The 137,890-nt window shown below is 40.4% G+C and overlaps 3 protein-coding genes across 3 annotated transcripts; all 3 read right to left on the bottom strand.

Annotated features, from left to right (window-relative positions):
• Window positions 1-27,173: 27,173 nt before the first annotated feature.
• EGF (epidermal growth factor) lies at window positions 27,174-87,032 on the bottom strand (the record flags this gene model as incomplete). The annotated part of the gene is made up of 25 exons (XM_084263790.1): window positions 27,174-29,881; window positions 31,400-31,502; window positions 34,836-34,938; window positions 38,636-38,800; window positions 41,442-41,592; window positions 43,581-43,700; window positions 44,817-44,942; window positions 45,954-46,070; window positions 46,710-46,859; window positions 47,300-47,449; window positions 48,204-48,371; window positions 51,759-51,982; window positions 53,646-53,750; window positions 55,265-55,413; window positions 57,383-57,519; window positions 58,487-58,612; window positions 59,813-59,935; window positions 62,316-62,438; window positions 63,403-63,528; window positions 68,069-68,271; window positions 69,845-70,075; window positions 72,474-72,655; window positions 73,651-73,850; window positions 76,969-77,100; window positions 86,906-87,032. 25 exons carry the CDS (start codon window positions 87,030-87,032, stop codon window positions 29,667-29,669), a joined length of 3,756 nt encoding a protein of 1,251 aa, XP_084119916.1. The 3' UTR covers window positions 27,174-29,666.
• A 21,490-nt stretch (window positions 87,033-108,522) lies between these two features.
• On the bottom strand, window positions 108,523-119,722 carry LRIT3 (leucine rich repeat, Ig-like and transmembrane domains 3; the record flags this gene model as incomplete). The annotated part of the gene is made up of 4 exons (XM_084263664.1): window positions 108,523-109,625; window positions 110,689-110,994; window positions 117,924-118,402; window positions 119,607-119,722. The coding sequence occupies 4 exons, from the start codon at window positions 119,720-119,722 to the stop codon at window positions 108,523-108,525; spliced, it is 2,004 nt and encodes a 667-aa protein (XP_084119790.1).
• A 1,451-nt stretch (window positions 119,723-121,173) lies between these two features.
• Window positions 121,174-133,880, bottom strand: RRH (retinal pigment epithelium-derived rhodopsin homolog; the record flags this gene model as incomplete). The annotated part of the gene is made up of 7 exons (XM_084263758.1): window positions 133,722-133,880; window positions 128,055-128,245; window positions 126,333-126,432; window positions 125,599-125,752; window positions 125,059-125,227; window positions 122,310-122,488; window positions 121,174-121,279 (listed from the first exon to the last, which is right to left on the bottom strand). Exons 1-7 carry the CDS (start codon window positions 133,825-133,827, stop codon window positions 121,174-121,176), a joined length of 1,005 nt encoding a protein of 334 aa, XP_084119884.1. The 5' UTR covers window positions 133,828-133,880.
• Window positions 133,881-137,890: the final 4,010 nt, after the last annotated feature.

Below are 137,890 nucleotides of genomic sequence, written 5' to 3'. Positions count from 1 at the left end.
AACGTAAAATGTGGCAAAGGAGGACAAGAATTAATATATGATTGTGATTAATGATAAAGGAAGAAGGAAGGCAGGGAGGAAGGAAGGGAGGAAGGGACACATTGTGATACTGGCAGAGGCAAGCAATATATACAATATATATACAAATTATACAATGATGCAAGGAATTTTAGCAAGATTAAGTAATCTTTTTCTAAATCAAGGGTGTAATCTTTGATGCTTCTCTCCCCAGAGAAGACCAGTACACATATGATAAAGTGTCTGCAGAATAGCATGAATGGTGTGTGTTGCTGTTAGCCAATACGTCAGCCACGAGACCAACCCCCTAAGAAATTAAACGCTTGGTTTCTGCAGGTCTGCACTTTGCCACTGGGAGAACTGTCATAATCAAATTTCTTTGCTTCAGCTCACAGTGCCAAGAGACCTCCCAGCATCTTCTTTCCTGCTCATTTTCCTTTCTCTCCTTTCTGAGGAGTCTTTGTATCTAGCTTGCATAGTTGCTAAGGCCAGAACAAAGTAGAGCAAATAAATCATTTCTCCATCATTAATGAAGTGATCATAGGAAGAATGAGTATACACACTCAAAGTGAAGTGGATGCACAGAGGTTTCAACAAAACAGGCTCATCTTTGGAAATAGAAACCACTATTTTTCTTCCTTATGAAGCAGTTATTTATTTTCCAGGAACCTGACATAAAGTATACCAAAGAAATACATCTTTCTAACAGCTTGATGACCACACAGAATTTCAGCAGTTGTATTTAAAAAACCCCAACAAAACCAAACAGCTATATTATTATTGATCCAAAAATAGCTTAAAATGACAATGCTGAAAAATTATGAAAGAATACTTATTCTAAGACATCAGTCAATTACTGTTAAGACTGTATGGCACAATATCAAAGACCATCTCTAGAATTAAATTCATAGTATTAACTATGACATCTAGGTGTAAATGCAGTTTGCCCCAAAACCCTTCTTGAGGAATAAACCACCATTGCTTATCCTTCTATTTCTAATCCAGAGAAAATGAGTGAGGAAGAGGAGGAGATGTGACACCCAGGCCTATCTAACTAACTTGCTAGTATCCCCACCATACTGGTGTAGGAGTTTAGTTGGTAATCTAGGGTGCTTGTAACATGGGCTTCTCCTTGGTTTTATTCCAGCCAGTACAACCACAGTCATGTTACACAGCAAGACTGCATCGGCTCAGCCAGGCTCTGAGCAAGTTTTTGGCAGTTGAATCACAGAATGTTAGGAGTTGGAAAGGACCTCAAAGGATCATCTAGTCCAACCCCCCTGCCAGAGCAGGCACCTAGACTAAATCACATAGGAACATGTCCAGGTAGGCTTTGAATGTCTCCAAAGGAGGACACTCCACAACCTCTCTGGGCAGGCTGTCCCAGTGCTCTGCCACCCCCACAGTGAAAAGGTTTCTCCTTATATTCACATGGAACTTCCTATAGACAAGCTTGCACCCACTGTGCCTTGAAGTTCTTCTTCCTTGAGTTTCTTTGCTCTCAGTACCAGGCTGGTGGAGCTGTAGTCAGTAGGGTATGTTCTGCCCAGAAAACCCTGAGGTGGTGAAGATGCTTCTTGCATGCCTGCTAGTAAACTCTGTATCAAATTAGCATTTGCAAGCCTCGCCTAAGCTGGAGGGCCAGCTGGGCTTTGCTGGAGACAGTCAGGTCTTTAGTTGCCTGCTGCCCAAAGTAAGCTATCTGGTTTTATGACAACTTTTGATGGTAGTCATACAGCGTGTATGCTGTGAACATATTTTCCCCCCTTATCAGTGTACCAAGCCACAGTGCAGGCTGAGCTCCTCTGTTAACTCACCGCGGTGTCATTTTTCCCTTACAGTATCAAACCACAAAAACAGCTTAGAGGAAATCTTGGCAAAGTTACTTCCATTTATCCAAACACAGAAACTATTCAGTGTGATGAAGAACAAACAAGGATCAGTGGTTTGGTGCTATTCCTAAGTTACAGATAGCAACTCAATCATTACCTATTTACATGTCAACTGAGATAAGAATTTATTTTTTTCCTAGTGATCTCCTTCCTTTACTTTCTTTATAAGAACACCCTGGGGACAGATGGAAATTTTGCAGAAACAATGGTAGCTTTTAATATATTACAGTGGCTTTTGGTTGAAATGGTTGAACATGGTGGGACACCTTGTTCTGTGCTGTTTAGTCATTTCAAAACTTTGTGAAATGTCACTTGTGGAGCTTTTCTGAATCATGCAAAACAGAGAGCATCTCCTTCTCTGGAGATGACTAGGAAACTAATCCTGTTTTCAAACGTACACATACGCATGTATGCGAGTTCCTGGGATGTACAAAGGCTTTTCTTTTGGTGATGTTTCTCACTAATTGCAGTCACACTGTCACTTGTTAAAAAGAAAACATATTTCTTGATCTTAGTCCTGTTTGTCTATAAAAGAGAAAGCCCTGGCAATTTCAGTGACACTGGTTTTGAGAAACTGCCATTTTGAGGAAGGTCATTTAAAAAGTTTTGTTCCAAAACAGGTGGTTTGACCTTTTCAGTCTCTTTCAAAGCATTCCCACAATGAGTGAAGGATTTCTAGCACACAGTATTTCAAGGGTAGGCATAGGGCCGTGCTAAGAGAAGTACTGCAGTGTATTGCAACGCAAGGCTGTGGTGTTTCCATCACTGGAAGTATCAAAGAATGTATTAGGAAGATATAATATGATAAGAGAGTACAATATTATTCCAAACGTAATTGGCCTTATCCTGGAGCAGAAAGAGCCAGGCAAGCTATTGGATTGCCTTTCAGCCCAGCACTGCTTCTATGATTTTTTTATTGCAACACTCAATGGGTTTCCTGGCATTTTTTTGCAAGCTAGAGCTATAGAAAGCATTTGCTAAGAAACATAAAACTCAAGATTACCAAGATGTATGCTTGGTAATAAAAGCTGCAAAAGTTCACTTTATAAAAATGAACAGATGGGTTTTATTCTAGAGGATCAGATATGACCAAGAAAACTTGAAGAAAATGGCCTAAAGAAACCCTCAAGCAGCTACTAGACAAAATGGTATTAAGAGCATAATCAATCTATATGTCATACATGAAATCAATAGCAAGTTATAGTACAAAACCAGTAATTCTCTAAAAAGCAACTGGTGTTTCTCCAAGAGCCACCCTGGGTGAGTGGTGGTGGCAGGGTTTATAGGGATTTCAATAGCAAGTGTTAAAAGTATTCTGTGCTGGGTATAACATTAGGTGTCTTTTTTATGCCTCATTATTTATGCATAATGAGGCACCTTGTGTCTTCCTGTGGATGTTCAACAAGGAGACAAGTGATTAAATCACTACCACAACTTAGCACAAGACTACACCTGAAGAACAGGCTCCAATATGAAATTACAGAGCATGGTCTTTGTATACTAAACCAACAAGTTTAATAAGTAAAGCTCATTTACTTACTTGTATAGGAATTCTCGGAGTTTTACTACTTGCTGTTGGACATGCCTGAGTAGGAAGAACAAATCTGAGTTAAAAAAAAGAGGCTGAGACAAACACTGTCAGATTTGGATTACTTGAACAAACCGTGCTGTGCTAACTTGTTATTCTTTGTGGCTGTGCCATAATTCATGCAAATACAGATTCTACTCTGTCACAGGGAGTTAAACACTTAAAAGAGAAAAAGGGGTGCCAAAAAATTCAAATTGCTCAAGCATTTTTCCCAAGCAATCACATTCCATCTTGGTTTGGACAGTGCATCCTTTCGCCACTGAGGAAGCAGCTCACAAACTTAAACCTGTTTCACCTGCATTCCCGGATATAAATCTTTGCCTTGCAGAATCCTGGGATTTTTCCATCAGTATATGGACTTCTCAGGTTTTTTTTGCTGCAATGATAATAAATGCATCAAGCAGAAGCGTTCAGGGAACAGCGATCACACTGAAGGTGAGTTGAAATGAGAGGTACCCCTGAAGTGAAGATTTCACCCTCCAATCCACTCTTCCGTTGCAGCAGCCACGACCTTCCCACAACACTCTCAGAAAGGCTTTAAGGAGGTCCCTCACCTTCCTCCTACTCTTCCCCCCGTTTTGTTGCTGAAATACGTTTTACTTTGCACTTGTCTGTTTCCTTGCTTCTTATTGAATGTTATTTTATGATACCCTATTTGAGGAGGAAATGCCAAGAAATGCGCAGGTTGCAACCCAGCTCAGATGACAGAGCTGCACATGCAGCAAGAAAAACAAACCAACCAACCAACCAAACAACCAGCAAGTACAAAAAGAACACCATTAAGATACCAAGATGTCTGCCCAGAATGCTTACCACTGTATATGTAGCAGTGTTCAGAAATCTTTGAGGACGAACGACTTGCAAGCAGCAACAGATTAAAATACACATCGCAGAGGGATGTACAAAACCAGTGGGAGTCATGTCTGGATTTCAATAGACAGGGTTGCTCCATGGTGGAAGCCACCTTAGCTGAACTGTCATTTCTCACTCTGCATCTGAAATGATCCATCCCAAACCTTAAATTGCACTGGGAATGTATATCTCTATAATATATTATAATAATAATTATACATATTTTCAAATATTAAATATAAATATATTTTACTATTAAATATATATATATATATATATTCTAGTCATAACACAGATCTGCCTCTGCCTTAAATGAAATAGCCAACTTTGGGGTTTTCAGTTATCAATGGGTGAATTTCTAAAGGCCAGTCGTGCCCAAGGAAGAGTTGGCCCATGGCTCTGCACTGACAAGACAAGGAGCCAGGAGCTGCTATGAAGCACCTGTGTGCAGGTCTAGCACATGATTTGGGTGTGTATACATGAATTCTGAAGAAGGCAACACACCCACAGTGGGGCCGGCTGCATGGAGCTGAGTCATGAAAAGGGTCGTCAACTCCTCTTATCCATCAGGGATCTGCTTGCACAAATGGACTAATTTTTCTTTTATGCAGTTCTAATTTTCTGTGTTGTTGCAGTTTTGTGAGGCTGTGCTGCTGAGACGGTTTCTTTAAGCAGCAGTTGGAGTTTTCTGCCAGCCTAAACTATAAACAACGAGCAATTCAAGGCCAAATTTGCAGCCCAAGAGATAGTCGAGCGCCTCTGAGAATCACATATAGGAGAAAACAACCCGGAAGCAGCTGCATTTTGCCACCGGAGAAGGGAGTGAGAAGATGTAACGAGCTGTGCAGACACCAAGGCCGGGGAAGGGCGGGGGCGGAGGCGGCCCAGGTGCCGGAGAGAAAGATGCCCCTGCAGCCCGTGGAGAAACCCATGGAAAAGGCCGAGACCCCACCTGCAGCCCGTGGAGGGGCTCCACGCTGGATGGTGCAGGTGGAGACATAGAGAAGACACTGTGACCCTACGTTGGAACAAGCCCCTGCCAGCACTTGCAGCCATGAGGAGAATCAGAGACACAGAGATGAGAGAGAATTATTTGCGTCGGAACAGGTTTTCTGGGGGGAAGGATGGAACCCCGTGGAGGACTGGGACTGACAGACACTGTGATAAAGAGATAAAGCCCTATGGGAAAGGATTCACGTTGGAGAAGTTCATGGAGGACTATGTCCTGTGGGTGAGACCCCACGGTGCAGCAGGGGGAGGGTGTGGAATGAATGCCTCCCCCCTGCCCCAGAAGGAAACCAACTTGCAAGGGCCTGAGTGAAGCCCCCATCTCCCAGTCCCTGCCCCCCTGTGCTGCAACGGGGGGAAGAAGGGAGTGAAATCATGACTAGAGTGAAGTCTGCTAAGAAGGGAGGGGGGCGGGGGGGGGGGGAAGGTTAGAGATGTTTTAAGATCTGGAAAAGGAAAACAGCTCATGAAGAAGTAACCGAGAACCCCATTTTTTCCCAGTCCCTGCCCCCCTGTACTGGGAGCAGGGGGAAGAAAGGAGCAAGATCATGGCTAAAGGGAAGTCTGCTTAGAATGGAGGGCTGGGGGGAAGGTGCTACCGAGAACCCCATTTTCCCCACTCCCTGCCCCCTCCTGTACTGTGAGCAGGGGGGAAGAAGGGAGCAAAATCCTGACTAAAGTCTCCTAAGAAGGGAGTGGTGGGGGAAAGTGTTTTAAGATCTGGTTGCGTTTGTTTTAAGATCTGGTCATGCTCCCAACTCCGTTTTTTCACTGTGCTTTGTAGTGTAGTGCAATAAATTAGGTAGTTTCTCTTTTTCTTCACTTTGTGTTGAGTCTGTTTTGCCCATGTCATTGCTGACAGAATGATCTTTCCCCCATCCTTATTTTGTCTCCTGAGCCTCTTAATATATATTTTCTCCCCTGTCCAACTAAGAAGGGGAGTAATAGACTGACTTTGGTGGGTGTCTGGCCTCCAGCCAGGACTAAACCACCACGTGTGTAGGCAGCTAACTTAAAATGCATTAGCCCTAGGCATTCTGAGAGCTGTGATTCAAGGTCAGCCTACTGTCAATATCACAGAATCACAGATTCACAGAATTGTAGGGGTTGGATGGGACTTCCAGAAATCATCAAGTCCAACCCCCCCCCGCCAAAGCAGGTTCCCTAGAAAGCTTATTCTGTGTTATAGAGGGAAAGTTCTAGCTGCATAAATTTAATTCTATAACCTTTTGGGGTGTTAGATCGTTACTTGCTCCAACATCACTGCTGCCACGTTTCAGCATGAGCATATTTTATAGCAGTTATTATAGCACCCTGTGACTGGGGAGGTAGAGTGACAGACAACAGGGGAACATGTTGTTATCACACACAACAATCTTAAGATGACTGGTCCAGGCACAAATAAGAAATGCCAAATGTCTCCTACGTCACAGATCTAACCTAATAAACCCATTGCTGTGTTTACGTACTAAGCGCCGTAAGCAAATTCTGATCAGACTGCTGATCCTGCACTTGCACCTACGCACACACACACAACTGTCTCTCCTCTATGTAAAGTCCTTCTCTGTGGGACCAGCCTGGCACGTAAGTAATACATAAAGCTACAGGGTCATTGCCCATCTTCCCAAAAAATGGAGACGCTGGTCTGCCCCCTCTGTAGGGAGGCCTTTTCCTGACCGATGCTATACAAGTCACAGAAGCGGATGGGTTTTCTAAAACACAGCATGCTTTGATGAGCACACACCTTACCTATCCCACACATGATTTTTATCTCCACAAATTTTGTGGGGTTCACAAGTTTTAGGCTGTTTTCAGATGTCCTGCTGCATGCGAAGGACATTCTGATCTAGCCAAGGGAGGTACCATCCCCAAGAGACATCTTGTATTACCAGTCTTTGTGGAGATGGTCTTCCAAATACCAAGGAACATCTAAACTGGATGAGATGTTAGGAAGCTGGAGAGTAGTCCTGTGTGATTTAGTTTAGGTGATCCTGTTCCGTCAGGGGGATTGGACTAGATGATCTTTTGAGGTGCCTTCCAACTCCTAACATTCTATGATTCTGTGAATAAAACTAGTGTTTCCTAGTGAACTGAACATGCTGCTTTGGCACCTTGAAAAAACTCAGCATCATTGAAGACCTAGAGTAAAAGTGAAGATGATTACTTTCCCAAACATGAGGTTAAAGAATCATTTATTCTGTTCAGAGAGAGATACATCAATAGCACTACAACCTTCTTGCATTGGTTTAGCTCAGTGCTGTGTGTATCCCTTCACCCAAGACCCTCTGAAGCCAAAATACCTCCCCAGTTACATTTGATAGGTCCCCTTGGCTATCTAATTCTTTAGATAAGCTCCAAGATTACAGGTTGCCTTCTGTCAGCTGGGGCTTGACTCCAAGGAAACTTCCCGATTGCCCCTTCTCCTTTCTGGGGCCCTCACACAATATCCAAGCTGCACTCAGAGACAGCTCCTGACCGGATGCTCAGTAACACATTATAAGGCATCAGTTTGCATCTCTCAGAATCATTAAGACCTCCAAGATCATCTACTCCAACCATCCCCCTACCACCTATATTACTAAACCATTTCCCTAAATACCTCATCCAACCTTTCCTTGAACACCCTGAGGGACAGTAACTCCACCGCCTCCCTGGGCAACCCATTCCAATGCCTAACCACTCTGAGAAGAAATTTCTCCCAATTTCTAACCTGGACCTCCCCCAGTGCAACTTTCAGCAATTCCCTCTTGTCCTATCGCTACTTATCAGCAAGAAGCAGCTGACTCCCAGCTCACCACAACCTCCTTCCAGGCAGTTGTAGAGAGCAATAAAGGCTCCCCTGGGCCTCCTCTTCTTCAGGCTAAACAGTCTCAGTTCTCTCAGCTTGTTTTTCCAGACCCTTCACCAGCTTTGTTGCTGTTCTCTGGACATGCTCCAGGGCCTCGATCTCCTTCTTGTAGTGAGGGACCCAAAACTGAACACAGTATTGAAGTTGTGGCCTCACCAGAGCTGGGTACAGGGTGGGCTGATCACCTCCCTGGTCCTCCTGAGTATGCTATTCCTGATGCAGGCTAGGATGCCACTGGCCTTCTTGGCCAACTGGGCACTCTGCTGGCTCATGTTCAGGCAAGTATCAATCAACACGCTCAGATCCTTTTCCTCTATACAGCTTCCCAGCCACCCTGCCCCAAGCCTGTAGTGTTGCCTGGGGTTGTTACGACCAAAGTGCAGGACCCACTTTTTAGCCCAGTGAGGAGTCTACCTGTCTAAGCCATGGCCTGCCAGCTTCTCCAGAGTACTGTGGGAGACTATGTCAAAGGCTTTGCTGAAGTCAGGGTAGACTACATCAACAGCCTTCCCTTCATCCACCAGGATGGTCACCTGGTCATAGAAGGAGATGAGGTGGGTCAGACAGGACTTGCCCTTCAAGAACCCATACTGTTAATGCAGCTCTTTTCAGTGAGCTGCTGTCTAGAGCAGGGGTAGCTTTTAACATACAAGAAGTGGAAGACCTGTGGGTGCTTTCTGGACAGCACTGGATGCCTGACTTCGTAGTAACCAAGTTATGCTATGCTGGTAGAGTGAATTTGTGCCTGTCAGGTTCTTCTGCTTAAGCAGTTAATGATCATACAAATCTATGAGTTCAGCATCTAGCCTAGCCATAACAAAGTAATTTATACAACCTAAGTGAGGATCTTCCTGATGGCTGGTGAGAGGAGTTTCATGTTTCACAACTAACAAAATGGATTATCTTCACCATGCAATGTTTTATAACACATGCTGAAAATGACATTTAGCACAACCCTGTAAGTGAGAGTCAGTGATGCAGCCGCTCATTCTGACTTGATAGAGACTAAACACGACAGCAACTCACATAAACACAGTGAGTATCATGAGTTTGCAGTAAATCTCTCATATGTGTGGCTTGCTGGTGTTATGTGACAACAGAGGAAGCATAGCCAGTGAGCAAAGGGAAGAATTGGAGAGGAAAGGTCCACAAAGCATTGAAAGGTGAGAGCAAAAAGGAGCTGGAGCATAGGACTGAGGAGAAAGGAGTCCCATAATTTTGTGATGACTTAAGTGAAAACAATGTGAGACAATGTACTTGAGGAGAGGCTTACAACTATTGTTTTGCATGTGGAGTCATTAGTGAAGGAAAAATTTAAACCAACATTTTCAGCATAGGTCAAAACATCTGAGGGGCAGCAAGATGTGTGAGGAGAGACTGACCAGTGTAGAAGAGGTGGCTCAGTTTCATGGAAAAGCATCATTGGGTTGGAGGAGGAGCGGTCCACACAGTTGTCCAAACTGTTTGCTGTGAACCATCACACCTGGAAAGCAATGAAAATAAGTAATGTCACTTTCCCTTGGCAAGACATTGTTAATCAGTATGTTAATCTGAGCCCTCAAAAGACTTCTTTTTTCTGGGACATGTCTTTCACATGGGCAAACTCAACGTGAATCAACTTTCCACCTCAAATAGGCCTCTGTCACAGTGGGAAAAAAAATACTCTTTCTGACTCCACTACCTGTAAAATGAGTATAATAGTACTATCCTGCTTTATCAGACCTTCACAAGGATAAATACAGTGGTATCCTGAAAGAGCTATTTACCAAGTAGCTACTTACCACTCTTACCAAGCCTTCTGCTCCAAAAATGAACATCCAACCCCTCAGAGACAAAAGAAGATGCACTGTTTTCCACCTTGTTGTAGACATTCACTCTCCTTGCCAGACGAACTCAGAACCCAGGTAGAAATGAAACAGATCGGTAAAACCCTCACAAGTCCTGGTCAGCAGTGTTACCTAATATGACATTTCCCAAGTTCCTTCTTAAATTCCTTGAAATGGGAGACAAAATAAAAAATCAGACAGAAGAGGGTACAACTGAAGCCTTCACCACTCAACTCCTTGACCTCCAAAGCTTTCACTGAAGTCTGAAAAAGTGCAGCTAACTTTACCCTTCTGTCTTCTTCTCCCTATGCACTCTACAAATCTGGATCCTTCATTCCCCCTGAGCAATTTCATGCTCAGACCAAGGCTCTATCAAAGAGATCTCAGCCCACGTCGTTATCTCAATTCCGCCATGTAAAAATAGCTCTTTCTCACTTCTGAGCTTTCACCTACTTGAATTTTAAACCTCTGTGTAATTTTTGATCAATTTAAATTCTGCCTTTCATCCACAACTGGAGCTGAAACAAGTCGTTCTCAACAAATAATGCATTCCATGATGTGAGTCTCTTTCCGTCTGCAGAATAGTTGAGACCAACTGTAATTTCCTCAAATGTATTTCTTGATCTACCACTGCCAAAAGAATTATTTTGTTCTGTGAAGTTTTAGTTGTAAACACCATCCTGCAAACGTCTATGCAACTGTTTAATTTACCAATTATTTCAATAAGTACATGTATAATTATATACCAAGTTAGCTTGTAAACAAATACTTAATGTTCCAGACTGAGACTTGCTCAGCTATTATTGGTCATGCTTGGGACTGGTTCCAGCCCTTGGCTGAGAGAGAAAAACTAATTGTATAGCTTGTATACATTTCTGTTTCACTGAAATGCTTCTGCATTACAGTTTGAATTTAACTTTTCTCAGATATTTATATTTCTGATAAAGTTTTTTACCAGAGAACAGACAAAACCAGACGTAAAACTGGCTGCCAAAATCCACTCAAATGTTAATTCATAGCAAACATATTTTTGCAATACCCACTTTCAAGCATACGGCTGTACAGCCTCAGCTACCAACAAGGCCTCTCATTGAGAGCGCTTAGGTCAAAATCTTTATGATTAAATTACAGTGTTTATACCAGCCTCCTTCAGAGAGAATAGGAAAGCTTGTTTGCCAGTTCATAAATCCAGGTGAAAAGTTTAACCCAGTCATGCAGGTATATATGTCTTACTGAATAGATATGTTTTCAGAACACGGTAAATAACCAGGACTGTGTTTAATGCTATGTGCTAAATCCAGATTGGAGTCACTGTTGCCCTACATATTTGGGGATATATATCAGATTCCAAGTATCAGCATTATACATCAATATAGTTTTTATTCTACTGTGTCAGGTTAAACAGCTCCTGGATTTCTGATTGTCTCAAGTAAAAGCTAGTTAGTTAGCAAAACTAACACATGAAGAAACCAGCTCTCCACATTAGCAAGCTACAGAACTCGCCTTCACACTTATTTGAAGTGACAGCCCCTCTGGGTGTATGCTCCTTGCTCTCCTGTATTTAAATGCTACAGCTTCTCCTTTTTAAATGTACTTACTTTTGAATGTAAGACTAAACAACGGCTGTTAGATCCTAATTTAATCTGTGTAACACCTCACATCCAAAGGTTTTAGTCAATAAAATGAAAGGAGATGTTAGCACTGAGTACAAACGCTCTAAACCAAACCCCAGCACACCATTGTCTTACAAGTAAAAGGTACACAATGACATGCCTCCAACCGAGTTCAGAGCCACATTTCCTGGCCTCTCTGCACCACACACTGAAATCTTGAGAGACACCTCGGCAAACTAAACAGCTACTTTTGCCAGTTATGGTTAACTCCTGGTTGTCCATGGACAGAATATCCAGGTGGCAGCTCAGTGGAGTCCTGCTTTCCCCAAAAAAGCCTTTCGGCATCACTCAGAGCTCAGCATTTGCATCAGCTGCTATAGTGCCCCTTGCAGTTTATAGAAGCTCTTGACATCTACTAAAATCTCTTCACAAGCTGTATAAAGGTGAGTGTATGTAACTTGCAGCTGGCCCAATTTTACATGGTATGTATTGTCTGTTTCCACTTTGCCCAATTTATTTCCTATTAGCCCATAGGATTAAGGCCTGGCTGTGGCCAAACTCTTTTTGAATGTTTTGAATGTGAATCTTCAGATTTTCCTGTAGGAAAAAACCCCACTTTTTTAAGACAAGCCTCCCAAATCCTTTTTTTTTCTTCTCATTACACATTTCCATATACGAATTACATCAGTTCTTTATCTCTTCAACTTCATACCCAGAACATTTAAAAAAAAAAATCTAGTTTCTATTCCTCTTGTGCACATTCCATCAAATTTATTCCCAATTGATAGTTTGGGTAGAATACAATGAAAAAAAATTTGCTGTAAAACACCTCCTTTCCCAAAAAGAAGAAGAAAAAAAAAGAAATCAGTATTAATTTCCAAACATATTCAGGCTGTTGCTATGCATTTTCTCAAATATATGTCAAATTGTCAAATTCTCCCAGCACATCCCCAAAAGGTTTGATGTGAGGTTTGGGAGAAACACTGCATAGATTTTCAAGTTACATGAATTAGTTCCCATCTCTTTGTTTAATGGTGCTGTCTGGCAGCAGCACAAGCTGGGCTGTTAATAATACCTTATTTTACAGCTTTAAACAAAAAGTAAGTTCCCTGGTTTTGCAACCTAAATTTGTGCATTTTGACATCCTAGTTGCCAATAGTGGGAATACTTACTGCTTGGGAAAAAAATTATAGCAAAACCAAGGGAGGAGACAGTGGGTAGTGTAAAGCCACCAGGAAACTCACCTGAGATGCTGCTACCTTTATAACAATCCATCTGGCTGCTGCCTCAGAGCAATGTTTCTCATGTTCAAGCTCTGTTCCAGATGCAAAAATTAGAGCAGTAACCACAGGCAGGATCTAGAAAACATATAGACACTTTCTTGACAACAGTGTTTTTTCAAATCTTTTCTCTTTTGGTTGACCAAGCTCTTGAAAAACCGCCTGCTGGAAAAGAGCCTGCATCTTTCTCTGGCTGAATGGTCACCCATAGGCTCTGATCCTGCCACACCTCTCTATCAGCTCCCTCAAGTTTCCTCAGGTGTACTTTAGGGAGATTAAAAATAGTCAGAGGCCCGGAGGACCACACTCGGATTCAGCAAGTTGCTGCTGAACAACTCTCTGACTAAACTCTGGCATGGAGTCACTGGCATGGCCTAGGGTCATATTCCCCTGATGCAGCATCTAGTGGAGGCAGCTGCAACTCTCTTCTCTCCTGTGCACACACAGGTTTCCATCACTTGGAAACAAGGGTGCCAGCAGTACGGATGCGTGCAGGTCTCACTGAGCGATGGTGACAGGTTTGGCCAGGGCAAGCAGGAGACCGAGTTGCTGGGAAGCGATCCTGGTTTAGATACAAATTCTGGTATCATGAGTGACTGTTTTTTTTCTATTATGTCTATTTGTGGAAGCTCCAGCTTAACCAGAAACCACTGAAAACAATGAAAATACGTGATGAAATCTACAGAAGCAGCAAGATCTTTAAAAGTGTTTGGCATTCTTACTTTAGGTGTGAGCACTAAGGACAAGGAGAGAAGGACAGAGGGAGGTTAATGCAATATGAGCCATGAGGGTGCTGTTGAGCCACAGGCACCTTTTAGAGCTACCCAGCTTTAGTCAATGCAGCCATAAAGGAAAGCATGTTGCGTGGGTGGATGTTAGTGCCTTTCTGCACTCATGAAATAACTCACTCTCTGCATGCCTCAGGTGCCCTGTTCATAAATCCAAATAATGTTTCTCTCCAGCCAGGATTCATTAACACAGGTAAAGCACTTAAGAGTTTGGATGAAATGTTTCCTCCATAAATAATAATATTGCACACTGAACTACCCTTCCTTCAAGAAATGTAACTGAAATACATGTAGTGAAGAGAAAGATTTCTGGGGGTTCTGTATGCTTCCAGAAATGTCAGAGGCGGTCAGAGAGCAAAGGCTATGAGCTGGCTCTGCTCCATTAATGTAAGCTCCATTAATTTTGGTTTCACTTTAATTGGGCAAGTTATCAGATATAATTTTTCCAAGACAGCACTGGACATGTAACTTAAAATTTTATTTTCTGAACGTTCATAATAACAGTCCCTTTTACCAGAAGCCCTTTACAAAGGCATGCTAAAGAAAACAGCACCAGTAAATTAAAAAGGGATGCTAGACACCTCATAATATTAATTAGCATTTTATATATCTTGTATGTTCAAAGCAATGTGCACAAATTACCCAATTAATCACAGCTGCTCAGGATTCTCCTGCTCCATTGCCCTGGCTACCATGGCCCAGGACCCCAGGCCAGGAGGAAGATGGATGGTACCACTTTGCATATGCTGGCCAGCTGCTCTGAGCCCACCCAGACACCGTGGTGTTTCATCAAGCCAAAGACCCCCTTTTCTAGCAAGCTTTTCCATGCACAGCCACTCACCAGAAGCTGGCCTTCCTTGGGCTGCAAAGCAGCACTGTGGCCCTTCATGCTGGGCAAAGCTAGATAGTGTTTTGCAGGACCTTTACCTTCTGGAGCAGGGAGGAGGCCACAGCACTGCATTGCGAGCACATGAGACTCTGGCCTCAGAGAAAGGACAAACCCTAGCCCAAGCCTCAGTGTCAGCAAGTAGGGCAAGTTGGGGTATTCTACCCCCCTGCCTTTGTACCCTATCCCCAGTTTACAGGTGAAAATGTCCCTGGGTGCCAAAACCGCACTCATGTGCTCGAGGAGGTGGAGCAGCCCCAGGCTCACTCCAAGTTGCCCAGGCGTTGCTGTGGGATGGGAGACTCCCAACTCTGCAGCAAAGCACAAGTCAAAATTCAGACCCTTCGAGGCCACACACAGTCTCCCCAGAGCTCTGCCACTCTTACCTACCACTAGACACAGAGTTTCTTTTCCTAATGCAGAATACAGTTATAAACAGGCTAAGCCAAACAAAGTTCGAGTGTCCCCTCCTCTCCTCTGGGGAGAGGGTAAGAGTGAGGGTTTCTCCCATCTCTTGACAAACAGATGCCTTTGGACAGCTAAATGGGTTAATGCACATGGCTCAACCACAGGGACTGTCCACATGGGAAAAGCGAAGCAAAAGCTTTTAGCCTAAACCTCAGCAAAGGAGATTTCTCCTGTCAGTGACAACTTTGACAAATGTATCCTACTGTCTCCACTTCCAACTGGGCCTCATTTTGAATCATTACATAAAATACTGATACAAGTTACTGATCTCTGGCCAGGGCTCTGCACTGAATCATAGAATCATAGAATCATAGAATGGCATGTGTTGGAAGGGACCCCAAGGATCATAGAGCTCCACCCCCCCTGCCACAGGCAGGGCCACCAACCTCAGGCCTGGATCTATACAAGGTTGCCCAGGGCCCCATCCAGCCTGGCCTTGAATACATCCATAGAGTTACAGATAATTCTTTTTTTAAAAAATGGAAATATTTAAATGACTGAAATGATAGCCCATCGAGATCAAGGAGCTTTGGTTTTGTCAGATCAGGCCTTCACTACATCATATGTATTAATCCATGATAAATGCATGTGTTTTAATGATGGAGATTAGCTGAAGTAGGAACAGCTTATCTCAGATCTCTAAAGATTGCTTAAATATGGGTCTCCAGATCCCTAATTTGTGGGTTCTCACATTAGAGTACTGGAATATTTCACTTACCTCTGCTTTAATCACTGCGGGGTCTTGAGGTGGAGGGTTGTCAGTGTTTGGTTTTTTTAAAGTGAATCTAAATGAACTTTAACTGTAGTGCAATCTAGAAATGTCTTGCAAAGGCATTTAAACACCCTCATGCATAAACAACTCAGGCTGCACCAAATTCAGATCTTCCAATTAAGCTCCGAAAGACTCCAAGGGCAGTTTCAGGTATGACACTAGTTTCACAACCCCGGCTGCAGAGCAGATTCCAGACTCTAAGATACATTTCTGCATACCAGCATATACCACTAGCTAACAGGTCCTCAGATGCCCATATCCACATGCAACTTTGGTGGATGATGTGACACCCCAGTAACAGAAGGATCAAATTGTGTCCCTTGGTCCACGTCCAGAAGTAATCACATTAGATGAGTTGCACAAACCCCTTTTGAATGGGGAGACCGAAGAAGATAAATGTGCACACAATTGAAGTATTTTAGCTGTTTTTTACACTTTTACTGATTAAAAAAATATTAAAATTTGTGCTTATGGAAGCAGTTTGACATCCCCTACTGTCATCTTTTTTCCCAAAACAGCAGGGTAGAATTTTATATAAAATTCAAGAAAAAAAAGTCTCATTTTGTCTCACTTATGGCAGAGCTACACCATTTCTCTACTTCCAATTCACGTTTTGTATTTTCTTTTCCTGACAGCAACTTTTTCTGAATGTACAAATGTGTAGGCTGGCTGTTTAGAAAAACAAAGCAAAATACTCAATTTCTGGTTTTCTCTCTCTTTTCCCATTCTGTCTTATCAACCAACCAACCAAAGCTCCTCAGTCTCAAGGCTCTTGTTCTGCCTACAGCATCACCCAAGAAACTGATGGCACTGCACAGAGTTCAAGACCAACATAAACCTCTCCCAGGCTGAGACTGAGCTCTCTCCAGCTCCTGGTCTTCTACAGTTCTACGTGGTATTGACGGTGGGAGACAGTGCAAGTGAGGAATAGAGGCTGACAAGAGCTCTGCTTGGTGACTCGACTGGGAGGGGAGCTCTGTTTTCAGCAAGGTGCTCAGCCACTGCTCTGAGGAGGGCCCTAGGAGAGCTGCTTCTGCTGGTGAGGAGTCTCCTTGCTGAGCCACGCTCCATGCTTTATGGGGCCTCACATGTAATACTAGAAAGTGCTTGCCAGCCCTCACCTTGCTCAAAGCGTTTCATTCCTCACGCTTTCCTTCAGGATGTTTCCTACTTCCCGTGGCTGCCAGGAGGTGCAACCCCATCACTGCAAGAGGCTGCTTACCAGACACCATGGGCAGTCTAGAGGAAAGTAATGAAAAATGCATTTCTGTAGCTCAAAAGCCAGTCTGTCCAACTTAAGCCTGACAGTAGAATTTCCTACTAGAGAGTACAAGAGCTCTTAGTTGCTAATGTGTATGTAATGTGACACTGTGCTCACCTGTGGTTTTCCTCCAATACACTCTTTTATGTTGCTACAGATCTTCAGAAAGGAGAAAGGAGGCAGGGATCAGACCTGCAGGTACCATCCTGGTGTAACGGGTCCAAATCTGGTCAACAGGGCTTATCCGTTTACAGCAGGTCTAAACCAACACAAGGGAACTCAGCCCACCTCTGGCTCCAGTTCGTATGATCTATAGATACACGTTATATGTGGTTAATCATGCTTACAAAGAGCTTCATCTTTATTGTTCAGTGAAATACAAAATATTTTGTTATCTATTAAATCTTCGCTATCTGCAATTATTCCCCAGGGCACAACAGATAGTGAGTCAGCAGGCACAGATCTAATTATCAGTTTTTACTGTAAGATGATGATGTTTATTGATATCACTATCAGGCAGACACTGAAATGAAGCAGATGTTAATCTGAGGTTAAGCTCCAGGAGGCGCCTAGCAGTCTGACCAAAGGGACTGATGTTCATCAGATAATAAAAGAGACCTCCCTCCCTTTCTCTCCCTCCAGAGGCCTGCACAGTGCTCACAGAAGTATCCCCTGGCTTCGTAAATTCCTCCTCACAGCATTTCCAACACGTCCAATAAGCAGCTCGCCACTTAATGCAGAGCTCTCAGGCAGTTCTAGCAGACTGTTTAACCTAACATCCTGTTTTGCTTACATAGGAACTTTATGGTTGGGTTCAGGTTTTCTTTTCCCAAATGTGTCCTAAAAGGTGATGCCAGAGAAGTCAAAACCAGGAGTGAAGTAGTCACAAGAGTTGCTGCAGGCTCACAGTTTAGAGCAGAAAGCCTGATGCTGATTGTCATCACACCAACATCTGCCTCAAGTAAAGCCACAGCAAGGCAAAACACCATTCTTCGAATGCTACAGCATAAAGGAAAGGAACCTTCAGTGGGAAAGGAGGTGACAAAATAACCACCATTTTCTACATTTCTGAGTCTGCCATCACTTTCCAGTGTGGAACCCAATGATGTGACAGCTGATACATAGGGGAAAAAAAATGCTGGCAGCTGACACTCAGTGAAATATAGTAACGTTTAACATTAGAACTTGCAGCTGGACCGGTGATCTGGTGCAAATAATCATTCAGACAGGTAATTTTTGTAGGTATTTCAGTGACACACTTTTTTCCCAACAAGAACATGTTTGATAGTTTCAGTGGAATATAAGTAGGCCCCCTCCCCTCATTATATTTTCTAGATAAACATTAATGCTGCATCCTAGAGAAACACTGTACATTTAATTTAATTATTACCATTTGTGGATCAGCTAGGGCATTTTTAAGCTGCACCAGACCCTTCTGGTTGGCTCTCAGCCAGCAATGGCAGGGCCCAGCCCCATGCCCAGCCTGCTGCATCGACAAGGTAGTCTTGCTCTGGCCTTGGCTTGGGTGAACCTGGGCAAGTCTCTGGGCACAGCACTACAGGCCAAGGCATAGGTAGGCTTTGCACGGGAGGGGAGTCTTGTGCACCCAAGGAGCTGCCTGTCTCAAGAGGTACAAACAATGCCGAGAAAAAAAAATACCCACATATAAAGCACCACACTGTCCAACATCAAAGACTAGTTAAGCAGCAAACCTGGGACCAGAACAGAAAGTTGCTGGATTGTGTTGATCCATGCAGTCCCCTAAGCTGTATTTCCTCTGTTTGACAGAAAATGAGGATGCCCTCCTTGAGGACCTGCGCTTACCATCTCCCTTAGGTGGACATCTGAATGCAGGATCCACAATGAGCTGATGTTGGTATGTCTTTAAAATGATGTAAAACTGTTGCTTTATACTACTAGGAAGAAAGATTTAATGCCACTGGAGACTGGCAGAGTTAATGAGGTGAGGGAACAATGATAATTTTTTTCCAATTAAAAAAAGAAAAAGAAGGAGAGAGACCAGCCTTTGGAATTTCAACATGTGAGAGCAGATCATTTTCAAGAAAGCCATGCTCAATCTCTGTGCCTAGCCGAAGGGAATTTGTGGTTTCATTTTGGGCCCTTTTGGACTGTTTTTCATGTCAAAATTACATTCTCACCATAATTTGTCTCTCTTCCAAGATTTACTGAAACAAAGGAAACATTTGAATGAGATTTGAGACAACTTTTTTCTCACCTGTCAGGAAGGTAATCCCCAACTTTCAGATAAATGCGGGCATGTGGTTTCCAGTATTCTCACTCCATATGTCTTCACGAACACCAAATAGATCTAATGTAAGAGGACAGGGTTTTTCCCCCCATAGATCAAAAGGTTATAGTGATGGACCTTGCTCAGGATGATCCAGACTTTCATCCATATAATGCCTTCATTTGCACTCTCTGTAGAAATGCAAACTCCCTGGAAAATCAGGAGGCAGGCTGAAGGTACCAACCCATTCCAGTGCTTTTGATCCCAATTATATCAGCTGTAAAGTAGAACAAAAGCATAATGTTCTGTTTAGGAATTGAGCTTTACAGGTGAACAACAGCAACATTTTGACTGCTGTAATTTTGAAATTTGAATAAGGTGGTTCATGGTGGTGTTTTGTCCTGACCCTCAGCCCTAAAGAAAAATGGCATTTGATGTTTTGTGTCAGCCCTTTTCCTCCAATATTTTTGACTAAGCACTATAGGTCTTAATTCTGCTGTTTACATGGTACCCTGCTTTTGGGTTTGAAATCCACCTTCCAATGTTTGTGTTCATAGTGGGTTTAGGGAAACATCAATGAGCGGCTCCTGCAAAAGAGCAAAAAGGAAAGGCAGACGCAGGCAGCAGGGTGTACACCACACTGCACCATCAGCCCCAATTAAAAGAAAGTTTAATCTGTGTATACACATTCACATGAGGAATTTTTGCCAGTACAGCTGTTCCAGTCACAAATCACACCTTGTGGCACTCTGACCCATTTACAGGGTAGGTCCAGCCCTTGCCTTACCCCAGAAGCAACAGTTTCCTCTGCTGTAAAATGTAGCACAGGGTGTAAAGCTGAGGCGCCAAGCTCAAGCAGTCTTGGTGCAATGAAAGCCTCCTTATTTCCAGTATGAGCCAGTGGGTCTGGCACTGGCACAAACAGGTAAGGCACGGGGAACAGCAACTGGACTGACAGCTGCCAAGTCACCTCCACCACTTCCTGGCTAGGGGCGCATCTCCAATCCTTTTGCTTTTCTTGCTACATGTTTGGATACTTTCCCAGAGCAGGAGGACAGGGGGAAAATAAATAAATAAATATATTTTTTAATGTGCTTTGCATGGGATTTTCACATTGGAGAAGGATGTGGATGTGCAATTAATTCTTTCCAAGAAAAGATCTAGACAAGATTTTCTTCAAAAACCTATGGACACACCTAAGTAATATTCAGCATGTAATATAGAAAAGTCTGTATGACAAACTGTGGTGTTTCTTTCTGCCATAAATGGACAGAAGTTACATACAATGCAAAGCCATAAACGCTGACAGACTTTTGCAAGAATGTTTATATTTATTTTTCATAGCCCCAAGGAATCAATCTGTAGAGACATCCCATAGGAGACTGCATTTGGCCCTGAAATATTGTCCTGGGAGACTGTGTTTCTCTCTCTCATCTGACACATTTTACAGAGGGCATCAGCATGTGGATTTGCACCTCAGCTGTGTCATGAGCAAAGAATTACTATTGTTTTAATATACTATGCTGGGACATTTAAACATTGATATTGTCAGGTACTACTTTACAATTCCCACTAGATTTGTTGCAAAGCACACATTTATGAAATAAAATATTGTTGTATTCATCCATAAAAGTCTATGTTAAAGCAGTACTGAGCATCTGGTTTTAATCTGATATCAGGAAATTCACAGTTCGAACTGGAACTCCATCCTTTCTTAAACTCATTGTGTTTAACTTCTGCAACTCAGATGTGAACAGGTTCTGTGAAAGCCTCACTGCCCCTGCTGAAGGTGATGTACAACAGGCATACAGATTTGGAGTTAGGTGACATACCGAGACAATTCCCCTTTTTGAGCCTTCCTGATGGAGCAAAAGTTGGTAAAACAGTGGTAGTAAAGCAGGACAAAGAGACAACACAGAACATCATTGCTAATAGTTAACACAGTGGTGTTAGTGTTGGGAAGCAGGCATATTTTAACTCAGCTTTCAAATCCAAGCTCTGCCTGAAAATGGTTCAATACTTTCCACGAGTGCGTTTAAATGAATTCAAAACTTCCTTTCTCAAAAACCACAGTAGGGATTTTGCTGGTAAAATATGATCGGGATTAAGCACCAAAATATTTTTTTAGTGTAAATCTATTCTAAATAATTTTGTTCATGAGTGGAGCAAAAATCCATAGGTGCAAACAAAATAAATGATCGCAATGCACATAAACAATGTGGTCGAATTAATGTTGGACAGACAGTTTTGAATGTAACATTTAATAATTTTTGATTGATCAGTTTTACTAGTAAATAAATGGGCTTTCATTTGCAGAGGTTTTGTGAGTGTTCTCATCTATCTAGCACATTCACTCATTTATTTAATTATTTTCCCTTTTTTTTTTTTTGAGGCTTTTCTCATCTACTGTCCATCAGTATAACAACATAATCTGCTCTATTAAATTCTTAAGATCACTATGTGCTAATGTGAGGACAGAAACATGCAAATATGCATCCAAAAGAACCTCAGAACTTTAGGGCAGAAACTAGTTTCACACATGGAAAAAATGGAAGGAGACATCTATAAATAAGGGTTCACATTAATCTAAGGCATGATGCTAGATCATCTAAGGATGATCTAGCTTTGTCTTCAGGAAGGCCTGTTCTGATGAACTGTTACCTTGAATTATTGTTTCTTCAGTCCCTCTCCCTCTTCTAGACCATTTGCAGAAAAAATAAGCTCTCTATTTCATTTTTATTTTTATGATGAAGAGATTTGAAACCTGCAAGCCACTGTCATTTCAGATGTTTCCTGTACTTCTGGGCATATGATTGGCTTTTATGTTTTTGAAGAATGCTTGTTATCTATGCACAGCATGCTGGATAAATGCAAATGCTTAGTAGTGTACTAAATGTGACCCTTTGATTTTTGCAGATGGGAAGCAGAGGGGTACTATCTGGGTTACAAAGCCATCTAAATATAAGGCTGAATGACCTGCAATAGAACAATGGATGATGAAAAAAGTAGCAAAAGTCAAACCAGTAGAAAAAATACACATTAAACTAGAAAAAGGTGAAACGTGAAATCTATCCCTTTTCTATAAACACATGTGGAAAGAATAACACCTAGCCCTTTTATTCTTGGCTTCTTTTTTTCCCCTCCTTTACATTCCAAGAGAAGATCTGCCAACTTTTGGCCATATCCGTTTCTCTTCTGTTGTTTGCCAGTATTAGTGCACTCTAGCACACATTCTTTCCTAAGACTTCAAAACGAGCCATTTGTTAGGTCTAGCTGTTTAAAGAACCCAGGCACCCTTCCCTCCTTTGCTCACAGCGAGCTGGGTGGTATACAGCCCGTTCACATACCCCAGCTTACACACTACGGGTTTGGCTGAAATCTTTAATTGAAAAGCCTCTTGAAGCAGACTGCACGCTGCATGCCTTGTGTTATTGTACATCAGAAGACCTCGCACCAATACATTCAAATGCTTCTAATGCTCCTTTCATCCTAAAATATACACTGAGGCAGACATACCTGTGTTTGGCTTATTGAAGCCTCCTGATGCAGAGCTTCAATACTTCTGTTCTGTAAAGCATTTCTAAAATCTTAGATCTGGATCTGCTTATCATTACATATATATAAACAGAGGGTGAATTCACCTCTACAAAGAAGGTTAGCACAGTTCAACTGTTTTAGGATTTAAGTTGTGCTCTATGGTGAACAGGCTCTAGACAAAGGGCTGAGTTTTACCAAGGAAGATTAGTTAATGTCACTCAAAATTAAAATATTGATTGAATTAGAGTGTACAGTACCCACTCTCTAATTATAATAAATGTGAGAATGGAGCTGGATTCAGATCTGGCGCAAAATGAGTCAATACTTATAACTGTACTAAAGCTGTATCTCCTTCAAGCAGGTCTAAGTCTGTCTCTGGAGCAGCAAGAAACAAATCCCAATCAGCTTCATTCCAAGTGCACCAATTTAATGTTAGCTTTCTTTATAAGAATAGCCCTTCCATGGGTATTTGTTTCAAACTTCAAACACCACGCTGCTCCTAGAGCTATTAGGATACAGGTAAGAATTCTCGTGTCCTGTTCTTTCTCTCTCTCTCTTTCTCTCAGTCTCTTTTTTTCCCCCTTTGAGTGGGGAGGAAGCTTGCAAAGACCTGCTGAATTATTTGCCTCATTCTACCCCGTGAGTGAGTAACAGAACCAAGAGCTCCTGATTGCTTACCACTGCTCCCTAATGTAGCAGCATCCTCAGCCACAAAGCTCTGGATTTGCATTTTGAGGGAATGTTGTATGGGATGCAGAAGAAGAGTAGGGAACCACTAGCTGGATGAAGACTTTAGGTTTGGTTTATTATTCCATACAGCCACAAGATAGATCAGATCCAGATCCAACTGCCTGAGCATTGGGTATTGTTCATCTCTGGGATTCACTCACTATTATGAAATAGTGAGCTCATACTGTGTTTTTATGTGCTTCCTACAATTGATAAAGATTATTAGGTTTGAGAAAGGAGAAAAGAATTATTATGATTACAACATATGATAAGCACTAGGAGGTTCCTTTTTCTATATATCATTCTCCTGGAGGGGGTGTTTTGCACATTTCTGTATTTGGACAAACAAAAAAAGAGGTCAAGAATCATTGTATAGTGATTAAGGATGCTGACGAAGTCAAAAAAATGGGCAGTTAATACCACGTTTAGGCTCTCATTCAGGAGATTTTGCAGAGAGGAGTGTTGGTTAAAACTGAATGCTGTTGAACATTGGAGAAATGAGGAAAGATACTATAATCTTATGCAATCCCAGTTTTGGCCTGTTCCCTTGACCTGGATTAACCTTTTTCCTTTTATCTGTATTTTAATTCCAAACACCTCGCTTGAATGCCAGTGTATCCAGGTCTCTGCTAAAACCTTTAATGAGCAACACTAAGGTCAGCGGAAATTAGTTTGAACTCTATTATTATTTCATACAAATACTGTAGGGATCCTTGAATCTCCCATAATTATTAGTGATTTTGGTCTCTAGTGAGATGTTCAGCATCTGGCTGTATTTAGTCTATTGATTTCTTTTTCAAATGGTTACCTTTCAAGAGCCATTTAAAAACCATGTTTCTTAACTTACTATTTGCAGGCAAACACACTGCACAGAACTGGCCCCAAGTTTCTTTTGCAAGCAAGAAGTAAACAGCAAAACCATCATTAAAGTCTTAGGCTAAACATTCCTCTTTCTTGTGTGAGTGAAAAAAGGATAAATTTATGTGTAGCACACTTTCACAACTCTTACATTATGACTAACTACTGTTAATAGACTAATGAAACATCAGCTGTGCATTCTCGCAATTTATTAGATCAGACTGAAATGTATTGTTTTATGCAATCAGTATTAACAAAGATCCTGTCCATTAAAATGTGCACACTGTTCTGTAAACTGAATACAGCACATAAAACTTCTTGGCTTTAAGCCATGAAAAGCCCAGAGCTGCACAAAAATTGCAAGGTCATGAAACTGCAAAGCCATTAAACCTTCTTTTTTAAACAAAAAAATCCACAACCCAAAAAACCTCTTTCTAAAATGGGCATGATCAGCTAATTCTTTTATAAATTATTTAATATTATTTTCTTTGTTTGCATCATATTAATACCTCGGGGACTTATTAGAGGACCAGGACTCCAGCTGCAATGTTTCCAGTAGCTGCTCACATAAAAGTGAGAAGTTCGCTTACATGGTGTCTTACTTTTAAAACCATTCCAAATTGGTCTTGATGAAGGCCACATGGGAAAGGCCAATATTGCTATGTGGACTGAAAACCAGCTGGCAGACAGGACCCTGTAACTGGCAATGAGCATTCAGCGACTCTCAGACTGACAGAGCCAGACCGAGGGAAACATGGACAAGTCTATTTGTGAACTGACACTCCTGGAAGGCATGTCATATAAATCTGGGTGATCGGAAAGGTACCAGTGTCATGTGTGAGTGGCTGCAAGCAAAAACAATGGTCTAGGACTCAGATGTTCCTAAAGTGAATCTTGGAGACATATTTCTAATTTCTTACCTGGAAAAGAGGCAGCTGTCAGACTACAGTCTCTTCATCTATGATGTTTTGAACTTCCTTCTAGGCTTTGGTTTAGCTTCTGCTTGTGTCTACTAGAACGAAAGAGTCAGGACCTGTCCCCCCAAAAAAGAAAGTAGGCAGGAAGAAGATATTTTGGTTATAACACCTAGGCTTGAGGAGGAAGATGTGATAGTGGCCAGAGTCCCAGTACAAAATGGCTTCTGCATCTTTATAGATGATTATGACCACATTTGCCCCAAAAGTCAAGTTCCAAAGTCCTGAAATTTCTGGATATTTAGGGCCCCAAAGGCTGGTTAGAAGGGACTATGGCTTTTCATGGGTCTGAATCTAGCCCACTTCAGTACTGAGGAGTGCCTGAAAGTTAATCCCATGATGAATAGTCTCCACAAAGTTGGCTGTTCCTGGTCCACATCAAAACTGGCATTAAACAGCAGTCTCAATAAAAGATCAGAGGAACATGAGCCAACTTAGGCTATCACCCTTGCTGATTGTGTTTGGGGTGCATTCCTGGGCCTCTGGGGGAGGCTTCTAATGCCACTAACATCTTTTCTTTTCACATGCACAGAGATAAAGATGGCAAGTTATCAGGGTGCGAAGCAATAACACCAAGTGTGTCCTGAAGACTAGCTGAAGAGTGTAGGCATCACCCTGAAATAACACGAGATAAAATGACTCCCAATGAGACAAAAAACCCAATATATGTTAACAAGGCAGAGGATTCCTCCAAGCCCATTCTGAATAAATTTAATATTTTTTCCCCTAATTTTTTTAAAAAATAATTTCATCCTGAAGGAGATTGCGAGGATGGAATTTTTTTTGCCTGAACAGACAAATCTCTGCAAAGATGCAAGTGACTGCAAAAGGGACTAACATGAGATGTGTTGTGCATTCCTATGACTAGGAACCATTGCATTGCCTATGTCTATTATGAATGAGCACGAATCATTCCTCCCTTGTTTACAATGAAAATATGGCTTTAGAGAATCGAAATGTCAGTTTCAATAAAGTCAGGATTTACTAACCTAAACAAACTCATTTTCTCCCTTGCTTTTTAGAATTGTCAAAATTTTCTCACTTTGGACTACTCATGAGGACTCTTCCCCCAGCCTCCCCCTCCCACCCTCACCCCCCACCCCCGTTCTGTTGCTAAATTTCTTTTGTGCAGCTTAATATAAGACTTGTTAATTTTATTTTTAAAAGTCAGAATATACCAGTAGGATTTGAGGTCAATCCTAAATTAGGTGCATACCCAGAAATTCTAATAATTTTAAACAGTTTAGGGGTTTTATTTGCATACCTAAAAAAAAATTAACAAAAAAGTCGTGAGGAACTCCAGGATTCAACCATTTGATTTCAACTGATCTGCATGTAAAGCCTGAGAATAACGTAATGGAGACCAGTTTGAAAACATATTGTGAAGCCACTGATATTTCTAGACTAACAAGTAGCTACATTTGTAACAGTGATTTGAATGTGCACAAAAGGGAGTATATGGCTTCTACTGGTTTGTGGGAATGTATGACTAAAACAGTAAATGAACACAGTGCATTCAAGTTGCGATCTACTTGTGAGCTGCAGAAGATAATCCTCATTAGTATAGATTCCCTGAGCAGTGAATGAAAAACCCACAACATCTGCATGTGCTGCACCAAGACGTTACACACTGCAGCTGTATGAAACCAAGGGAATTATCAACAAATGGGACATGGGTTAACTGAAACCAGAATTCTGTATTCTCTTCTGTTAAAACATGAGGGACACCAGAGAGCTGGGTTTTTATTTTATAAATCAATAGCTTTATAAACATACAAATACACCAAATATATTATATTTGTGTTGAAATATCATTTCAAGATTTTAGACTAAAGATTATTTTGAGTTTAGTGCTGAGCTTAGGAAACATTTTAAACTCGAACCACCCTAATTACAAAAACATACCAGCTTGATTTTCCTATCTTACTCTGTAAAAACACTGTCAAATCCTCAGACTGAAGAAATGCAAAGTAAACAAAACACAGGGTGGAAGATGAAACTAATTTTTAAGGAGTCTGAAAAACCTCTGTTTAGACAAGATTCAAAGTTACAAATCTTTATTTCCTTTGATCAGGGAAACTTCCAACTAAATGTTGACTGTCATTCAACACCATGCTTTGATTTTAAGCACACCAACATATTTCACCAGAGATAATTAAAGTGCAGTGATCGACATGATTTTTCTGTCTTAGATCTCATGGAAATAAAATACTTTACTGATTTGGGGCCTTTATAGTTGGACTCTCTTCTTATCAAAACATAGAAGGTTGGTGATAAACCATGACAGACTAGGAATCCAAACTAGATGCTTTTAACAATGTTAGTGAAATTAAACTATACTGAACTTAAAATCAAATCTACCAAATCCTAATGGTTCAATCCAGTGTCTGTTCTCTCTTGAACAGTTTAGTATGCCAACTCTGCTCAACCACTTGTCTTTCCATGAAAGTACCCTTGTTGCCATTCATACAAGAGCATGCATCTTCATTGCTACTAGTTCCAACTAACCTCTGGAAACGCCTAATTTACAAGTTTACTCCGAGTTCAGAATGGATGGGATTAAACAACAGACTCAATAAATCAAAACCACCAGCCAAAATCAGTTTAGAAGATAAACAACTAAGTGAGAACTCTCTATACAACAGAGCTTTATATTTTTTGTTATTCAGACACCTTGGGCTCAGTGTTCTTATAGTTTATGACAACATAAATCAGAACTGACTCCACAAAGTGTACTCAGGTGTGTAACTGTTTTGGATAAGAGGCATTCAATACTCTTTCCCACTATTGGCCTACAGAACTGGCAGCCAAATGACATCCCATACCTTCCTGGCAGGGTTCTAAAGAACCTAAAAGCATGATGGTAAACACACATATTAATAACATTTGCCACAATTATCCGCATAATTAACTACAAGGAACACTAGTGGTGGGCACTGCAGCAGAGTTTAAAGAAGGTGTCTGACAGTTACAGTAGTAGGCTTCAAAGACAGAGGACTGAGACACCCCCTGCAATCAAGCTGATTTTCAGATATCTTCCAACACATTCTGAAAACAGCCTTAAGAAGTCAAGCCCAGTGATGATAATCACTTGATAAACAGGTTAGCTACAACTCTGTATACAACAGAGGTTTGTAAGTGTGTTAGTTCTTGGTAAATAACTAGAAAGATCTGTAGCTGTTAGAAAGTCAGTTACATGGAAAATTGGTGTTATTTTCCAATTGTTTCCATGGATTTTATCAGGCAGCACAATTCAGTTACATGGAAGTCAGTCCCAACTAAGGTGTTTTCTTGTTTGTTTGTCCCACTCTTTTTGTTGTTTTGCAGCAGGACTTTTTCCCCCACACTAAGTCCTATTTAATGGACCAGGTGTTGTTGCCAGACATGTTTCTATCAGGCAAGGACAGCTCCAGCTCATACTTCCTCACAGGACTCAAAGTGGATTTAGGCCCACTGCCTCAGTCCAGAAACAATCTTGCAGTGCTCTGAAGGACCGGTGTAAACCGAAAAACTTACTGGAAGAATCACATTTCACCTCAAATGTTACCTCTCGCTTCACAGATGTGACCATCATTAATACCACATGCTCATAAACAATCCTCCAGCTCACCAAACCTGAGAAACACAAGATCTATTTGGTGCTTACAGAAGCAGATACAAGAATAACTCTGGTGAAGTCCAGGAGGTTACACTGACCTGGCGGCAGTGCTGCTTAAAGTGTCCATGAACAGTATTTTAATAAAAAGATTAATTTTCACATAATTTTCTTGCATCAACTTCTCTGCAGTTGTCCTTGTGGTAAATTTTCTAGGCAGTTTCTGGACTCCGTGTAAGACCACTACTTGCTACAAACTCCATTAGAAAATGCTTATGTCTGACAAATCACCCACTTGTCTCTTTTCCCTTCAGTAGGCTTTTAGCAGGCAGTTAATGAAGTCAGCAGCAGTGACCCCTAAAGTGATACTTATAGAGTACTCATTGCTAATACATGGCTCATAGTGATTCTTCCGAGCAGAGATGACAGGGAAGGAGTGGCAAGGGCTTCTCTCTTCTGTTTTGTTTTGTGGATTTGTTTCTTGTTTGGTTGAGTTTGGTTTGGTTGTTTTCTTTTTCCTAGAGCAGAATTTAACAAAAACTGAGGGTTGCTTCAGTGTTTCATGAGTTCCCACTCTCTACTGTCTTTGTGCTTCCTTCTTTTCCCACTCAAACCCAGGCTGCTTCTAGTCTGGTTGCATCAGCAGGCTGACTGGAGCAAGCTCGCAGGGCTCCCTTTCCAGCAGGGGCTTGGGGTGGATGCTCCAAGGAGGGCCCTTCGCCACTCCCATGGGCTGGCACGGTTTCTCACCAACAGAAGCATCTTGTTGACAGCCTTGTGCCTTCTCCTCTTCTGCCAAAGTCTCTGCTGCTTTGTGGTTTGTTATAGGCTGCTCTTCCACTAAAGAAAACAGGTATGGGTTACTGAAAGCCATTTGAGAAACTTAACAACTAAGCTCAACGAAAGCTAACAGCAGTTTTGAGAGAGGAAAGCTATGAAAGGAAGCACAGAACAGGGTTCAGAAAATTATAAAACCAACTCGTGTTGAACAAATAAACCAAGGCACAGTCAAGATTTGCTCTAAATTTTAAGAAATTACTTTTCCTATGCAAATTTCATGGTTTTCTGTTTTAATAAATAAGAACAGGATAAAGCATGCCCATTGCTGGAAGACTACCTGGCTGGCAAAATTAAATTCCCTGCTGCAAAGTCAATAGGTCTTAGAATTATTCAATGGCATAGTATAAGAACATTATTTAACATGTTAGAAAAGACATCGGATTATTTACTAGTCTTCTTGTCTAAAATGGTTGATCTGTTTGCCAAATTTTGCTAAAATTTTCCACTAGGAAAAAATCAGACACCTGTCATGGAAAATTGCTGTTCTGAATAAAACTATAAATGAAAACAGAGCCTCCTAATGGGAAACATCGGGCTTCCTTCACTGGACAATACAGTTCTACACATGTTCATGATATTAGTCCAACCAAGTCAATGTGAGGGATATTTCCTACTGATAAATAAAGTGACTTCCCAAAATATGTCTAAGGACAGGATGGACAATTTTGAAAATCATGCCAGATGCCTGCCCATTCAAGCATCCTCAAACATTGCTCATTGTGTACTTCTAAATAACTGATGCAAACCAGGTTCTCTGGTAACTTCTGGAATTAGGAGGGATATATGATAACTAGAGAAACGGTTTAGGATATCAGTCTTTCGCCATCAGTTCTCACCATCTGAGCAATTGATTAGGAGATTCAGTTGCCATTTATAAGCCAAAATCTCCTAAAACTCCAAGGGGGTCCAGTTGGTAACCTGTGTGCCATGGAATACCTGCTCTATGCTTCTGTGCTGCCGCTGTCTTTGCACCAGGGGTGGGAGGCACACCTCCCTCATTCATCACATCTCTATTTCAGCACTAAACACTCCCCAAGCAGTCAAAAACCTTGTTTAATACATAAAGCAGAACTGCAGTTGCTGCCACAGGGCGAAAGTTTCCTGGGGAAACCTGGAGTCCTCACACCATTCTGTTTATCCTGCCTGAATGAATAAGGACCGTCAAAGTAAATCATTACACAGATATGTGTTCCTCATCTGTACAAAGGGTGTAACTGCTTGTTATGAAGCAAACCTGTGAAGTTCTATGTAAATACAACAATATGGTATTACTCCTGTCAGGAGAGCACCTGCCTTCTTATGAGTGTGAAAGTGCTGTTATAGTGTAATTTCTCATGAAAAGTCTGCAAAGTGAAGGACTGAATGGTCTCTCCAGAGCAATACAAGCATGCCTTCTGCTGTGCACAGCTTTAAACAGGCCAGAAATATAACTTTGATTTCTCTGTCTCGTCTCCCAGCCACTGCTCCTGATGGTATGAAGATGAGGAGAGATCTAATAAGGAAGGAAACCCTACTCACCATATCCTGGAGTACAGGCAGGATGAGGATCTGCAGTCTCACACTCAATTAGATCAACTGCTTTAGTCTCCAGAGAACTGTTATACTCCTTAACGACCACAAACTGCAAATACATACAATATGCACAAAATATAGAGCCCAAATTAATATAAAACAAACTGTTCTTTCTGAATCCCAAGAGGAAAACTAGAAGGGCCACACACTCCAACCACAGCAGAGGGAAAAAGGTCATCCTGGCTTCTGGGATGACCCTTCCCCTGTAGATAATTAAACATTAGAGTTGATGACAGCCCCGGTGTTCCTTTGGAAAGTGCATGGTCCCAGTCTAGTAAAGAACTGCCTGTTCTCTTGCCTTGCAAATCAACCTTTTTAGATGCAAGAACGAAAGTTCATGAAAATCAACCCTCTCCATAGCACTGAGGGCCCCTTTAAAAGTATTAAAGGGATCCACAAGCAGACTGTCAGACACAAACTGTCAGACACAGGGAAAGAAGGAAGCCTCCCTTTCTGGGAAATCAGTTCCATCATCCCCTGGTGACAGTGGAAGTGACACCTTGAGAGCAGAAGACTGGACGCTTTAGGGGACCTTACTGAAGAGAGTAGTAGGGTAGAGGAAGGCAACATGAAGCACAATGCCAGAACAGTATAGAGGGAAAAAGGGAAACCCGGTAAAGGGAGGATGTTTAAAGAGCGACACAGGGAAGAAAAGAAAGCATCTGTAAATAAGATGTTCCAATGGAAGGACTGACAGATTCAGTGGTCTGGGAGGATAATTGGTGGGTTTATGTGGATAGATCACAGATGCAGCAGGTGTAGACTATTTAGGCATCAGTTCATTTACATAAAATCTGTAGGCTTACAGCTGCTAACCTGCATGTGACAGACCCCGGAGGATATTCAGCTACACACAGTTCCACAAAATATCTTTGTGCAAACCAAAACACATGCTGGATGGAAAGTCTCAGAATAAGCATCAAAATCCAGGCATGTGCAGAAGTTTTACCAGGCTTATATAACCCTAGGACAAACGTAGCCTGGCTTAGGGAACTCTAAATGCAAATGTGAAAAACTACCTAAGCCTCACCTGACAGAACAGAAGTAAAGGGAGAAATGATGGTACTTGGACAATTTATAGGTACAGTTTCAGTATCGTCATACCTAGCATTCGATATGGGTGATAGCGTAAGAACTCATTCTCCTCTGCATTAACCTAGAAGAACAAGAAAGTCTTTGCATTCCCTCTCTCCAGCCTCACAAATGACCAGCAGCACTGTGGGCTACCAAAAGGAGTGAATTTCATGAGCCCTTTACTGTTACTGCACACACATCATCCAGTCCCCATATGGAGTCCTTGATTAGATTATTAATGCTGTGTAGATCAATAGCATCCAGTACCTTAAGAGGTGAGGAGCTATATTCTGTCCCCAATGTAGTATAACATCTTTGTTTTACATACAGCTCCCAAATAATCCCCTGTAAGCGAACAGGGGAAACGGACAACTTCCTGCTGCTTTTTGGCAGCTCTACAGTTTCTAACCTGAGCACATGCACACATGAACTCCCAGTGAAGCTAACACTCAACAGCTACATCAGCACAGAGAAAATCACATGCATGAAACCACAGGAATCCACCGCTGCTTAAGCAGCACTAATTAGCAAAGGGTCAGTGATTTCCTCTTCCAGCCTGCAACAACCCATTTGCAATAAATTACTTTATTAATGTATTTGACGTCTCCCAGTGCAAGAATGCATGGTGAAATTTAACATGAGTGTGTAATAGATGAGTAGGTTGGATTGTTTTTTTTGTGGATTCAGCCCATCGCTTAGCTGTCTAATTACTCCTATATTCAGCAAAAATGTCACTGGCTACTATTATTAACCATGGGAACAAGACCAGGTGGGGACAGAGCTTATGAGCTGCAGGCCTCCTAGAGTGCTGCTCCCAGGCAGCGAGCTGTTCTGTCCCAGCAAAAGTTTCTGATTTTCCCAGCCTCGAATATTCTCCCAGCTGTGTTTTTGTCTCTGCTGTGAACAAACGATGGCATTGCCACGATTCAGCACATTTGCTGTCCAGTACCTGGAGGAACAAAGTGCTAGTAATGAAGGGTCTGCAAGACTATGGAGTTGACCTTATAAGGTACAATATGTTGTAACCTCAGTCAATTCAGTACTCCCAACAGATGTTTGACAAGTGAGTTTCAGTGGTTGTCCACTCACAAATCCTGCCAGACACTCAATATAAATCATTTGCAAGGCCTTCTTCGAGCTCATTTTAAAAATCCCCCGGACCACCAAGTGGAATAAATTTGTCTCTTTCTGGACTCAAAGATTTGGAGCAGAGTCAAATTTAAGACCATTTAAAGTAAAATTCTTCCATGACCATGACTACTCATACCTTTCCAGTTATAGTTGGGTGTGGAAGGTTTTAAGACCTTGCAGTAATGTCTGTAGTGGAAAAACATGTGTGCAGCTACCCCAGTAAAAACGTTTGCTATTCACTAGTTTATCCCCAATCCCATACCAGTTTAAACTCTTCCAGTAGTCTATTCCACTGCCATAACTGTGCTCGTTTTGAAGAGTGTATGCTGCTTACCTAACATGATGCTCCACGGACAAGTATGATGACAGCTGCCTTGCAGCCGCTTACTCAGAGCAGAATGATATGTGTGTGCAGAGCAGCTCTCAGGGTAAAGCCTGCCATTCAGAGGAAGGAGCCTGGGCACAGAAGTAGCCACAGAAGTACCCAGTTTTGTCACTTTTGCCAACTTCAAGTTTCAACTGCTATCACCCAGCAGTGTAATGTCCTTTTAATGCCAGTGAGAATCAGGTCCTTAGATCAGATCTTAAAGGGACAAATTCTTTGACATAACTTCAAAAACGACGACAGAAACAGGCCAGTACAAAAGGATCACGGTGGCATTTCTACCTACACCAGTGCAAAACTGGTATTTTATAATCCCTCCCAAACTGCCTGATAACACCCTGGTTGTTTTTCTTTACAAGGCAGCAGCCTCTACTACAAAGACATGTAATTTCATCAACCCCCAAAATAAAGTTCAACATCTCATGTAGCACACACAATACTTGACTTCCAAGAAGCCTTTTTTACGGGGGGCATACTTTCCTGTGAAAATAGCTCTGTGATATGCCATGTCATCACATTGCCATTTCCTTAATTTAGAACACAGTTCCCCAACTGTTGTGTTCAAAGCTAACAATAACACTAGCTAATGGTTGCAATACATCCAGGCAGCTGTGAACTTTGAGGGATAACAATGAGGTAAGATGAACTAGGGTTCACCACAAAGCACTTGATGACTCTAGCAGTTATTTAATATATTTAAGATGTGAATTATTTGATGGATAATCTCAAGTGGATCCCTAACACTCTTTGATCCTTCCTGCTTCCCTCTCCACTCCACATTAATATAGTTACCTGAGACTTGTTGCTAGTAGGTGTCATGTTCTCATTGTCAGTGGGGTTGCTGGCATCTCTTACCTCTTCCACATAGAGATTCTTCTTATACAAGTTTTGACTTCTGCAACAGAAAAAAAGCTGAAACAAATTACTTTGCTTAGGGGTGAACAGATGCTGCTTCCTTTCACACATTATTCTATTGGTATTTACGGAGGGGACATACATTTTGTTTTCTTTCATTGGTTTGAAAGAGTGTATTACTGTCACTTACTGTGTAGTAGTTAAAACAAACAGCTTGTCAGAAACAGACAGCAGTAAGAAGTGAGCAAATGGTTGTTCTAATGTGCCATCTGTAAAGGGTCATTCATTAGAAAAAAACCCTTTGAGCCCCGTAATTTCAACTAGCCTTTTCCATTTTCCTATGCTATTCTATTTATAATGCATTCCTCTCTAGGTTTCAGCCAATACAATGAACAGCACTTGTGGGTGCAGCTCAGAAATAAAACTCTGACTATATTTTTTGCACCGTTGATAGTTACAATAATGAAAGTTGCTTCTGCATTCATCTGCAACATTTATGAAAAAACACAGTTTCAGAAATTACTACAAAATAGAGAAACTGAAGGCCTCAAAAAACTCAGAACTGACACATTTCCAGGAAAAAGCATAACCAAAAAAATCAGCTCGAGGGGATAGAAGCCAAGAGTACAACCTGGTGTTGGGAAAGGATAAAAATAATCAGCTCTAAGTGGCTAGTTCCATAGATTAAAAAATCCTTATTTTTGCAGTTAAACAGCAATCTCTTCGAAGGCAGCATTAAAATCCCATAGATGCCCCAACTAGAAAATACGTTTAAAAAACAAAACTAAACCCCAACTCATTTACACTGTTTGAGATCCAAGCCAGTACATCTTTACTGAACTTACATAAGTATCATTTCTCCTCCTACACATCTGCTAACAAAATTAATGTTACACTCATCAAAACCCAAGCATCCCAAATTATAACATCCCTTTATTTGATCTATTTTAAATAATACAAAAATCAATTACGTGTCAGATCTCAGAGTATCCCCACAGAGCAGAATGATGAGAAAGTAGGTAAATTAGTCCATTTTGACTTTCTCTGGTGCTGTAGCAAGCCTGGTTTTTGTGTTTTATCACCTGGATGTACTCATCCTGCACTGCAGCTCATAGTGCTGTGAAAACTTGAGCTCATTAATCAAGAGTTGTAAAATCCATTGCACAGATCTCACACACAAGTACAGTCCTCAGCAGAATGCTCCACTCAAGGGGATCACTAATTCTACATTTTACTTTACAGAATTCAGAGTAGCAGACACCAGATGGGCGTGGTGTGCAGGGGAGTCTTCGTGTGCAACAGAGCACAAGCAGGTAAGGCAGTGAAATCTAGTTGACTGAGCAAAACTCGAAGAATTTCTCAATCCTAATCCCAATCCTACTGTCAATTTTTGCATTTTTTGCATGGCCTTGGCCAATTGAGGTGGATGGATTGTGGGTGTTAAACCTGTGATTGTGATTATTTTTTTGTTGTTGTTGGAAGAGTTGTTTCCTTGCTTCCCAAGGAAACTTGGCATACTATACAGTCAGACTACATAAACCTAACATTAGGAATAGCACAATGCTCTTAGTTAAGTCACAGTCATTGACCAAACACAATACTTTTGTGTTCTTGGCATTCCAGTTCACACATTTTTCAAATTGTAAGGTGTAGGTCTCCAACTTCATTCCCTCCATTGAAAGGAGACAGGTATCTCTGTTTTACTGGGGAAGGGACAGGACTATTACAGACTTAATCAGTACATTTCAAAATACAGTAGATTATGTGGAAAAGCAGTATAGAGCCATTTCAACCGGAATATTGGTTTCCAGACTCCAGATAAATAGGGATTTTAGGTCAGTGGTTTCATTTTGGTCTAGTTATGCCAGTAATAGCTGCAGTACAAATTCAGTCAAGCACGTAATTAAAAACTTGTTGTCAAGGTAAATAGTTATATTGATCAAAAGCATTTGTCAAGAAATAAAGGTAAATCAGGGAGAAATGACAAGAGAGGAAGGGAAGAGAGTAAGTACCTTTACACCTTAAACCCAGCCATATTCTGACTTTTTTTTCATGACAGTTTATATGATATCTATGACAAACAAAAGAACCTCACGCTCTGTCTATTCTGCATGTATCACTCCACTGATTAGCTTCTGAATCTCAGGTCATGAGAACAAACCAGGCTGTGCTTAGCTTAATTCTGGTCCATTACTTAATAGAAAATAAGAAACATGGCAAGGTCTCTACTCTTATGGACTAAATATGCTAGTAACCATTAAACAAGAATGGAAAATACTAACTTCCACAGTTAGCTTCCTTGGTAGCTTGATTTTTCAAGCCTAGGAGAGTCTAATTTTAAATTTAACCTTAACCACAAACAAAACCCCTGCACATGGAGGGTAGGTCGCATGCAGCAGGAGGCTCTTGATTTGGCTGTGTTCTGGCTGTTTTTTAATTTATTTTTAAATATAAATATGCATTTAAACAAGAGCCTCAGCAAATAATTTTCTGTGAAGGTCATGGTTGAACCACTCTAACTTATTAAATGCTGAATATTAGAAAGTATTCAAGGGACATGAATGACATTTAATTTCACATCAGATTGGGTTCTGAAATAGTGACTGAAGGGATTCTTTTTGCCGTAAGCATCCCAAACTTGCCATGAAAAATGCCACAGAGTACTTTTACAACAGATGTGCCCTAGGTTGACATCCCTGATTTTACTCTTTCTGCTGCCAGGAAAACTGCTTTCACATTCACTGCTGGAGGCACCACTGTGGAAGTTCACGATTGGAAGGTTAGCACGCTGCTTTTCTCAATGTCACAGAGACATTCAGGTGCCACTCTACACTGAAATGGGAGGAAAACCAAAGAAATGGGCTAGCTAGCATAAAAGAGCTAAGCCCTACCATACTGAATCACAGAACGACAGGGCTTGTAAGGGACCTCTGGAGATCATCTAGTCCAACACCCCTGCCAGAGCAGGACACCTACAGCAGGCTGCACAGGACAGCATTCAGGCTGGTTTTGAGTATCTCCAGAGAAGGAGACTCCACAGCCTCTCTGGACAGCCTGTTCCAGTGTTCTTTCACCCTAACAGTGAAGAAGTTCCTCCTCATGTTTAAGAGGAACTTCCCATATTCAGGTTTATACCCATTGCCTCTTATCATGTCACTGGGCACCACTGAAAAAAGACTGACCCCATCCTCCTGACACCACCGCTCAAGTATTTATAAATATTGCTAAATTCCCCCCTCAGACTTCTTTTCTCTAGGCTAAAAAGTCCCAAGTCCTCAGCCTCTCTTTGTAGGAGAGATGTTCTAGTACTCTAATTATCTTCATAGCCCTTTTTTATACCCTCTCCAGTAGCTCCCTGTCCTTCTTGAACTGGGGAGCCCACACCATGTCAGTTTCAGATATCTGTAGCTCTTAAGGGAAACCAAGGAAGAAGTAAATAGCACACTCCTGAACTCTCTCATGAATTCAAATTATGGGTCCTCTTCATACCTAATAAGGTCTGTTCTTCCTCTCCCCAGATAGATGTCACTGACTAACACCAATGCATGTAACTGCAGGTGAAGGGCACGCCAGAACTTCCTGAATTATTCACAGAACTGAAAAGCAAAAGAGTAGCAAGGATGATATGGTGATTTCCACGAGCTGAGGAACAGCTCACGTTTTCCACCATGAGCCCTCTGTCAAAGCAGCGCCTGGGTCCCTGTGCCACACGTTCACATGCGCGATGGAAGCTCTACCTGTGGCAGTAGGCAGCCAGGGACACCAGCAGCAGCAGGAGGACCAGCACCACAACGCACACGGTGATGGTGATATTCCGCATCTTCACCCGCTCGGCGTGCTGCTGCTCCCACCACTCCAGATCGCTGAACTGGCACCGCTCCCCGACGTAGCCCGTCACACAGCTGCCGAAAGGAAGTGAGCATGCTTTGTAACCAGCAGCAGAGGAAAACCCCGGATCATCAGGGCACTTACCTCGTGCATTCTTTTAGCCCTGGCACCCACTACAGAAATACCTAGTTGAATTTAGTAGCAATGAAAATGACTTTAAAAGAATGGCTGTCAAAACCTGTAGAATTCAATTTATTTTTTTTCTTACTGTAAAGCTGTTGATTCACCTACAGAATTATACAGATTATAATTTCCAGATTCCAATGGGTAAAGAAAAGAAAAAAGAATTTTCTGTTAAATCCTGCTGTGAGGTTAGTGTTTCCCTAGGATTTCCCATTTAACTGTTTCCAGCAGCAAGCTTCTCTTTCTTTGAAATAGGCGATATAGAACTTACATATTTCACAGTGCTTTGGTTAAAGGAATCACATTTTAACCTGAATAGCAACTTTAAAATAAAAGACAAAGTGTTTAAAAAACCCTGTATAGGTTAGAAATGTCATCAATGTTTAGTTTTAATACAAGCTTCTTCTGTAGGTAGTTTTTGCTTATTTAGCACTGTAAAACCCAACATAGAAATATCAGTGCATAAAACCCTCAAATCAAAATTACTAGAGATTGAGAAATACATCAGAAAGAATCTCAACCTCATTTTACTTTCCATGGTAAGAGACATACAAAAGGAAACAATAAACAGAATAAACATAAAAAAATAAAAACCCTATTTGATTCATAACAATCTCTCAGTAACTCAGTAGGCTCAAATCCTCCCCACAGTTCTTACCAGTCTAGTTTCACTCAAACCAAAAGAGGTGGTCAAATGAGCACAAGAAGCAGGATTAAACCTGCAGCAGCTTTTACCTGATGTCCTGACAATGTTAGATCAGCATTCATTATTAAATCAGGCACAAGCACTCTCCTTCTGTCACAAACTGGGACACATACATGTTGGAAGGAAGAAAAATGTTTTTTATATATAATTTTTAAAAATAAAAACAAATCCCAAAAAAGCTAGAAAGTCTACTTGCTAGTGTAAGAGCTTAAATTATGTGAAATACAAATCACACTCGGTGCGTGATTTTTGCTGGGTAACGTTTTCCCACGGCTTGGCTTCGGCGTGTCACGCATGGCGGGCTACGTGAATGAATGCTGCCATCTAGTGAGACGTCAGCAAGGGCCACGGACACCCCCCGGCCCCCAAGAGCGCAGGCAGGCACCGTGCTGACTTCGCTTTTTAAATGCCTTCTACTTCCAGAACCGAGGGATACATACACCTGGATTCTTATGATGCATCAACACCTGACAACTAAAAGGAAAAAAGGAAAAAGAAAAGAAAAAGTGATCCAATTCGAAAGTTCTGCTGTTGTAGACACTTCAGTTTCTATAGGAGAAACTCAGTGAGGTGAAAAAAAAAAAGAGAGCTTCAATGCCTCTTAAAGTTTTATACTAACAATTCCTAACAAATACCAGAGATGACCATGAGTCCATCTCCTTTAGTGGCTTTCCTGGGCTTGGGAAATCCATGGCACGAAGCATCCAATTTGTTCCCACGTATGCACACGAGGTACACTCTTTTCATACTCCTGCAGGTACAGAGGTCTGTAGGCAGGCAAGTCCACTCATGATTACAAATAAGAAAGCTAGGGTTTGACAGTGCTTGCAGGAATAGCCTACTACAGATGTTCCTGCAGACCAGGACAGGGAGGGTCTGAGGTAATGGCGGATCAAAGAAACGCTTCAGCACAAAACTCACTCTCCTCACTCCAGGGCTGTACCAAGGCCACCCGAGTTACTGAGACACAGAGGGAGATTTGCCAGTACAGAACAGCATCCATCCCCTGCACAGGTCCTCACCTACCAGGTGAGAGGCCAGGGGAGGAGGTAGGCATTGGCTTTGTCCCACTGTAAACATTTTAATGCTTGATTTTGAAGAAAGATATAACCAGATTCAAATATAATCAAGTTACACAATTAAACTGCAGCGCTAATGACTCTGAAGAAATTATTACTCCATGGGACTAGGCTGTCACATTGACCAGGCCAAAGCTGATTTCTTGAGATGTGGGATTCTCTTTGCTTTTACCACTAACTGCATTTGGGAAACCAGGAGTTAGGCTTCACAAAAATATCAATGGGAAGAAGGTGGTCTCAGTTTTGAGGTCTCGTTGCTTCTCTCTGCTTTTAAGAGGACTGACCTGTTGCACCCTTTCTGCCAGGGACCAAGACTCTTCATACTGTAAGGGAAGATGCTGACACCAGACTTCTCCCTGGTCCCAGAGAAGACAAGCCAGAGGTATCCTCTTCCATCCCAGAGAGTGCTGCACATGAACAGCAAGGCCAACAGGCAGGCACAAGCCACCACAATACATACAGGAGAGTCAGCAAGCACTTCTTTCATAAAGCCACAAGGTTGTCATTTAACAAATGACATTTCCAAAGCAAAGAATCAAGTGCTTAGGGAACAAATCTGATCCTACTAGTAATGGTGTGGGTGTGAATGGACGGACCACTTAGTGAAATTTACAGTGATCTTTTACAGAAAGGAGCAGAGTCTAATGGTAATTGCCAGCAAGAGTGCTGAACACTTCACTGTCTGCATGCAACTGAGCCCCAAGCATCCCTTTCATCAGCATAGACACCACCAACTTCTGTACTTACTTGCAGGCATAATCTTGTAGATCAGAAACATAATTGCACACTCCACCATGGAGGCAGTATGACTCGTAGGAAGGAGGGCATCCTACAATATCACCTTGCACAGGGTGTGTAGAGTATTCATTGTTGACAACAGAGGGGGACACAGTAGATTCTGCAACACAGGATTTCACAAGGACATCTCAAACTTTTGGCCATGTCAGCAACATGAGCTTACAAAAGAGTTACAGAGTTTTAAGACAGGAAAGTAGGTAAAAATTTCTAATTTCAACCAATTACTTGTGTTTTCCTACTTGCTTGTGTTGCTTTTCAAATTTAGATACACAGAACTTTAGATCAAAATACTAAATATGGTTGATTCTAGATTCGCAGTGAAAGCCCCAGAGAGGTTGGCTGCATTCTGTCTATTTAGATGTGTGAGTACAGCTCTGAAGAGAAACTGCACTGTCTGTCTAGTTAGTTACATTTAAATTATTTTTGCACCTTACGCAGCTTTACAGTTTGGTAAATCTCTACTGTGCATAAAGACCCAGAGTGAGATGTGGAGGTGAAGGGTCACTGCATGTCATGCACTTGGATTTCAGACTGAGAAGTTTTCTCATGCAACTTGTTCTTATGCATTGCTACTCAGCAGCCATCCAGTTGATTGCATCTGTGTGTGACTGCAGACCACGTTTTTTATTGTTTGAAGCTAGCTCAGGTAGAGCTAACAGCATCACTGGGAAAGCAGGGAACTCTATTGACCCAGTTCTTCAAAGGTGTCTGTGGCCTGCTCTGAACTGCACACACAGTCAGCTACACAGCTATCCAAACTAGCTACCTTTAAAGGTAGCTCTAATAGTTCTGCTCAGCATCACCTACAGTGCAGCTACGCCCTTACAGGAAAGGAAAGCTTTCTTGCCCTACTTTGATGCTGCAGCAGATCTATAGGTCAGAACCAAATATCTACATGGCAAAGAATTTCCAGTAGTACAGCTTAGCAGAGATGTGCCTGATCGCTCTCCCACGTTTATGGGATCAGTTTTATGACTCACACCAGTTTTATTGCAACCTGACCTTCAATGACATTTGTTTTTTTTAAATTTCATTTGCAGGAGAGCTGCCATGGCAAAGAGCCTGAACGGAAAGGGATGAGTGTTTTTTTAGTGACCCCCGGGTGTGACTGTGCTCTGCACAGAAAATTTCAGCTTGCTAAAAGGCAAAGAACTGAAACAGAGTGTTAGCACCCATGAAGACATGGGATCAGACTTAAAGTTGAGGGACATACAAGGCAGTACGTCCAAGACATGCATCATTTAAAAATCATCATTTCCTAAGTGACACCTGAAATTACTGAAAGCTTAAATAACTGAAAAGGGGATGAGGATCCTGATAGGTGTTCCAACTAAAAAAGCCATAACTTCCTTCTGGTTCTCTGCAGAAACAGATCTGTGACAATCACACAGTGTCCCTCCACTGTCAGTCACTTGATATGGGATAAAACTCACCCCAATGAAGAGGGCTGACACAGAGCAAGACAATGAGTCGTTCAGCTCTGCATTTTCATAGAATGCTGCTGTCACACTGAAGCACTGAAATGAGGGTCAGATAGTCACTGTCCTGAACCTTCAGCAGCTGCCTTCATTAAATAGATAACCAGATTTTCTAAAGAGCTTTAGAGTTCTTTCAGAAAATTATCCAGTGGGTCTGAAAGACTAGCTTGTTCTGAAGAATTAAACAGGACTTAAATTATATGCAGTGCTTGTGCTAGCCTTCTGCAGAGGGAAAGAAGGCACAGGGAGTTTGAAAAATGAATCACATCTCTTTTCTTGAAAAAAGACTGAAACCAACTCCAAAAATGTTGCCTGGAAGGAGTATTTACTTCTGCTGATGATTGTAAAAGCCATTAGATAGACATGTCATTGCATCTAGATGGTACAAATTAGCATTGAACCTTGATGTAGATCTTTCCAAACTAAACTCAGATCTGATCTCCTTAGCACACTTCAAAACAGCCCCCTGAAGTAATGCTAAACGGGTCTATAAGCTGCCCAGTATATCACTATAGAGGGTTTCCTGAATTTCTAGGTATAACGATTTATCCAAGAGCACAGTTCTTAGTTAAGGAATGCTTCATTGTAAGTGCTCACTCCATTTACTCACTGCAACCAATGCCAGTTCCAGAAGCATCATCAGCACACAAGCAAGTGAAGTTTCCTTCTGTATTTATGCAGGTTATGTTCTCTCCGCAAGTGTGGGACCCCATCTTGCACTCATCAATATCTGTCACCCAAACAGTCTGCAGTTAGAAGAATGAAATGCCTCAGAGCATCGGTTAAAGGGCAGCAGTTGCAATGCAGTCTCCTGGCAGTGGGGAAAAACACCAAAGACCTTCCCACTGCAAATATCCCTTCATGGAAAACATAATGGAAAAGCAACCAACATACTTTCTATGACAGGTAATCCCAGCCTCCCCAGCCTCTCAAAGCACACTATGTTGCTATAGAAGCTCCCACAGGGAGAAGGAAGGAAAAGTTTCTCCACGAAACATGATGAGTAGAGTAGAGTTAAAGAGAAGACCTATAAGAATTAGGTCAAATTTAATGGGCTTTGAATTAGGCTATAAAGGAGAAAGGAAAAAGAAAAGGACAAAAGAAAAGAGAAGGCTCTCATAAAGCTCTGAACAAACTGTGCTCTAGCCCAATACTGGGGCGGGGGGGGGGTGGTGGTGGGAAGGAGGTGCAGGGATGGGGGGAAGCTTTCTGTTCCTTCATATTTACTGCTAGAAAGGATTAAAAAAAAATAAGAAATGTAAGGAATGAACTAAAGACCTGGAATTAGAGCTGGATGGGAAAATCTGTGGGTCTGATTATTAACAAGACTCTAAATGTACTCAAGTTGTCAGTGTCAACACCTTGAACCTCATGCCTATTAAACCAACCTGGAATTATTTGATGAGTATTATGACACACTCAATACCTGCTTTCGTTTATATTCATGGCAACGATTTCCAATAAAGCTCTACTGCTTCACCTCCATTTCCCTCCTCCCCTTCACTCTTCCCATGTCTCCTGCTGTAGCTACTGAAAAGACTGCAAACACTGAGAGCAGGTATCCACTGACAACTACAGGCTTTGCATATTGATCAGCCACTGAGGTTGCCACACTTCAAACAAGAAGGAAAGAATCAAAAAAGGAAGAAATGGTAAATGTCAACTGTCTGGGGGAGCTACTGTTAGGATCTACACCCCTTCCAGGTTTTTCAAAAAGAAGCAGAACAGCTCATTTGACAGCTTCACAGCTTGATGCAAGGCTAGCCCAAACCATATGACATGTCTCTTGCTCATTTATCCTGTCCCTGCCTTGCAGACACAGCACAGCCCTCACACATGCCCATACCGTAGCAATGGACTCCATCTCCGGTGTAGCCCTCCAGGCATTTACAGACGTAGCCCCCTTCCGTATTGATACAGCCTGACACGTTTCGATTGCAGTGATCCATATTTACAGCACACTCATCAACGTCTGTGAGACAAAACAAGAAGACAGGACACATGGGTCATGAAACCATCAGGTAAATCTATAAGAAGAAATGGGTCTCCCTCTGACTATGCTGTCACTTCCCATTTGCTTCAGATGCACAAACGAGAAGGACTTTGCAGTCTTTTTTTGATAGGAAATTTGATGGGGACGTTCTAAAAAGCCTAACACAGTCAAACAGCTATTTTCAACTAGAGCGCTAGAGGTTCTAGAAATACCACTTGTTTTTTTTTTTTTTTTTAAAAATCCTATTTGGGGGGGATGACCCTATTCAGAAGTAGCCTCGAACCCTGCTCAGAGGGAAACTTTGTTTTGAGAAAGACACACAAGCTTACCAAAAAAGGTACAACAATTTAAAAAAAAACCACATTAATTTCGCATTCCCATTGTGTTTTTTTTTTTTTTCTTTTCCATAACAGCATAGAGGCCTGTGCATCTTCATGTTTAGCCACCTTATGGTATTATTTTTCTGTTTCTAATGTCTTCCTGTCATGGTCGTTATCTGAGAACAAAGTGCTTCCATTTATGTTGCATGCAAGTCTGAAAAATGAAAGACTGCTCTGAGCAGACTGACTGTTAGAACCCCTTTCTAGTCTAGTGCTAGGAACAAGCAAGAGCAACACTTTTATATAAAAATTACATCAGGGAAACAGATTTTTAAGAAATCCCTTTGTACATCTAAGTTATACATCAGCTATTGTTGAACTTTTATAATTAGGCTATTTTTCCAAATAAATACAATATGGGTTTATTCCTATTGTCTCTGTTATTGCTTGTTAATATTAATAGGATTAACACTCATAACTCAGGAGAAAAAAAGGCATGTGGTAATTAGCCATTTCATCTGCCATGCTCTCTGCCCATCATCCCTTTTAGGACAAGGAATACCATTGACCTTTCTGCGAAGGCTCACACAGCAGAGCTACCAAAGATAGATTTTCTTCCTCTCCCCCAGCCTCCAGTTTTCCACAAGGCTGAATTAATGTTGTTTATTACCATAGCATGATTTCCCCTTCCTGGTAAATCCTTTCAAACACTGGCACATAGCACCATCTTCCAGCAAAACACACTGGGCATTGACACCACATTCTAATGCACTGCAGTCATCTTGATCTATAACCAAAACAAAACAAAAAGCACTAGATGTGTTTGGACAGATCAAAAGAGGTACTATATATATATATATATAAAATCCAAACCAAAAAGCAACCAATCCACCAACCAACAACAAACGTAAAAAGAAGACCCAGAATACAGTCAAAGTTTGAAGCCCAGTTCTCCAATACAGCCAACGTGGCTGTTGTCTTTGTCTAGAAGGACTCAAAGTGTTATTTAATAACAGGATTTCTGAATATTGTATGCAAAACCTATTGTACAATGTAATGATCTTGTATCATTGAACATATGCAGAATTCAATGGTTTTACTGCAATTTTGTTCAGAAGAACTTAATATAAAATCTAAGGGAGAGACTTTCATAAGTGTTCCAATTAGAAACGTTTGTTCTGTAGGCCTGCATACTGTTATCAAGTTTTGTTGATACAGAGAAGGAACACAAAGACAATCAAACAAAAAAGCACTCCTAGATGGCATAACTGTATGGGCCTAACTTCTTGTAAGAGGGTTAAGAGCATGAATGTCACCAGTCTTGACATTGAGCCTTTCTTCCTTTAAGGCCTATGGTTTCTTTCTCTTTTATAAACTTGTTTGGAGCCTCACAGTAAATAAAACGAAGACAATCATCAGACTGTACCTGATACCATGATTTCAGCCATTAACAAAATGCTGGTTTTCTGCTTTTCCTCACTGTCTGTGTCCTTGAATATACCACTGCTTTGTGTGCTGTGGCCCAAGGTCTCAGGTGTTGGCATAGGCGTTGCTGGCTTTTGCACAGAGACACTTCCTGAAAAAGGCAAGGAAAAAATGATACAAACTATTTAAATCTGCTGAACTTTTCTATCACATGTCTTTTTTTCCAATTATCATGGTGATTTCCTTTACAAAAAAATAAAAATCAGTATCTCCCCAGACTAGACTGCTTCTGGCCTCAAATTATTCTGAAATCTGTTTACTGATGGGTTTGTCCTATTTACAAAAGACAAGGAATGCAACTCATTGCTCACAATACTCGTCAGCACTGCATACATCTCTCTTACTGCTAATATGACAAAAGAAAAATTGCAATGGCTAGACAGGTTACTGTCCCAGCTCAACACCCCAGTGTTTTCATTCTTCAGAGAAACCATCATTCACTATGTAGAGCGAGCTGAATATTTTCTAATGCTAGCTGTGAGGATCCTCAAGGGTATGGGGACAGTCTTCTTTGGAACTGGAAGATTGTACCTGCTGTTGTGTTAGAAGCAACCAGGGCATGACAGGTTTTTTCATCTTGAGCTTTCCTAAATCCTGGGCGGCACATACAATGGGCAACTCCAAAATGGTTCTCACAGATTTGATCACAGCCTCCATTCTCATAAAGGCAAGGATTTGCCCCTAATGCAGAAAAACAGGCAACTTAACAAGCTGCTTCTTCAGTCAACATCTCCTTTTAGCTGTGCAGAGTTGAAGCAGTTGGAAAAAGAATAAGAACTGACAAAAACTACAACATCTCTTTTCTTTTTTTTTTTTTATAATTAAAACCAGATGCACACAGTACAGCACAGATCACCTACCCTCTGGCAGGAAAGCAGATTTGCATACTCTCTAATAAATGTATCACACTTTTTTTTTAAACTTCCTTTATTATTTCTTGTTTAATATTTAGAGTCCTAACATTCCCTGAAAGAATATTACAAGGGCATAGGGAACCTGTGATTACCTTCTCTCAATCCTGGTCTATTGAATTATTTTTCTCTGTTTACAGGGAGATTGCTCCCAACAGAAAACGAATTATTTAATCCAAAACAAATAAATCTTACAAAAATCTTTCTCCATGTCATTTGTTATTATTTGTATGTCTGAAGGGTGCTCATAAACTAAGAAAAATAGGTATCAGAAGACTATGGTGGCCTTGTGGCAATTGATCAACATCTACTCTTGGGCATGATCATAAATATACAAAACCTGTTAGCATTCCTTGGACACATGCCCAGATGATGCTTTCAATAAATGCCAGCCTGACTATGCAAGGACTTTTGAAGATCCTGTTTCTGAGAAGATAATCCTCTCCCCAGGGACATCTATTCTACTGATATCAGCAGACAAGAGGAGGCTGGAAGGGAATGACTGCTTAATTTTTGCAGTATACCTGGTTTCGCCAAAGGATGAACTACAACCATTGATGAGGGTCTCAGCATGCTGCCTCGAAGACGTACCCTGTTTTGGCCGGTCTTCTTGTCCACCCTCATTAGTGATGGTCTAGCCCAGTCAGAAAACCAAAGGTGATCCTCAAACACTGCTACATCAAAAGGGTGACCTACAATGAAATTAGATTTCTCATTTCCACATTTCTAGAACATACACAAGAAACCGTGCAAACAAAAGCGGTATCTGCATACAGGTCTACTTCTAAATGCCACAGCCACTTCTCCACTTTGATGTCTCATGGAGAGGGATAAGCGTCCTTTAATGGTGGACCATAAGCACGTGTTGATTATGCTCTTAGCAGAGGAGGCTATGACACTTGCCTGGCTCAGTGCACTCCCTATACTGCTGAGGACCTCCAACCAGCTCAAGTCCAAAAGATGGTTCTACATTAGACATCATCATTTCTTGAAGCAGCACTGGGATCAGCCTTTCAGAAGTGGAGTGCCTCCCTTCTCTGCCGATAAGTTGCCCAGCACAGAGCTGCTGATGCACATGGATCCTTTTGCAGTCTTCACATAACAAGGAGGAAAAGAGCTCATGGCATCTTGCACAAGTGTGCTACTAGCACAGGGCAGCCTGGGAGCTACAGACACTATGGACACTGACTCATGGTGGGATCCAAAAACCAATGTGTGGTCTCTGCAAGTGCCAAAAATACACTCAAGTGCAATACAGTGGTCAAGGCATGCCTATAAACATGCACAGATGTTCACTGGCCAATTCATCACAGTGCAAAATTGAAGAGAAGAATTAATTTTCCTCACTTCAGCCAACTAGCAGCAGGCTGTGACTAGCTAGTCACTTTCTGTAGCCAGCCAGCTACCAGTAACAGCTAACACAAGCCACAGGATACAGCAGATCATCCAGGTAGCTTCCCCTTTTTTCACTCATTACAGCAGGAACCCAGACACCAGCTTAGAACAGGTGCCTATCACGTGACAAACAGTAGGTGAAAGAACTCTCATCCCAAATTCAGAGTACAGCAGTTTTTCTTTGGTAGCACATTATCTGTATTAGAAAAATGCAGACACCTAGCTTGACTTTCAGAGCAAAGCTCGACAATTCAGAATCCAAAGGACACTTTCATATATAAGGGAGAGATAATGATCTTTTCGAAATGATTCTCACTTTTCCGTCTCTCTGTCATGATAAAAAATTGTCATTAGTCCATATGGGACTATGCATTCATTCCATTCATTTAGAAATCTCCTGCTTTCAAGACAGCCTTTGGGCAAGCTTTTAGTAACGGGAAGTGAGAACACATACTGTTCTTCCACGGATATCCACCTGGATTCCAGGTGGGTGCCTCCTGGCTGAAGCAGGTTTTCTTTGTCTTGGCCTTTACTCACAGTCCAAATACGCGCTTCAGTTTGTACCGCTGCAGTCTGAGCCCCTCTGAGGAGTATGATGTGTACACACAAGATTTTATGATCTGTGCTTTTGGTTTTCTGTGTAAGGTGGTGTTTAATTTCAATAATTAACCCAAAAGGTATTCATTGAAAAGATATTTTTAAAAATAAAAAATCAAAATCAAAGCAAACAAAACAATAGACAAATTAGAGCCTTGGAGAAGGACTATGTGTTTGTATATCTTAAACACACATCACAAATAAACTGAGGAAAAAAAAAAACCGACTCCTACATAAGAAAAATTCTAAGATACTGTTTTAGTTGGAGAACATATTTTTATTCTGCTAGCACTTCTCTGCCTCCACTGAGCCATGCTTAATTGCTGGGTGTGGTTCTTAGGTTTTCTTTCAGTGAAATTTGAGCAACTAACCCAAGATCTAAATACTCTCCCCAACTAAACATTTATTCACAACTTTAGCATCTATAGCTTCTACTATCAACAAACAACACCCTGCTTTGACCAATAGTTCCTCGACCTCTTAACTTATAAATACATTAAGACTTAAAAATGTAAATGTTGTGTTATCAATGAAGATAGGAAGAAAACCTAATTAACCACATGAACCCTTCCATAACAGTGCCCACCGACCCACTGCATAAACACAAAGGATGCACACGCTGCCCTCTGGCTGTATTACTCACAGCTGAGAACGGGGTGAGCAGAAGGGGAGAAATAATTTGTTCATTCTGCAGGCAGCTGCAGTGAATGGAGTCTCCGTACAGGGGCACTAGAGGGAGCTGATGCAATACATATTACCAACGTTAGAGCTGAACCCCAAGAACGAGGAGATGCCACCTTCCCGTCCTCCAGTGAGTGTTCAGCTGTCCGGGAACAGAGGCTCATTTCTGGTCTCACTATGAGCATTAGCAAAAACATCAGGATACCGAGTCTTGCTGCCTCTCTAAATTCACATCCCTACAGGATGCACTTCATCTCTTTCACCTCCTCCATGTCCTTTCCTCCCAAACATCACTGCTCTAAGCCCACCTCCTCTCCCATACCCTGTGTTTCTCCACTGCTCCTGACTGTTCTTCGAAGTTTTTACCCATGCAAGGTTCTGTCTTTGTGGAGAAACAAAGTGAATCTTTCAATAGGCTTCAAGGTCCTCCTCTGCAGATCAGTTGCAATGTGGTATGTATAGCAGAACATGTGTAGGAGGGGAAAGAGAGGATTGCTGGCAAGAGGTTTTGGTGTCTAATGGAGAACATTGCTTCCTCCAAGACCACTCTGCCCATCTCCAAACAAGTTGGAGGGCTTAGGAGATGAACAGAAGCCTTCCCAGAGCAGAGACTAGAACGGCAGGCGCTTAACAGAGTAATTGTAAAGTCTCTACCTGTGGCAGTCATGGTACTGAGCCAAGAGACCTCATTCTGCCCATGCTTTGTATGCACACCTATGAAGTGGTTCCCAGAGAGGTATCATGCGCAAAGGGATTTGCTCTTTCCGGAAAAATTGCCATGCACAAGATTCTTAAACACATGGTTTACATTAGACGTGGCACAACATCAGTTCCTCCTTGCTAATACTTCTGATCTCTTGCTCCAGAACGACACAGTTGTGTCAAACGATAGAAACCTCAGCCACAACAACTACCAGTGTTTTGCATGTATCATTTTTCTGTTGAGAGTCTCTTCTGTATTTAGAATCATCGTAGTGTTCAACACTGTGCAGATTCAAGTTCTTTGCTCAAGGACTTTAGTGATCAAGATTAATTCTCTTCCAGCTTATGTCAGTGTAACTCACTGGTGTAATATACACAGCAAAACCTGAATTACTCTAAGCAGCCATGCATGGAACTAGCAAATCAGATTTTAAAATTTTTCCCTCTTTTCACTTTTCTGGGAAGGCAGAGAAGTTCTCTGTACAATGCAAAGTGGCTGATTAGTAAAAGCAGAGCATTAGAAAGGCGTTCTCTTTCCAAAATGAGTAAGTCAACTGTGTGACAGAAAGCCATGAAGCTCAACATGGAGTTGCATGAGATACACAGCACAGCTGCTGGCTGGAACTCACATGCAGAGTCACATATGCAGATACATATGCACACAGACAAGCAGTAGTAGGTAATTATCAACCCCAAAGCCTCACCTACATCATTCCGTGCAAGAATTCGACGGCCAGAACCATCCAGGTTTGCACTCTCAACCACAGACTGCTTAGCATCACACCAGTATAACTTGTCGGCTAAGTAGTCAAGAGCTATTCCACTGGGCCACACCAGACCAGTGCTGGCTATCACCTGGCGATCGATGCCTTCTAATGAAGAGCTGTCAATCCGGGGATTGACCCCCATCTCAGTCCAGAATAATCTCCTTTAGAAAACAAAATGGATACAGGAAGTCAGTAAGTAAATATTTGTCCTCCTCTCTGTGGAGTTCTTTCAAAGCAGAAAGAACAGATCAGAACAAGACAGGCCCGAGGCACATGAGAAAAAGCGCTCGCTTCAAGCAAATATATTGGCTGGTGATCTTTTAACACTCGCCATAAGACTCCAGGTGATTACACTGGGACTTCTGCAGAATCCCCACCCTGTTCATTGCCACAAAACCCTTGAAAAACAATTCCTCCTGGCTATGCTAACTGCTGACTCTTCATATCTGCTTTCTGTGCTTTCCACGGGACTGGAGATAGTGGTTTAGCAAACCCAGACAGCAGAAGACGATGCATTAACTAGCCCCTTGTCTAAACAAGGGTGTAACAATGCACAAATGGAACCAAAATTACCCACCACTCATGGAAAGCAAGCAAGAGTCCTGAAGTTATTGTGTCTTCAAAAATAAATCAGTATCAGGCCCAGCTTCTTCTCTTGAAAAAAAATCATGATTCACAGAGTCTCTCTCTAGGTTCCTGAGTGTTTTGCACTGTGTGCTTACTTTTTTTCAAAGAACAGACAGTGCAAGATGGCCACTTAAAATTGAAATAGCCAAACCATTTACTTCTTACAAGAACCAATTAGTCCAGTATCCATAGACCTTAGTTGCCCTGGTCAGGTTTACTGAGATAACTCATGGATCCACTTGGCTTTATTTACATAAGCAGTTTTGCCATAGCCAGTGCAGAGATCAGCATTCCTGGTAGTATTAATTGTGTCTCAAATCTCTCTTTAATACTGACTTCACAATTATAGACATTGCTATAGGTTTGTTCCTCCTTTCACTGTTAACTTTTTAATAAGGAAGGTTTCAGAGAGGTTTCCTCCTCCCTTTCCCCTTACAGCCTTTTTGCCTCTACCAAAAATTCTTAAAAAACAATCTCCCTGCACAGATCTGTTCTTAAAAGATTTCTTATAAAATGTCTTTATCACGTTCAACCTCTAAGGAAAGTTTATTGCAGGTATGTACAGAGTGAAGTTAACAAAACTCTCTCCCTAACTCAGCTTCATTCATCAGTTCTTAGCATAGCATAAAAAAAAAAAATCAATATATTTGAAACTTTGCTATTGATTAAAATGGCCAGAATTTAAGAGTTTAAACATTCAAAACACCTGTGATAATATCAGCATTAGATAAAATGATGTAAAGTGAATTTAAATCAACACAACTCCACAACAGGATTTGGTTTTGTTTCCTCAGAAACTGAAATATGGCCAAAAAAATTTCTTTATAAGCACCATTGGTCAAAAGTGACCACTTACTTCATGCTAATAGATGTGGGACCATGAAAGTTTGTAGTGTAGTGCTTACAACTCTCAGGGTAACTTCAGTTGCTCATGTTTTTCTTTAGCTTAAACAGCATACAATGTATTTAGTGCTGCTGGTATTTTTTTAAATTTAAACAAATTTAAACAAACATGTCACAACTCACAAAAGCAGCCCAGCAATAAAACACTGCAGTTCAGTACAACTCTGCAGAGCAATACCCATCCTAACTTGAGACAAACGCACTTTTTGACTGCCAGAAGGGCAAGGCTGGCATGCTCACTTTTAAGGAGCCTCCCCAAGTATTACACAATTAACAGGGTTTATCACTGCTTACTTAGCAAATGGGTGAACGGCAATCCCTCGGGGCTGGGAGATATCCTCCCAGATGATCATTTTTCTCTGCATTCCATTCAGGCTGCTCTGTTCGATGCGTGCCTTCCTGCAACACACACGGCACTGTTAGCTCCTCCTGGCTATCTTTTTAGTTACCTTTGCAGGCAGAACACACTAAGTTTCTTTAATTGCTTTAGTTTAGCACAAAACTCTAATAAATAACTTTACAATGACAGGAAATAATCCTGCTGGCATGGTATGTCCAGTTGTTTTATGAACAAGTAATCCATGCCTCAGCCTCATTATCTAGTCCAGGGATGATGATAAAATACCTGCTGCTCTGCAGAAGGCATGAAGTTCTCCTTTTCTGGGCAAATTAGGAGTTGGAAGTTTGACCACTAATGGATGAATGTTAGTTTTAAAGGGAGTCAGGAAGGAAAGAAGCTCCTAACTGAATGGCATTATGAAATGGTATAAAGAATTTTTTAAAATAATACTTTATATAGCATTTTTAATCCAGAAAACATCAAGCATTTTACAGGAAAGAATTAACCTATGGTCCTTATGATCACTCATAAAATCTATGGGGGATTATAGAATCTACATTGCCAGTCTCTCAATCCAACTTCTTTTCTCCAGAAAATGGTACTTATTGCTGCAAACTTTACCTTGCCACATACCAGCCTTTATCTTAAAGCAAGGCTACAGCCTTCCATGCCTACAGGAACCTGCACAGAAAAGCCACACAAAGGTGGAAGGAGAAACACATTTGTGCAAATGTGCGATGCAAACAGGTGAATGCAGTGGGTAGGATGTGGGAGATAGCACAGCTCCACCTTTGACTCTTGTCTTATGGAAACAAGCACCACAGTTTCCAATTTCACAAGAAACACAATCGTGTAGCCAACATTTTTGCTTAAGGGCAAAGTAGACTAGCAGCATATTGACCACTTCTTATTGACTAATTAAACATGGGTCATACTGAAACATCATGACCACTCCCCAAAGAGTATTCATTGTGTGTTCTGATCTGACACTGCCTTTTCACCAAAGCTAGATTTTGTTTCTCGCTGCATTTCAGGTTAGGTGTCAGCTAAATGTGAAGTCATAATGCCTGCCAGCGGCCATTCCTCTTTCCTCAGAGACTGTTAGCTTAGACCATTAGCTTAAAGGCACATGATTCTAGCTGTCAAAAATGCTGACTTCTGTCCAAGATGTACTCAGTGCAGCAATACTCATTATTTATATCTATATAAAGATATATATACACATGCAGTGTGTGCATATAAAAATTAATATATACACAGATATATTCCCACATGCGTGCGCACATACATATATGTATACATGCAGTATGTGCTCTAGATTCCTTATAACTGTCCAAACTCTTGCTTCTTGGAAAGACAAAGATAAAAATACAAGAGCAGACTCAAAGTGAACTTCCAGCATCACAGTTTTAAAGACCCTTCCAACTGTATATACTTGAGATTACAGCAACCCAATCAGAATGTGAAGCGTTACTGAATTTAGAGTGATATCTCAGCTATTTCTGTATCACCAGTCATTTATTCCAAACATTTTATGGCATGCTTCAACATAAATGCACTGTGGAGCATGTACCCTCTGTCTGTCCAATACAATTTACGGTTAATCCAGTCCACAGCAAGGCCTTCGGGTATATCTATAGCTTCATGAATAACTTTTTCACGATTTGAGCCATCCAGATTAGCTCGTTCTATCCATTTCAGGGCAGTGTGGGCAAAGTAAATCTGTGAAGAAATAACAGATGAGTGTTTATTAGTTCCCATCTCACTTTCTGCTCTATATCCCTTGTCTAAATATTTCTAAAATAACTTTCTCATCTTGAAAATGCCCTGAACCGCTTATTCACAAAAAGCTGCACAGGTAACCTGTGATCCCTGATGAAATAAAAGGGCACTTATCCTTCAACCAGGATGACTTCTACAGGCAGCTTGTGCTTAGCTGTAAATCCTGGTTGCCCTATATACAGCACTCTGAATATCCTGTGGTTTTGTTTCAGCAAGCAGCTACCTCACATGAAGCACAGCTGAGCACGCAAAGAGCATCATGTTATCATTTCACTGCCTGCTCATTTTAAAAAGGGGGATGTGACAAGGAGAGAGTAGTAGCATATGTGTGTCAAGGAGCTGGGAAGGGAAAAGGAGTTATATAATTTGGGGGGGTTTTGGTTTGCAGGGGTTTTTGGGGGCGGGGGGGGGGGGGAGTTTGTTGTTGTTGTTTTGTTTTAGTTTGGGGGTGGGGTTTTTTGGGTTTTGTAAGGCCCTAACATTTCCAGAAAAGATTTCTCAGTTTTGGATCAAAATAGAAGTTCTCAGCTGGTGGGGAAACAAGGTTTGTGTTTTCCAAGGACGAGGAAATAATGTTGTCTTGTATTTGATATCCAGAGGGAGCCAAACACTGTAAGGCAGCACTGTGTGTCACGCAATGCTGAGGCTCTCTTTGCAAATGGTATCAACAAAATAACTAACTTTGTTTTGATGCTAACCATGAAACCAAATAAAGCAGGAGGGAGGCCTCTAGCAATAAACCAGCTAACGCCATTACCATGGGACCACAGAGCGATGCTGAGCCAATTTACCTTGTACCTCAGCTCTGTGCCACAGGGACCAGAGCACTGCAGCCTGGCTGGCCCATGGCACATCACCTCCCCTCCACTCTGCCAACCCCACCGCCGTGCAGAGCTCCCTACGGAAGCAGAACAAGGCTACACACCCCGTGTCACCCATGCAGCTGATTTATATTTGGCACAGCACAGAACAACTGCTAGCTCCCCAGCAGGGCCCTATTTCAGGAGCAAGTGGCAGTGATCCAGCAGTGCCTGAAACGATTCTCCTGTAACACAGATCTGGTAACATTCTCATATGTTTAGTTGTGTCCTTCCAGGCCTTGAGATGTTTCCAACAACTTAACTGAGCTCTTCATCAGCTTTCACTGTGCCATCCAGTATCTTTCTGTAACACTCTTACACTGTAAGTAAGTCTCACCGTGGGAAAAAAATAACTATCATCTGCCACAGAAGGTTTAGCAAAGCAGAGCTGAACTCCTTCCCAACTCTGCTGGCAAGGCATGGGGCACTGGGATGCGGCCACGCATACATACAGCTCTATTGCAGAGAAGACTCCCACTTCCAACAGAGTTACCTTGCAAGATGAGGAATACATTTCATAAGAACAATGAACCCAGTGAGTATTCAGCAGTTTCGTTCAATAATATCAAGACATAGGAAGTAATTCTTGTTAAGATTGTGCCTATATTTAGTAGGGATTGTAGCTGTACAGAAAAAAAGATACTGCTGTTTATACAGCTACTCATTGGAAAAAGCCCACCACAAAACAGAACAAGAAAACAAACCACAATTTATTTCCAGAAAACAGTACTGAAATCTTAAGGGAGAAAACTATCAATCCCACAAAAGCTATTTGAATTTGCAATTGCACCTGAAGTGAATTTAAAAATCCAAATTCCCTGTTAATTAGGCATGTCAATGTACAAAGCACATTAAACTGCTAAGTAAAGGATGAGACTCTTCAACTAATGTTTGGCATCTTGTACCCATCATGCTCCTGAACAGGCAACAGAACAACAAGCGGCACAATGGTAATCTGGATCACTGACGGCAGAAAGGCTAAGGCACATGAAAGCCCAATCCATTTGTCCTTGATACACTTCAAAATCCTCTCATTTTTAATGCCTTACCTTATTTTCCACGGGATCAGAGTCCAGTGCTAAGACTATTCCCATCTGCCAGTCAAGTAAACTTGCATAATCTGTTCCATCAAACCCGATCCGGCGGATATCTTGGCCGTTCGCAAACAACAAAAATGGCTTAGGACCTGTCGATGAAAATTTGCACATATGTTAATTCCATGAGGTTCAAAGTGATCTCCAGCCTGCATCGTTACTAGCTAACATCATAAGTAATGGCAGAGGGCAAACTGAGGAACATAAGCACAAAGAAATGAAGGCCCTTGTCCTGCACTCCATGTGCCTCAGAAATCAAAGATAAAAGTGAATTCAGGCTTTCAGCATCAGAGCCTTGCCTAAGATCAGCCTCAAAAATTGTGATAAAGCAGTCGCTAGTCCCCTTGCATTTCACAGTGACTCAGCCTCAAGACAGCCTTTCCTCTGCATCTCACAGCATCACCATAAATGCCAGAACACTTGAGTTTTTGTGCATGAGCATCCTTTTGCAGTAAAAGTAAAACGCTGTTCTACAGAAAAATAAAGTGTTTCCATTACTCCTGATACAAATCACAAACTTTCCCTGATGCAATTGCTTATACCTTGATGCTCACCAGGGTCTGCCCTTTTCTCAGAAGAAACAGAAGGGTCTGGAATCCAAACATCACATCAAATACCTGGGTTTCCTGGGGGCAGCGGGGAAGAAATATTCTTGTAGGGAAGGTCCTTTGACAGACTATTCTCTGCCCTGTTCTCCAAACGTAGACAGTTCAACCCCAATAGTGTAACACTGGGCAGAAACTGCACCCACAATTATATGAAGGCACAAAAACCTGAACAGTGAGGATAGACCTCCACAGTACAGGAGCCCAGAGTGAAATTAATAAGTTGGATAACAGACTGAACCTTCTCTGAGGGAGAATGCACCACGTACTGGTGTGTGTTCTGGTGTATTTCCACAATAGGTTAGTTTTCCAGGCAACTAATACTTCTCAAGTTTTACAAAGTACCCTAAAGTCAGTACAAAAATTGATTCCCAGTTATGCAATCCACTTTAAAGGACTTTAAAATGTTTTTGCCTTTAGTGGCAGAAATATGTAGACATACCAAGATACCAACCTATAGCAGTGCAGTGCTTTCTGTCCCGCTGAAGCTTATATCCAGGAAAGCAAGCACACTTCCAGGAGAACGGGCTTAAAGAAGAACATATCTGACTACAGCCACCATTATCTGGAGATGTACAACCTTAAACAGAGCATTTGAAAAAATTAACTTTGCCATTCTAAGAAAAATATACAACAAAATCAGTGGTATAAGCAAGAGCAGGATTGGATCTGCTTAGGATTTGCACACTGCAAAGCATCTCAGTGACCTGTAGGTTTACTGAAAAGCATTCTCTTGAAAGCAAAAGTCTAGTGAAATGAAATATAATTAGTATTAACTTATTCCTGAGTTTTTTCTGAAAATTTACAACAGAAGATGCGGGTTGGGATATATGAAAGGTGCTTCCATGTCTTCATTATTTTAGAGAACTTTTTCTCCCATGCAAACCTCATCCCATCTACAACAAATAACAAATTTCATCAGACTTTGCATTCCATGCAAAGAAGGAATAAATTAATGCCATTCTCTCCCCAGAAGTTAATTAGGTTAGGATGATAAATTGATTAAATACTCTGGCTTTCTAATAAAATAAACAAAGATTTCATATAAAAAGAAACTATTCTTTCTTCTTGGGGCTTTACAAGGTTTATTTCTATAATCCCAACCTGAGTTTACTCTGTGGAGTGTCCCTAGCAAAACAGCAACACTGAATCTATACATACAGTACAGTCCAGAGTACGTAAGGGATGTAAAAGGGCAAGGGGGTTTTCAAGGTGCAATGCCGGCATTAATGGAGCTATTCCAGCCCCTAGGGCTGAAAAGATACAGTTGAAAAGCCACAGCCTCCTGTATCTGGAAAACTTGCTGGGATTGGGAATGACAGATTAGTGGGTGTAGCAGCTTCAAATACAGTAACAGCAAAAATTCCATTTGTGGGTAATTAGATGAAATGGCTGTAGGTTAGAGTGAGCCTGAAACTGCATGGTATCAATACAGCCATCTTCAGATTTCAAGCCCTAGTTTTGTAACTATATTTCCCCTCAAATATAAATTTCAGATGTCTCCCACAACAAATATCTGGGAGGTGCATTGTCCCATGCTGATAACAAAAGAATTTCACCTGCAAACGCTGGCTGCTACAGCTAAGACACATCTATTAAAAAATTAATATGTATATTGCTTATCTCAGCACTCAAGGTGCCTGACATTCCCTTGTCTCCCATGTTCTACAGTCATTTTCAGCTGTGCAACATGAGTGTAAAATGCTATCATTCACTTCTGGCTCTCAGTGCCAAGAACAAACAGTTTGACAGTCGCTACAGCTCGAAAAATGTTACTTACCCGTGCATGCTTTGCCATCTACTTTGAGTACAGATCCTTCAGGACAAAAGCACACAGGCCCTTTAGATGTTTGAAGGCAACCATGGCTACAATCAGTGTTGTTACTTGTGCAGGAAATTAGCTCTGCAGTAATTTAAAGAGAAAAAAAAAAGTGTAAATTATGATAAACATTTTTACTTGTCCCCCCCAAAAATGTTAATACTTTCTTAAAGAGAGGAAGGGGAGAGAGATGAAGTGAAAAGTGTGACATTGAGAGTACAACACTTTTGTGGTCTTCTGGGGGTTTGTTTTTATTTGTTCATTATTGGGTTTTTTTTATTATTTTTACCCACCCTCTCCTAACTATAGCAAAGGAGAAAGCCGAGATTGCTGGGTCCTGAAGTCATACTGATCAGCTTTAAATTTTCCAAAGTTGTTTGAAGAACTGTTATCAAACCAGAAATAATTTAGAAAGCTTTTTTTCTTTTACATAGATCAAGTTTTGAAAACTGCAAGGAAGTTATGCTGAAAGAATAAAACACAAAGAGAATGTGGAAAAACTACCTTCCTCCTACTCCAGAGCTACGATCCATCAAAACAGGAGATGAACCTTCCAGAAATACAACTGTGTTCCTTATTGGCAATTTTTGAAGCTGTAGGGGCAAAACCATCTGAGGACCTGGCAAAGGTTTCCTTTTGCTTTCTGTTACAATTGTCAGAGTGACAGAATTTTTTGGAGTATTTCTTTAATGCAATTTCACAAGATATCCTCCATCCATCCTCTGTATTGCAGCGCTGCATCTCTTTATGCCAACACTACTGCTCTCTGACAACACCCACTGGAAGACTAGAACTCATGCAGGTTTCCCACAGCCACATATGGTGGCTTAAATGAAGCATAGCTGTTGCAAATTTTGCTTCTCAAGGGTAACTGTGCTTTAGACTGTATTGTTCTAACTCCTTAAGCAGAGTGAGAAGGGTCAAGAAACTGATCTTGTTTCTTTCTGACTACAGCTTGTGGCTTTAGATAAAGAGCTTTGCACAGGACTTGGAGGAGAAAGCATGTGGACCTCTCACCTTGCACCTCTCTCTCAAGTTGCATAGATGGTGACCTTGTGCTGCAGTGGGTACGGAGTTACACTGTCCATGCTGCATCCCCAGCTTGGGTTAGAGAAACATTACTTCCTATCTAATTTGAGCCCCTCAAAATGTAGTCATATTGTTCAAGCTAGTCATCCAGAGCAGGACTGAGCTGCACAGTGTCTAAGCACTGTTTTGCCCACAAAAGGATATCCCACCTCCCAACAGCCCCTGGCTGCAAGTCTTCTGTCCCATCTGTCTGCCCTCTGCAGCTGTCACACACACCCTGGACCCTCGCATGTGGGTCACTGAATCCTACTCCTGCCTCCCTCTTTAATAGAGGGGTAGAAGTGACTCTAGGAGGTCTAAAATAGCTTGACTGACTGCTAGAGTCTGTTAGACTCTCTTAGCTCTAGTAGCAATATTCAATATACCGTAGGTCCTGACCCAGACTGAACTCAATGGTGCACACTGGCACTACTACGTAGGGCACATACCAAGGTTTTCTTTCCATGGAAGCAAGGGAGAAGCAGTCTTTGCTTATGGCCAAGGTCCACTTCATTATGAAATAGAAAAGTGCCTGGGAATATCCCAAGACCTCAAAACTTGGATGCGTTTCACATTTTGTGTCCTAGACTTACTTTAGAAAAGCGCAATGCATTTGTAGGCTGAATATACACAGTACTACCTTAAGGGAGGACAAAAACTTCCCCTCTGACTCTTACTGGCTAACAGATCTTTGTTTTTTACCCTCCACTTCTCTGCATTTACTTTATTCACATTTATCCAGCTTCAGAGAGCTTCCTGCTTTACCTACCTATGTTCTATGGATAATTTCTCTCAGACATACTTTTAATAAACAATTTCATTGATAAAAGACAACAAAACCAATAACAAAACCACAATTGCAGCAGTCCCCCAGAACAAACAACTTTATGATTACTTCCATGTGACTCATTCATTGTAAACAGATGCACATGCATTTAATTTCCTTAATTTCATGCACATTAGCAATGCTCTCAACCCTGATTTTAAGAGAAGATAATGCTGTAAGCTGCTCGCAGAGAGACTGTGCAAGCTGTTATGCAGGTTAGGCAGAATGAGCCAAACTCAGAGACTACATTTAAAAAGATATAACTGCTTATCCACCTGGAATGTGCCCCAGCACCTAATCTGAGCAAAGAAGTCTCTTTGGAGACAGAACTTTTTTTTTACATTTTTTTTATTTCCTCCTGAAGAGGCTCACGCTTCATTACTCACGTGTCACTTACACTTCCTTAATCATGGCATCTGAACTTGGTTCACTCAGTTTAAGCTGATCCTTCTTACATAATAAGGGATTGGAAGCAAGCAATGCAAGACACAAAACTTTCAGTGGCTCCAGTGTTACGTGAGGACTCTCTCCAGTATCATACCGGAGGCGTTTAGTATTACCGCTGCTTACCATGACATGTTTTCCTGTCAGGCAGCAGAACAAAACCTCTCGGGCAGGTGCAGTAATAGGAACCAGGGATGTTCACACAGCCCAAAGTACAGCCATGATTCCAGAAGCCACATTCATTGATATCTGTCAAAAGAAGCACTCACTGTGTCAGAATAACGTCGCCAACCGGTGCCTGGTAATTAGACTAATGAAACAAACCAACAGTCTTCAAGAAGTATCTCTTTTTCCCATTCATTTTACAATAATATGTCTGTCCTTGTAAGTGATAAAAGAGCAAGTTTGCAAAGCTTAATAAAATACACTTAAAAACCTTCTAGCAGAATAGGCTGCCTGTGTCTGGCATAGGTTCCTAGAGGACTTTGAAAAGTATGCCTTCCCTTACATGTTCCACTGAATCCAATAAAGTGACTTTAGAGACTTTCTTCTGACAAAAATTCTTTTAAAAAAATCTGGGTCCAACATGACTGGGGTAAAATTCTCAAAACACAGAAGTGAATTAGAAGTTGAAATTCAGAAAGTAATCCTGGGGAATTTCCTGAGAACTGGATGGCTGCTGCTCAGGCAGGTCTGTAAATCCTGTACGCTAGGAATTTTGATGCATTTCTGTCTTTTCAAATGTAGTTGTGCAGCAAAAGACTCTGCTAAAAGTGATACATTAACTGTCATTAATATTTTTATTAAAACAACCCAGATTAAAACATGTAGAAGCATGTTAAGAATTTGTGTCTTTTTTTAAAATGAGACTTACGACAGACATCTAATTGCAGGATTTTTCAGTGTTTCACCTTTAGTGATGTCTCTGTTTTAATTTTCACTTAAAAATTAAATAAGGACCCATAAGGATGTCTACTTATCTGAAGCTCCTTTAACTACTTGGGCTAAGACCAAAATTTCTCACAAGAATAGCACTGGTGCCACTTTCAGAGTTCTCACTTTCATAGGGTCTCCCTTTAGATTATTTCAGCACCTGGAAGGACACCAAACTGAAATGGCACATAGTGTTTTTTCATAATCTAGATATGAGTAAAGAGAAAGAAGATTTTTTTTCATCTGATGGAATAAATCTGACAGGAGATGCATGTATTACCTTCACAAAACTGTTTATTTCGACTTAAAATAAAGCCACTAGAACATTTACACCGTTGAGTCCTTGAGTCTGGTCTGCAGATTCTTCTTCTGCACTTTTCTTTGTTCAAATCACAGGTTCCTTTTTCTGGAAAACAAATGTAGTGTAAATGTAATGGAGTTCTTACCATATTAACCTTCAAGGAGAAATTATTTTGACTAAAGATTCTCAGTGATGAGTCTTCTTCTCAACAGCCACTTGCTCAACCTATAGAAAATAGCTCAAGCTGTAGAAAATAGCTTCTATTTTTTTCTATCGGTGAAACTAGGACCAAAAGTCGTGACAAAAATGAAAGTACTCGGAAGGCTAAAAGTAGGTCCATGCAAACAATAATTTCTAGCTCCCCTGTCAGCACAAGCACATCTAGAGAGAACCTGAAGTAGGTGATGGTAGGACTTGCAGAGCCTCATGTCTGTGCCCAGCTATCTTTTAGACCTGCTGCTTTCACAGGTATGCAACACTCATGGTTTTATTTTTGTCTCCCAAACTATTATTTTTGTTTTAATCTTCCTAATCTTCTTCTGGGGTTGCTTGCCCCTTTCCCAAGCTAAGAATAGCTAAACTGTTGCTACTGAATGTAGGTGTGCAGCCACCCACACACAACAGTCTCCTTGCCCTGGGATGTCCGTGCAACGTGTGTAAGAAATCACGGGTTCATTCAGGCAAAGAAATTTGTATGTGAACAAGCTTCTTGTGCTGTTTCCTGTTCACCCTCTAAATTCCAAGAGATGGAAATCAGCGTAGTATTTAAGTTTGACAGTCTTTCACTAGCCACAACAGAGAAAATGCTGACCATTTTGTGGAATGACAAATCACACCTATAAAAGACTGAAATAATTTCCCAAAGAGACATTTCAGCTTGGCTGAAATCATCAACATCGCCTTTATTTGCATCAACCTGTTCAATTCTTCCCTAACAAAAGTTGTACCACTAAATGAAAAATGCTGAGTGGATGACTAGGTGGATATTATCTATGTTATTAAGATGATAGCTTTTGACAGACTTGAGTTTTGCAAATTTTTAGTGAAGTCTCTCTTTCCGTAGAACTAGTTTTGAATTGGACCCTTAATCTTTGTCTTTACTGCAGCTGAATCAGGAACATATGGTAATTGGGTGTCTAATCTTCAAATGCAGAACTCATTAGAATGACAAATGTGCAAGTACATGCAACCACAAAACCATACAAAACAGAAAGAAGACCACATTCAAGCCTGCATTTATGCTTATCACTGGTGCTCATTTTTTGCTCCTTGCTTGTATCATTATTGGTCTAACAAGACATAAGGTGCCTGTGAATCACAGAAGAATTAATCAAAGCAATAATTTTGCTATCTGGGTGATCTCAAGAAGATATTCTTTTTTAACTGAATAATTATTAGAACTTGATATTGTCAAATCCATATGTAAAAAAACCCAATCATATTTCAAAACTTAAAGTGAATGGTGACTAAATTATGAATCACAAAGGTTTTAAGGTAATCTTTTCCAGAAGAAGAACCACTGCAAACCATACTATCCAGCTTATTTGTTTGTTGTGGGCTTTTTTCTCTCTCATCACCTCTCTGATATGGAAACGGTGTTCTCAGATAATAGCCTGATGCTGGTACCTTACACTGGAAAGAAACACAACATTATTCCTCAAAAAAAAAAAAAAAAAGAAAACAACCCCTGCTTGTTCATAATCTCATCAATCTGTCAGAGAAGATACTTAAAGAAAAATCCAGAGGCAGTCTGAGATTTTAAGGTAATTAAGATATTTTATGAGCCATTAATAAAATGCCAGCAGGCATTTCTAAATATCCATACTGTCATCAAATCTAAGGTTAGTTGCCAATAAGAACTGAGGTAAATTAGAGGCCATCTTTCAGACACTACTGTGATAAAGTTGTTGTGTTGGGGCTATAGCAATCCCATAGCTGAATTAATACTCTTTTCGGTACTTATTAGCTCTGACCAATCCAGGAAAGCCTTTTGAAAGAGAAAGGGAAGAGGGGACCTGAGGAACTTAAGTGGTAAAGTAAACAATCCAAATTCCTATTTAAAAAAAAAAAAAATCCTGTCAGTTGAATACTTCTCATCAGTTCCCTTTTCATCTGTAGGAACTCACTTGCTATTTGCTTTAGAGAAAGCCTGATAATTCACAGCTGACACTGTATTGCAACATGCACTTTCTTAGCTTGTGCAGAGCATCCAATTAGTCTAGGTATGCTTTTATGTCCAGGATTCTCTGTTGCAAGATCAGCTATAAATCTTATTTGTACTCCAGGCTCATTAGTCCTCCTTTCATCCCAGTTCTTGCACTGGATAAGCCAAGCAACATACATGTAAAGTCCAAAAGATCCATCTGGTTTCAGCCTGTTAAGCTTCTTTCTACCCTGTCACTTCCCAGACATTTTTACAAGAAAATATTTGGAATTAAAAATAAAAAGCCTGCTGCTGGCGACAATTACTAGCATACAATAATTTACTAAACCTGTTGGAGACACAGGAGTATATGCTGCAAGGTATTTAAAAACACTGGTAGTTTATTTATTATTAAAGGTAACCCTCTTTCCAGTGGACAGAGAAACACCAGAAATCAGCATGTTCTGGTGGAAGAAGTGGAGTTAGCCTTCTGAGAGAAGAATAAAAGCTAAGTTCCCCTAGTCCATGAAATTATGCTACACATTCTTGTGGAGAGGACAGAAGTTAACACAACCAATGGCCTTGGTTCAAGAAACCACTATTATGAACTACCTTTCTTGGTCATTGTTTCTTCCTCTCCATCTTCATGAATATGGAGACGTGGTGACAAGCACTCAAGGAAGACTTATGACACTTTCCAAATGTCACTGTAATAATTGTGAGATATGTGGACATGCCACTGTCTGCACCACAAACATATGCTTCCTTAGTTACTCTGTGTGGCAGCACCAAACATGTCAGTTGAAATAAAAGCTTCCATGTGCCAGGATGAATGTTTTCCTTGAGGGAAGCTTTGAATAGATAATGTCTCTGAATGGAGGCTTTCTGTGTTTACAAGTTTGATTTTCATCTCAACAGCTCTTTGCATTGCAAAAAAAGCATCTGAAAGGGAAAGTTCCCTTGAAGATTCTGGTTTTCCCACTTCAGGAAGGACAGGCAGCATGGTTTTGTACAATGCTGTGGGTTGGCATGAAGAAAGACAATGCCCTTTTTATAGTAGATATTTAGAAATGGTTCAGGTGAGATATTTAAAGTTTCAATTTTGCTTCTAAGAACAGCCTTTATTTTCTCCTCATCTTTACACCACTTATCCCTCTGGGAACCCATGGCCATCTTCTCTTAGGAGCTCTACAACCATTGCTCAACACACAAATGCCTCTATGCTGTTTGTTCCATATCCAAGTAAAACTGGTAACAAAACCTATTCCATTAAAAGCAGGAATACTTTATTTGTCCTTTCTAGAGACCAGAGAACATGACATTATGTACTCTGGACACCCTCCACTTCCTACTGCCTCATCAGGAATCCTCAAGGAAGATTAGTTATCCATTGTCAACTACCTTCATTTTCTGATCCACAGTGAAAGGCAGTGACAAAACCACCCCATACAGTAGGCTGCAATTGACATCAAAGAGACCTGAGGGTCTTATTTCATAATTACTTTGGCAACTTCAAGTCTGTCTATGACAGGCTCATTCTTAATCCAGCCATTTCACAGCAAAGCTGAGACATCCACAGTATGGAAAACTAGATGCTTTGTGCATTTATCAGGAAACTGTGAAACCATCTTTGTGTAAAAAAAGGGAAGGGAAGGAGAAAAGCACATTTATCTGCATGCATATTCTGATTCATGAAATGAGCAGTTCATGCACAACACAATCCCAGCCTGACACTCCAGCTGAAGCTGCACATGGCAAGTGGAACTGTGGATCACTGAAGTGAAAGGAAACTTTTTCCTTGACTTCACTGAGGCCAGAAATTTTGCTGAAGAAAATTATTACTATGAAAAGTCAGACTCTATGACATTATGGGCTGCATCAAAAGAAGCGTGACCAGCAGGTTGAAGGAAGTGATTCTTTCCTTCTACTCTGCTCACATGAGACCTCACCCAGAATACTGTGTCCAGCTCTGGGCTCTCCAATCAAAAAAGACATGGAGCTACTGGACTGAATCCAGAGGAGGGCCATGAAGATGACCAGGGGGCAGAAGCACCTCTCCTGGGAGGACAGGCTGATATCATCGGGGTTGTTTAGCCTGGAGAAAAGATTCCAGGGAAACCTTAGCGCAGCATTCCAGTACTACAAGAAAGCTGGAAAGGGTTTGTTTACAAGGGCATGTAGGGACAGGACAAGGGGAAATGGCCTTAAGCTGAAGGAGAGGAGATTTAGATTAGATATTAGGAAGAAATTTTCCCTGGGAAGTTGTCAAGGTGCTGGCAAAGGTTTCCTAGAGCAGCTCTGGCTGCCCCCTCCCTGGCAGTGTTCAAGACAAGGCTGGATGGGGCTTTGGGCAACCTGATCTAATGGAGGGTGTCCCTGCCCATGAAAGGGGGGTCAGGACTAGATGGTATTTGAAGTTCCTCCCGGCCCAAACCAACCTGTGATTCTATGATTCAATATTCTTATTCTCACACATCAACTGTGTACTTACAGTTCACTTACCAAAATCCTGAGAATCTGTTCTTGCACCTGGCTGTTTAAATGGATGCACCACTTTTATCTCCACTGGGGGAAAAAATAATGGCTTTAGGCTAATTGTAACTAAAACTTTTCCAGTGTACTTGTTGGCTCTCCATATCATACCAGATTTCAACTCTGAATAGTACAGGTGCTCAGCAAAGAGAGACATACCAAGCAATTGATGCCTACAACAAAAAGAAAATATAAAGTATGTTACCTGATTACTAAATATTTACTCACTCATACATTTTCTATGTATTTAGTTCAGTCAAGTTCACTGTAAATAACCTTTGTTTGTATTCAGCCATATAAATCTATAGATATATTTTATATTGTCTTATATATACAAGAATCAGATGCAGTGCCAGAGACATTCCTGAATAACCCAGCACCCAGAATCCTGCAGATTTCCAATAAATACATTCAAAATGGATAACCTACATTTCCAACAGGTTATCTGAGCTGTTGTTCAGGACTGATAAAGCCTAGGTATCACCTTGCTCCTGGTGAACCCAGCAACTAAACCAGACACTTGCTTTGTTTAAGGATGTAGGACAACTTCCTCCCCTTTCCCAGTTTCTAGTGCCTGCTCTGATGTTTGTGACAGTCCCAGGAAACATGGGCAGAGATAGAGGGGTAGGAGTAGGATGTTGCTAAAATTTATCCTGCTGCTTCTCCTATTGCAGGAATTTAGATTCCATTCACTGATAGTTATATGAGGCAGCAAAAAAACCCCAAAGCTAAAAGGGCCCAGTTTTAGATGAGAAAAATACTGAAAGAGGTCCTCCACTCTGCAGTACATGTATTCCAAGTGGGAAAAGGAGAATCCCTATCATCTAGGCTCAAAGCAAAACTGTTGATGCTCTAGTGAACACCAGCCAACATGAAGGAGGAAGGGGAAAAGGGTAAGAAAAATCCAGAGCGATAACTTGCAGTGTAGGAAGTGACTGTGTTCCTCATGTGGAAGTCACATGATGTATATTTAAATCAGCAAGCCAGTGAAACCATGTGTTTTTTTCATTTTACAGTTGGTAAATCTGCATTATGCATATGCCAATCCAGCCATAATGACAGAAACTGCAGTGATACAGGGTAACCTCACTGAAAACATGCCCACCATGGAGCTTCTGTACCACTGCAAAGCATAAATGCCAAATATTAGAGGAACACAAAAGCATATGGGTTTAATAGTCCCCTTATCCATGTTTACCCCTGGCACTGGGATAAACAAATCTCCTGTGTAGGCCAATTTTTATCACATCTGTGGATGCTTCTTGGAGAGCCTGAGCACAGGGGGTTATCCAAGCTTCCACACTCAGCAGCTAAAGAGGACAACAGGCTTTGAGGAGGATAGGAAAGACGTGATCTAGCTCAGTCTCTTGAGCACAGCTCAGACACCTGAGCTCACCCACTGTGACCTAGGAAAAAGCATTTAATCTCTTGCTTTTAGCTTCTCTATCTGCAGAAAAAGGCCACTAATAAACACTCAGAGAGGATTTCTAAGGATTAAGAGTATCTTCCATTTGCTAAAGACTTGGAAGATGAGAGTACCAAGTGGCAATTTTATCCTTAGAACAGTGGCTTTTTCCCATATTCCTGTCAGTAGCTTTAGTTTTGCAGTTACAGGCCATTTGTAGTACACTTGAAACTCTTTCTTGTGTTATGAACTGACAAACTAACAGGGAGAATGAGGAAGAGTGCTTAACTGCAGCCCCAGGAAATGAGTGTTTCATTTCTGACAAGCTCAGGAAAACTCACCGGACAGAATTTTTGAGCAAACGAACTGCTCTGCCATCATAGTCACACGACCCAATACGGGAAATCTCTTTCCTATGGTCGTGTTGGATCCAGTAGAGCCTTGCATCAACCAGATCTAGTGAGATGGCCTTTATTTTTTCTGTGGTTCTTAAAACATTTCTCATGTTGCTTCCATGGAGGGACATTCGGTATATGCTGGAAACTGTACCATCTGAAGACCAAAATAGTAACCTGCAGGCAAGAGAAGCATGTTTTAGGGAAAAAACCACAACAAAAAACCAACTAAAACCTAAAACACAAACCTCACGCTTGCAAGATCGCATCACTGCTACACACTCCTTGCTTAGTTGTTCCTGCTTAGAGAATTTTTCAGTCTTACCACATTGGTCTCAGAATGAGACAAAGCAAGGGACTTCCTTAACATTTCCTATTTCAGGAAAGTACCATCTGCATCTCCCCTTAACACAGCTCTATTAAGAATGGAAATAATTTTTTGCAAGAAAGAATTATCTATTTAACGGGAGCAATGTTACCACCAAAGTTTTGTTACCCTTCTTTCTTATTTTAACAAATGTTTTTTACCAGAGACTCTGTTCAGGAAGCAATTAGATACTAGAAATTTCTCTCAAGTAGGTCAAGCAGGAATCAGCCCAGCTTAACCATGAAGTACCATTGTCTGTCTCTCTGCTTTGTTCAGCCATGCAGTCAGAGAAGGAAACTGGAATAATATCTCCAATCTTTGAGCAACTCTTGAAAACTTGGGGAAAGGCATGTCTGAGGCAGATATCCAGTGCCCTCTGCCTCTGGGGAGGAATTTATCTTCAGATCCAGTTGAACATGTCATTTAAGGGCTTAACTTAAAAATATAATTTCTATTATTGTTCTCATTTCTTTATACCTTCCTGATGGTTATAGCAGCCAGACTATGCTGTTATTAAATTAAGACACAGTCAAAATACAGCTCTAATACTCAAACCAGTTATGTACTAAAGCTACTTATATGTCAAGTTATTAATGGATCAGAACCCAGATATACTGATGTGACTAAGGTTAACAACAGTTGTTCCAAAATAGCAAGTTACTCCTCAGTCATTAGAATAGAAACTTGCTTGAGTAATTGCCAGCCTTTACTGTATTTGCCCTCTATTTTTCTTTAGTCTTAGTCCTTATTTTTTGGCATTTCTAACCACCATAGACAGTTAAATCAATCTTACAGCAATAGTTATATTATTACTACCAAAATAATCTTATCATTGCTAATATCCAGACACATCTTTTAAGAAAACTTCTATTATTAGGACATCACATTGACCTTCATTACTTAAAAGCTACACACATTCGAAAGCAGATATTGTTAATATCAGATTTATGTCATGTTTACGCCTGTGCACATAAGCATACTGGGGGGTTAATTCACATTAAAAAATAAAGCCCTTGGAATTTTCATACAAGTAAATTGCCATAGGGCATAACAATGATGTTAGACTTCTTGGAGTCTATTTTATTCACAGGTTATTACTGGCTTACTAGCTTCCTTGCAAGCACATGACTACAGCTTTTATGCATGGTGAATCACACCTAGGTGAATATACGCACTTGAGTCTTCCCAAACTTTCACAGAAGTTCAGCAAATATATCCCTAGGATGCCATTCCAAACATGTATTTTGATGGCATTTGACAGTGGGTTTGAGGACTTGTGAAAATTTCCAAGATTGGTAAATACTAAATTTAAAAGAAACAAGAATATTTGTATATTTTTATTTATATTAATTTAAATTTATTTTAATAGATTTATGATAAAATATTTATTTAATATATATAATAATAAGAATGGTTTATGCATAATTGTTCTAGAAAAGGACACGTAAGCCTTAATATTAAAATAGTTTCACACTGCTGATCAACTTCACTAGAAATCAAAAGTGGCAACAAAAACATGCCTTGGTGTATGAACCTGAAGCATCTTAAAGTCTCCTCAAGCTTTCCTTTTTGCAGCTTTAATGGAAGAGGTTTATGTGTAAAGAGAAACTAGCATGGATAGAGCACAGTGACAACTCATATCAATAACTCTTGAGAAGGCCAAACCTCTTACATGAGTGTGGTTCTTAGAGCAAATGGCTTGAAGCTGAAAGAAAGGTCTTTATGAAGTCCAAACTATTAGTGACACAAAGTAGCAACAGTAGATTCAGAGCCAGCATTAAGAACAAATGACAAAGAGACAGGGGAAACTAGCAAAGAACTCAGTTTAGATCTTTTATTCAGAAAATGCCAATTTGCAGGCATCATTTCTCTTGGTGCTCCAATCCTACTTTCTGCTGCCCTGAAACTTTGCTGTCTTTGAGAAAGGACTAGCAATGCCTCTTTTTCCCTCAGCCCTGATCACCAGCACCATTTTCACTGATGACCAAGAGGTATAGATACTGCATTAGACTTTGAGGGGCTTTTCTCACACACTTGCCTATCTCTTATATGTTTATTAATCATGTATCCTCTGTTGTCAAGGTTCAAGGAGGTATTGGACTACAGATAATACAGTGTGCACAGGCTAGCCCAGCAGCCTATAAACCACAATTTGCTTCATATATTGTGAGGCTATTTCAATTAAATTACTAACCTAGTCAAAATTACCTTTGCTCAGCATCAATGGTAATCCTTGTGGGATGATCAACATCTCTTAGAAGAACTCGGCGTTTTTTCCCATTCAGGTCTGTCGCTTCTATGGTTGCTTTCTGTCTGTTGGCCCAGAGAATGTCTTGATTTATCCAGTCAATAGCAAATCCTGAAATGCCTTTGTCTATGTAACACAGTCTCTGTAAACAAACAAAAAACCCCAACTTGACAACCAGAAGTATTCTAAATGGTTACCTGAAACTTGGCTTTCAGTATAGGGAATAGACTACCAGACTAAAGCTTCCAATTTCATTCCTTTGCCTGATTCATTTTCTCTAAGACCTATAGATATTCCTCTTTCTTATTCTTTAACCATGACTTTCATTTGGTCTTTGTATTTTTACATACCTGTTCTGAACTGAATGATCCCCCCTATAAAAGGGAAAAATATTCTCCACAAGAAATACTTATCTTGTAGCTAAAACTTGTTGCATTTGGCACACTGTGAAGCTCCCAGACTTGTACTGTTACAGATAGAAGACTTCCTAACACACTCTTGTTAAACCCTGATCCTTAAAAGTCAGTGTAAAATACATCAGTGAAGACTCCATATGGGTACAGGATCACTAGCAATCTTGTTCAGACAAAAGAAGACAGTCACAGCATTAAAGTTCAGCCACAACAGCCTGTCTGCCCTTTTCAATCAGCCAGATGCAATGAACTGCACATCTTTTTCTGAACAAAGAATGAAGTGCTAAAAGAAGCATTTATGCAACCCTAGAAACCAATAAAAGTTTTAAGGAAAAAAAAAAAAAGGACAGGAATTCAAGCACATTCTTCTCATTCCATTTGTGCCAGTTTGAGTTACAGTAATCTGGAAGACAAACTTCCATTCTGCCAGGGATTAATTTAAAACTGATAGAAATTGTATTGTTTTCAAAGCTTTAGTTTGTCTGCATTTCCTCTCCTTTTTTTTTTTAACTCCCTTTCACTTGATCCACAGAAAACATTAAGTGTACTGTGAATGCCAGTAAAACAGACAAGACTTGGGACCATACCTAATACAACAACAAAAACTATTTAATAAATCTAATCAGTGAACAGGAAGAGTAGAATGGTACCTAAAGAGCAGGAGGTTTCCACAGAGGGTTTTATGCCAGTAACTTGGAGAATTCCAGAGAATTGATTACTTTACCTCTCTTTTTGTGCCATTCAGGTGAATTCTTTGAAGTAGCTGCCTTTCAGAGTCTACCCAATAAACTTGCTCTTCCATATAATGAAAATCCATAAGAGTTGACTGACCAGTATCAGCCACCAATCTTTCATGATTGGTCCCTTCAGTGTCAATTCTAAAGATGGCATTTCCATGGCTAAACAATAGGAATGGTGCAGGGTCTGGAGTGGAGAAAACAAAAAGAGATCAATGAATAGATAAACCTTGCATTTTTGCTGCATTAAGTTCTCATCAGTGTTATGCTAGCCAAAGAGAAAGTTCAGGATCTAACCAACTCTCTCATACTTTAATGACAACTTTCCAGGCACATCAGAGAACCAAAAAGATATAAATGTAATGGTCCTTTCAAATTTAAGCTGAAAATTAGGTTAAAAAACCCTGAATCATGAAATCAAGACTGCAGCAGTTGTTACTACTAATCCCAAATTCTACAGCCTAATTCTGCAGCCAGAAGAACCATTGCATGGATACCAAGATAGGCTGGAAGAGTTATGTTGAAGACTGCTTCCAATTATTGCACTATAGGAAGAATTTATTGCAGAGAGGTGTTCTGGAGTCCTACTTTAGCTATTCAAACAGGGAAATTGAAGATCACAGGTCAGGGCAAAGGAAGAAGCTAGAGACTGGGGAGGTTTCTTGTGATGCGGAGTGGTGAAGGAAACCAGAAGATCTGTTCTTAAAAGTTCTACAGCTGAATGACAACAACTCTTTCCAGACAAAAACTGTATTTTTCCTTAGTGAAGGGTAAGAATGTGTAAGTAATTTAACATAGAATCATAGATAGATGGGTTGGAAGGGACCTCAAACACCATCGAGTTCCAACACCCCTGTCATGGGCAGAGACTCTCTGCACTAGACCAGGATGCCCAAAGCCTCATCCAGCCTGGCCTTGATCACTGCCAGGGAGGGGACAGCCACAGCTGCTCTGGGAAATCCATGCCAGGGACTCACCACTGCCACAATGAATATTTTCTTCCTTATTTCTAATCTAAATCTCCTCTCCTTCAGCTTAAGGCCATTTCCTCTTGTCCTGTTGCTTCATCCCTCTCCAGTTTTCCTGTAGGCCCTTTTAGGTACTGGAAGGCTGCTATAAGATCTCCCTGGAGCCTTTTCTTCTCTAGGCTGAAGAAGCTCAACTCTCTCAGCTTGTCCTCACGGGAGAGATGTTCCAGTATTCTGGTCATCCTCATGGCCCTCCTCAGGGATCACTCCAACAGGTCCATGTCTTTTTTGTACTGGGGACCCAAGAACTGGATATCGTACACCAAGTAGGGTCTCATGAGAAAAGAGTAGAGGGGTACATAAAAAGTGTAGAAATTAAAGGCCATGAAATTAATTATGTCCCAAACTCTAGAAAACAATTAAGGTTGAAAGTGATGAACAACTAGGATGGTCCAAATTGCCTTAATGCAACCCCCAAAATAGGTGATAAGTGTGAAAATAAAATTAGTAGGACATAATCTTTGGAGCTGCAAATTACACTAATACAGTTTACCAAGTCCTCTGTTATTTTTAAGGTATCACCACAGGGCAGGTCTAAGGTTCCCAAAGAACTTTACCTGCATTTCCAAAACAAAACTGTTTTCATTTAGGCAATTTAAATATTGTGGATGTCTACCAAGTATGCAGCAGATGAACTGAGGTTTCTATGTAAGTAGTCACATTTTAACCTTATTTAAAAATAAAGGGGTTTTTTTCCTAATTAAAAAACCCCATATATATTGGGGGCACAGCCTAGTCTTTAATTCACCACTAAAACAACATTAAAGAAAGCTTATTCTGGTGGTAATGGTGGCATTTTTATTATAGTTGCCAGAAACATACAAGTAATGCTCTAATCGAGTGTCTTTGAAATGCAATTATTGATATAAGTCCAACAGAATGACAGCTTTCCAGCCTGGCAAATCACTTGTTGAATTAATCTTCCTGCAATGAAGAAGAAAGTCACTACTCATCATGGAGGGATGTCATCATAGATGCCTTATCATCAGTTTTCTTGCACATATACTTTTGAAAATTAAACTGGGTCTATTGACCAGTTTTACAACCTTTTAATTAAATATCTTTACTATAAGCCTGCAACCTGAGCATCAACAGCCATTACTTCTACAAATGCTCCACCTTCATTGGTTGTTTAATTCAACCCCTTTCACAGCAGAGAAATGAAACCAATTTTGATTTCTCCAAGTGAAGAGCATGTTAAGCAGAAGGTTCTGACAAGCACCAAAGATGTAATTTTCTTCGGTTCACAAGGAGGATGATGAGCACCCTGTTTCTCTACTAACAGACTGTTTTCAAACTACTGCACAGTTGTAACAGCTGCTTCTAGGATTTTAGTGACTCCCTTTTTCTGCTGTTATTTGCACTGAGCAAGCCCATGTGAGAATATTCAAACTAGGAAGTCTTGCTTTACACAAATGGTAAATGAACAGTGAAGCGTAGCAAGGTTGATTTATCTCAGGAATTTAACAGCTGTACTGTCTGTATTTCTGCCAATTAGTTGACCAAGAGCATTTATATACTTTGCTTTTGTCCTTCCCACTCTCTGAATTTCCTGTCAGGCATCTGTGGACAAGGTCTGTGAATGGAATACGAACTGAAGAAATCTCCCATCGATTGCAGAGGCATCAGTCATATTTGGGACTTAATTTTATCAGAGGTTTAATGAAGAGGTAAAGAAAAAAACTGCATCAAAAAGCTTCCTCTCTAATGACATGAGGGTATTTCACTTGGTATACCCTCAAGGGTTTATACCAAGCATAACGGTTCCTTATCCACCTCTTGAAGTATCACTCACTTTCTACAGGTGCTATAAATGTTATTAATAATGTTTTAAAAAGTTGAATTCCTCTGATATTAAGGTAAAATTGTTCTTTGAAAGATACCTGTGCACAAATACTACAGTGAGGAAATGTGTTTGTTTTCACTTCAGTTCAGAAGTGCAAAAAAACCCCCAAACCATTTGATTTCTTAAAAAAAAAATAAATTCTGTTTAAGGTTGCTGGAGATGTTTAGGCATGACTACAAAAATATCCAGCTTGGATCTATGTAAAGTCACACCAATGGGCCAAACCAAAAATAAGAGCTTCTGCTTACTATTTCACAGCATCGTCCCTTGAATGGAAACACACTGGAAAGACATCAACACCAACAGACTGAAAGAAGCAAAGGTAGCAAAATCGTGTGTACTTCTATGTTTTCATAGTTCACTTTGAACAATCATGCTAACTAAATCTCTAAAGCTCTTTTTTTACTCATCAAGAAAAAAAATAACCTTACCATTAACATAGCATGACCATTTGTCAATATCCAAAGTGTAGCCAGGCAAACAGGAGCAGATGTAGGACCCTGGCACGTTGATACAGGTTTGGCCACAGGTTCCCATGCCACCTTCAAGGCATTCATCAATATCTGAAATACAGTTTTGAACAGGTCAGGAAAATTCAGCTAGCAGCAAAGAGCAGAGAAAGAACACTCTTGGCATAGTTATCTAATGATAAATTGATCACAAAATTAAGTACCCCATCATTAAAAAGGAGAGGAAGATGGCTGCATTGCTTCATGCAGTGGTTTCAGAGTTATTGTTTTGTTCATTATCCAATGCACTGTCATTTTAAATTTTTTTTTTAGAAGACTGTCCAGGGAAATTACCATTCTCCCTACTGTCTGGCCACTCTGCTCTCTGATTGTCCAAACACAGAGAACAAACTTGTCTCATACTTAATTTCTGTGATTTGCATTATCATTTGCTATGCAAATGCTGCCTGCAGCTGCTTCCCTCTATCTTTATCCTTCCTTCATTTCGCCAACAAATCAACAAATTTCCCAAAGCAGCAAACAGACTGCCACAGCACCGAGTTCCACACTGAGCTCATTTGGTTTGAGTCAAAAACACATAGAAAACACTAAAGCCCCACAGTATTTTGACAGGAACAAGCCCAAACCAAGGAAAAAAGCAAACTAATTACAAACTGGGCTTTTAACTGGTAGATTAGGCTATAGCCTTTAGGAATGAAAAGATATTTGATGCATTTATAGTGTTTTATCAGGGTCTGAGGAAGTAACTATTAAGTTCTAAATTAAGGACTTTATTTTTCAAAAAAAGTCCCCACGGAGGAGCATATTTTACACTAAAGGGAAAAGAAATTAACCCCTTTGGCAGTACTATGGATGACTATTCCAGAAAATGTAGATAAACGTCAGTTCCTTCCGAAAGCAGATGAATTTTGTGAGGCGCTGGACATCTGGCAGTACCATAACCTGGTGTATTTCCGGTATAGCCACTGTCAGGGTTGATCTAAGGAGTAGCTTTTTCCCTGGCCAAGACCTATTTATGTCAACAGCTTTTTTTTTTTTTCTGTGATTCTGCACGTGGGAGAAAAGGAATCAACACAAATCATTTTAATGCCATACGTACGAATAAGTCGCTAAAAGACATTGGTCCCTAACCAAAACTATATATATAGATTTAGTCCAAGTAGAGCTCATAACAATTTCTCTATTCCTGATCAAGAATTTAGGGCAACAGAAGAAAAGCTTCTCCTTGGTTAACTTACCTTAGCTGATCTTTTGAGTCAAGCTCAAATTACCCCAGTGCTTCATGAGGTCTGTGAGTGTTAGGTGAGGATTCCCCTAGCTCAAAGGTCAGAAATGGCACCTCATAGTAACTACAAGGAACTGCACTTCAACCAACGCAGACCAGCACTCTGACAGAAGCTCAGTAACCTAGGGAGAGATAAGCAACCAGATCTCTGATATCCCATGGGTCTGGGAACCTGTCTCCTTTAACTGCTTCCAAAAAAACCCCAACTTTGTACAGCAGAAGCATTTAGGGGTTTCGTCTGCATCATGTATCAATGTTGTTCAAAAGGAACATGGATGCTTTACAGTTACCTAACATGCCTATACAGACTTGGCAACTTTTCCATATTGTTTCCAGAGTTTCCCCACGTCATGTTCCACATAGCAGATGAATGATTTGGCAATGTATGAAATGTTCTCAGAGCACACACAACTGATTTCTGCTGAACAGGTTATGAAGGTAAAGAAGCAGTGTCTTCAGCCACTTAGCTCCATAAAGCACTCTAATTCTAACCCACAACCTTCTTCAAACAAGCAGCTTTCAGGACCGTATTTTCCCACACGTACTAGGGAAGTACATGCCATTCTCCACAGCATTAAAAGAGTAACTCCTCCAAATCCCCTCTAGAAAGGTTTGACTGGCTTAGAAGTTTGTTAATGGAATACAGAAACTGTGAGCTCAAGGTTGCCAGTTCAAAACTAGCTACTCCTGCCTGAAAGTCATTAAAACTAAAGGGCTCTTTGAGAGACCATATAGAAGGGCTTTGGTGACCTCAACTCAATGACAGCTCCTGCCAGTGTTAGAAGAGATGTGAAGGGGTCTGCAGGCATGAACACTGTGTGTATCTCTCCCTGATACACTGATTTTCAAATGGAGTAACTAGCTGACCAAACCAGGCAGTTAATCCGATGCAGTCACCAGTATAAAAGAAGGTACAAGACTTCTTTGATAAAGCTGTAATGTAGTTCAAGTAGCCAATATACTTTTATGACAATAGTGACTTGTTAAATAACTCTGGTGTTATTTCTCAGAGAAAATCACAAGTATGGGTAATAAAGGCAACAGTGTACATGTAAGATTGCTGAAGACAGAGGTCATTTGACTAAGCAATGTGAAAAACTGATGAAAGAACTATTATTCAATCATAATAAAGAGAACTTTAAATAAGAATAAGAAAGATAGGCCTGACCTACAGGCTGTATCTGGAAAATTGACTGCTCTGATAAGAATTTTTATTCATACTGGACAGAAAGCTGATCTCTTAGCATGTTACTGAGTAACAACATTCAAATCACAACACATATAAACACTGGAGAAATGAATGACAGTGGAGAATTAATTTTACTTATGTATACGGCAGTGGTTCAGACTATATTGGCATGCTGTTTTTAGAAGACTGTAGGATCCTGAAAAAATAGAAAGAGTGTACAACAAAGACAAAAAGCCTGATTTGAGGGTAAGGAAAAATGCCTCTCTGAGACACTTAAAGAGCTCAGGCTGCTTAGATTATCAGAAAGGAGCTTAGATTATCAGAAAGTAGATAAATACTTTCACAAAGAAAGTACCAGATTTTCTAAAGGATGCTATAAACTTTTGCAGGGAATATTTAACAAGGACTGATAACTGAGAACTGAAGCCAGGAAAATAAAATTTAGACATTAAATTCACCTTTCACAAAAAATGGGATTGCCTAAGGAAACTAGCCACCAAGAGAAACTGAAGGTGTGAAAAACAGTGGATATTCTCGAGTCAAGATCAAACTGGGAAGACACACTTTAACCAAGCACAGGTTACTGAGCTAGGTACTAAGGTAACTGGGCAACGACCTATTATTTTCAGGGTGAATTTTCCAGCTTCATATGAGTTTGCAAAACTGACTCTCCAAGAAAGAGCACATTGAATGATCAGGCTACGAGAATTTACACCGCCTCCAATGACTGTACTAGAAGAGAGGATTCCAGGGTTATCAGTCCACACATTTTCATCATCACCAAAGTTCACATAAGAAAGCAAATCCCACACATACTGAAAAGCAAGAAACCACACGCATTAAGAAAGGCTATAGTTGAAGAACCACCCAATAAAAGATGAGGGTTGCAGCAGCAAACAGGGAGCTCGGCCACAGAGTTTCCATCAGAGAATGCCCCTTCTAGCGGTAAACAGGAAGCACCAACAGACACAGTGCTGTTGTAAGACACTGCGGACATTCAGCTTTTATGGTGCTAACAATGGAAGAGGGTCCTGTGCTTAACATGCTCTCTTCTTTGCTTAAAGTACAAAAAAACCCACTCACCAACCTACAAAAAACCCCAACAGCCAAACAAAAAAATCCCACAAAACAAAACAAAACAAAAAAAAGGCTGTTTCTTAAGGTTAAGGATAACTTGATCATGAAATCATCCATCAAGTGTAACTAGCAGTGTCTTTGGAGGTTTGACTAGAACTTTAAAGGTCCCTTCTAATCCAAGCCATTCTGTGGGACTCTGTGATTCACCTGCACTCTTAGTGCCAAAGTGCAGAGTTGCATCCTGCTGTAGCAGTTTTACGTCTCCTGGCAACCACTTCCCCCAGTGGGAACTTTACCCTGTGAAAGAAATCGGCTTAGCGAACACAAAAGCTGTCTGCAGTGCCCTGACAGCCAGCCCTGAAAGGAAGAATGAGGTTCTGCTCAGTTCTCAAAGGCTCCTTTATGCAAAAAACGCCTTGAGAATCAGCAAAAACGATGAATCATGTCATCATGATGTTGGCAGCTCTCAATGACTTTGCATACAAATATGCTACTTTATTGAGAGTCCTGAGAAATGCTCTGATTGCAGAAGGTGAAGCATTAGTATTCCTGGCAGGGATACAGAGAAACCACAGTGAGCCAGAACTTGTGTTCCATTATGGCCCCAAATACATACATTATATACATAAAATATACATGTGCAGATACGGACACTCAATCTCACTCAAATTTGGTTCCTGTGGGGTTGGACCTGGGATGAATTCAATCTGTTCTATCTAGCCAAGGCTGAACATGAAATTTCATCAGGGTTACAAAAAAGCCGACATCCCTTTTATCTTTTTTGTTAAAGGCATGAAGAAGATAGCCAGAAAGGGAAAAAGATGTGCCATCTAACAGTAGGTCATAGTAAAATACATTACTATCTTCTCTCCCTAATTTTAAATGAGGTTTAAAGTACAACCTGATCGCTCACAACTTTTGACAGGATAGATGCTGTGAAGTGCTCAAATGCTATTGTAAAAAATGCAATGTGAATGCAATAATGTAGTTATCAACTCCTGGACTTTTCCAGTCCAGAGCTAAAGCAGTGATCATATCACAGGTATGACAGCAAGAACAATCATATGATTTAATCAAATACAAAGTAGAATGTAATTCAGAGTTGAAATAATATTCAGGCACCACTTGTAGACATCCTGAAGATAAACGGCAAGAAAAGATCTCAAGGGACTGCAATATTTGAAGTTATCTACCTTTTTTGGATTCAGATCTCAAGTGTGTGGGCACTAGAGTGGAAAAAATATATTCTGGTTTTGTCTTTGAAATAAATTATATGTGTAGACTACAAAATGGGCCTCTACTTCCCTCATGATGCAACTTTCAACATACTGTTATTGGCTTGCCTTTCAAAGACGAAGTTCATGAGGTTATCATCTGGCCCTCTTTGAAAGGCATGAGCAAATATCATCATCCACCTCCTTTTAAAATCAAGTTTCAAATTAGATACTAGAAAGCAGTCAGTTTTGGTTAAAGCAGAACACAAATATGACCTGCTATTTTCCACTGAGCAAAACAATAATGAGTCTTGCAGTATTAGTCATCGGTCCTGGAGTCTGCCCTTTAACCTATTTCAGGATTAAACTCCATGTGATGTGTGACACCTTTTCTGTCATTTCTGGTAACATATTTGCCTCCTTCATATTTTGATTAAGTTTTTAAAGCTGAAGATAGGGTTTTCCCTCATTCAGCTGGATAAAATTTCCAGAAAATACAGTGTGAATCTTCTCATGAATTAGTCTGTGGGTTCAGACCCATGTCCAAGATTTCCTGACTACTATTTGGTAACAGTATTTTCAAGCATCTTTCCCCAAGGCAGTACAATATGAAGTGAGCTAGCTGGAAGAGAGCTACCTAACATCGGCAAGCGAGCATGCCTTGACTGCAGCTCTTTAGAAACACAGAGGGATACAGTTGGCTCTCAACAGGTTTATCCCCATGTCATGACACTGGCAGACTGCACAGTTCCCCATTTCATTGGCTGTTACTGCTCCTTATGCAATACTTGCAAAGAAAGGATAGATGTGAATTACATAGATAAGAGAAAGATAATTGTATAGATATGATAAAGGATAGATGTGAAGGCTTTGGAGGTTCATAATTCTCAGAATACAACGTAAGTTTTAACAGTGTGTCTTCAGAAGGCTGCATGGAGCAAACTGAAGCCAGGATTTAGCTAATTACAGTGAATTTAAAGATGTAATACAACAAGGAATAACTGAATAGTCCACAGCACCAGTGTGCCAAGGCAGGAGAACAGCTTGAGGCAGAGAAAGAAGCATCTGACCATATGAGCTGACCTAGATAGCTGCAGTTGTCACCTTCTATTGCAGGCTGTAGCTCTGCAGGAATGTACAGCATGTTAGCTAGCCATGAAGATGTGACAAGGTCTGATGACTTAATGTCAATATTAGTAAAGAAGTGCAGAATTTAAGAACCCAAGAGTAGGTAAAACTTCAATAATGCGTTTTGCCTTCTTCAAAAACTTTTTAACATTTTTGATATATTTTTTTAAGTAACTATCTTCCTTCACTTTTAAAACTTGCAGAGTAGGCATTCAAAGTCAGGCAAAGTACAACTCTAGTCTTGCAGTATCCAGAACATAGTATAACCAGGATAGGCCAAGATCATCAGGCACTAGCATCTAGTCTAAAATTGATAATGCAAATAGCTGCTATAGGGCCTTCTTCTGATAAACAGTGCCACGTGGGAAACTTTCTGGTCTCAAGTGGCAAAAAGCATCTATACACCATGAGACCATTAAAGATATCGGTATTTCAGAAGGGCACAGGGACGTAATTCCAACAAGCATAAGGCCCATCCCCTGGTGTACCACATATGTTTACAGGGTCAAATATGTTAGAAGTCAAAGCTCTCCCAGGACCAACCATACACATGCTTTTACTTCATAGGAATAATAACTCCTGTGGAGCCCAGTCCATTGTCTTTAGAGACAGAAGGTTCAATGTTTTCACTGGGGTCTAAGAAATATGAGTTATTCAAAGGTTACTGAGACCCCAGTCCTGACATCAGCTTAAAATAAACTAATAAACGAAGATGACAATGTCAGAAATTGCAGAAATGCTTCCAATTCTACCATAATTTGCCAGTAAATTTATATGTTCATTCAGCTGACTAGTCTTGTTCTGACCTCATGATCTGTTCTCCCATACTTTCTCTGTTATAAACCTTGTTGTTGTCGGACACATGGACCCTCTCAAAGGCCTCTCCTCTCTTAGAATACCAAGTCAGGATTCAAATACTATTTCTTAAAATAACTGTATAAAATAACATGAGATATTTAGGGTTAGATTTCATTATCCTTCCACAGGAAGGTCTTTGATCTTTGAATATCCCTAGAAATAAAAGGAACTCATTAAGAAGTGAGCTATTTAGCAGTGCAAGAACATGACCTAGACCTTCATCTGTAGTGACAGTATGGAAAAAAAAAATATCTAGAAAAGCCTACACACTTTCCAGTAAGTATTGCTTGTAACAGTTTACTAACAGCAAGCAGACACCTTCTCCATTATGGGTAGGCTTTATGGCTGGCAGGGTGCCACCATGGCCACAGACGATAAAGAACATTTTACAATCGATATATTCATTACAGCTCACCAGGAATGGTCACCGACCCATAGTTCAGCTTGCTGTCATTGTTCACGGTTCAGTGATATGAGTCACATCTCCCACTCACCGCATTTATTCCCGCTATTACCTTCAAAGCCTGCCTCCAGCTTCCTACCACTTGCTTCCACTGCACCCTTTATCTCAGATAATTAATGGACTAGAATATCACACATCCGGTCTTCTGGTCAGAACACAAGTTGTCTATCTGGCATGTGGAGGAAAGAACAGGGGAAATCTGGGCTTGTTCAGCCTAGAGAGGAGAAGGCTGCGGGGGGACCTCACTGTAGCCTTCCAGTACCTGAAGGGAGCACACAAACAGGAGGGCAATCAACTTTTTAAAAGGGTAGATAATGGCAGGACAAGAAGGAATGGATTAAAGCTAAAGATATTAGGGGAAGTTCTTTACAGAGAGAGCGGTAAGGTGCTGGAACAGGCTGCCCAGAGAGGTGGTGGATGTCCCATCCCTGGAGGTGCTCAAGGCCAGGATGGATGGGGCCCTGGGCAACCTTTTCTAGATCCAGGCCTGGAGGTTGGTGGCCCTGCCTGTGGCAGGGGGGTTGGAACTCTATGATCCTTGGGGTCCCTTCCAACCCAGACTGTTTTATGATTCTATGAAATCCATCCCACCAAAGCATACTTCAATCTTATATTTCACGTCAAAATTTCCCCTTTTCTTAATCCAGCTAAGACATTTTAGCACATCTCGTTTTTAATCTATATTACATGGAATTGCTTGGAGTATGCCATAGTAATTAGCTCTTAGCAAAAGAATACTTCTATTACTATTTCATTCAGAGTTTGCTGAGCTACTGGCCATTCTGTTTTGGTGCTTTATTCAGCTTCTTACAGCAGCAGAATGTATCTAATTTTCTACAGAAAAGACATAATGCAGCATAGATTATGTCGAAGATTATTAATGGAAGAGGGATGTAGATTAGTAGAGAAGTTAATGGTTGGACTCAATGATCTTAAAGGTCTTTTCCAACCTAGTGATTCTGTGATTCTGTACATCAATATGCAAAATCTGTCAACTGAAATAAAAGAAACACATCTTAGCAACCTTTTGAATGTCGATATTTAGAGTGCATTTTGACTCACTAAACAATAGCCAAGCAACTAATTCTCTTCACATCAGTAGGATTTTCCTGTTACACGTGAGCTCTTAATCGAGCAACCTAGTAATAAAGAAGTCATAAATAATGTACATCATAATTAGTTTGTGGAAGCTACATACATATTAGCAAATAAGGTGGACCTATAGGAGAGACTGTGTAAAACACCACAGTTGCTGAAAATACGACATACATGTTGTATGCATTTCAGGTTGAGGTTATGGAGAACCAGACCTAGGCTGGTATAATGGACTAAGTGGTCATCAACAGCAGAGAGGATAGATGCTCTCCTATAGGAACACCTTCTGGTTTAGGTTGGCTTAAAGGGAATCCAATTTATGCACATTGAGAGTGTTCCGCAATGCAAAGACAAACATGGCAAGAGGTGGTAGCATGGAGATTAAGTTCAAAAATATGCTTCTCATGGGAACTCAAGCATCAGTGTGGAAGCACCCGAGGCACATTTGGCTCTCAGTCAAACCTTCGGTCAGGTTTATCATTTGTACACATAAAATGCCTTGAGCCTCGTCTCTTGATACAGGAGCATTTAACATGCTTACTTCTATTTTCTGCTTACAAGATGGTTTCTCTTGGCAGAATACACAGAGGAGACACCTGTTAGCAAATCACTGGAATTGCATCAAGAACTGAGTCAGAGCCTCTGAAGCCCAAGCAATCTAAGGCAAAAGCATTAATTCCAGGTATTAGGTCTGTTTGCTTGAATCCTTACAGAGTGTTTCCTCATCTCCTTAATGCAAAGGCCATGACTTCACTGGCTCTGATTTTCTAAACAAAAAAACAAACCAAAAACCAAACCACACCAAAACCAACCAACTCCCCCTGTTCATCCCCTCCCCCCCCAAAAAAAGAACCCACAAAAAAACCCACCAACTCAAAACACCCAAACCCCAAACAACTGGAGTTCAGTGTAGCAGGGCAGGGAGAAGGGTTCTGTCATTCTTTGTCTTACACTTTGTAAAGAATAGGAACTGGCATATTATAATAATATTAGTCTCATACATTTCAGCCAGACTTTAGTGCTACGGAAACAAACACACCTGCAATTCACGTATTGTACAAGATATACTATTAAATATAAGCACACATATTTACATGCACCAATAGAGAAAGAGTAGTTTTGCAAGTTATCTAGTGCACATCTAAGGAGTATACTAATGCATAATCTTTAAAATACTCTTTCTACATGCATACAGAAATATAGAAATAGACATACACACAATTTTTATGTATATAGAAGCAAGAATATGTGCATTCACATGCATTGAAAACACAGAGACACTGAATCTATGGAAAAGAGTTTTGGTAACTAGGGAACAGTCCAGATCCCTTAATGACCATATAAAAGTTTATCCTGCTTTCTGATAGTTGAACAGACAGACAAGTGACTGATTTCTGAAAAACAAACTAAAGTGAGTTCTGTTCATCATAGAAGTAAAAGTTACCAAGAATCCGATTTATCGATTCTGCCAGCACAATACACAAGCAATCAATAAACAAAAATCCAAACCACAACTTGTGAAAATTACAGTGCTCAATTAAAATAATATAAACGCAGTTTTCTTAATCTGTGAATGGTCAGAAACTTACCTACACAAGCAGAGTTCTCAGTCTTTAATCTGTATCCATTAGGACAGTTCCAGTGCTGCAGGGCTGAGAGGCTGACAAAGCCAATTTTAAAAACCACTGGCAAAAAAGCAACAAGGAAGAGAAACATAATCTTGAGGGGTTTTTGAGCTGTCACCAGAGAAAAACTAGTTTGTGTTCAGTCATATCCAGGACAAGATGAGCACGTGCAATCCCAAAGAGTTTCTGCAATCTCCCACTTTACACTCAGACATCTTATCATAATACCAAGTTTTATCTTTGTCTTGCTTTTCTTGTCACTTTAGCCCTTTCTGTGTCTGACTACAACCTTGAAGAAATTCCTGGGAGATTTCTTCCCCACACAAGTCGCTCTCTCTCTCTCTCTCTCTCTCTCCCTCTCTCTCTCGTTTCTTTTCTTTTTTTCTTTTTTGGAAGCCAAGTATGAAATGCCTGACACTCTTGCCACAAATTTAACACAGCTTAAAAGCAACGTTTGTAAGGTCACTGCGAATTTCCTTGCATCAAGCAAAGCTCCTGTTTAAATCTTAAAAGCGGCCAATTTGGAAAACTGTTCAGCACAGCCCTCGGTGGAGTGCAGGGAGCGATATCTCCAGGTACTGTCCTTCTCCAAAACACTGTGGCTTTTTACATACTAACTTGGATGGACTCCTCTTTTCTTTTTAAAGCTCTGCTTGCCCCACCTCTTCTCTTTTTAGTACCACTTGAGTGAACCCTGTGTTTGCAAATAGTAATGTGGTCAGTTCCTTACTACAGGGAACTGAGCCAGAATGCAGACACCCAGCCACCCATAATAAATACAGGCTATTTAGAAAAGCAGCCCCTCCTGCTTGAGAAGTACCTGCAGCATGCCGGCTAAGTTTTATTTCTCATAGATTGTAGGCAGGTTTCTACCATGCCTGTTCAATCATAATTTATTGAAATATTTTATTTTAATATTTTCATACATTTTAACAACAGAAGCAAAGTTATCAATAAAACATTCCATGCAAAAAGGGAAAAAAAAATTAAATCCCTGTTTTTTCTGTTACTGGGAATACAAATTGGTTTAAGGTCAGGTTCAGATCTATGGTATGTGTAATTCTGACTTCAAAGAAGTTGCAATTATCTCACTCAGGTCTGCACTTCCAGAAAAATAGCTGCTGTCAGACAAAGGCAACATGGTTTGAGTCTGCTTCTCTCACACACGTTGCAGTCATTTATATGCACATATCAGCGCTGCAGAAGGCTACTGTCATGATGCAGTGCTCTTTTACACCTGTTTTGGTAAGGCGTGTAAACTCAGGAAATTCCAGGTGCATCAAGCTCATAGTTCTCCCAGTACTGAAAAAAAAAAATTTAAAAATCTCCTTTTTCCCAGTCCCTTGGCCCAGACCAGCAAAGCTCTAGAGCACAATTATCTGCTGAATTTTTAATGTGCTGAGATTTAAGCAGGTATTTTAATGGTTGACTGCACCAGGTGTTGCTGAGATAACTGCTGTAAGATGTTCTGACTCTGTCGCTTTTTGCTTTTCCTTTTTTTAAAAAAAAAATTCTGCAGTGTTGTGCTAGAATAAATACTAATACAAGAGCTGGATATAGCAGCACCATCAGACAGTAACCTGTAGCTGTACGAGTTCTACCTCTGGGATTTCCCTGCCAACCCCCATATTGATCTGAATCGATAAAGAGTCCAGATTTGCACTGTCAGAAAATAAGCATGAAACCTGATTATAAAATGGGATACTGGGCATGAAAAGCAACTGTTTCCTGGTGTTTCTGCCTGTGCATAAGGCACATTCTGTTTGCTAGATCTTCACTGCTACAGCTAACGCAACTAATTAAATCCGGACTGACAAATGGCAGCCACATTTCCATATACTCTGTCCAGAACTGAGTCTCTACTCTGCATGCTATAAAATACAATAACAGTAATGTAAATTATGCAGGGCAAGACTCATGCCAAACAGCATATGCTTCTCCAAATAGTCCCCTGGAATACAAAAGGGCAACCAATGTGAAAGCACCATATAACGCCATCCCATCTAGGATTACACGATCCTGCCCAGGAACTGTGGTATGTTCCACATGAACCTCTTTTACTAATTCTGCAGCCATCGGTTCCTCCTCACACAATTTTCTCCAGTGTTCAAGCTGGGAGCACACAACCTAAACAGCTCAAAAGGAATGTGTCGCTTCTTTGTGAGCAACCACCAGCAGAGTGTTTGCTAGACCGTGCAGGTGGCCGTCCCAGCACAGCCCTGACCTCTTCCAGCACAGACTCAAACAAACTCACTGAAGGAGAGAAAATGAATAAGCTCTCCCATTCCTATTAAAGCCCAGAAGCAATTTCTGTCTTACATTCTTTTAGTCTCTCATTTATACACATTGACTTTTCTGAACATCTCCCTCAACCTCCCACATGGACTCCACTTCCTCTTCTTGTCTTTAGTCAAAGTAGAGTGAAATGCATGTCCCAGAATTTCTCTTTTTTTCTCTAAAATAAAACTGAAGACAGAACTGTCTGTCATGCCAGTATCACAATGATCTTTTCTGGAAGAGGAGATCCCTTCACTGCAGTCAGGTAAAGAGCAGTTAATAAAGGCTTTATCTTACCATCCTAGAAGTATGAGAATGGTTTAAAGTGAGGAATCTCTTAATAGCAGGATTACCTTTTTTTTTTTTTTAAACCCTTCAAACCCAAACATGGCCCAGCCCAGAACTAAATCCCAGAGCTACAATATGATCTAGGTCTAAGGATGTAAATAAGTTATTTGAAAATGGAGAGAATCAATCACCTCCCTTTAGAACAAAGGAGAAGGTTCTCAATAAAGTACTATTGTGGTTTAACCCCAGCTGGCAGCTGAGTACCACGCAGCCACTCACTCATCTCTCCCCCGGTGGGATGGGGCAGAGAATCAGAACAGCAAAAGGGAGAGAACTTGCATGTTGACATAAAGACAGTTTAATAGATAAAGCAAAAGACAAACATAGAACCAAAGCAAAACAAGGAATTTATCACCAATTCCCATGGGCAGGCAGGTGTTCAAACACCCCAAGGAAAGCTGGGCTCCATCACCCTTACTGGCTACTTGGGAAGACAAACGCCATCAATCCAAGTATCTCTTCCCTTCCCTCCCTGAGCTTCATATGCTGAGCATGACATCTTATGGTATGGAATATCCCTTTGGTCAGTCAGGGTCAGCTGTCCCAGTTGTGTCTCTTTCCGGCTTCTTGTGCACCCTCAGCCTGCTCACTGGTGGGGTGAGAAGCAGCAAAGGCCTTGGCTCTGTGTAAGGCACTGCTCAGCAGCAACGAAAACACCTCTGTGTTATCAACACTGTTTCTAGCACAAATCCAAAACACAACCCCTTGCTAGCTACTATGAGGAAAATTAAGTATCTCAGCCCAAACCAACAAAAGTATGATAGACATGAAGCTGCACCCCACCTGAATTTGTCAAACATACAATTTTTCACCAAGTGTTTCAGCATACAGTGCATGAAAATGCCTTCAAATCTAAAGTCATTCAGCATTTAAGAAGTTGTTCAAATATGTTTCTACAAACTACTGTGCTCACCTATAGCTATTAAGTACAGCAATCTATTTTAGTCTAGTGCTCATACTTACACCAAAGCAGCACAGTAGTTTTCATTCATCGGGCTCACCACAGAATTACTCCAAACAATCTCAAAATTCTCTTTCCCAGTGCATCAAATGCAAAGAACTGACTTACTTTAATTTGACCTGCTGACTGATGAAGCAACAACAACTTAATGTTCTATTCCTTTCTTTTGGACTTCCCTCTATGTCAATTAGCTTTGGAAGGTTTTCTTTGGCAAAGTTGGTAAAGACAACCTCACTTTTCAAAGGAAGAGGGTCTTCTCCCATACCTTGGCAAAGAGCTGCTGTTATCTAGGTAAGGGAGAGTATGTTCTGGCTGTTTCTAAAGTGTGAAGGAAACAGAGCCCTCTCTCAGTTTCCCATGGCTTTCAGTATCTATATGGTATTAATTAGCACACTGTTTAAACCATATATTGGATTTTATTCTTGCTTACTACAGATGACACTAGCTTGTCAGCACTTGGACTTCTTTTCCTGTCAGCATCTGGAAGTTTGATTCTGGCTTTAGGCCTATTGTAATCTGGTTAAAATTATATTTTACAGTCATCACAATCCAAATTACTGCCAAAACAGGTTAATGATTAAATGAAAAGAGTTCAGTGAAAGAGCATAGAATTGTGTTGTGGCTGTGTCTAGCTCAAACTGCACAGAGCAGTGAGGAACGCTCAGATCCCACAAAACAGCCTCCAAATCCCCCCCAGTAGCCCCAGTTTCCCTGACCTGCCAGCCCCAGGGCTAACATGATCACGTACATGCCAGAAAAGGTATTGTCACCAGAGCAGCAGCTCACCAACACAAGCAACTTTTCCAATGATACTGAGGATTTCTGACAGCCTTCAGGGAATATGCACAACATTTGGTAAGCCATGCCTTATGCCTACCTACTGAAGCCAGATCCCAGGATCACTGCATGGATGGCTGACTCTGATCACTGTGCTTTCTCTGACGTGCCAGACCTTGATTCAGTCCTGCTATCGGCCTTTCAGCAGGTTGGGTCTGCATGGCGTATGATTCTGACAAAAGGGGCATTCTGTGACATTAAACTGGCTGTCAGACAGAGCAGGGGGCGGCACAGCATGAGTGTGGTGTATTCTAGCGACTTCTAAAAGCCAGAAATGTCTGAAATCTCCTCCCGAGGTACAATGGCCATTCTGGTTTTGTCCTGAAGCATGTCGCTCATTCAACAATTTGAAGATGATACTTGGCTGGCAGAATATTATCATTTAATTTAATTACTAAAATTAATTAAAAAGTGGCGCTTAAAATCATGAAAGCTTTATGAAAAGCAAGTGCTACTGTAGGTAATCTCTTTCCAGTTGTCTCCATTTGTTTCACAGCAGCAATGGCAACAAAGACCCACTGGATTGTGGGGTGGTTTTGGCAGTTTGAGTCCCATGTCTTTTCTGCTAAGGTTACAGTTTTTCTTATTCCAATCTGATATGAAGAAAAAGTAAAAGAAAAAAATCCCCATTAAAACCATACCATAAATTATAACTGATACTGTCTTTTTAAAGCAGTTTAACATTTTGACTGGCACCTTTCACCAGTTGCTGTACAGTGAGTATTTATTTAATCAGCTAGACCACACTGGAATCCACAGAAGGATCCAGAAAGAAAGTTAAATATGCTCTCTCTTGTATCCAGACAGAACAAGAGCGAAACATTCTAGGGAAGCCACATAGCACATTACTGACTTATGACATTTATCAATGTTAGATGACCACATTAGGCCTCTATGTTAGCAGACATAAAGGAGTCGTTAAAATAGCATGTTGAAACAGTCATTTGGCTCTCTGAAGTGGAAATAAAACTGAAGATAAAGCAAGTCATTTGTTACTACGATTAAGGTCTAAGCAGCTGAGAACATTTGAGAAAGGATCTTCGTAACAGGTATGGCATTACTTCACTATCAGGGTCAAAAAATGTATCCTCCCCACGGTTTTTTTGCTGTGTCTCCATTCCCAGGAAAACTTTGTTTCACCCACAGCAAAATGATTTATAGCGCACAGCTATAAAATCTAATTTCAACAATTTTCAGAGTTGCTGAGCACTCACCATTTCCACTGATACCAGGAAGAGATGAGGATTTTAAGTATCAGTCCGTTGGTTCTTATTTGGAGTCTACCTACTTCTATGCTTTTTAGCACATGAGTTCTGGGTTGGGAAGATAAAAATGAAAAACACTTGTTCAGTTGAGTTTTGACTCTGCACTACAGACCTTTTCAGATGGTTCATTTTTTTTGTGACCATGATTTTCATTAGAAAATAAACACCAGGGGACACTATGTTTTCTACCAGTTTGGTATATCTACACAAACATACCCATATAAGCTTACATCTGAGTATCACATCACAAAGGCAGAATCAAACAACATGGACAATAAACAGAAGTAGAAACAGCTGTTGTTATAGTCAGCTTTCTGCAGCAAAAGCACCTGATATAAACTCAAAAGACTGGAATTGCTAGAGATGTTGGCAATGCCTGGTATGAGCTCCTGCAAGCAGACTGCAGGATGTTTGTCAGGAACATGGACAATGGGATTAAGTCAATGATCTGCATGCCATCCAGAGGTTTCTTGACAGGTGGACCTGTGCAAACCTCATAAAGTTCAACAAAGCCAAGTGCAAGGTCCTGCACATGGGTCAGGGCAATCCCAAGGACAACTACAGGCTGGGCAGAGAACGGATTGTGAGCAGCCCTGAGGAGAAGGCCTTGCAGGTGTTCATTCAAAGACATGGATCCGTTGGAGTTCAGAGGAGGGCCACAAAGAGAATCAGAGTGCTGGAGCACCTCTCTGCTATAAAGACAGGCTGAGAGAATTGGGCAGGTGGGTTGGGACCAGATGGTATTTGAAGTACCTCCCAACTCAAACCAGCCTGTGATTCTATGCTCCCAGCACTTTCAGACTCCCAGCGTTCTGAAGGAAGACCCTACCTCCAATGGATGTAAGAACCCTGCATGTGGATTTCTTATGCCATATCAGGAAGCAGTTGGTACATAACGTGGCAAGTAATAAGAAAGGGGTTCTGCCACGAAGGAGGTAGCTTGACCTGACGCTACCTTAGCGAGAGCCTCACAGATGCAGGCAGTGCACTGCCAGAGCCTATCACAGACCTAAATACCACTCTGAGAATGATATCCCAGAACTTGGCATTCAAATCCTGCAGCTACCAAACACACCCTGCTTGAGGCCACAGCTGTCAAATCTCTATCTAGACAGGAACAAGGAGAGAAGAGCAGAGGGGGGAAAAGGCAAGCATGCTATGTACAAGCAATAGGCCACATTATATTTAACTTTTGTGTCATTGTTCTGCCAACTCCAAAGCTTCAGACAGATCCTATATTGCTGGTGTGAGTGTGAATACAGAGGCTCCAGTTCCGGCGCAAGTGACAGTGGTGAAGGGAGAAGCAGTTCTTCACAGAAGTCATTCCCTTTGCTTCTAGAGCCCTAAAAAGCACCACTGTGCTACAGGAACCTGCAGTAGTCAGAAAGGTATTATTCACCTGGTGTTTGTGGAGAAAATGAAACAATCTAACAAAGCCTTGGTTTCGGGAATTGATCAGGAAAGTAGGAAAGACCGTGTTAAGCATTAAGACCAGGGAAGATGTTGTAACAGGTCAAGTGATTGCATAACTAATGAACAAACAGCAAGCAACCTGGTCATTAACAGTAATCTTCTTACAAAATGCCTACTCCCCTGCATGGCAACAAACAATGTCTACCTAGCTGAGAGTCAGCCAAACAGACCCCTGAAAGATAGGCAAACGCACATAGCATGGGGAATAAACAGCAGGAGTCAGGGGAGCATGCATGCCTGCAGGCCTGTGATCAGGGGATGACTCCTATGACTGGACTGTTGGGATGGAAAGATAGAGGCTCTTTAGGAAGGACACTCAGGGAAGGTGAGGAGGGGACGTGGCTCTCTGTGTCAATGACAAGCTGGAGTGCATGGACCTCTGCCTGGGGATGGACAAGGAGCCAAGTGAAAGTTTATTGGTCAGGATTAAAGGGAGGGCAGGAGCAGGGCACACTATAGTGGGGCTCTGATACAGGCCACCTGACCAGGCAGACACCTGATGAGGCCCTCTCTATAGACAGATAGGAGCAGAAGCTCTGGTCCTCATGGGGGGCTTTAATCACCCCAATACCTGCTGGAGAGACAACACAGTAAGCAATCCAGGATGTTCCTGGAATACACTGATAAATTCCTTCTCCATGTAATAGAGAAGCCAATGAGAAGAAGTGACATTCTGGACCTTGTTCTTACCAATAAGGAAGGGCTGGTGGGGAATGTGAAGTTTAAGGGCAACCTCGGCTGCAGTGACTATGAAATGGTGGAGGTCAAGACCCTCAGGGCGATAAGGAGGACACACAGCAAGGTCATTACCAGACTTCAGGAGAGCAGACTTTGGCCTTTTCAGGGATCTGCTTGGTAGCGTACCACGGGGTAATGCCCTGGAGGAAATTTGGCCTCAAGACAGCTGGTTAGTATTCAAGGATCACCTCCTCCAAGCCCAGGAGTAATGTATCACAACGAAGAGGGAGTCACGCAAAAACACCCAGAGACGTGCATGGATGAACAAGGAGCTTCTGGGCAAACTCAAATGCAATAAGGAAGCCTACAGAGGGTGGAGGCAAGAACAAGTAGCCTAGGAAGAATACAAAAAAATTGTACATGCAACCAGGGAACAGGTTAGGAAAGCTAAAGTCCTGACAGAATTACATCTGGCCAGATTTCAGGGCCGCAATAAAAGTTTTCATAGGTGTTTAAGTGATACTAGGAAGGTGAGGGAAAACATGGGCCTTCTGCAGAAGAAAATGGAAGACCTGCCTACCCAAGATACTAAAATGGCTGAGGTACTCGTTAACATTTTTTCCTAAGTCTTTACTAGCAAGTGCTCTAGCCACAACACCCAAGTCACAGAAGGCAAAGGCAGGGACTGGGAGAATGAAGAACTGTAGAAGACCCCGTTTGAGACCATCTAAGGAACCCTTCATGCATGGGACTTGATGAGATGCATCTGTGGATCTGGAAGGAACTGGCAGATGAAATAGCTAAGTGTCTATCATATCTGAGAAGTCATGGCAGTCTGAATTTCCCATTGACTGGAAAAGGGGAAACACACCACCTGTTTTTAAAAAAGGAAAAAAAAATATCTGGGAAACTACAGACCAGTCAGTCTCACCTCCTTGTAAGGCAAGATCATGGAGCAAATCCTCCTGGAAACTATGCTTAGGCTCCTGGAAAATAAGAAGGTGATAGGTGACAGCCAGCATGGCTTCAACAAGGGCAAATCATGCCTGACAAATTTGGTGACCTTTTGCAATGGAGTTACAGCATTGGTGGTTAAGGGAAGTGCAACTGCTGTCATCTGCCTGTGCAAAGGACTTGTGCAAAGCATTTTGACGCTGTCCTACACAACATATTTGTCTCTAAACTGCAGAGATATGGATTTGATGGATTGGCTGGATGGTCACACTCAAAGAGTTGTGGTCAACAACTCAATGTCTCCGTGGATCCCAGTGACGAGTGGCATTCTGCTGGGGTCAGTATTGGGACCAGCATTGTTTAACATCTTTATCAGTGGGATTGAGTGCACTCTCAGCAAGTTTGCTGATGACACCAAGCCATGTGGTGCAGTCAACATCCTGGAGTAAGGGAAGCCATCCAGAGGGACCTTGACAGGCTTCACAGGTGGGCCCATGCAAACTCATGGCCAAACTCATCAAGGCCAAGTGCAAGATCCTGCACATGGGTCAGAGCAATCCCAAGGGCAACTACAGAGAATGGATTGAGAGCAGCTCTGAGGAGAAGGGCTTGCAGGTGTTGATTCAAAGACATGGATCTGTTGGAGTCCAGAGGAGGGCCACAAAGATGATCAGAGGACTGGAGCACCTCTGCTATAAAGACAGGCTGAGAGAGTTGGGCTTGTTCAGCCTGGAGAGCCTGGGGAGACCTTATAGCAGCCTTCTACTACCTAAAGGGGGCTTACAGAAAAGCTGGAGAGGAGCTATTTACAACAGTGTGCAGTGATAGGACAAGGGCAAATGTCCTTAAGCTGAAGGAGGGGAGATCTAGATTAGATTTTAGGAAGAAAATCTTCATTCTGGCAGTGGTGAGTCCCTGGCACAGGTTTGCCAGAACAGCTGTGGCTGCCCCCTCCCTGGCAGTGTTCAAGGCCAGGCTGGATGAGGCTTTGGTCAACCTGATCTAGTGGAGGGTGTCCTCACCAATGGCAGGGGGTTGGAACTAGACCGTCTTTGAGCTCTCTTCCAACCCAAACCAGTCTGTGATTCTATGTTATAACTACCTCCTTTATAATTGCCAGTATTTATTGGTTGGCATAGCCTTGCCTGACACTAGGCTGCTGACTGACAAACCAGGAAAAACAATAATGAAATCAGGCACAGTTAGACTGCAGTTTAAAATGTCCATAGATGCACAGACAAATCCTGTGGCTGGTAGAATGATATGAAGAGCATATAAAAAAATTCTTTCATTCCATCTACATCCCTGCCACAGGCTTCCTGTGTGATCTTGGCATAACCATGCAAGATCTCTGCACCTCGCTATTTGCCTCTTTGTAACAAAAAGGATCAATAGCTCCCTTTTGCATGAAGGAGGGTAACTTAATTTAATGGCTGTGAAAAAGTACACTGAAATCTTTGTACATAAGGCAGTATTCAAAATTGCAAAGTAATCGCTAATTTATTACTGCTAAGATCACATAGATCAAATCAGGCCACAAAACAGAAGGAAAAAGAGAAAAATAATTAGGGTTTATACATTAGTTGCATCAGAAATTAGAAAATAACCTTCCCAAATGGTGTTGCAAAGCACTGAAAACTTTTAAATACCATTCGTTACTCTCAGAATGCAATATATACTTAGTTCTATACAGAAAAGCACAGTTAAAATGCACTTCCTTCAAAGGAGGTATGTTAATGTTTATTAACATAGCTTATTTTCTAGCAAAAATATCTTTACGCTATACTGCAGAAATTTTTTTTCTTAAAGTGCAAACTAGTTTATTATAATAAAATGCCTATTAGTGTTATGAGAGAAAATACACAGAAACCTTCTGTGACTTTACTTGAACTAACACATGACATCAGTAGGAATACACCAGCTAGTGATAAAAGAATACTTCTGAAATTTGCTGCCTTTATTAAAGAAAAGCTTCATATTCTCAAGTCACTTCACAAGTTGCCAAACTACAACCACAATAACAACAAACACAATACCTAATACAAAATCACCATCTATAAAACACATCTCCATCTCTTTATAACATCTGTATTAAAAACTATAATACTTCAGGGCCATTTTGTATAATGCAAAAATGTATATTGCAGATAAGGTCAACTGGGCATTAGGACAAAATTATAAAAGGGAGTACCCACCCAAATCCTCAGCAATGCCCATGAGAGAAGGTGTGATGTACCTCTTGGGCAGTGCTCTGAAAATTAGCCATAGGTGCCGAGTTTTCCAAAATGAAACAAGACTCTAGTAAGGGGAGAGGGGCAGGGGAAATCTATTCTAAGAGTTTGCATGTGTTTCCCAATGCTAAAGAAACGTCTCCGTTTGCGTTTGACTGCCTTATTTAGAACTGGGCTGACAGGCAAGCCACGATGTGTCATAAGAAGAAACCTAAATACCAAAAATATCAGGACCAAACAGTAAAATTCTAATATCATCTGTATATCTCTAGAGAGACGTAGAGAAGGACCTACCTTATGTATGTTGGCATAGATATCAAAGACACGGATTCCTGCATATTTTCTCAGTGCTTATAGCCACTCATTGCTGCAGAACATGCAGCCTAAGGGCGGGGACTCTCCTCAAATGTTGCTGGATCACAGGCTCATCTTCACATTCCAGGATTAAATACCCAGAGTGACAGCTTTTTGCTTCCAGACACGAAGGAGAAACTGATCCTGAGCTCACTGAAGTCACTAACAAACTCCCATTGAGTGCATTAAAAACATTGGTTTAGGCCTATCTTATGGAAGGGACACATTCTTGTCTTAACCATCAACAAGCTCTAAACAAGTACTTTTATTTTTCCCCCCACAGAAACCAAAAGAGATTAGGTCCTTGGGTAAGAGAATATCTCTGTCATAGGCTCTCCAGGGCCTACTTAAGTATTTTTTTTAAACTATATGATTAATTTTAGGCCTGATACTTGGAAATAAGTGAAATATTTAAGAAAAACATTTCTAAAATTTAAGAAAATAGTTGTAAAATTAAAAGCAAAATAAGAAGGCAGTCTGATTAAGGCTTCAGGATATGGTTTTCATGCCATGTGCTTTTACATCTGTCCCAAGCATAAGTTGGCATTGCATGAGCAATGAAATTTCTTTTCTCAATCTTATGTCTATGAATAGAGGTTCCAGCACCAGTAATTGATACCAACATTCCTTTTCTTCCACTGCCAACAGGCCCCTGTTTATTGCTATACAACAATCGGAATGGGCTGCCCAAGGAAATGGTGGAGTCCCCATCCGTAGAGGTATTTAAAAGACAGTGTGGTGCTGAGGGACATGATTTAGTGGTGGCCGGCAGGTTAGGGTGATGGACTTGATGATCTAAAAGGACCCTTCCAACCAAGACAATTCTGTGATTCTAACAGAGCAATTATACCTTCAGAAAGTATCTTTTAATAAAAATTCTTTAAGTCATTGTGTTCTGTGGATCAGGTATTCAGCTACTACTAATGTTTTTGTCATAAGAACAACATCTTAAGTGCAGAACAATTCAAAAGAGGAAAGCATTGTAAGTATCTGGGGCTTTGGGAAACTTGGTCTAGTGGAGGGTGTCCCTGCCCATGGCAGAGAGGTTGAAACTAGATGATCTGTGAGGTCTCTTCCAACTCAAACCATTCTGTGAAGGCTGAATGGTTTTTCTTTATTGCTGTATAGCTGTTGAGAACTCTTGCTATGACTGTACCCATGGTAAATAAATGACAACATTCGTACTTCAAATCACACTGTTTTCACCATGGCCCATCAGATCAAGCATATTAATTCAGACAAATGTAGACAAACAAGACTACCATGTCTTACCTTCATGTGTTTAATATAGCTCAATTTACAATGAAAATTTACCTCCAAAGTTTTCAGGATTTCTCCTCGCTAACCAATTGGACTATACTAGAACTAATACAGTCACTATTTCATAGTTTAGAAGGAAAAAACCCACAAGTCTCTCTGATGCAGCAAAGCTCTTGGCAATCAGTGTCCAGTAAAAGTGGTTAGGGCTTGAAGCAATACTCCTGAGACTGGAGTGCTGAACCCAAAGCAATTGCTTTTCTGTGACCAGCTGAATTGCAGAGTTACTTAGAGGCAGCTTTCCCACAAAATAGAAAACGTAGTCAGCCAACACCCAAGAAGGCAATGGTATGCTACATTTCAAATGGCAGTCGCTTTACCTTTCTGCAGCCTCATTACTTTGGCAGTAGATATGTCAAGCTCTGTGAGCGGCAACTTCATGGCATTTTGCAGAGCTATTTCTCATAAACTGCTGACCTCTGAGGATGGTGGAACTGCTATGAAACTGCTGCACATAACAAAAATCTCCCCCCAGCCCCCAGTGAAAAAGTTCCAGGCAGAACACAGGTCCCTGATGGCTACTGAGGCCAACACAGAAATTGTTTGCTTGTTTGTTGGTGGCCATCAGTGGTTACTTATATACACCAGGTTTATAAAGTGATGAAAGGAGGCCATTCAGTTGCATCTCACAGGCTCCTTTTGTCATGCTGAAAATCTCAGTCACCTATGGTCTCCTTAATAGATGGTCACTCATCCTTAGAGACTGTGCTGGTATGGTAATTTCTTAAGATAGTAATAATTTTTTGTCTGGCAATTGCTATTTTATCAGTACCACAAGTGGCTTACAATCTACCTGTCGCTTTGCTGAATTTATCAAGATGGGGGGAAGCATCTTCTGAATCTCTCCCATGGTTCAACCTCTTGCCAGTCACTCTTGCTATTTCAGTGTACTTATTCTTGGCATCTCAAAGCTCCCTGAAACGTGTGACAGGATTCATCTCACTGTAACTGGAGTACCAGTCCACTAAGTCTTGCGCTATTGGCATTTGCTGAAATGGCTGTGGGCTTAGAAGCATCATCAAATGCCAGTTCCCAGGATGTGGTCAATAAATTATTTAGAGCATCTTTTCAGAACCCCTTCCTATGTTTTATCCCCAGCCCACGCAAGGTTGGCATCACATGGTTCATAAAAAGCATGGCCTTTTGTGGAATTTACTCCACATATTCATCTAAGGAAGAAATTTCATCATTTCAGATTTATTTTTAGGTGGTGACATTTGACTTGAATTTCCTCTCAGCCTGTCCTCCTGCCCTTTTGATGAATCACAAGTTATTTACTCTGTAATGGGCTTCCTATAGTTAAAGTTTTGTCAATTCATTCTGTCCAGAACTTCCAGTAACCGTGAAGAATCAGAAAGACTTGCAAGGATATGTTATGACTTTAACAGATCCTATAAGCGTATCATCTTGATAGTTTATATTTCTCTTCTGTTCCAGTATTCCTCTCAGTAAGACTAAATATCATTCAGGCAGTGCTGCCCCAGTTTACTCCAGCTATCTTTCTAGCTGGCAGCTGCCATCAAATACTCCCCTGGCTTTTCCCTCTTAACATCTGGCCCATCTCATTTTTACAGGTCAGTTAGACTCATTTCATGGTGAATGTGTCAATCATGTGCCACCTTGCCTATGTAGCCTCATCAGACTCAGAAAGCCAATTTTTTCTTTCCTTCAGCCTAAATCTAAGGTTTCCCCTTCCACGATTCTTGTTACAAAGCAATTCCCTCAACTTCTGAATTAATATTAAAACTAATTAACAAATCATGTACAAGTATATGGATTATTGGCCCCCGGACCAGCTTTCTCTTAACTCCACTACAGATCCTTCCTGGATCCATTTATTGGAACTGGTGAATTCTCACTATTCTTCCTCCTTGCAGATCTTGCCTGTGATTTATAAGCTGGAAGACTGGTGAATGGGGTCATTCCACACAGGGAACTGAGTACTCTTCAGCAGGGAATTTTTATTTTCTACTTATTCTTACTTTCCTGTAGGAATTTCTTCTTTCCTGCTCATGCATTCTCCTTCACCACTGCCGTTTTGCTTGTTTGGAATCTGTGTTTGATCAGGCTGCCAATTTAATGGTCTCTTCCAAGGCAAACTTGCACATAAATAGTTACACTAAAAATTCTTCTTTCATGTCCCAGCCACCAAACTATCATTTACGTGTTTTACGTGTACTGATCGCCTTTTCAAATGTCTATCTGCGATTCTGGGCCTTTCCAATCTTTTAGTTAAAGAAAATAAAAAACAAAAACCATAAAACCCCAAAAGTCTCACCAACCCAACCCAAACAAAACCTCCCCAAATCCAATACGCAATTGTTTAACCATTATTCCTGGTTTTGGCATCATTTTTGGCAGATCAATCCTTAAAAGAGTTTTCACGACCATTCTTGTAATTTCTTTATGAAGGTTGATGAGCTTTAAAAATACACCATTTTTTCTCTACCATCATACAATCGAGACTTCATTTCTACATGAATCCTCAGTAGTAAAAAACTGAAAACTTAATCATCTTGTGACAGGCTGAACTTTCATCTGTACCAATTCACATTCTGGCAATCTCTAGAGCCAAGTCATTGCTAAAGACACAAGAAAATGCCACTTCTTTTTTTCTGTCAATAGACAATGAACTTCATAAGGAGAGGTAACTAATAAAGTCCCTGTTAGAGTTTCAAAGAAATAGTTCATATAGCTATTGGACATAATGCCTATTCAATCACTGCCTGACCAGCACAAAGACCGTTATTTTTCTGGCTTGTGAAAAACGTGGCTTGCATTGTTTCTGCTGCTGATTACCCTATCCAAAGGGAATGTCTGCTCCTCTGTCAAAGAATAAAGAATGCTCAAGCAAGCTAGGGAACAAATAAGCAGTACATTTGTGTAGGAAAATGTGCCTATGCCATTATAAAGTGACTCCTAACATTGTGAAATAATTTGGAGCAATCTTCTACTGAATAAAATTATGCTTAGATCTCAGGCGGGTCTCCCTGTGATTTGTGAAGAACTCCAGGAATGGAGTGCTGTGTAGATATCAATGCAATGCAGATGTAACAGCAAACACTACAACTGCAAGGTGAATGTGGTCCTCTGCTGCGGAGTTTTGAGTCCCAGAAGAAGCAGCAGTGGTATGATTCCTTTTTCAGCAGGAAGGAAATCACTCCGCCATGTCACTTACATGTTAGAGAACAAGAAATACCAAGTATTTTTCTTTTTCAAACCAACCAGTGAGAAACTGGAACAGGCTGCTCAAGACCTGAGAGTATGCTCTGGAAACACACCTATGGATAATGTCATTCATGTGTAATCTGCAGCTAGGAGTGCACTGTAGGATAAGTCTAACATAGAAAATTTCTATATCCAAAGTCAAGTAAGAATAAAATGTAAAAGACAAAGAAAAGTAACATTAAAAGAGAAAGTAACATTATTCTGAATCTAATTTGCCATGCTCTATAGCTGGCTGCTTACCATACTCTCATATTGTCCTCTTTCTCCCCCTGTGGTTTTACTTCCACATGATCTTAAACACAAGGGACTAGGCTATGACACAAAAAATATAATTGGTAGGAGTTATTTTTGGAGGCTCAAATGTTTGGCCAAATCTTAGCTGCATAAAATTCAAGACACATGACTCAGAAGTCGATCCGATCAGCCCATGGCATTAGACTTCAGCGTCATTAAATAAATCAGGTTCTTACAAAAAAGGTACTTATGAGAATTGGACTTAATTTCCTTTTTCTCTGACAAAGGTGCAGTTGTTCCAGAGACTGGAAAATATTACAAAGCCGACTATACATATTGTTTCATTCCTGTTTTCCAAAACAATATTAAACTGGAAAGAGCAAGTCAGAAAGAGTTAAGCAAGAACATGATCTAGAGATTTATTTATTACTTCTTGAGGGATTAGAGAAACAGCTGTTTGAGGACTCTAAAGGTTTACTCCAGTCGTATGTCTAAATGAAAGAAAAGACCAAAAATACATCAACAAAGCACTTGTTTAGTTGACTTGAACAAGCAACCCATGGAATTGAAATTATAGTTGTACTGAATATACTAGTAATTGTCATTTTGGATGGTTCTTTCTTTCCATTTAGTCCAGTTAGCATTTCTTAAGTAGCCATTTCTGGTACAGCAGCCTATACCAGAGGCCTCGGAAGAAACTACTTGAATTCTGAGGCAACACTGGAATACTCCATTCCTGCCCTCAATACAAACATACATAAAAGCTCCTTTTTCCTGTATTAAGAGACAAGAAGAAAACACATTCCATTTCAGCCTTCTCTGGACACGAGGTATTTCACCAAGTCCTCTCTCAGTCAACTTAGTTCCTCAAAAACCAAACCAAAACCCCCACACTGCTACCAAATTCCTTCCTGCTTAAAAAGGTGTGCCAAATATTTGATTAGTCATCACATTTTAGAATAAAGTATTTTCTTGTTAGAGCATTCTCTCCAAAATGTAGTAATTCATACATTGTCAATAAACTGGCATTCCACTATCATAAGAGGATAAAGTTATAACTGTTTGTACAGTCAGCGCCTTTCATAACACTCTTAAGCCAAACAAATGTCTTTAAAAAATACCAGACAATAAACTAGACCAAATAAATTTAAAGTACATACCTAAAACACAAACTTGCTGCTGAACTTGCTGCACTAAATTTTCAGCAATTTCATATTCTTTTCTAAACTGTAGGTTAGGATGTTAGTTCACTAAAACCTAGAAACTCAGGAAAAAAAATCCTTTTTATTTACTTGAGTCTTGGGAAAGATGATATCCTTTTGTTCATAGTGGCTTTCTGCCTTGCTGATTGAAAATATTCCTGTCCTGAACACTGATGGATAATGTCACAGTTCTGTAAAATTAATTTTCTCCTTGCTATAGACTGTTCTGGACTGACATTTCAGATTGATTTCATCACTGTTTAGCAATGGAGACTTTCAGATCTATAGAAAATAGTTTATATGAATGAAACATTAATCATACCTTCAGTCTGATTTCAATTTTGATCTGCAATTCAGTGGAATTTTTTTTTCCAATGATCCAAAAAGAAAAGAGGAAGCACCTATTCTATTGAAAACTTCTCATTTTCAATAAAGAAAAGTGGCAGCGCTAGCCTGGAGCGTCCTTGGCCAACTATAACACCTAGAACAGTGCAATGAATTATGTGAGAAGGCATTCATGTTCCCAGTTGACACTCAATTAGATAATTTAAAGAAGGTTCATTTTGAAATCTCATCCATGCTCATGAAGGAAATTCAAGCTGGTCTACCTCCCAGCCACAAATCTATCAAGTCAGTTATTTTTAGAAGAAAATCATAGATCACAATAGACCACTGTTGCATGTTATACCTAGGATTCACAGCCTAGCCACAATCGGTAGTGGTGCATCCCCTTCTTTCTTGCAATAAACTACTCACTCTACCCTTTTCAGTTCATAAGCAATGTTTTTCAAAAAACTCTCACTAGACACAAGCAGGCTTCAAGACCAGCTTCAAGTACATTCTTCAGATTCCCCTAGCGTTTTTGTTCCACATTTCAATTTTATAGCTACCCCCACCTTGTCGAACCGGAGCATGTATAGAGCTCCACTGGTTGCTGTAAACTGGAAGGTATCTTCATACAACCCAGCACCCTTGCCATGTACATAGCAGAACTGGAAGCAAAAGCCTGTGTTGCACACAGCATTGCCTAGGATATTATCCTTCCATTGTTTCTCAGCCTTCTTTTTGTATTTTCTCTTATTTCTTCTCAGATTTGCTCTTGTCCCCACAAGTACACTCATCACATATTATCCAAAGCTATAAACAAAGATGAAAGGGTCAAACACACCATCGCATATAAAAACCAATCTTTTATTTTCACATCAAAACAACTTCTATTTAAATTATTTCATTTGAAAAGGTGATGAATTTAAGATGTTCTTTGTTTAGCCTCTCAGATATAGCCCAAGTCTGAATGTTTTTGTGACTACAGACATTTTCATGGTATATATGAGACTTTTCTCTCAATCCCGCACCAGAGAAAAGCATGAGAATCTGGTGATAGCACAAGGAATACAAAGTCCACTGTGAGCCATGGCAAGGACTAAAATAGATGCATGGATGCCTAAAGTTTGGCTTAGTAAGTGCACATTTAAGCCAGGATTATGGCTATGACAAATGCTGAGGCCCACTAAAGCTTTAAGTGAAAATTACATCTATTTGGAATTCTGTTCACATTATTCAGATATTTCATTAACAATCCAGTTCTGACACATACATTATAGGTAATGTATAAAAAGAGGTCGAATTTTTTTGGTCAAATGCAGGATAAACCAAGCTAACAAAGTGCAAAGTATATGAAAGGCGATGCATAAACATTGGTTAAATCCTCTCCAAATTCTCCTACCAGGCAAGCATAGATTAGTCATCACTGTTCATACAGATGATTGATTCAGTATTGCATTTGAGAAGGTATTGTACAAAGTGACTACGAGTTACAAAATCTATCTCATAATGATTCTATCATTAATACTAACAATTTACAGTATAAAGCTTTGCATCTGTTACCAGAAATATTCCTCCAGCTCTTTAATTAAACCAATCCTGGGTGATGCAGGGCACATGTCTTTATCGTGTGATTTGGCCTTTATAGTAAATTCATATCAAAATTCTCCAGCAAATTTGCTGTTTTGACATGAAGTACCGAAGTACATATGGGTAATATAACTCTGTTGCCTCAAGAGCTGCATTAAAAAATTACTTATTTCATGTTTTCTTGAAAGAACATGCCCTTTATAATACATTAAATCTTTGATATACTGATAGAACATGAGCTCTCTCAAATGGGCTTTGCCCCACCTCAGTCCAATATATTGGTGCATCCTCTACAAGTCATGTGATAGCACTTTTGAACTCCAGAATTATATTCAAAGCTTTGAAACCTGAAATCAAATCTTCACCAAGAATTAGAACATAAATGTTAAAATAATTGCTGTCATGTATGACAAGCACGATGGTTTTAATTTGAAACACCTTCAGCAACAACCACTGGCTACACTAAATATATGGAAAACAGAAGGCAAATACTGTAACATTTCTGGTCCTGTTAAAAATTTAGTTTACCATGAACTTCTTGTCAGATGAGCCTTGGTTTTGACAGAAAAAGAATCTGCTTTGCTTAAAAACCCCACAAATTTAAAAAAAAAGTGCCAAAGTTAACACATTCCACCCAGAAACTAAAAATACATTCACTACAATCAAAATTATCCATGGAAAAATAAGACAGATCACTTTTTAACCATGCATACTAGTAACACAGAAAGGAACATCAAGGTTAATTCTAAAAGCCTATCTAGATAAGCTAATACTGCCCTTTTGAACATCTTACCTGCTTCTTTACTACAGCTCCCATGGTCTCAAATAGTCATTCTGTTACCCCTGACCACCAAGCATCATGATGTAGATGTTATGGCGATTTTTCAATGTGTTTGTTTTCTGCCATGATTTTATGCCGGAGGTTTTTTTGACAAAGTTGCCACCTATGCCTTGCAAGATAAACTCATTCCAGCAGGCAAAATTTAATCCTACAATAGTGACAGCAAGAAATGCCACTATTTTAAAATTAATCAGCTAAGTTTTAGTTTGCAGCTTTGAGTAATATTTCTCCCTCTGGAAAGAGAAGATGCCCAATTTCCTAGCGAAACAAACAGTTCTCATAGGCATAGAAAGATCCCAGAAAACAACACAGTTGTAATTTTTAGGAAAAATTCATTCTCAATTCTTACATATTCATAATCATAACATCTGAACCTAAATCTGAAGTTATTTACTTCAGGTAATAAAAGAACCAGCATCAGAATAGACAATTCATTATTATAATTAATAAGCAATTCTGCGTTCATCATTATTATTAATACCATTTTTTAAACACTGGGAAGCATGCTCACAATTACTTTCATTATACTCACTGAATTTCATAACACATCCAGCAAGACCTGATGACAAGACCTCCTCTAACTGCATCTCAAAATGTATTATATTACTACAGTGTAGTAAATAATATTGTGCAATATCTATGTAATATATACATATATAAAATACTGTGTGTTGTATTACACAGTACCACAAGATATTTCTGAAATTGAGGTATATAGACATATGCATCCAAGTACATTCTAAGGCTGAGATTTTGAAATAAGATCATTTGATGTATATTAACATCTAGTATCTCTCACAGAGTTGCTCATAATATTTTACCTGAGCTTCAGAATACTAAAGAAGCTCCTTTGCCATAGCATCTGCAAAATGACTACGTATATCATACCCTTCCAGAGACCATAAGCTGTGATTTAAAAACTTCAGTCTTGATTGCCCAAGATCATTTCCAGTCCAAGACACTGTACAAACCGAGCTGTATGACATCTCAAAGCACAAGCTGATAGAAGAAAACTTGTATTTTCCAATGAAGTTTTGATCTCAATAGAAGCAGTTTAAACTGTTTTCTATTATGATTAAGTACATATTTTTTTATGAAGGCTGTGATGAATGTTTGATACATGCAACTAGAACATAGAGGAAAATGAGAGAAGAGAAAACAGAATGATGTTTTAATGAAAACAAAAAATATAAGATCTTTAACCAGGCATCCATTTCATGCTGTATTTATCTTTTCAGTAATGTCATTCCTTCCCATCCAAAGTTACAAACATAAAAACTCCAACCAAACAAGCAATTTCTTCTGTTCTCCCTCCTATCCACCACCCTAACCCACCCAGGAGACTGCGTTACACCAGTTAATATATTCTGACCAAGACCTGGTGCCAACCTGCTCTGAGATGCAGTACTATCATTTTGGATTTATTTTACCTATTATATATTCCATCTCCTCCACCCTCACCCATGTTCAACAGAGATACTCAGACCTGGAGCCCTCACTTTTGAAGGTCATTTGAGAATCCATGCTTGACCTAGAACAAAGGAGAAGTCTTTCTGACTCATCCGTGTATCTTCGTGCCCAGAGCTGCTCCCCTGCATTCACTGTTCGAGGCTTCAGAGACAGCGTTTCAAATTTCACATAGGTTTCTTTTGCAAGGTCAGCTTCCTTTGCAGTTTTTGGTTTCAGTCGAAGTTTTAAAACTTTGTAGAGTAAGAAAAATATCAAAGGTAAAACAACCACACATGCTGCACTGCTGGCCACTATCAGAATAGAAAACTGAGAGCTGCTTTCGTCATTTAACTGATCAGTGGAGAAAATAATGCACTGCTCTTTTGTAGGTGGCACTCCTTTGGGTGAGACACATGCCATATATTGAGTACTAGGTTGCAAGCCATCAATCGTGACTTTGTTTTTGCTAGAATCAGTGCTCAGAGGCAACATATCTTTCTCACCATACTTTGAGTATAATACAGTCACTGCAGAGTTGCTTGTGGCATTGACAGTTTTCCAAGTTAAGGTCACTCGTTCATCAGTTTCACTGATCACTCTTAGGTTCCTTACAGTAACGTTTTCCTCGGTCACACCTGCTGTATTCAATGAAGCCTCCTCACTTTGGTTACTTATCTCCTCGATCTGCTTTGCCTCCTCACTTTTCTTGGTTATCTCCCCAGCTTGCTTTTTGTTTCCATTGGTCATTCCTTTTGAACTTTTCTTTCCTTCCAATGCAGGCCTGGATTGCTTCTTGTCAGTAAACCTGATGCTTGTTGATCTTTCAGTGCTAACCGGAGCTCTGGTGGTTGGTGTGGTGGGAAGAGGTGTAGTTGTCTTCTCAAGTTCCTGCTTGGATTTCCCCTGAGTGATATTCTGTCTCTCTGCCTCTTCCTTCCTTCCATACTTCTGTGGTGACACAGTTGTGGTAACTACACCAACCACTGTGACAGTAACAGCAGCTTCTGACATTCCTGCTAAGTTCTTGGCTTTACATCTGTATTCTCCCGCATCCTTGTAGGAAATCCCTGTCAAGCTTATTATGGACCATCTGACACCCTCTCCAGGTGTTTCTTGAATTACTACAGGAAAATGCAAAGAGTAAAACATTATAAAAGGGAGCTGAAGAGCAAGTAAACAATGTTAGACTACTACTCCCCTTAAGTTATTTCCGCCAGAAGGAATCACAGTATTAAACTTTTAAAATAAAATAAAAAATTAAAACCCCACAAACCAAAAAACCCCAAACCCAACCAAAAACCTGAAACAACACACCCCACCCCAGCCCCTCCCCAACAAACTCTGGAACTCCCAGTCATGTTACATTACTGCAGAAAAGTGCTCAGCCTTGGTGAAAAGGGAATTGAATGTCTGAAGGAATTGCAATATAATTTGCAGTTTCCTCTAAGTAGAACAAAACCACATAAATAGAATCAAATATCTGAGAGCTACTAAGTGACTAGGATACACTAGTTTCACTGAGCACACTAGTCATTTAAAACACGTTTGGAAAATACCTTTGTCTTAAGATATTTAAGGACTTTGGACTTACTACCTTCTTCAGACCTATGACTTCAGATAGCTGCTGACTACTTGGCATTAGCAAGAAACATTTTTTATATTTAAGTTACTGCATAAACACCTACCACAGCAGCTAGAATAATATCATACAATCACAGCCTCCTTAGCATTAAAGATCAGCCTTGCAAATAAGCAACAAACATTTGCAAATAACACAGAAAACATGGGTTTTGGAAAATCCTGTGTTTACAATGGTAAGTTTTAAGTGGCTCAGTTGTGGCCTCACTAGCTTTTTAAACATGAACACTTTGAACCCAAACAGAGATTCTCCTTTACGGTTTTTGGCTTCTGAGTTAGGGCCCAACTATACCAATCTCCATTTTCCGTTATCCTTTCCCCACCTCACCCACTTCCCATCTCCACATCTCACCTCATCCAAAATCAGAACAGTCCGTTGGACCTGTTCAGACCAAAACCTAGACAAAGAATTTCATAAAAGCTATTGCACAGATACAATTGCCAGGCTGGTGCAATACCTGGTCCATTGTTACTCATAATGATCTCAAAGCACAAGCAACCCAACAATTTCAGGCTCTCCCATTTCCTATAAAAGAGCAATTATACCTGTATAGTTCACTGGTATATTGTCTGACCTAGTCCAAGTAAGCTGTGGTGTTGGGTACCCTGTTGCATCACAGCGTAGCAGAACGTTGCTTCCCAGAGGTGAAGTGATCTTTGTTGCTGATGTCATCACAGATGGTTTAAGACATTGCTCTAACTCAGCTCTCTGGAACAAGATTCCTGCCAAGCTCTCAGGTCCACTACATGAAACCAACGGATCAAGAAGTACAACTGAGTTGTCCACAATTTTGGAAAATTCAATTAGCTTTGAAATGCGACAGTCACAAAACCATGGGTTGTCCTGCAAACCTGGAGCAGGGAGAGAAGAGGAGAAAGAATAAAACCAAAAACCAAACAACACTGTCATGCAGTGTATGAAAAAATCTGGTGACTACAATATTTTTATGATGGCAGAGACCCCTATCTCTCACCTTCTGTTAGGAGCTATAACATTTGCTTCTTGATTCCAAAGCCTCTGAATGAGAGGCTTCTCCCTCTTGGTGAAAGGGAGCAGCTACTTCTGTGGAATATAAGTCTAAATCCTCAGCTGGTTTTGACTACTCTGCTATGTTGACCTTCACAGAGCAACAGTGGCTTCACCAGGCAAAACACCACACAGCATAACACCCATGAGTTCAAGTATTTTCTCATGCGACTTATAGTTTTTGGCATACCTTTTTAGTATTTTTTTTCAAGTATTAACAATAAAGAGTCCGAAACAAGGGATGGTATGCAAGAACCCCTTGCTACTGATTTGCTAATTAAAAAATTAATTTACTAATTAATAAAATTAAAAGAAAAAAAACCCTCAAACACCTGCTAATATCGTGCAATGTTCATTCTGAGGAATTATCAAAACAGCTAATAGAAGAATTCTGCTTTTGTTCTCGAAGAAACCTCTAGATGAAAGAATATATGAATAATTAACTACCACTTCCTTTTATCACATGACCAAGGTTAGGTTATTTTAAGCACAATGGCAGTGATTGGTTAAAACTGTGGTAAACCCCAATTAATCCCTGTTCTTTAAAACAAGACCTGACCTGAAGAGATTCCATGACTGACATCACAATCCAATCTCACCCCTCCCAGACAAAAGAGATTTTACATTTATTCAGTACTTACTGCCCACTGGAATGGAGAAGGGGAAATCAAGGAAACTGTCTCAGTAACTGCTTTTCTTTAAAAAAAAAAATTTTAAAGAACCCAAAAAACCTCAAACCCCCAAATTTTTCCTGTGAACTTCACACATATTTCATAAGCAAGAGAGATGCTCCCAGCATGGCCTCTGCGCTATCTGGAGGGCAGAAGCACAGGGCAGCTGTGCTATAAGAAGGCATCAGGGCAGGAACTTGGGGTCCACAGCGTTAATCAGGACAGATCTGCAGCATCAGTAGGACAACTATCCCACATACCAGACTGCAGATTCATCCTTAACTTTGAATGCTACTGAAAAATACTTCTTCTGTGACCCTGCCCCACCCTACAAGCTTTACTGCAGGAAAGGACAAGGCTTATTGTTTCTAATACTACTTGCAGTGCTTAAAGGCCTTTCAAACAGAATCACAGAATCATTTAGGTTGGAAAAGACCTTTAAGATCACTGATTCCAACCATAAATTTAATGCTACTACCAAGTCCACCACTAAACCATGTCCCTAAGCACCATATCTACACATCTTTTAAATACTTCCAGGAATGGTGATGCAACCATTTCCCAGCAGCCTGTTCTAGTGATCGATAACCCTTCCAGTGAAGTATTTCTTCCTAATATATATAAATATATGGCTTTTATATTCTCCCAGTGTCCTGACGAAGACACAAAGTTGTTACAATAAATATCAGAAACTGACAAAATAGAAGCAATGATGAAGCAAAGATGGATAGTCCTTAGATTGAATGGTTGTTAGTCCAGTCTGAGACACAGGTTTAACTATCTCAAATCACTCTGAAAGTCTGTTTTCTGCTTCAGAAGAAAGCTTTAGTCTCAGAAGACTCTGAATTTCTGTGCTTTAGTGCAAAGACAGAGTTCTTTCAGTTAGGCACCTCACCTGCTCTATCCATCATGTTACCTAGTGGAACTGGATAAAGCAGCAGGACTTATATACATATAATACACACAGCTACAGGAGTTCCTTCCTTGCATCCATGGCTCATTCCTTCTATTTATCTGTGTCTTGCCAATATCTGTCAGTATTCACATTATCTTTAGTAAACTTGCACAGCCATTGTAAGTCATCAAGTCATGTGAATTCCCAAAATGAAAAGATGAAAGTACTATTGAGCTGGAAGCAAGGATAAAACACTGAATTTGATTATACTTATTGAAGAGAACAGAAATGGGAATGTAAACCTAGTTTCCAAACTACAAAGGGGATTCTGAAATTTAACAGCTTGTGTTTACAAGACGGTGAAAGAGAGAACAAACACATAAAAGAATAAAGGTTGGGGAAAAAAAGGAAAAAATTAAGGAACTGGAAAAAATGGGGTGCTTTAATAAAGGAATGAGATGGAATGCCCTCAGGAAAACAATTTCCTGAGAAATAAAAATAATGATAAGTCTCCAATGGTATGTGTATCTGAAGGAACACCAAGTCTTTATAAACCCTGGATTCTTTTGGAGAAATACTAAGGCAGCTTACTGACCTGAGAAATACATATTAATCAAGGTAAACCAAACATTAATAAATATTTATCCATTGCAATATACCAATGCAGCCTATTTTAGCATGGATTACAAATAGCTTTAAAAACCTTTCCTTGTTCTGAATTAAAATATGTTAATCTCACATATTTTTAAGTATGCTTCCATATACAGTGGCAAACATGCATATGTATGTCTGTGCATGCACCTTTTTGCAGTCTTCTCAGTAAGCAGGGTTTCCTCATGGTGTGTCAATATGGACTTTAGCATTTGAAATAGCTACAAGGGGAATTTCCTTTGTAAATCAGTAACCAGTCTCAGACCATAATTTGTACCACATATTGTTTTGCAGTGGCTGTAAGACAGCAGTGTGTGAAACATGCAAGTTTTGGGCCGATGGAAATATTCACCACAGCTTGGGCCAACCTACCCAAGGCGGTTTTCCAACTGAAGCTACAAAGCTTTTGATCCATGGTTCTAAATAGTAAAGCCCACTTCCCACACTGTGTCCCAGTGTTTTCTACACATGGCAATTGCTAGGGAGTACTTTCAGGAACAGCAGCATCTATCCAATGGCCCAGCATAACAGCTGGGAGCCTGATGGACCTGCAGCATTTCAAATCTTTGGCACTTCCATAGGCAACAGAGGCAAAATCTCATCTAACTGCCACTCTATCACATCCTGGATTCCTCTGTTCCTCTCAGTGCCTCACTAGATGCGATTTTCCATATGGAAAATGCTTCTGCTATCATTCGTGCCAGAAATTTCAATCTCTGTTCAGCAGCCAGCGCTGAAACTTAGCTGTGATTTGGATCAAAGCATTAGGCTGTAGGTCCAGACGTAACTAAGAGAGGGCCAGATGAACTCACATGCTGGTCCCTTGAACATTTCCACTGCTTAATCATCTGCTCACTCCACAGCTTTGTTTTGAATTGTTCCAAAGGGCACTCTCCAAGATGAGGTCAGATATGGCTCCGGGGACAGTTCACACTTCAGGGACTGCTCCCTGAAGGGCTTACGGATGCAACTACACCACGGACAGCTCTTCCTATCCCTTTCTTTCCCCTCAACATAAGCGCAGCAGGCTTTTTCCCTCCAAACTGACCTGCATGCCTATCAGTCAATCAGGCACACATCATACCCTTGCTATTTTATATTACAAAATCATGATTCTATGGGTTGCGGTGCAATTCTCATATTAGTTCAGGCAATTTGAACTGGAGAAAAAAATGCCCCCACCCACCCAGTTACATTTTAAAGTCACTGCAGCATCCCAAAGAGGCCACAGAAAACCAAACGCTAAATCTTACAAAGTATGGAGCAGCCAGTCAGCTTTAAGGAGAGTTATCCCTGAACTGTGTGATGAGAGCCAGAGTGAGACAGTTGGCTATGGGGCCAGGAATCATCCTCCAACTCTTTTTCATTTAGCATAGTGTCCACACAGAGGAAGATCATACACTGGAAGGTAATAAGAAAACCCAACCCCCTAAGTACAGAGATTATGAACAGGAACAATGAAATGCTAATCTGCCAGTCCCCTGACAAAAGTACTCCATGACTCCTTCAAGAGTCCTTGAAGTAAACACGGGCAACCTTCTTAATGTCCAGTCAAGACACTGAAGATAAAATTGCCTCCTGGTGTTAAAAAAATACATATGCACAAACATGATCTTGGGGCTTTGCTGTTGTTCATCTTGTTACTTAAGAACAAGTGACAATCTTGTTTTGGCAGAACTAGAAGAAGAGCCAGCTCAAGCCACAACTGCTTACATTATGTAGAATCTGACTGCTGCTTTCCTAACTACACAGCATTTATTTGCTCTGGATTCCAGCTTCTAGCAGAGCTCTAGGTACAGTCACCATCCCATGTAGGCACACAGATCAGGCTGAATGCTCCCACAAGGAACAGCTGGAGTACACAGGACACACTCGAGTATCAAAGCAAGCACTGCATGCAATTGTGGACAGTACATTTCAAGAGAAACATTTTTTCCCCCCAAACTCAAAAGGAGTCCAAAGGGAACCAGTAACTATAGTAGAAAATGGGAGGTGGTGGGGGGGAGGGAAACCCAAACAAATAAAAAACCAACCCTCACAGTTTGAGTGTTGAGTATCTTAGACTTTCTCCAGTCTAAGAAACTGGACTCCATTTTCTCCAGACCTTCTCCAGTTTCTTAGACTGCACAATTGGTTAAGGTAAATGTACGAAAGGTTACTGTAAGAGATGGTAATTAATTTTTCTGTACGTCCATCTCATGTAGGACAAGAGGTAATCAGCTTAGTTTGCAGTGAGGGAGATTGAGGTTAGATATTAAGAGAAACTTTCTCACTATCCTGGTAGATAAGCACTGTAAGAGGTTACCAGAGAAATGGTCTGACTGCAGGCTTTAAAATTGACTTAACAAGAACAGTTTAGTCCATCTGGATCTGCATCCCAGCAGGCTAAAGGCTTTTTTGAAATCCTTCCTGATGACATACCTCTGTGATTACTATCTCTACTGAGGAGGGGGAGAGTATCTATGGGATACATTTCTCCTCCCTCAGGCTCCAGCATTCCTGGTAGAGACAGGAGGGGTGTCAAAGAGAAAATAATTCCACAGAGCACACCTTGCTCCTATCATTCTAAACTGACAGCTCCTGTGGTTGGAGCATTATAGAGACATCTCAACTCCTAGGTCATCTTTCAAGCCTGATAGTTTCTCTCAACTGATAGTTCCAGAAAAACAACTGCTTTCTAACTGTCCATCAACTGCAACCTAAGGATGAGCCTCTGGCAGTGAATGTGAGTGGCATAACCGCAACTTTGAAAGCTCTAGTAATATAGGTAATTAACATTTAGTAGAGACTAAGTAAGCTTGTCAAAATAACCCATGACATACACAGGACTGCATTTTCTAATCTCCAGAGGAAGGGGATTTTTTCTTATTCGCTACGGAGTTTCTTACATAGCAAGCACTACTCATCAGAAGGCTGTGATGTCAGTAAAAGAAAATTCAGCTAATTATTTGCAACTCACTTAAGACAGATTTGCTCAACACAACACAACACAACGAAAGTACTACCGGGCATTTTGCTTTCTCAGTTCCAAATGTATTACCATTGCACAGAGGTTCCCTCAGCACATAACATTACAAAAAGAGAAGCAAGGAGCTGTATGAAGTGAGTGTGTTTTCCTCTCTGTAGACCTATGTTCAAACCCAGCTGTAGTTCATAAATGAAAATGATCCAAAGGTCACATCTCAATTCTGTAGAGAACCCAATGATGGCACCAGAGGGTTTGCCAGAACTAAAGGAGGCTGGGAAAGTGCCTGCACCAACAAAGCCTACTGGTAGTTGCCAGAGCAAAAAAAGGAGAGAAGAGGGTTGAGGGGGTTGGTTTTTTTTTGGGGGGGGGGGGGGGGGTGTTTTAAGACATGGAAACCAAGTAACCTCTGTGACTCCTGCATGAGATCATCAGGAGGATTAGATCTAGCACTGTCAGCTCCTACTCTACTGCCTCCTGTAGCCTTCATTTGGGGGACAGGTAAGCAGGTACAGAGCTGGGCTTACTTTAACAGCTTTTCTTTCTTTTTCTTAATCCTAAATAAACCAAGATCTTGTTAATGCTGCAAATCTATAGCCATCATGCGAGGACCTCATTTTCCCTACTTGGTTCTATTAAGTTACTCATATACACTCTTACTATCTGAAGAAGAGTTTCAGTTTCTGTTGTGAAACAAAGCAGCTGAACAAATCTGGGGGTTTAGGTCAAGAAGTTGGAAATACTGGGCAGTAAAATGGAAGACAGATCTATACTAGTGGGCACAGAATTCCTGCAATTAATTTACAGAGAGCCAGCTGGTCTTCCTCCCTTCCACCTGCTACACTACACAAACATAAAAACATGCACTTAGACATAAACAGGGATGTAAGGGAACACTACTGATAGAGCTGTTCCAGCCATGGTCTGAAACTGCAGAAGAGAAAGGGGTTACCTGCAAGACTAGGAAGAGGAAAGTGTAAGGTAAAGTCACAAACAGTAGAGAGATAGTAGAGAGATGGAATAAAATAATAAAAACCAGTCAGTTTTAGAGCAACACCAGGTCAACAGGAATCACGGTGAGAGCAGAGCTGCTGAGCTGCCCTCTTTTGAGACATCAGCACTATTTGCAGCACTGTCTCCCTGGACTGGCTCCCTGTGAGCATCATCCCTAGCTACTTGTTTGGCTTGTGAGCCACTGGAAAAATGAGTTGCAAATGGATATGCTTACAGTTGCAACCATACACAGTGATGAGGGAAATGTCATCAGAAACAAATTTTGGAAGTCCTGCATTTATATGGATGCTGAATACTCCATATGGTTTGTATTTTGGTAGACAGGTATCCCGTGGATTTTACTTCAATTTTATAATCCTGAGATTACAGCAAACATGGAGGTCACTATCCTAATTTTATAGTTTTCTGTCACCAAAAACCAGTCACAGAGCAAACTAGAAGACTGACCCAGATAAACCCCACACTCCTGAATCCTAAGCTGGTCCCTGACCTGCTCTCACTTGCAACTTAACATTTAGGTACATTTTAATAAGTAATGAGACAAGCTGTTTAACTTACCCAAAATGACTCTTTGGGTTGCCAGAATGTCCGTGTTCTTGGACAGGACAGCTTCTGAGAAGGGGGGCCAAATGTCCATCAGATCTGATGGCAAGGTAGTTAGCCTGTTGCTGGATATGTCCAGGTAGGTGAGGTTTCTCAGGTACCGGCCAGCATCAATGGGAATGCTGGTCACTTTATTGTTGTGTAAATCAAGAGTCCGTAGGTTGGGCATCTCTGCCAGTGATTCCCAAGGGAAAGTTGAAAGCAGATTGCCATCCAGCCGTAGCTCATGCAGTTGTTTCAAGTTGTAGAAACTGCTGATATCAATGTTGGCAACACAGTTGTAAGTTACCCACAGGTATTTGAGGTCTACTAGGTAGTAAAAGGCTTCAGTTGGAATCCTTCGTATGACAGTTTTCTCTATGCGAAGTTTTACAGTATCCACAGGAACGTTCACAGGTATCTCATACATGTCAGGATCATTACAGAGCACAGACCTAGCATCAAAAGAAAAAGAAGTTGTCATTCCTTTATCAAAAATTTGTATTTCAGACTTAAATGCAAATGCTATTACTGTCTGCAATGCTACTAGCAGAATATTGAATATCAAATCAAGAAGTTCTCTGCATTTAAAATCTGAAGAGAAAAACATCTATTTTCGAATGAGAAAAAGCATAAAAAATATCAATGACACTTTCACATGAAATCTAGATTTCCTTAACCTAAAGCATGTAAACACCATCTTCTGTCCATCGTTCTACTGACAACCGAAAAGCAGATCCCATTGTATAAGGAATAATACATGATGTATCTGAAGTGGGACTGCATGCTGTCTGTTTTACTAAAATTCAGAACTGGATTACTGATTTCTAATTTTTCTGCATGATGAAGATTCAAAGTATTTCTGTGTCTATATTTACTCTGCAGAATAGACTGTGAACTGAAAATATTATCTTGTTTCTCTAAAGAACTTTCTAGCTCTATTTCTGGCGTGTACATAGAAATCACCTGCCTTTTAGACATGCTAAGAACTTTCTGCTCCTTGATTTCAGCGAAATGAGATTTCTGCATTTTCAAGATTCAGTATGCTCCCACTGCTTATGGGTACATTGTTTGACACACATTAGCTTGAACATTCTCCTCCCCTCGATAAGCCTATCTTTGATTTTGTCCCCCTATATTCTTGTCTCTGTATTCTTCTTCTACTGTACCACCTTCTCATGCAGCTTTATACTACACATGCAGTGACAATAAATAGCAATGACAAATAGTATGTCCCAAAACTGACAAGACCCAGATCAACAAATTTCAAATCAACCTCTTTATTACCTAAAATTACATTATTTTCCTGCAGATTGAAGAAGAAGAAACTACTGTATTTACTTAAACCAGAATCACCTTAATGGAGACAGCTAGTTTGTAGGAATAGAAAGGATATTACAATAGTAGGAAAATCATGGAGCAGAAAGAAATTGCCCTCTGCAAAACCTGAAGATTTAAAGTAGCTATTTGCTAAGTACAAAGCCATAATCACCATCTGCTCCTATTCAGGAATACTGCTAGCCAAACACCACCAGTGTAAAATACACCTCTATTTCAACTATGCTAGAACTAACATGCAATGTAAGAGAATGTGATTTCAAATTTCTTCATCCCTTTTCTTTATGAATTGCCTTGAAAAACAAATAATAAAATATATACCTTGTTCCAGTGCCATCACTTCTGCCATGGTAAACGCAAGTGCATTGTGAAGGACAAAACCCATGCATTTCTTCAAAAAAGCTCATCAGGAGGTAAAAGCAAATGAACAGATACATGGCTTCCTTCCAGCAGAACTGGGATGGAAAAACTTGAAAACTTTATTCCTAGGTACTCATGTGCAGTGTGGTACGAATGCGAATGGAGACATCCATTTAGTAACAGCAGATTACACCAGATTAGCCGAGATCTGTAGTTGCTTAACCTTCAAATGTATCCTGAAAGGGATCAGTTAAACCAGTCGATTCTTTATTCTGTCAGAAGAACACGCTCTGTTTCAAATATATCCGCAGCACGTTTCAAGGCTATTTTACTATGTAGCTTGTAGGGTTAGTATGCAATAAAATATCTCTTCACTCCTTCTAAGAGGCTATGCATTAGTTTCTGTCCAACATGAAGATATTGCATGGAATTTTATTTCATACTAAAAATTATAAATTAATAGGAAGCCTAGATTGCAAAGCTTTTTAAAAATCCTGTAAAACAGGGTGTTGATTTTTAAAAAAAAAAAAAAACAACAAAAAATCTACATATATTTTAAATAAGTTACACACTGCAAAGCCAAACTTCAGATGCATGCATACATAACAAAAGAAAATAGTTATTCTCAAAATCTGAGAATCAGGATTGCATATACTACCATTCATACATAGATCTATGCACAGTCATCTCTTCCATCCTGAATAAATCAATTGCTCACATTATCGAAGGGGTTTTTTTTGGGAAAAATTACACAACAGACCGTGAGATTTATCTAGAAATTATGAGAAATGACAAGAAATGTTTACTCAGTTCTATGTGCTTTCCAAGTGTGAAGCTTCAGGGTGCATTTTGTCTCATTTTCAGAACTTACTGTGAAGTCAGAAGCACTAGAAACGTATTAGTACTAAACAAAAGCCATCTTTCCTACAAATTCATGTGGTTGTGTGAGACAAAACTTTTTAAAAATACATTAAATATCCTGAAACTCTTTCAAATCGCTAAAAGCTGGTAACAGGTTCTCAAGAGTTTGGCTAGATATTTGGATAACATATTCACAGAAACAGAACTTTGCAAGGCATACCAACAGGTATAGAAATACACAAGGAGAAGACAGAATATTTCAAGTCTGGAAAACTTTTATGAGAAGTTGAAGAAAGGTAATTAATTAAAGGAATTACAGATGCCAATTCTATGTTACTGAACCTAATCACTTCCTGTTACAGTCTCTTCCTGCCTCTGTGTCACCTTGTCCAACACTCTAAGAGTCACACTTCACTAGCCTTTTTTGTTTGGGACAGACATATTGGGCCAATAAACCCCACGCTCAGAAACTAAGGTTTTAGTTGGTTTTGTCTTTTTTTTCTTTTCTTTTTAACCTATCTATCTAAAAAGACTGTTACGATTAACAGAAAATGTTTGGCTGGGGCAGATTATTATTCCAAAAAGATTAATCTTCCAAAACATTAATTAACTTTAACCCAGATTTCATTCCTTTCCATGTATCTTATGCAGGCAAATGACATAAGTTCTATGACGTCAGTGCACTCTGAGATACACTCATGGGCAAGGCATTGCTTATAGTTATCTCTTGTCTTGTCTGACATCGCACCATTGCCAGGACTGCCCTCCGAAACCTGTAAAGGACAAGAAAGAAAAAGCAGAGAGAACATTAGCTGGAGAGGCAAATACGAAATAAAACTGGGCAAGCTGGCCTTCAGTATTATAACAGATTTAAATTTTACTAAAAACTTACTTAATAAAAAATGGTGTATTTGGACTTTAAAAGGACAGAGTCTCTTTCACTTCCATGTACAGGAATAACTCAGTTAAGTTGTGTCTCTTCTACAACAGAGGTCACAGGAGCTTTTGCTTATGTCAGGACAGGCTATAGCTGTGACAAAGATGAACTTACAGAATGGAGGTACAAACAAGAGGGCTTTTCATGAACTCAACAGAATCAGATAAGGTCACCTAGACAGAAATCACAGGCTTGACTTCTAGGCTGGTTGCAATAAAAGGAAGGATGCCTCTTGGCAAAACCCAGTTCCCAGTCATGAAAAGTGTTGACCCATCCTAATCAGTCAGAGTATGACACATCCCAAATCAAGCAAGGAAATCCACAAAAGTTATGTCACTAAGCTAATACAAATTTTGGTCACAGTCATTAAAACCAGTCTACTACTGCAACCTAAATTCTACGAGTTCCTTTGAGAAACCAGAAAAGACATTCAAAACTGTCTTACAAAAACTTTGCTCATGTTGGGGAGGTTTAGGTTGGATATAAGGAAGAGAGAGCGATCAAGCACTGGAACAGACTCCCCAGCGAAGTGGTCACAGCATTGAGCTTGACTGAGGTCAAGAAGCATCTGGACAATGCACTCGGTCACACGCTCTGACTTAGTTGGCCCTGTGTGGAGCCAGGAGTTGGATTTAATGATCCTTATGGGTCCCTTCCAACTCCAGATATTATATAATTCAGTATGTTCTTAAGATGATCAAAACCATTTCTTTTACTTTCCTATCCAACAGATCATCTTTGGTAAATAAGCAGTGTCTCACCCTTTGATTTTTTTCACTAATCCGTTTGCCATATGCTACAGATGATCATTCTATTGTTACATGATATGCTAAAATCATGAATGGTACTTAATTACGAGCACTTACTTTTTGTTTGCAATTACATAAATGCAGGGATTATAGAAGGTGGAAGATTTTGCAAATAGAGGAGCTATGATGGCCATTGCAGGAGAAATTTTCTTTGGATCTCCAAAGGAAGACCATAAACACACAACAGAATATGGAGACCATGCCACCAAGAACATTACAATCATCACAACAGACATCTGTAAAACATGAGGAACAGACACATAACCAGTATTACCTGAAGATTAAGATTGCACTTGAAAGTGCATGTATCTGTGTGAAAGTAGAGCCATCCAGAACCAAGTAACAACATGTAAACAAGCACATCTGACAAATTTTGACAAGTTACAATGAAATCTCACTTTTGGGATTTAATAGCTCATCACACTCCACAGATTTTGGCATGCTGTTCTTTTATTACATACAATCTTCCTTCACACTCAAGAAAGGATGTTAAATCTACCCATCAAACATTTGAATTGCCAGAGAGGACTTCACATATGAATTATGATGACCACTTCAGAGCTGAAATGCACTGCAAACTATCCACAAATCCCCTCCTTCAAACTGCAAGTTACCTTAGCTGTATTACTGTTTTTATCATCATACATATCTGAAGAGCTGCAGTCTGAAATCCACCAGAGGATGGCTATCCATCCCTAAGAAAAGAAAATGCTAGATGCAAAACCGATCAGGTAATCAACATCGTCAAAGCCACAGGAGATAGAAATTGCCTTTGTTTAACTACTTCCTAGCTACTCCCTCTATTTTCTCTTTGGGTGTAAACAACCTGAAATCTACTTTCTGGCCTTTTCAGAGAAGATAATATAAACTGCTTCCTGAAGATAAAATGCTGTATCAGAATGGCAGATTTCCTTTCAAAATAGACTCATATCAACAAAAAGATGTTCCAATGTAACCTCTTTTTGCCATTTTGGAGACCCCAAGTAGAAGAAAAACAGGGCACTGGGATGCTATTATAAACAATAAATATGAAGAGAGAAAAATCTAAGTCAAACAACCAACCTAATAAAAGTGCTTCATAATGATTAACTCTGGTACAGTTTAAAAAAAGAAAGTAAATATTCTGGGAGAGAAAGGCGCAGTTTGTATACTCAAGGAACCCAGAAGTGTCTTCTTGGTTTAATGATGCACGATAGCAATGTTCAAGCATCACACTGAGGAGAAACCTGAGCAGTCATCTACCTTCTGTGACTGCCTGTCAGAGAGAGCAATTGAGGCTCACACCCCAGAACACGAACACGATGCCACAGCTAGAACTGAACCGTAACAAACTGGGGGTGCTGAGAGAACAGGAGGGAGAGCAGGACAGACTTTCTGGCTCTTGACAGGAGCGGGAATCAGTAATGGCAATAGGAATGGAAAATTCAAATTAATCAAGGGACAAAACCTATCACTAGAAAACAAAAATAAATCACAGGGCTCTCTGTATGTGCAGGATTCCGTAGTGGTGTTTATGTATACTCTTCCTCAGTCTTTCTGTGATGAACAAAATGAGAAACAAGCTCATACTCTGTACGAGCAGTTCTAGAACATAACCAATAAACAAGCAGTGTTTCTTTCCATAGAGGATTCCTGTTTAAATACAAACACAATACCTATTGGTAACCATCTGAAGACAGAATTCTTTCATCTGAAGTTTCTCTGGTGCACAGAAAGTTTAGAAGATGCTAATTTCTAAAGGGAAAAAAGCCCCAAACAGTCCAGTTCTAAAGAAGGATAATGCTAAATTCCGAGTGTCAGTCTTTTTTTCCTCCTTTAAAAAACCTAACAAAACAACAACAAAAAGCCAAACAAAACAAACAAAAAACCCCCAACCAAACCCAAAAAGCCATCTCAGTGTCTTCAACTGCAGAAAACAGGAAAAATGCATTTTCTTTACAAATGTGAGTCTAAATTTGTAATTGAATCCTCAGTTTCAAGCATTCTGGAAGTTCTTCAGAGAGGAAAATGATCAAATTATTTTTAGTTAAAACCACAATTTGTTATAATTTAGCAATGAGAAAGTTTTCCAAGGAATGTTATGTTTGCATTGACAAGTAGTTAAAAAGCATAGGTAAACACTCCTCTGTCCAATTCCCTCCCATTTTTTTTTCATGCCCAACCATTAACCATATCTTCACACAAAATCAAAGGAACTAGTGAACTTCAAGCTTCCTCAGGGACTTTTATACATTGAAAGAACATCAGCCTTCCAAGTCACCATATATAATTTTATGCAATAACTCACACTTGCTACTGTTTATGTAAGAAAGAGACAAGCTCAACAGACTGAAAAGAACAAGGGGTCAGAATCCCACAGCTCTAGAGCTTAGAAATGCACTTTCATTCCTAGGCTGTGAGTTCAAGTCAGAGCGGATCAATCCATCTCAGACCAGATACACCAGTGAACCTAGCAGAAAGTCCAAGGAGTCTGCAGACACTAAGAGTAGAAGTCGTCCTAGGGCTTTTTTTGCTACCTCTGAGATACGTTTCTACACAATGAGGGTGGACAGCAGCAAGGAAAGTTCACATTGTTCCCAGACTTCAAAGTAGCTATTCATCTGGAAAGAATATTATGGTAAAAGTAAAGAATCCAGTGTTGTAAGTCAAGACAAAGGTTTTCACCATGGCTACATTTCAGTTAATATTCAGTATGAAAGGAAAAAGGGGAATGTTGGAAAGAGAATTGCTTAAAAGGTTCCATTGCCCCCAAGACTTTAACACAAAAGAACATGCTTGAAACAAAACATGCCCTCATTTGCCATACCTTCGTCACATCTACTTGGTCAGACCAATCTATGTTGATGCTTTCCAGGCAGTTACTACTGGCATATTGTTTCATTGTCCGGGAAACATTGTAATAACAGTAAAACATGACTGTTAGGGGTACAACAAAATTAACAGCAATTACACTCATTGTGTAGGAAACAAAGGACCTGATAAGACAGAAAAAAACAAAACAAAGTAACTTACAAATAGCCATCCAGGAACAGTAACTAAAGAATTTGATATTTTGATTTGATTATGAAATTTTAAAACAAGATTTTGAAAGAACTAGGAAAAATGTCTTTAGCCTTAATTCATTTATTAGCAACTACAAGTCTTGCAGTTTTCAAGCATGGTTCAATCTCTATATTTTTTTCTAGGCTTGCTCTACATTATTTTCAGTGCTTTAAAATTATTTTTATAAATAAGGCTTCATACTTTAGAAAGAAGAATTTATGTTCATTCACATAGTGGTGAATGAAATAATATTAGCCTTCAGTGAGACAGCAAATTTTAAAAGAAGGGTGAAGGGGAATCTTACACATCATTTTTCCTCCAATTTACTGTGCAAGTTGCTCCAGTTGGATCCGGAGCGTAGCTAGCCCAGCCTACAGTAGGCATGGAAGCCCAGAAGACCGCATTTATCCAAGCAGCAAGGATTAGAGCAGCATAGCTACGGGCAGTCATTCTTCTTCCTGCAGCCAAGCACACACAATCACAAAACCGTTGTCATCTTTTCTTCTTTTCATTGTTATTTTGAATGATAAGTGGCTTTCAGCAAGCACATACAAGGTTAAAAATGATCCTTTCAGAGGCCTACACTCCCAAACACTGTAGCACACCCATTTCATACCGCTGAACAACATCTCAAACTTTCTGGCCTTAATGCCACTTAAATACCATCACCCATTCCAACTCACAGCATTCAGGCAATACCTGATCCTAACCCCATGCAAAAAAGCTTATTATGCAAGAGTGCATTCCAGTACATGTTTGCATGGTTGCAGGGAAAGGAATTAAATGTTACAATACAGCTGCAACACAGAAGAGGGGAGAGAAAAACATCACGTACAGTGTTAACACAAGACTGGAGGCACACACCAGCTTGAGAGTGGTCAAAATCTCCCGCAGCTAGAGGCTTTTCACAGGCTTCTGTATATGGATGAGCCTGAATTCAAATTATGCACTGTAATTCTGGAGTTATTAAAAAGAAAGCTATGCAATTAGACTCTTATTTCACCAATAGCAAACCGTTTTTGACTGTAAGTACAGTACCTATATCTGGCCTGCAGATTGTCAGGTAACGGTCAACAGCAACAACAGTGAGCAAACCAATACTTGCCATCCCAAAAAAGATATTTAAGGCAGCGTAGATCTGAAATTTAAACAAACAAAAAAATCCTTTCTGAGAGATATTTCAAAAGAACAAATCTGCAGACTGAATTAAAGGCACTATGATACATGACATTCAGTCAGTGTTCTTTCTCTTCCATCAGGTACTAAATGAATTAACTTAATGCAGGCAATTTGGATTTGGCTTAAACAAAATTAAACGTTTCAAAAGCAACCTGTTTGTACACACATCACAAATCCTAAAGACAGCAGTCTTAAAAGCAAACAAACACCATACTTTAGTAAGTAAACTCTGAGATTCAGAAATAGTTTCAAAGTTGGGGAGGGTTCAATTCATGCTTTCAACATATGTTAAAGAAACCTGAAGATCATTTGATTCATCAAAACAAAAAAAAGTTACATCTTTAGCACATGTGAGATTCTGAATTGTAACTCTCTGTTGTATAACTATACTTATTTCACAGCTATAGTACGCTGACTTTCCTCATCAGCCCTCATTTTTACATGTGTCAGATCTACTGGACTGAGTTACATATGCTGCAATACCAGCGTGCTCCAAATGCATCTGCCCAGTCATCCCATGGGCAGCCTGACCAGGAAGGATGACTGGGAGAGCAGTGTTATCACTGGCACCCCCAAAACAGAGACCTGTTCCAAAACACATGCCACCAGAGGCTATAAGAACCATATGACATTCAGCCATGTCAGTTCCTGTGGTTCATTTGATTTAGGTTGACAGGATTTGTTACTTCAAGTGATGTTAGCTCCCAAAGCACTGGTAATGAGATTTCACATAAACTTCAACCCACTACAAGTCAGTCTAGATATAAAGATGTTAAAAGTGGGGTTTCTGGTCAAACAGCAACTGAATTTTGAGATTGAAATAACTGTGTTCTCAGCCAAGCCATATCAGATTGTTAAAAATACTCATTATATAAAGGTCCAAAATGGTCCAATTAGCGTTGCTAATATTTTCTTTGAGTCACATTTTCAACACCTTCACATTACTAATTTTCCTGGGCACTTGAAGCTCAACAGTCTTCTAAATAATAGATTTTAATCACTGTACTAAATGAGCAAGCAAAGGGCAACCTCTCTGCTATGGAAGTATGACTTTTCAGGTAGTCTATTTTAAAAAGCAGATAGCTATTCAAACTAGGCTAAACCTGTAATGGAGACCAATTGCCTTGTAGGCCTTAATTTTGGATATCCTAATAGCCCCATTCAAAAGAAGGTGTATTTGCCAAGCAGAACTCATAAAGATCTGTCAAGCTCATCATCTGAATGATAACCACATCCAAAGTCTTTTAACTATCAAATAAGTCATCAAACATGCATGGGCTACTATAACCTTTTTCATTTGGATTTCATTTCCTAAACATTCTTAAAGCTATTTCATAATTTCTACTTGATAAATGGAGGTAAAATTACATTTTAATGTTTTCAGACTATAAATACAAATTCAGAATGAAAGTCACACCAAATCCTATATCCAGAAATTGCTGACATTACAGAGTATCAGGTTCAGGTCTAGAGTCAAATTTTGCATCTCTCTTGGAAGAACTAATATCAGGTGGAGCTACTCCACTGCTATTTCTCAGTTTCCCTTTAAGCACTCAAAACTTTCTCTCTGAATTGCAGTACCTGGCATCCAGTATATCCAAATTTCCAGCTTCCATGCAGGTCTGAGGCAGCAGACATGGGGTAACCAATGCCACTAACACCAATATCAGTAAAAGCCAAGTTGATAATAATTGCATTGGTTGCTGTCCGGAGCTCTTTGTACTTAACAAAGATGCCCAACACAACAATGTTACTGAAAATGCTTATCACTCCTGCAGAAACAGAAAAAGGGAAACTTTACCAAGGATGCACATCACCCAGTAATATACATGCAGAATAAAATGCGGCCTATTGCAGCATCTAAGTCCTAAACAAGTTTTATTTTTAGTTAAGCACAATTTTGCAAAGACAGACACCTGAAAAGGAGAGAAAAGCTCTTCCAATTATATAACTTGCACTTGGACCTAGTAAGACCCCTAAATGGAGTGTTTTGCCAAACCTGGGACTGCTGGTGCAATGACAACAAGCACCACAGAAACTGAAAAGCATTTAGGCTTACAGCTGAAACACGCCAGCCATCAAGTACAGTGCTGTCTTCCATGGCAAAAAAAAAGAAGAGTGCAGGTTGATGACTGGCAAAAAAAAGCAAGTTTTACAATTCGCCTGATCTAGCAGAAGGTCCCTGCCACCACCCGAGATCTTCCTTTCTCAGTGAGAAAGTTTCCACTGCGCATTCAGACAATAATCCTGGGCAAAAGCAATACAGAAGCTTTGACTTGGCGACCACTATCCTAACCAGACCAACTCTCCTCCCTGCTCTCGAGGTTCCAGTTCTTTGCAAGCATCAGAGCTGACTCGGGTCACTGCACGTTGCATTCTCTAGGGCTTGCCAAACAGCCTGAAGATCTGCACAGCCCGCCACAGTGGCACAGCTGGGCCTGCCGCAGTGGCACGGCTAGGCCCGCATCCGAACTCTTCACCTGGCAAGGTTCTGGGCTGCCTTCCAGCCACAGTAAAACTCCAACTGTGCACTGAACTTGCTCCTGCCTCGCTAACCTGTGTATTTTTAAACCTCTTTGACCTGGCTTGACTCAAATGGTGTCTGAAGTCTATTATTAGGCAGGGCAAGAAAAGGCAGTAGGCAAAGAGCTGTAATAAAGAAATACAGTACTAAAGCTAAAATGTACATTCTCCCCTCTTCATGTCCGATCCCTCTGGAATTTACTTTGGACTTAACAATGCTCCAGGGCACTCTTTGGGACTCTGTGCAACAGCAATCTTTTTCTGATCCTGGTGACCTGTATTGAAACCTCCAGATCCTCCTTTTCTCCTGCTATTCATAGAATAGAATCATATAGAATGCATTAGATTGGAAGGGACCTCTAAAGGTCATCTAGTCCAACCCCTCTGCAGGAAGCAGGGACACCTTTAACTAGATCAGATATTCCTCCTTCCTAGCCAAATCCTACTGCATGGCTCTTGGACTCCCAACAAAACAGGAGGGTGGGGTGGGGGTGGGTGCTGTGGTTTTATTCTGTTCACTCTAGCCTGTTGCACAGGCATCTCTAGCAAACCCCCAATCCTCTAAGAGTTTTACTAACCCACAAGCTATTAATAAACAGCTAAAGGTTAAAAACTCCCCCTTGCACTTTAGCAGAGAAAGATGCACAGCCCTTCTCAATAAAATAGAGAATTCCAACAAGTCTAACCAAACACAGCCATTTAAAAAATAGCTTGCAAATAACAGGCATTTGTAAGAGCTGACCATAGTCTGACACAGCTGTTACAGTATCAATGAACCAAACCCTAAACATACAAACACTTGTATAGTCTGGGCAACTTAAATTACAAGTGCATAGTGGAATGTTATTTTGGTAAAAGCCTAACACCACATTATGCATGGAAATGTCCCCCAGAATTTTTTTTTTTACAGTTTCATCTACAAATCAAATCACTCTACTTTTCACTGTCACAGATCTGAGAGGTAGGTAGTTCTTTAAGGAATTTGAGTGAATGGCTGCCACGCTGACTATGACTTCACAAAAACAAAACTCATCTTCTTTCACAGTCACTGCCCAACCTGCTCAAAGTCCCTGGCAATCCATCCCCTTCACTGATGGGATTTCTGCTCCTCTACCGGCTCCACCAAAAACCTTACATACAGAGCTTAGTTTTTGTTGACATGCTCCTTTGAAAAGGGCAGTAAGTTTTTAAAATATTCTATGATGTTCTTTGACCTATCACTGTCACTGGCACAGCACAGAGTTAAAAATCTCTGACATCAGTTTAGAGTCAGACTACAAACACGCTGCAGTTCAAACAACAAACCCAAACCAACAGGATTAGGAAACCTGAGGGCAAGAGTCAGTTTCAAGCACTTCAACTCTACAACTGCATTTTGAGGACTTCAACTGGTATCAATATGGAAATTCCTTTAAATCATGGGAAGTCTTGTGGACTTCATCACTGGCAGTCCACAGGAACATAACCCCTAGATGTGTAAATATAAGCACACACCCTGGTGCATCACACTGAGGCAGACATTTATAGGGTCAAACACACATGAAAATTGCCTTCTAAACCACTATGTTCAGCAGTAGCTACCTTAATACCACGACAGATATGAAAAAGGGCAAAAAGCAAGCCAGTGCAATCATAACCACCCCAAAATATGATACTTTGAATAAAAGACACTAGGGACAACACCAATTCTTCATCTCTCGAAGAGTTTCCCATTTCAATGATATAAATTGGTATCTTTCTTACTACATCTATAACTCCTACAAGGAGTTTCACTGCAACATTTTACTAATCAGTACTAATCTCTTACATTACAGAAACTCTCTCAATTCTGACATTTTAAAATCAAATGAGACAAAATTATAATTAATCCTTGTCTATCTCTCTTTCCATTCTCATTTTAAAACCACCAACCACATCTGTTCTCAGGTGCAAGTATCCCACTTAGTATATAAAGACATGAAAGATGATGTTGGAGGTGCACAGCCACATAGATGCCACCTGCTATCATGTTCATAGATCAACACATTTCAGGAATGGCACTGTGATGCCATAAGCCCTTAAAATGAACAAAAGGAGGGAGCTGGGTATCTGAGTGGAAACCGACACCATAGTAATGTCATGCCCGTTCTGTCAGCTCTCCCATTGACAGGCAGTATGTCACCTCTTAGGAGATAGGAAGCAAAACAGAATTACGTGTTTATAAAACAGTGCAGCCTTCTTATGAGGCATGCTTAAACAGATATTACAGCTACCAAGAAATAACCAGAAATACAGGACTGTAAAGTCACAGCCTCGGGGTGAAGGAAGGATCCTGCCAGATACATCTAAATTTAGTGCTTCGGAGCCCAATTCTAAAATGAAGCTGGGGACACGGACACACACCCCAACACAACAAACCAAACCAGAGAATTGAAACTAGAAATTGCTACACCTATGTTCATTAAAAATTTCAGCATCGCTAAACCAAATTAATAATAGAGGCCAAAAAAGTGTTCTGGGGAGCAAAATATAAATAGATGGATTCCATCTTCATCAAAGTGGGAAAAAAATGTCAACTCAAAAAACGCTGTCTTCCCTGTTTCTGAGAATCAGATAAAAGTAGAAAACCAAAGTTTCTCCAGGCAGCTGTTAAACATCACCTGTTTCTTAGGGGGTAGGGAGTGCAGACCAAGCCCAAGACTTTCAGTAACCTGAAATTGTCAGCTGGGATGAACTCGTGATTCAGAAAAAAACACACGGATGTTGCCACTTGGCCATATTTCTTCAACTAAACCTTGTACTTTTCTGAAGATGCAGATAAAATCCCTCATGACCTGATCAAGGGTAGAAGAATTTATTTTCCTTCTTCTCAAGAAAGCAAAAAAAAAGCTTAAAGTAGATTAAATGCAAATATAAACCGTAAAGGAGTTAACTAAGACACACAGTAGCATCAAGATAACGTATAACATGGATTTTACTTTTCTGGTTAGCATTTTAAAATGATACCCGAGTATTTCACCATTATAAACTGAAGGACATCCATGAGGCAATATTGCTTCTTGCAGCCTGAGTATCTGTGTCATCATCACTTAAAACTAACACACTGACTGCTGTAGACAGCAATACTTATCAACGACTGACTTCCCAGTAAACAATTATTTGTATTCAAACCTTTTAAAAAGCACCATAATGATGAACACTGCACTTGTACTTTATTCTCAGACATCTGCTTATGGATATAGCTGAAATTTTCCAGATGTGAGATTTGCCATGGTAAGGTGTTTGCAAAGCATTCAATCATACTTTCAAAGTTACAGACCTGATTGTCAAAAACATTCCTCATTATTAAAGCAAAATCCAAGCTACAGCTGGAAAACTTACTAGACTCCCACAATTATAAGAAAAAAAACCAAACCCAAAGACCCCAACCAAACTAACCAAAAAGTACTAAAACCAAACAAACCCCCCAACATTTCATTTCCATGGAAGATTAAGAAAGAAGACCTGTATTGATTCTGGCTAATCCCATTGATTATGGATGATAGCCCTGATTCCTAACACCAGGTGGTCAAACTGTCTGAAAACACCACCTTGATACATACAATATAATAAATTTTAATTACAGTATAACATGTATCATATGTATCTGTAGTATCTAGTAGATCCAATTACCTGCAAATAACGTGGTGGTACTGCAGAGTGTAGCTAGTCTTTCAATACTTGGCCATCATCCATCTCTACAGCTTCTTAACATGTCATCTGTGTAGCAATTCTACCACCTTCTCTAAAAGCTTGAAATAAATTACTACCTTTGCATTCAAAAATATCCTCTTTACCAGAACAGCAATTTGATACTTACCACTTCAAAAAGATATAACCCTAAAGTATGCTAATATTTTCAAGTAATTTTAAAGTTAATGGTAACGTGGAAGACAGGTATGGTACAGTCTGTGAATAAGTAATTTATAAACTGATTTAACTTTCTGTAACAAAGGTATAGAAGGCCTATTTTTAAACATAGTAGGCTTCAGTAGGTTAGTGTTACAACACTATGGTTCAGAAAAACATTACTGAAGCAGTTGTGGTTATAATAATGAGAAAGCTTTCAAGAAAAAGAAAAAAAAAAAAGAATTCCATAATCATTCAAGTTTAGCCAAAGGCCACTGCAGTCACAGGCAATGAACACGATGTCAAGCCTTCCAGCATGCTTTTTCTAACATGTGTCATCAGTGAAAAATACAGCTGCAACTGGAGTCTGCTCTTCTCTGATTAATGACCAACTCCCTCCCTAAGTCACATTCCAACCCTTCCCCTTACATCCCCCTATCAGACACCCGCTCACATGCTCAGACTACACATATATTACTACAAACATGTGCCCCAAGAGAAATCTCAAGATAGCTTCGAGCACATCACAGAAAAATGCAAGATGTGACAGCTATGCCCTATTTTTATCTCTTTTGCAAGCTGGCAGAAATTAATTCTCGCTCTATTCTATAATTACATATCAACAAAATACATTTTTTGAGACACCATGCACCTTCAAATATAGAGCAGAAACTTAGATGTTTCTGCACACTTCAGGCAGCCCGCTGATTGCTAACTTGCCAGTAAACTATGGAGAAAAGCCACCAGACATTTGTGTAACACAAAATGAAATACCATCAGCAGCACTATACAAAAGGAGCAGTCAGAGCTGCAGAACCGTTTTAAAAAAGTTACTCAACAATTTGCCAATGCCCATACCTGCTGTTATTAAATAAGCTGCAACTATGTTGTGCTCAGTCTGTGTAAAGGCTGAATGAGCTTCATTGCCACCTTCTGAGGAATTGGATGAATCATTCCAAGGCATTTTGGACAAAAGAGACTGTCGTCTATCCTCTGCAATAATTCATCACGACGTCGAAACACTACCAAAACCCTGTCAGGCAAATTCTTTCATTATTCAACAGACTCAGCAAACAATTAAAAAGGGGGGAGGGGGGGGAAGCTCCCCCCCACCAGTTGACAGCCTCCAAGCATGATTTAATTGGTCTAAAGTGCAAAGAAGTTTACACTCCAAATCTACGCAGGAGATTGTTAATTAAAACAAAGAGCAGCACAGAGCTGAGTACATTTCCAACAGCATGCTTAAACCCCATTCTTACTGCTAAAGAGATTAACTGTCACATGCCCCCAAACCTTTTTCTTCAAACCTCTTGTGCAATGTTTTGGAAACCTCAACAGGAGTTGGCCCAGGTCAGTTGGTCATCAGCCTAGCTTGGAATTAATTCACATCATCACAGCGAACACACAAAACTGCAGCACGCATGAAGACACGAATGTCTATTTCTTTAAAAACCAGGATACACTTACACTAAAGTCCATCTCTTCAAATCCTTAAAGACCCACTTCTTCAATATTCTTAGTTTGATGTAAACTCTCAGGATGACTCAGACACAAGAACCTGCTCCAGTACTTTTCTGAAGGGAAGCATGACTTTCAGAAAGCCCAATCGCAACATTTCAAAAATACCCTGATCTGTGGAAAATGGTTGTTGAATATGCCTCGTAAGTCTGAGCACCTTCCCTCTCCCAAACATACACATAAGGTTACTGTGGGCAAATTTTCCTGAGTATGTTACTGGGTGGAAAATTATTAGGCATTTTCCAAAGCTTTGAGCAGCAGAAGCTCATTTTCTTCTCTGCAGCGATGAAGTAGAAGCGCACCAAAGTAAAGACCTTTTACAGAATCCTGCAAGAGTATTAGCTGCAATAAACGCTTGCCCAAAGAGCTTATACGTGGTATCAGTAGAAGCCATTAAAGGTGTTTCCCATCAGTTCCCCTTCATACAGGTTTTGACTGGGTAGAAAAGTGACAAGGATGAGCAACCAGTGGTTCTTCAGTTGTGTGTGGCTCACAGGCAGCTCCAGGAGGCTCCCAAGCTAGGTGTGTGTCTTCTGAGCAGCAGCAGGGGTGTGGGGACACAGGCAGCATCGAGGGACATAGCCATCCTATAGAAAGGAAGCATACCTGAAGAGCCCTCTCTAATCCGTGAAACACTCATACAGCATTCCCTCACACTCCTCACTTTCCAAAACAGGTATCCTGCATCTTCCACTCATTTGAATCCAAAGGTAAGAAAACTTTGACAGAAAATTTGTGCAGTTGTGACATTGACTCATCATTACTACAGATGATCATACATCACAGTTCTACCAGGAAGCATTTTCTTTAATGCCACAGATGTAGACTCACAGTTCTCAGGGTACTTGTATTATTACATTATTTTTCCTGTCTGAATAGGGTTAGGGCAGGAACAGGGTGGGAGGGTTCCAAAAGGGAAGATGATCTGTCTGGCAGTGAAGCCACTTCCCTAGTGCCCCATCATCCTGCCTCGAAAGATAAAAGCATAGTGATAATTCGATATCTTTGCTTTCCTCCCCTGAAACTCTGGCAAGATTTCCAAAAGCAACTCAGATCTTGCAGCTTCCACAGAAGCTTCCACAGAGTTTGCAATGCCAAGCGTCTCAGAAAAGCAAAGCATTACTATTTTTGTTCAGATAGGATTCCAGACTTAGTATAGCTGTTAATGAGACAATACAGTACCTATTGGCTAAAGCACAAGTTTCTGATATACACAGTCCGTTTTATGTACCATCCCATTGTCTCTGTCTCCTATTAAAATTTGCTAATTTTGCAGAAACAGGAACCGAGAGAAAAAAAGTCAAAATTAATGGCAGATATTACTTATCATTAACCTATTTTATGAACATTGCAGTTCATAAAATAAGCCAAAAAGATTAACCAAGGAATTAAAATATACAAATGATGCAGAAAGTTGGAACCAGAGTTCCTAAGCCAGAAAAAAATGTGGCCTATCACATTGCTTTTGAATATTGGCTTAAAAAATCAAATCTAAAGCCTCAGGTTGTTTTTATTCCTGCAATAGCAGGCAGTAGTACTAGCATCAGGGGGGTACTTCATAACCTGAAGTGATGCTTTTCCTTCCCACTTAAGCCCGATCAGTAGCAACAAAATGCAATTTCTATTACAGTCAATTTGTAGGTATCTCTAGGGATATGGGGCAACGTTCAGACTCGTTACAGGGTTTACCACGTTGCTTCCACTTTTCTGTCAAACCACAAGTGATGATAATTGCGAAACTTACCACTTGTATTAAAAAAATTAAAAAAACACCATGTAAAACCACCTCTTTCCTATTCTCAGTATGAACTGCACTGAAAACCCAAGCCAAGCGCTCCCACGGGCTAAGCACATCACCACAAGAGGGCTCTAGAAGGCAGAACTTTCCTTCAATCTTGTTTTCACAAACGCAGTTGGTTCAAGCCCAACAGAAAACAAATTCATAATCTTTTTTTTTTTCCTCTATCACACAGATTTACACTAGATTTAAACTGTTGTTTTGAAAAATTTTACTCTAGAACTATTTTCAGCTGACTGAAGAAAACACCTGGAAAATGCTGACTCCACTAAGCTCTTTACTTGCCATACCTCATGAGGTGGCTATGCTTTTTTTAAGAGAACACTGTTTCTTGCCATGACAATGCAAACAACTTTGCACCAGTAGGTATGTGGCCATCCAGCACTATTTCAGGCAAATGTCCTTAACTTTATGTCAGTGCTAGAGATCTTTTCTGTACCACAACAGCCAGTGGCTGCAGACATAGATGAAAATATTCCAAATATTTTTCTACACTTCATCAGATTTCTCTCTCAAAATACCATAGCAAACCTACGAACTTTATTGAAGCATCCTTTCCCAGTAAGTACAGAAAAAAAACCAAAGAAAAAAACACCCCTCCAAGGACTGCAGGAACACTAAAGCCTTTCCCAAGGGGTAACAATTTAAGCTTTACAGTACACCTCCATGTATTACCCTGCTTACAAGGATTTAGACCCCAGATAGAAAAAAATAAAACCAGAATTTTAGTGTGGCAAGGACAAAAGGCTTAAGGTCTTCTAAACACTGTTAAGCAATCTGATCCTAGTGATTTACCAGCTGTCATTTTCAAAATCAGCTGAAAGTCAGACCTATGTCTGCGTCAAACACTGCCTTGGCTAACACCTGCACTCCCAACCATGTTTTGAAAACGGAACTCGGTCCTTGAATGCAGTGAGCAGAGACACTGGCAACTGGACAATGAGACAGGTAGGCGACACCACTACCACTGTGTCCTGGGTAGGAAGCCAAGCCCCACGGGGCACACTGAAGCCTACCTTCCTCCTGAGCTTCAGAGGAATATTGCAAGGCAGCCACCCTCTTTGTGCTGCTGGAGCAGGTGGCAGGTGAGAAGTTCTTTAAGCAGCACACCCATTTGCCTCAAAAGCTGCCAGTGAAGACAAATCCAGGAAACACCAGCCTGTCACAGAGAGCCTACACTGCCACCAACACCTTCCTCCCACCTCCTTCGCTTCAAACTGCACTGTGACATTTTACCCCAGACACTACAGCTGCTTCAAACTTCCCATTTCTGCCAGCATACCTATTTCTCTCAGGGCGCTGGCAAGGACACCTTTCCTATCCTCTGCAGAAAACCCCCAGGATATCTGTAGGCACACATATAAAACTCAAAACACTTTAGTAGGGTCAGAATAGTGGCAGAATCAGATAGGATTTGAATAAAAACTTTAAGACAGTGAGGAAGATGTCATATAAAATGAGAGAACCTGTATTTTAGTTCATCGCAGCATTGCACTGTGGGAAAGATCTGTCATCTGCATTATTTTAAGACACTGAACTTTGATCTATTACAGTTAGTAACTACTTGTATTAGGAGGGCAGGGTCATGATGTAGTACAGAGAAGACAAGGCAGAACCAGAACCGAACACCTTCCTTCTCCAGAACAGGGAATAAAGGGAAAAAAAAACAGTTCCCTACAATCAAGAGGACAATTTTCCCTCTAAAGCTGCA

The sequence above is a fragment of the Gallinula chloropus genome, assembly GCF_964237585.1.
Source record: "Gallinula chloropus genome assembly, chromosome: 4".
In the NCBI taxonomy this organism is placed as follows: Eukaryota; Metazoa; Chordata; class Aves; order Gruiformes; family Rallidae; genus Gallinula; species Gallinula chloropus.
This window is presented reverse-complemented; position numbering and strand designations above follow the sequence as displayed.